The 144,179-nt window shown below is 38.9% G+C and overlaps 1 protein-coding gene and 1 non-coding gene across 6 annotated transcripts; one reads left to right on the plus strand and one right to left on the minus strand.

Moving 5' to 3' along the window:
* Positions 1–16,477: 16,477 nt before the first annotated feature.
* LOC119945196 (ephrin type-A receptor 3-like) lies at positions 16,478–82,169 on the minus strand. Of its 5 annotated transcripts, XR_005456151.1 has the most exons (6): positions 48,720–48,790; positions 48,446–48,636; positions 41,326–41,471; positions 40,430–40,541; positions 39,243–39,416; positions 17,206–17,286 (listed from the first exon to the last, which is right to left on the minus strand). XR_005456151.1 is itself a non-coding variant. In XM_038766263.1 (3 exons), exons 1-3 carry the CDS (start codon positions 82,110–82,112, stop codon positions 16,525–16,527), a joined length of 915 nt encoding a protein of 304 aa, XP_038622191.1. In that variant the 5' UTR covers positions 82,113–82,169; the 3' UTR covers positions 16,478–16,524. The 5 variants fall into 5 exon arrangements, 1 of the variants encoding a protein (XP_038622191.1); XR_005456152.1 differs by lacking the exon at positions 41,326–41,471 and having other exon boundaries at positions 39,243–39,383; XR_005456150.1 differs by lacking the exon at positions 41,326–41,471.
* Positions 82,170–135,930: 53,761 nt separating this feature from the next.
* Positions 135,931–136,068, plus strand: LOC119945343. The gene has a single exon (XR_005456212.1). It is a non-coding gene; the product is annotated as a small nucleolar RNA SNORA7 (small nucleolar RNA).
* Positions 136,069–144,179: the final 8,111 nt, after the last annotated feature.

The following is a 144,179-nucleotide window of genomic DNA, read 5'->3' on the forward strand; positions in this document are numbered from 1 at the left end:
ATTTATAGCTGACATCTGACAGACTGTTTCAGATAATGTCTCCTCTCCAGGCCATCATTTGGATTTCAATAGACACTACAAATTGAAAGAAACAGGCACTCACTCAAGAAGTGAGTGCATTTAATATTTATTCACAGTTTAGCATTATTAGCCTCCCCACCTCACTTTGCCCAGCATGAACTTCTCCTTCCTTTTCCCCTTACCTATGCATGACATCTCATGTGTCTATTCTGTTAGTTCCCATCCTTCAAATCCTCATTTATATTCTATGCTTTGTTTGAACTCTATCCTGAGTAGTCCAAAGAAGGAAAAAACTCATGTCCAGCCAAGTCAATGAGTTCTAGAATCCAAGTTCAACCCACACTCCATAAATTCAAGTGCCGAACGTATAAGGAGTACACAGCTATATTTTCTTTTATGCTGTTTCATAAAGTTAAGTTTTTATTATAAAATCCTTGAAGGTTGGGGTCGTGACTTATCTAACTTCTGTAACTTTCCCACTTCCAACCACAACACTATTGTGGAGCCCTGGACTTCATAAATATTCTAGCTCTGAATGTCGAGTGATGATATGGTAACAAGCTTTTCTGTTGATCCTCCTCCATAATCAGTCAGTTAATCAAAGTTATTGCATGCTTACTATATGAAGATTACTGCACTAAGCAGTTGGGAGCACACAATATAACAGAGTTAGTAGACATGTTCTTTGCCCACAACTGACAAGTCCCGGCCCAGGATAAGAAACTTCACAAACGGCGTGACCTCACAAGCACTCCTAGTCATTCCGAGGGGGACAGTTTTTTTACAATACATTGCTAACTATATTTAAAATGTAATCATTAGTTTTGAATTTAGTGATCAGCAAGAACCTTTGGCCTAATTTCCAAATAAGGAATGTCATGTCAGGCTTTAAGTGATACAAAATATAGTGTCCGAGACATATTCTACTGTGGCAAAAAAAGGAATCAGTCATGTGATTTCCATTGATGGGAATGCAATCTATCGATCATTCATATTACTGAGGACTTACTTTGTACAGAGCACTGTACTAAGCTCTTGGAAGTGTTCAATATAACAGAGCTGGTAGACACATTCCCTGCCCACAACAATCTTACAGTCTAGAAGGGGATGTAGATATTAATATAAATAAATAAATATATTATGGATAGCCACAGAAGTGCTGTGAGGCTGAGGAAGGTGTGAATAAAGTGTGCAAATCCAAGTGCAAAAGCGATGCAGAAGGGAGTGGGAGAAGAGGAAATGAGGGAGTGGGAGAAGAGGAAATGAGGGTTTAGTTGGGAAAGACCTTTTGGAGAAGATGTGTTCCAAACAGGACTTTGAAAGTAGGGAGAGTGATTGTCAGATATGAAGGGGTAGGCTGTTCCAAGCCATAAAAAATAACAGTGATTCGTTTCTCCTCACAAGGCTGTAACAGGTCCTGTCCATAGCCCAATCTTGCCACTGAATCTGTAGCAAATAATATATCTTGTGTTTATTTAGTTTGTCCTTTGGTAGGCTTCTTCCTAGGTTGGAAAAAAAATGAGGAACTATTTTTACAGGGGAAAGGAAAAAGTGTTTCCAAGTCAGGTGTGACTTCATCTCATCTTGCTAAGAATGGATGGAGAGAGGACAAAGCCAAGGCACCGAGTCCCCAAGTGACTACACTCCCAACTGGACGATCAAGGTACACAGTTGGGAGAACCTTAAGCCTCTTTTCTGAAGGAGGAATGGTTCAAAGGAAAAATCTTTGTCTTCCCAAATCACTTTGGGATGATTTGATTCTTGCCAAAATTCATGGCATCAGTAGATGTAATCTCATGAACCTATGGTATTTATCGACCCCAGACTGTGTACAGCACACTGCACTGAGTGCTTACCACTGTACCAAATGCTTATCAGATCCATATCTTTACTGTGTATATAATATGAAATTCATAAAAGAAAATATGGGTTTAACTGGGACCTTTCGTACAGTGTCTACAGATAACATAAAAAAGCACCCTGAAAATATATGCTAGTGGAATTGGCATTCTGTGACACAAAGACCATTGGTTTCTTCACTTGCATTTACAACTATGTGTTGTAAATAATAGAACTATTATTCATTCATTCAGTCATATTTATTGAGCACTTACTGTGTGCAGAGCACTGTACTAAGCATTTGGAAGTACAAATTGGCAACATATAGAGATGGTCCCTACCCAACAATGGGCTCACAGTCTAGAAGGGAAATAGTGATGGTATTTGTTAAGTGCTTACTATGTGCCAGGAACTGTTCTAAGCGTGGGGGTATATACAAGGAGAAGTGAAGTGACCTGCCCAAGGTCACACGGCAGACAAGTGGCTGACCCAGGATTAGAACCCATGACCTCATTACTCCCAGGCCTGTGCTCTAGCCATTATGCCATGCTGCTTCTATATGTAGTATGGATGTGAGGTTTTTCAAGTAAAAATTATAAAATATATTATCAAGTGCTTAAGAATAGCTTTGAGCCTAAGAACATTGCATAGTTTTCATCTTTGGACCAAATCTACAAGGATAATACTCTTGTGGAACATGTGTTTTCACTACTTATTGAATAATGAGGCAGGCCAGACTCAAGGCAAACTGTCTTCAAAGATATATAAATGCAGTTTCCCCTACTCCATCATTCAACTCCAACAAACTGGAGAGGAAAAAAACCAGATAAATAAATTAATAAAAGATCTTTGAATCATGATAATAGGAAACATTTCTAAAGAATTTCTCTACTTTTATGCCAGACTGAAACTTTAGTTGAATGATGGCACGCCTATTCTTAAATATCTTCCCATCATTTACGACCAGTAAAAATTAAATTTATTATGGGGTAATTATCTAGAAATAAGAACACAAAGAAAAAGACTGTTTATAAATTTGGGTAGAATATATCAGGGGTTGTCAAAATATAGTCTAGTAGCCAGTACGAGATTTAGGTAAACCTCAAGTCCTTGGAGGTTTAGATAATTTTATATTAGATGTCCCTTGTCTAACAGGAGAGGCAGTGAGAAAAAGGGGAAAAGTGGAGGAGACTGAACAGTATTAAAGTTTTACAGACTTCTACTGTGGTGTTTAGTGTTATTATTAGCTAATGATGCAGTGTGGCTTAGTGAAAAGAGCATGGGCTTGGGAGTCCATGGGTTTTAGTCCCGGCTCAGCCACTAATCAGCTGTGTGACTCTGGGCAAGTCACTTAACTTCTCTGTGCCTCAATTACCTCATCTGTAAAATGAGGATTAGACTGTGAGCCCCACGTGGGACAACCTGATTACTGTGTGTCTATCCCAGTGCTTAGAACAGTGCTTGGCACATAGTAAGTGCTAAACAAATACCATATTATTATTATTATTATTAATTGCCCTATTGGCACCTCATTCTATTATTCATCCCTTCAAGATGCCGTTCTTGATTCAATTTAAATTTCTCTGCCTGCCTATGCACTGCTGATTAATGCATTGCCTCAGAAGCAGAATTTGGTCTGGCGGTTATTGATAAATGATAAAGCCTTCTTATGCTTAAGGCTTAATGTCACTGTCTGGGCTGACTCAGAGAGGCAGTTCATAATTCTCTCTAAACCTTCTGGAGTATGAGCCTCAAAAACATAGTCAACATGAGCATGGAAGAAGTCTCAAAAATTTTTGATGATGTTTTTATCCTGAAAGAAATTTACCAGTAGACTGGAAGTAAATTTTAGCCCTATCTTTCAGGTCACTTTTCGTATTCTCAAATAAGGCAACATAAATGAATAAATTTGGACCCACCTGAGGATCTCAAATGCTTTTCACATTAGATAATTACTGAAGATAAATTTCACATATATTTGATCCTTCGTATCAAGATAAAATAGTAATAATAATAATAATAATAATGTTGGTATTTGTTAAGCACTTACTATGTGCCAAGCACTGTTCTAAGCACTGGGGGGGTGGGGGGGGGGATACAAGGTAATCAACGTTGTCCCATGTGGGACTCACAGTCTTCATCCCCATTTTATAGATGAGGAAACTGAGGCACAGAGAAGTTAAGTGACTTGCCCAAAGTCACACAGCTGACAAGTGGAGGAGCCGGTATTAAAACCCATGACCTCTGACTCCCAAGCCCGGGCTCTTTCCATTCAGCCACGCTGCTTCTACTTATAGAGTTAGTTATAGAGTTATGATATGTTTAAATCACATTCAAAATATAATCAAGGGCCCTTTAATGCTAAGTCATACCCACATAAACACCATGAATGATGTCACTGGAAACAAAGTGGGGCAGTCAGTGCTTTAAGATTCAGACAATGCTAAGTTTTCAAGAGGACCTAAAAGTTTGTCAGTCAGAAAAGACTGATTTCCTAGCTGAGACTGAGCTGACAAGCAGTAAAAGAATATGGAACTTTAAATGATTTGCAATGGTATGAAATACCTTGTTTTAAGGTAACTACTCTGAACCATGTCAGACTATCAAAACCAATTACTGCACAGAAGCAAAGATACACGATTCTGAATGAAAATTCAATCATGCCAAGTAAGCTCTATTTAATACCCTTCTGAATAAACTCTCGCTTTCATCGCAAGACTTTGTAATTAAATAACAACCACTTTATACATCACAAGAAAATACTTTGGTTTTCTATTAGGCTATTAGGTTTTTGACCTGCTAGTTCTTTCATTCTAGATAATGCAACTGGTTCTTACAGCACTCTGTTTCTTAAATCCTTAAGGGAATCAACTTTCCACATTTGGAAGTGTAAAATAGATGTAAAAGACACAACCCCTGTCCTTGAGGATTTTAAAATCTAATTGTGTACTGGACACCACCAAAGAGTGGTGGTGGGAGAATGACTCCTTCAGCAAAGAGGAAAAAAACAGATATTAGTCCATGGCTTATCACTCTTCTTTCTTAAATGATTGTCTGGGAATGCTTCAGGGACCTAGGAAGATGCTATTTGGAGTCTCATTTAATTTGTTTAAATGTATTTATTGTCTAGTCATATATGCTATTTCTGTTCTCAATTTGCCACTCTTTCTAAATTTAGTTTCAAAACATTTTACAGAATGGCATGTGATTTCATCTAAATCCAGTGGAACATAAAATGAGATTCTTTAAATTGAGGAGCTAAGTAATTTTAAAGAGATCCAATTTTACTTTCTCTAAAAATATTTGAGGGTTGACACTTCCAAAGTCATCTTCTGGATTATTCAGATCACACTGAAAAAAAGGGAGAACTGACTTTCTTTTTTCCTTCCTTTTGTTGATTTAGTCAATCGGTGGTATTTATTGAATGCCAACTGTAGGCAGAGATTTAGGAGAGTATAATACCACATAGTTGGTAAACACCTTCTCTGCCTGCCATAAGTATCTTACAGTAGGACCTAAAATGTTCTCAATCCCTTTACTAAATGGATATTTCAGAGGTGGCCAAGTAATTTAGCTTGAACCATCCTAATTACCAAATATCTGCATATTTTTCTAAAATTGCCAAAGTGGCCTTCAAAAACAGGGGACTCTAGCAACTAAATTGAGATCTAGTGCTAGGATACAGATGATCTTTCGATTAAACCTCTTTAGGTGAAATAAACAAGGCTGTCTATGAGAGGGTATACACTTGAATGAAATTACAAGGGTCATACATTAGAAAGAGATTCTGTCAGAGATTACATTTCCAAATTTAACCTAATATGCAGACACCGATATTCTTCTGAGACATACTGTAAAACCAAGAAGCATATTCAGTTTATCCTTACCTTTTTCCTTTCTAAATTCATAAATATGAGCATCATTGGCAGTGCCAAAAATATTTCCTAAACTCATTCACCAGTTTGGACTAGACCACCACTTGGATACCTGATAGGAGGTAATGATGCAATGCATACTGCAAAACATAAGATGTCTAGTTTATTTCTTTACATTGTTTCTTCATTTACAAATGCAAAGTTAAAGTCCTAATTTCAGCCTGATTCACTTTTGCTAAAAATGACCCAGATTCACAAACCTTATACTCAACAATCTACCCAGACCTGGAAGAGATTAACTTAATAAAACCTCCCTCTCATTCTCAATTCAGTAGTTTGAAAACCATTTACTCAAAATATTTATCATCTCAGCAAATGCTGTGCATTTTAAGCTAAAGCTTTCCTTTTTACCCCACCCTACTAAGTAAATTTGCTCCAAATATGTGCAAGCATTTTCCTGCAGTGAAAAGGGACACAAGTTTGTCTACAATGCAATTTGTGGCCTTAGTTCATTCATTCATTCAATCACTGTGTGTAAAGTACTGTAGAAAGCACTTGGGAAAGTACAATATAACAATAAACACATTCCCTGATCTACATGAACTTACAGTGTAGAGGAGTTGGGGGGCGGGGTGGTTCTTTGGTTCTTTGTCATGGGTCTTTCTTATGGTTAGAAATATTATACTTCTTGATAGTGGCATAATGAGCTGCCAAAGAATCCATATATCTTACCTGTTTTATAATAAATAATACATTTTGCCCTGCCCTTTCCATTTCTGAGAAGAGCCACCAACTTCCTTGGTGTACTGTTCTTATTTTTCTCTTACTCATTTTCTCTTTCTTTTCCCAATCTTTGAAGTAACATGATTTGAAAGATGTGCTTCAGACCTGCTTGAAAATTTAAGGAAATATTGGATTCTTAAACTCTGGATGCCTACATTACCAGAAAAATTAACATCCTATAACTAAAGGGCTTCATCTCTGTTCTTAGGCTGATTAAATACATCAGAAATATCAGAAGCTAATGTGCACAGTTATTAAACATGCACAAGGTTCACCTAAATCCTATACAGAGTCAGCTGATGAGCATGTTCTCCACTAGATTCTTTGCCCTTGTATAACTACAATGTTTTAATGATCATGAAATCTACAAACAAATGTGAATGTCAGCCTTTTTCAATGTGCTTAATCAATATGCCACTAGCCCTACATGTTAAAATTAATGAAGCATATTGGAAAAATGTCCACAGTGGGTATAAGTTTGTAATAACTGAAACATGAATCCCACTTTACCACTGCTTCTTATCGGTGATATCCTTGTCATCCTCTGACTCAGTTAAAGAATAACAGACTCTAACTAAAGCTTTATTTGATCCACCAACCAAAAAGACAAAGTGAAGCAATATCCTCAAAATATTTCATCTTTCCCATCCTAACTTTCATCTCTTCACTGGGTATTTTTATTTCCCCTCTTAACCTCACTTCAATCCTTCAATTTCTTCATCATTCAGTTCTTTCATCTGTCGATCTTTCTTTTTGATCCTGTATAACCTTTGATTTATAAATATCATTTTAAGAGGAATGCTTGTGCATTCCCACAGATTCTTGATGCTTCCCATCAACACCTTCATTAATAATACATTAAATAATAATGAACATGATTCTTCTGTCTTCCTAATAGAAAACAGTGTTCTACTATCTTTCCTAAAGACATCAGAGTCAAAAATACCATTCAGCAAATATTTGGGATTTCCAAAATATCTCCTGTTCTGAGGATTATTTGATTGAGAAAAACTGGATATTAAAATTGAACAGCAAATCACTGCAGAGTCTTGAAATGCTGCTCCACATCATGACAAAACAGGAAAATTTTAGGGGAACAAGCCATTGGAACCCTTTCATAAACATCTTGAGAGGCCCTGTTAAAATAACTGCCCCTTTATCTATCACCTCATTATTAGTTTCACATTGCAGAAACTAGGTCAAATAGAATGTCAAAACTTCAGAGATCTCAAGCTATGTCAAACTTCAGAAAATTAAGGACATTTCACAAACTACAAAGGACTCCAGAAGTACTGTATGCAGTTCTGACCTACTGATGTAGTGGATTTACCTCACATTCCATGATTTGCTCATTTTTTTGCTTTCCCAATTAAAAAAGTTTTATTTCAATGAAACGTTTAAGCATTAACATTCTCTAACGGAATGCCCAGAGGGTGCATGGAGATAGTCTAGGCTCTACATCATTTGGCATTTTAGTTGCAATCTTGATCTATACCCAAGTGAATGAGAATAATAATTTTAAAAGTCAGCTCTTCATATATTTTTCTAAATACTGATTATTTTTCCTACAGAAGAGATATGGTATATTTCTAAAGGAGGCCTCAGCAGTTATGGAGGAGGCCATGGGGAGTCATGTTCTTTCAATCATATTTATTGAGTGCTTACTGTGTGCAGAGCACTGTACTAAGATGTTATTAATCTACACCCTATTTTTCTAGTGGGCAGTTTGCAAATCGACAATCATTAAGCATATACAATGAGCTGCATGGTATGTGCTTAAAACATGACTACTTAAGTTATTATTCAATTAATGAAGCCCAAACCATACTGTAAACTTGACAGTGAACCTAAGTTGTGTACTAAGGATATTACGTGATTTCTTTCTCTTTGTAATAGGGAAGCTATATTCTTCTACTTAACTGTTATAACCCTTTTGGGATCTGTTAACAAATTTCCAAAGAAAGGAGCATACAGATATACATTATTAAACACACAGGGTCTATCCTAGGATACCAAGATTGGTAGCCCAACAGCCATCAAGCAATAGGCCCCATACTTTCAACCATATTGATACCAAGAACTGTTTCAACGTCTTCAAAAGACACATTTTTTTGTTCATACATTTCTTCAGGTTTGGCATTTCCTTCCACAGTTACAAGTGAATCTTCATGTCAAAGAGCAGCAGCTGTTTTCAATTACTCTAAATTTTAACCTTTGAGCACAAGTCACTGACCAGCAGGCTTCAGAATAAACGTTTGACACAAGGTCTTTGAGAATTTATGATCATTAAGCCACTGTTCTTCTCTCTCTAAAGGCTTCTGGAGTTGATCATGTGGCAATGAGTTTTATAACATGCCAGGAATTATACCCTTTGGTATCTCTCTGATGCCACAAACAGTATGTCACAATGATAAAACAATGCTATATTTGTATTTTCCCAGCAACTGATCCAGAAAATGGGCAGAAGGAGATAGGAAGCAATGAAGATAAAAATGGAAACTAATCCTACAAACTATATCTGCACTATACAGTTTGTTCCCTGAACTCATTTGTGAGTTCACCACACAAGCGCCAACAGCAGATTTTGTCAACATCAAGATTTATTCATTCCTTCACTCAATCATATTTATTGAGCCCTTACTGTGTGCAGAGCACTGTACTAAGCACTTGGGAGAGTATATTACAACAATAAACCGACACATTCCCTGCCCACAGTGAGTTTGCAGTCTAGGGGATGAGAAGGGACAGCAATCACATATGATTCCTATCTTTCCTTGCTCTTCTTTCAAGATGGCTCTTACTTTGAGAGCATTTTCATCAAAGGTTAACAAAACTTACCCTTTTTATGGTATTGTGAAATGCTTGCTACATGCCAGCTACTGTACTAAGAGCTGGGATAGATACAAACTAATCAGGTTGGACACATTCCCTGTCCCAAATGGGGCTCACAGTCTTAATTCCCATTTCACAGATGAGGAAACACAGGCATTGAGAAGTTAAGTGACCTGCCCAAGGTCACACAGCAGACACATGAAGGAGCTGAGATTAGAACCCTGGTCCTTCTAACTCCTAGGCCAGTGCTCTAACCACTAGACCATGCTGCTACACTTCTGACTACAATTGCTCTCCATTAAAATCTAGCACAGCTGTCAGGTCTGTAATGTAAACCCTTATTAACTCTAATAAATTCCACTCTGGAACTAATAAGGGATTGTCAGATAATTATAAATGCAAGCACAAGTGGTAAAGAAACCACTAAAAAAGAAGGAAAAGTTGAAAGTGAATTCATTCTGACAAAGCAATCTTTGTAGGACAAGCAACTACATCTCTTACCTGAAAGCTTCTCTATTTCTAGCCTTGTTGCTTTGTTTTCTTAAATCTGAGACTTGACATAAAAGCCAAGCTATTAAAATGAAAAGGTTAAGGAAATGTCAGCAAGTTCTTAAGAGCTTTTATGATATATGTCTGTAAAATGTTTGCACTGCAGTCTCAACAAAAATTCAAATGTAGAGACTGATAATATCTTGGATAGCACACATTAAAAAAAAAACAACCAAAACAACCGTGAGAAATTGGAGACAAATGCTCTTCATCTATATCTACATGAAGCCTGTAAAGAGACATTTTATTCACGGAGATGCATGTGGTATAACTGTAAACAATAAATCTGAGCCAATATAATCTGCCTGCCTGGATCCAAATTCAGTCTATATTTCAGAAATGTAATTTCTAGACTTCCTGCAGGGTTAATTTAGTTTCACTCAAAATTACTCCAGTACCTCCTATGAATACACTTCAATATCATATTCAGTATGGCCTAAAAAAATGCAATTTACAGAATCCAGAAAGAGTCAAAATTTAAACTTATGATAAAGCAGGGATTTGCAATGGGTATATGTTGGAAAACTCTAACATTGCATTATATGTATACCACTGTATGTTCTATGTATGCAATTATGACCAAGAGTTTGGATGTTATTTCTAGTTCTAACACTGATTGAATACACATATACACTCTCTCTCTCTCACTCTCTCTCTCTCACACACACACACGCACACACACTTTGGTATATGCCATTTTAATTAATTTATAAAGTGGGAAAGTATATGCAATATTATCAATTGGTTATTTCATTAGACTACCATGAAAGTCACTGGCCCTTATTATGTTAGAGAAAAGGCAGTGTCCTGAAGTTAGATTCTTTTAAGAAAGATCAACTGGGAGCAATTTCTCCTGTGGTATTTGGAGACTGGCAAGATGAGGCCATCACAGCACTACCTACTTGAGGAGAAATCCTAAATTCAGATTAAGAATATCCTGTGGAAAGGGTGAAAGTATTGATATGGGTGGAAATTAGAAGTTGAATATATTGGTGACTTAAAAGCTTTAGAAGATTCTATGTGGCAGCATATCCAGAGAGTGGCACCCAAAGCCCTCTGCTCCTACTGGGTAGGTTGGTTGTACAAAAACCTTCAATTCAACAATGCAATCAGCTTGAAGCATAATGCAAACAATGTTTTATTACTGTGTTAACCTCAAGAATAGCTCTATGACCTCATCTAAATAAAAATTCTAGGTCTCTCCACCAAAAATAAAAAAATAGAAATTCTATTCTATTGGCCAAGTATTAATCCTGTATTGAGAGAGTAGATTACTCAATGAGATGTCTCATTCTCCTACATAACAGACCTAAGTGAATTATATATATCCTCTCCTTGTCTGTTGCAAAAGTCTAAACCTGGGGATGGATGAGGATATATGATATCTGCTCTCAATGAGCTTATTATATAGTGAGGTGATGGACACCACAATAAATTATAGAAAAGGGGAGAAGGCGATAAAGTACTAAAATTCATGTGTAAGTGTAACGGCAGGATTGTGAGTATTTTAGCCCTTAGGTGGTCCTGAAGTATGGAAATTCAGTTGGAGTTTAAAATTGGTCAGGGAAGACCTCCTGGAGGGCATGTGATTTCAGAAGGATTTTGAAGACAGGGAGAACAGTGGATGTGAATGACTGGGGAGTACTTGTTAGAAGGAAGGTTGAAAGCAAGAAGTTGGTTATTGGAACAAGAGAAACAAAAATGCGACCTGGGGCTTAGTGGGAAAAGAGAATGGACAAGTAAGAAGAAGAGAGTTAACTGAGTACCTTAAAAAGGAAATTTCAGAAGTTTCCAATTGACGCAGAGAAGACACCATCCAAACTTTTTTGCTATAATTGTTTGGTGTAATTAGGAGAGCTGTTCCAAATGTTCTGCAACTATTAATCCTCAACCTCATGTCGCTGAAATAATGTTCCTATTATTCAGGGAACTGCTTGGGGATTACATGTCTTTTTAGTGGTTCATTGTTGATCACTTAAATTGTTCTTGTTCAGTTTGAGGTATTTTGTCATGGTTAGTTATGGGTCCACCCAATTTTAAATTCAACCGCAATCGTATCTCTTCTAAATATGTTTGCATTTAAAGTTGTTCTGCATGCCCTAAATAATCTTATTTGTAGGGAAAAGAACTAAGAATTCAACTTTTTCCTTAATACCTAAAGCATGGAAATTTATGGATTAAATTCAGGAATGCCATTTGTTCTATACAGACTCACAAATAAATGGAATTCATAGCTACACCCTATTATCTGCTTACTGATGTTTCATTCTTGCTCGGGTTTAAGACAAGATTTTGACTTTAATCAATGTTTTTACAAGATTATTAGATAGAGGCTCTCAAATGTTAAATTACATCTTATTAGATGTCACCTTTTTAGAACTGTACATTTCTATAATTTGCTTGTTATATAACAGAAATCAACAGAGAACTTGTATCCTACAATAGGCAAGCTTTTTCAAAAAGATGCTGTAGTGTAGCTAAATTTACAATTAATAAAGATTTGATTGATATTCACTTGAAAATAAATCCTCATTTATATTGATTGAGTCCTTTGATAGGGTAGTAAGAATCAATGAATCAATAGTATTCCCAGAGTTCCTACTCTTATAAGCACTGGACTAAGCATTTGGGGAAGTACAGTAAGACAAATAGACTTGATAGTCTCTTTCATTCATTCAATGGTAAAGAGTACAGTACAACACTAAACAGGCACATTCCCTACCCACAATGATCCTGTCCTCAAGATGTTTACAGTCAGGTAGGGGAGACAGATAATAAAATAATTTGCAGACAGATACACAGAGAATAGGGGGATATGTATTCAAGTAAGTACATAAGCATTAGTTTATGTAAGATATATAAATAATAGAGGAGACTGTGGGGACAGAGGTGGCTAGGTGAAGTCCCCAAGTGCTAAATGGGGGAATATTTTCTGAGTTATAGACACTAATTTAGGAAGACTTCTTAGAGGAAAAATGAGCAATATCATATTTTTCCACTAGAGATAGTATAGGACTGGAAGCAGGAGATGTGGATGCTATACCCAGCTCTGCCACTTGCCTGCTGGGTGCATTTCTCTGTGCCTCAGTATCCTCATCTGTAAAATGGGGATTTTCTTCCTCGCAGCCCAGCTGATTTGATTGTACTGTATACATTTAAACACTTAGTACATAGAAAGTGCTTGACAAATAACATAACTATCATTATCATTAGAATATGAGCAGAGCTGTGGTCTACCAGAGTTTGTGTTGGAGGAGGAGTTCCCAGAAGGGGGAAAGATATGAGTAAGAGGTCAGCAGTAGGGGAGATGAGAAGCAGGTACAGTAAATAGGTTAGCTTGACAGGAATTAAGAGTGTAAGCGGGGTTATATTGGGAGAGGTAGAGAGGAAAGAAAGCTGAATGCTTTATAGCCAATGGATTGTGGGGCCTTTTTGACATGATATGTGTTGTCCTTTAAATCCAAATCAGTTAGAAGAATTAGTAGCATAGATCTCTAAAAGCCAAACTCGAAAAGAATTTACCTCAAACCTAATTTCCAATGCCCATGCATTTAACTCACTTTAGAACATAATTTAATTTGGCCCATTATGCTATTCATAATTACTAAGAACCCTTCAGCTTGTGACGTACAAACCAATACTTAAAAAACAGATATAAATTCCGTGAAATCAGGGCCATTGCTTATTTTCCAATTTGGGAAACATTAGCAAATAAAATCCCATGAACCACCTGGATCATATTCAAACTTCGGTAAAATAATAGGATCCTAATTGCATTTTCTAAATCTGTCCTGAAAGCCACCCTCATTCTGGGAACTTGGCAGCCTAGGCAATAGGTTTGGTAGACCAAATGAGATAAATCTAAGGTTGATATTTAAAGTATGAGAAAAAACAGTCGGAGATTCAATGAAAAGTTTGTATTAGACCTATTATCCCAAATCGTATCAAATAAATCTTTCACTAATAAATGAATCATATAAAATAATGATAGATACTTCTAAACAGACACCAAAACAGACAGGCAGCACTATACCTCATTGGACTGACTTCTTTAGTGGCATTAATAAGGTAGCTATCACTTTATTATTGAAAAAGAATTTTCTAGCCTGTTCTAGCTATACAAAAAGAGAAGCCTTGTGAATTAATTTCTTCAAACATCAACTTTCACACAAAACTACTTACTTCTTTAGGTTTTCCCAAGACAATGCTTTTTTTGGTGAGAGTATTTTACTAGTTAGAGCACAGAAAGAATAAATTATCAAGCTTCCTTTACTGCTAAACATACAGAATGTCGAAGTTTACATGTAAAGTGGACAAACCTGATATGATCAGGTGAAAATGCTCAGTGTGTCCTGCCTCCTACTACTTTTGCCACAAAATGGAAAATTTTACATATAAGAGTGGATTGATTTAAAAAGAAGGCTTAGCAGCAGGACATGCCATAGGTGGCCCCTTCACCATCGGAGAGCAAAGATCTGCAACCTGAGAGTGCTACTAACCACCCCTCAAACCATCCTGGGGGACTGCTAGCACTATTGGAGCAGAACGGAGAGAAGAAATTTCAGCAGTACTTAAAATTTTAGGAAGGTGGTGGCAGTGCACCTTGTCAGACTCTGGACATCTCTGTTCAAGGGATAAAATACCTGAAAATCTGTTCCTTTAGCTTCATTTTTATTGTATTTTCAATTCTATTGTTTAGCTCTTTTTATTATTTCAATATTTCCTTATATATTAGCACCATCTCTTCTCTAACCCCAATCATAGAATTAATTTACTGTGAACTACAGATGGTGTCTGAATTTTCATCTTGGGACCTTTCACGAGCATTTAGTACTGTGCTCTGTTCAGAATCGATGCTCAGGCAATGCAGTTTTTTAATGACAGTTGTTGAGCACTTACAAGCACTGTTTTAAATTCTGGGTAGATACAAGTTAATCAGGTTGGACACAGGCCATATCCCACATGGGGCACGCAGTCTTGATCCCCATTTTATAGATGAGGTAACTGAGGCGCAGAGAAGTTAAGTGACTTGGCCAAGGTCACACAGCAGAAAAGTGGCATAGTCAGATTAGAACCCAGATCCTTCAGACTCCTTGGCTCATGCTCTCTCTACTAGGCATGCTTCTTCTCAATTGAGTGAAAGTATTAACAACGTGCATAGACCCTTTACCCCTTACTAAATTTGCTCATTCTCATTTCAGATATAGAAATTTGCCATTAAATATAATACACAGAAACAGCCTAGTACTAAAGAGCTCCATACTTGGGTTTAAGGAAGTCTTCTATCCCTAATTGTAGGAAATTTTCAATAATAAAACCAAATTTAATCCTCATTACACAATATTGGAAAGTGTTGGTTAAATCTACCATCTTGAGTCATATCTTTAGAAGTGCCTCAGCTGAGATGAGTAACCACAAGTGGAAATTTGAGTCAAACATTCACTTTACAACCTAATAATATTTTTCTCACTAGTTTCTCACTGGTACTCAAATACGATTGAATGAATGAATAGTAGCACTGTGAAGAACTGTAGTGTGATTATTTAACAATGTCATCTGGAGGGACTTGCCAAAGATTCAGGTAATTTTAGAGAATCTGTTGGACACGTACACGTCATTTAGCAATTCAGGATTTCTTCATTTCTCCCCCCAGCAATAATATGCATAAAGTAAAATGTCACCACAATCTACTTAAAGGAAGTGTAATCCAATAATAAAGTAAATTCATTGTTTCCACATCTATTTTGAGCACATAAATCATAACCAAGGCTGCTGAAGAGAAATCATAGTTCGCTTTACTGAGATAATTACAATCCATAAGTAATTGTTTGGGTAATGGATGGCATTTTATTGGTTCACATTCCATGGTTGCAAAAATAGGTCTCTAATTCATTCTTCTCATTTATCCATATAGTTCTACAAGTAAACTGTAGTTAATATGTCTCACCTTAGTTCAACTATTGTTCAATGTTCACTATAAAGAATCTAAATAGGTTACAAAGAAGTGGCCTTGGGGAATAAAAAAGAGAACAAAAGAAAGCAGTGAAACCACAAAATTACTCATCATCATCATCAATCATCAATCGTATTTATTGAGCGCTTACTATGTGCAGAGCACTGTACTAAGCGCTTGGGAAGTACAAATTGGCAACATATAGAGACAGTCCCTACCCAACAGTGGGCTCACAGTCCTTAAACTGGAGTGCAGACCTGGTTTTGTATATGAAAAGTGGCAATGCCTAAATTGGGGTGATTTTAATGTACAAAGTCCAATCTGACACCAGGGTCCCACTGAAAGAAAATATCATTACTTCGAACAATAAGGCAAATTTTACCATGAGATACCTAAATACTAACCTAATGGTCACCACCGCCTGTCAAGTCTGTTATAATAACACTCACTGAGTGCTGACAGTGTATTCACTGAAGGACAGAACAGAGGAAGAGAGTGTCGTTGCCCAGGCTTCCCAGTTAGTCGATTACTGAAATGGTTAGAAAGAAAGGCAGATTTGAAAGAAGAGAGAGCGTCTGTATTTTCAGGAAATATGTAAAATATGTAATGTGGAGTTAACGTAGCTTTCTTGAAACATTTTCCTTTGCCATTTTGTAATCCAGTTGATTCAAGTCAGAAGGGCAGGAAAACAACGATTACAAACACGGACAGCACTTCCGCCGGGTTCCCTCCCAGCCGAGAAACAGAACTGTAAGCATAGAGCACACTGTTACCTTGGCACGCAGAGCCTCTCTCTTCATAACCAGCATCACACAAGCACCTGCCAATGGGCACCAGCCACTCGCCCTCTGTGCTGCAGTACATCCTGGGTGGGTCCTCTTCCTTGGAATGATTAACACAAGATCCCCGCACTTCCACAAGGGACTGCGAGTCCATGGGAACAGTGTCTGGAAACATAGCCAAGTTTTTGACGGTGAAAGGACACTTCTTGAAGTATACTCTCACTGACACCAAGGCCACACAGGCGCCAACGTCTTGGAAAGCCAGATAAAAGCCTTTCCTACTGACAGGTCCTACCTCTCGAACCTCCGTGTTGAGTTTGAGAATTCGGTCCCCGAGATCCATTTGTGTGAAACTCTCATCCGCTGCAATAGTGTCGATCTTTGTAAATTGATGCTCCTTGAATTTGACCCCCTGATCGTCATCAGACTCCATGTAGTACAGGTTGAAAGTCTCCTTGCAGGTACCCAGTACTAAGGGAATGCTATTACAGTCTCGCAGGGTAAACTTGAGCTCCACATAAATCTTCTGAGCTGAGTTGCGAGGGACCCAATTGGTTCTCAACCAATTATTCTGACTGTGATCCATGACATTGCACACCTGGTACGTCCTGATAGGAGTATAGTGTTCATCAACACCACTGATTTCTTCCCACTAGAGGTTAAAACATACAAAAAAAAAGAGTTGCCATAAATTGTAATATCAAGAGAAACTATTACATTTCATGTTCAGAAAATAAAAATGCAAAAACAAAATAGATCAATCCTCCGTGTTTTTAACTCGACCATTCTGCCACACCTTTAGAAAAGAGTTACTTGTTTTTTAAACTAGATGCTGGAAATTACAAAAAGTTCGACAATCCAAGAGTTCCTTCTTCCCAGAAAGGGAATTCCAAAAGTTGAGATCCTGCTCAAGGAAATGCAGTCTTTCAGGTCACACCCACAAATAAAACCTAGACCTCTGACCAGGACTCAAAAAGATTCCACAGATGGGAGTTAAAAGATTAAAATCAACCGAGCAATAAGTTAAAAGCACTTTCAACACCTCTAACTCTCTCTGGACCTGGAAGCAAAAAGAAATACATTTCATGGGAATATTGCCCAGAAACTTGAAAACCACCATCATGAGGAAAGCACTGCAGCCACCTATTTCTCCATATGCAGCGTTATCTCTAAAAATTCTGAATGGAGACAGGGGGTGTAGTCTCTGAACTCAAGAAATTGTAGTGAAATTGGTTTTGAAGGAATTACACCTGATTTCTTAAAAATAGGCTGGGGAATAGGGTGACTGCATGAATCCTCAATGACTATGCCTAGACGTTTCAATGTCCCAGTCAGTGACCCATCCCTATCCCATGAGCAGTATTATTCTAGGTGTAGTTGAATTCCATGGAAAATATTATCAACTACCACAAATTGCAGACTTTGTTCTATAGCCAGAATTACAGCCCGATGGGAATTTCATAAAACTTGAATAATTTTAGAGGCATTTAAAACTGCTTACAAATAACCTTCCATTCCCAGTGAGAAAACCACCAATGCCTCTGAAAAGATTCTTTAAAATGCTTTTTGAAATGCTGCCCTGCACTGCCTTATGGTGGATTGAGGGAATTAGCTAGTTCAGGGAAATAAGGGAATACTTTCCCCTACCCTTCACCAAATTCCCTACTGCCTTTAGTCATACATAGATTAGTGGAGTTAACTAGCTTTTTGTACCCCTGTACTTTAACAGTATTACTCACTAATCTTCTGAATGTTTTGAATGCCACGCACTTCACTTCAGGGTATAAAAAAAGATGGGGCATTTTATGCTAAATATTGTCAACAGTTTGAAGTAAAATATTATTTTAATTATGGTAGTCTCGATGCAGTTTAACATTTTCCTTTTCAATTATAATTTGGCAAGCTAACACAGGCACTTGAATGCATAGGTATAAATTCCAGGATAATGCACACAGCACCAGTATGCTCAGCATATAAAAGGTTGCAGAGAGCAATTATCACTTCATTAATTTGTAATGAAGAGTAAATTGCCTGGAAGTGATTGTAGATTGCCATTTCAGTCCACTTGCAAAAACACTAAGTCTCCAAATCTAGCACTTAATATGGAGACATTTACTGAAGAATAAAGCTGGCAAGGTTAAAACCCTTAAATAATCATTTGCTGAACAATTAAAAAAAACACTAAGTGGTACAGCCATTTTAATTCTTGCTTTTGAAATTCCAGTGAATGTCTATGTTTGCCCTTACCTTCCTATCTAAGTAATAAATGTATCAAATACATAATTCATTAAAACTTTTGGAGACATCGGTGCCAAGGAGCTACTCTGGCCCAAGTAAGCCTGACTGAACAAGGCTGATCCACATGATGTGACACCTTTCCAGCCTCAAAGTCCTGGGAGAAATAACATCAAGCAGAACCTTCCATGCTTTTTGAAATTCTGCCCAGCTGGAAATGGTGATGCACTAAGGGTTAAATCACTTACCCAAGACTGCCCAGCTTTCTTACTCCTAGTCCAGTTCTCTTAATACCAAACACCATTAACCTTTCATCTCTATCTGCATCCTCTTTCTCTTGTTGCTTTGTTTCTTTAGTAGAGAAGCAGCGTGGCTCAGCGGAAAGAGCACAGGCTTGGGAGTCAGAGGTCATGGGTTCTAATCCCAGCTCCACCACTTATCAGCTGTGTGACCTTGGGCAAGTCACTTAACTTCTCTGGGCCTTAGTTACCTCATCTGGAAAATGGGGATTAAAGACTATGAGCCCCATGTGGGACAACCTGATTACCTTGTATCTACCTCAGCACTTAGAACAGTGCTTGGCACATAGTAAGCGCTTAACGAATACCAAAATTATTATTATTATTAAGCACTCATTGGGTGCAGAGCACTGAGCTAAGCACTGGGAAAGAATACATGGATGAGAATTAGACACAGTCACAATCCCTTGGTGGTCTCACAATAGAATGTTTTAGCATAACAGAACACTGAGGACACTGCCCAATAACCCGCTCTTCCCTAGGAGACCATTGTGAAATCAATCCCGCACCAAACCTACTTGCCCTTCAACCAGCTGAGCTCAAGAAACCTGGGGGAGGCCCAAGTTCCTTCTCTCTTAAGCAGCATCCCACTTTATTGTTGCCAATTAATTTAAGAAACTTTTTTTTAATTGTTACTCAATTAACATAACAACCATCCTTTTGATAACCCCTAAATTACAATAATTGTGAATGGATACTCATTGTGGATGTGTAATTGTCACTGAAATGACATTTTCAGCTGGTTGCCACTGTTGCTGCATATTAGATAAAAGTCAGTGATAACTTCCTTCAGAAGCCGGCATGGTTTAGAGGAAAGAGCCCAGGCTTGGGAGTCAGAGGTCTTGGGTTCTAATCTTGGCCTCGCCACTTGTCAGCTGTGTGACTTTGGGCAAGTCACTTAACATCTCTGTGCCTGTTACCTCATCTGTAAAATGGGGATTAAGACTGTGAGCCCCCTGTGGGACAACCTGATCACCTTGTAGCTACCTCAGTGCTTTGAACTGTGCTTGGCACATAGTAAGCACTTAACAAATGCCATCATTATTATTATTAAGTCAGTGTTACCCCATATTAATGACAGGAAAATCATACAAAACAGACATTTGTCGTGGTATAAATTCAGTCTCATTTTTAATATATTTGTTCCTTTTTTTCCTCTGGGTGGGGAGTGTGGACCAAAAGTGTTGCTATTCTTGCATTTTATTGAACTCAAGTGAGTGTTTATTTTGGCAAGGGGGAGCTTAGGGAATCTGTCCCTTGTTTTCCTTAAACCATTAAAAATCTGACTAGTTGCTAAATGGGTAGATCACAGCCAAAATTGTGTGTTGTAAAAACCCTGAAGACAGCTCTGGTTGTAGGCTGGAAGGAACACAGCAAGGAAAGAAAGGACAAGAAAAAAAACATGCTACATGTTCTAAACAGCAAAATGGCTGGTTTGTCTTGTCCCTCCAGGACAATAATTAGAAATTTTGGGAGAAACTGGCCCATGGGTAGAGAGGTACACTCCATTAAGGCTGGAGGATGGTTTTCCTGAGAGAAAACCCCAGAGAGACAGTTGGTGTCCGCGCTACTTTCACGACTCTGGCTGTATCCTGATATTTCTTCCTGGACAGCAGAGAAAGGAACATTAGAATTGAGGAATATGACTTAATACACAGAAAAGAACATTTGGAAAGGCAGCTGATAGAAAATAGAACAAGGTGATTACAATTCAAGTCTATTCACAAGGGGAATAGAAAGGGAGTAGCCCAGAATTAGGATGATTGTTAAGTAATAGAGGAGGTAACAAGACAAGATGATGTGGGCAGAGGTATGTCTCATGTAATATTTTATGAAACAGTCTGCAATAATGACGATATAAGCCTTGATTTACTACTTCAAAGTGCCCCCACATTCTCTATATGATGGCATAAATGCAAATGTTCACTTTATTTCTACAGTTTAACATCAGAGAGTCACTTCCCAGCACTTATTTTATTTCTGGAACAAGTTTAAATAGGAATTGATTTCTTTCATTTTGGATATGAAAACTTTTTTTCCCTCAGCTTTACTCAGCCGTGTTAGATTGAAAACATACCACCAAATACTGACACAATCTAGCAGCCATAATAGGCAGAATGAGCTATTAGAATGAGTATGAGATATTTATCTAGAAAAAAATATGATAGTGATAAAATAATTGAGAATACATACTTATAGTTTGACTAACTACAATGAAACTCAATTCTGTCATTAATAGTATTTAATATTGTATCTGTCATTGATAATAGATTGTAAACTCGTGGGCAGGGAATGTGTCCTTTTTTGTTGTTTTGTACTCTCCCAAGAGCTTAGTACAGTGCTCTGCACACAGTAAATGCTAAATAAATACAATTTAATGAATGAATTAAATCACATCACATCAATTTCTATATGCATATATATTTAATATCTCATTTAATCAAGTCTCCCAATAAATTAGAAGACAAGCTCTGTTATCTCATATTTTTGACCGCCAAACATCAAATACCTAATATGAATACACTGAATTATTTGACTAAGTGTAACTACTTGGAAATAAAAATGAGTAAAACGTTTTTTGCAAAATGTGTCAACAGATCTGGGCCTCCTACTGAGCTAATATTGACCTTTGTAGAATTGTTATGCATAAAAAACTACTTTTATGATGTACAGCAATGATACATCAGTTGTGAGAACTCATGTGATTTATTGTGGTGTCACAAAGATAATATCCTTATCTTTTCCATTTATATCCCCTACTTTCCCTCCATTAAATTACTCATATTCTACCTGAACTTACTGATATTTTCAGTCTGCACAACTTTATCACTTGATGCCAAAGAAATGTTTCCTGTTGTTCATAGTATTCAAAATTTACTACTTTCAAATTTCAGCCTTTCATCCTGTTGATGTGAGATTAAGTGATTAACAATTCTGTGTACATCTTATTCACACTTCATATTTCTTTCAATGGTATCTGTTAGTGCTTACTATGTGCCGGGCACTGTTCTAAGCAAGTCAGACATAGTCCTTGTCCAACATGGAGCTCTATTCTATAGAAATACCACAAAAACTTGACATAAACCTTTGTAGGTCTCGATCCAGCTCTCCCAAATTATGGTCTGAATTACAGCAAGATTGATGACCAATAGGTGACATGATTTCACTTATATGACTTACTCAAAACCAGTGACCTGGCCCCATGACAGATGAAATTTGATATATTGCAATTTGAGTAATAACTGTTGGCTTCAGAGCTCATAGATCTCTCAAGAGCTAATTGGAGAATCATACTGGATGTGATGACCACTAGAGAAATTAGATAAAGTGACAAGGGGATTTGAGACTGATCCTGCCAAGGTGGGGGAAAATTGAGCATTGAAAATAGTATCAACCAATGGCGTCTGTCTGTTCTTGGCAGAGAGCAGATCACATGAAAACCAATAGGTCTGTTATAAAATGGATGAATGGTCAACCCTAGGAAGAAGGAATGACCAGTAACTCTGGCCTGCCTTATGTCAGTTCGCTTCTGATAACATGCAAAATGCCACTCCTATCGAGGATCCTCATTCTCAAGAACTAGTTGGAGAATCATACTAGACTTGAGGACCATTAGGGAAATTAGATGAAGTGACAAGGGGATTTGAGACTGATCCTGCCAACGTGGAGGAAAATTGAGCATTGAAAATAGTATCAACCAAGGGTTTCTTTTGTAATGTCTACTCTTGGCAGAGAGCAGATCATCTGAAAACCAATATATCTGGTATAAAATGGATGAATCACCAACCCTAGGAAAAAGGAAAAAGGAGAAAGGAAAAATTCTGATATAGGAAAAATGAAAAATAAATAATAAATGATGGCATTTGTTGAGCACTTACTATGTGCAAAGCACTGTTCTAAGCACTGAGGGGGATACAAAGCAATTAGGTTGTCCCACACGGGGCTCACAGTCTTAATCCCCATTTTACAGATGAGGCAACTGAGGCACAGAGAAGTGAAGTGACTTGCCCAAAGTCACACAGCTGACCAGTGGAGGAACCGGGATTAGAACCCATGACCTCTGATTCCCAAGCCTGGGCTCTTTCCACTGAGCCACGCGGCTTCTCTGAACAAGGAGAGGAGCTACAGAGTTTGGATTTCCCTTGGCCTGGGCAACTACAGAGGGTGAAAATTCAGACAACAGCCCTTGGGGAATGAAAGAAGAGAATGGATGGTGATCTGGGCTCTGTCACTACTGGGGAGATCCTCAGCCAGAACTGTTCATGGAGATGAGTCTGGATGATTGCCCCTGTGGTGAACTATAAGGTGAGTGAGAACATTGCTGGTGGTTGGACACACAGATTCATCTTGAGCCTCCTGCACTACACTTTTGATTCCCTGCTGCTATGCTTTTGATTTCCCTCTGCTGCCCATTGTAAAAGAGGACGGCCTAGCAATGGACACACATAACAAAGACTGATACACTGACACAAAGTTGAACAAACACAGAACAGTAACAAACTAGGTATGTTCTCCAGCATTTCTGGAGCTAATCAGCCAGGGAAAAGAGAGGAGACTTCTGTGATGCTACCAAAATCTTAATGACTGCCCACATTATTGTGAAAATAGAGCAAATGCTTACTTGAAAAAGCTCTAGATAACTACCTGAATTAGTTTAGAGTTACAATTCACATACTACCAATAATGTTAATATGAACTTGAAAGACTTGCTATTTTTAAAAGAGATCATAATGCCATCATTATTATTATTATTATTATTCAGGGTTTCTTTTTTTTTTAGTGCTTCTTCTCCTTCAATCTCAATACACCAAACTATGAAAACCAACTTCAAATATTAAACATAGACTACAAAAGAGGGAGGTACAATCTTCAAAGATCAAACATTCCCTACCAGAGAACCACCTCTAGTTTCTTTTCTATAGCACTATTCTCCCCCATTCCCATATTACCAAGTCTTAACCAATTAACCAAAGTAAAATTTTTGATAGATTTCTACAGATATTGCAGTTGCAGAGAAGGTTCTACTTTAATGCAAAATCCAGATCTGACATTTCACTGCTTGGGCAGGGGAAAATTTTTCTTTTTCTTAAAAAAGAGCAGAGAAAAATAAATGACAAAGCTGGAGTCTAGGAATCTTGGATATACTCCAGCTGTTTTATCAGCTGCACCACAAGCCAAGGTAACCTTAACCTCTCTTGGCCTTATAATGCCACTAAACTGCTGCTTTTAATACATAGCATTTTGCATCTCAGAGCAAGCCATGCTCAGTTTAATATCCTGATTTCTAAAGAATATATATGCCGCCTAACCAACACTGGAATTGAAAACTCCATATATTCATTGCTTTCTAACCAGAGCTCCTATCACATGCCAGTGAGTCAACATATCCACCATCCTTTCAAGGAGCTCTAGTCTCAGTTTACTGCATTGGGAATTGAATGCAGGAAAATCAAGCCAAGCATGAGTTGTTTTTTGTGGTAAAGTGGAAAACGTATAGCAGAAAAAAAAAATCAGATTCAGCAAATGTGCAGTGGTGAGGACTAAAGAAGTCACCCAAATGAGATCTGGAAGCTTCAAACTTTCTGGAAAGATGAACAAAGGATGACTTTGGATATGAAAGGAATATTGAGGGAGATGACTAATTATGTCGGTTCTTTACTAGTATACCAGAAGTTTAACTAAATAAAGATACCACAGTTTTTAAAAATTGAGGTTAAATTCTGAAAAAAAGTCCCTCAATTAAGATAATCTAGAAATTGCGTTAAACCTAGTTCTTCAAATCTTTGATAACTGGATTTGATATGAACAAACTATGCTGTACTATGCTTTCCAGATAAAATAATTCCAAATACTTAGTTCCTAAGTCTAAGGATAAAAAAAAAGAACTTAACTTACACAGCTCTCAGTGTGACACTGATTACATGCTGTGACAAGCTCAAAAATGAAAACATCTACACACATGAGAGATTTTTTACACCAAACCATGGCACTAAACAGAAATGAAATCCTGCTGGGAACATGTATCTACAAGTGCGAGTATGTTTGACTTTGTATCATGCGTTTGTGACTGCATGTGTTAATAGAAAAAACTTGAGGAATCAGACAAGGGTTTCATTGTCTTGATTTTGGAGGTTTTCATATGATGATAAATTGTGCTTTCTGAGAGGTCAAAACATGAAGCTTACTATCTGTCCACAGGCAGTCCTCACTCAAATCCATACCCTGCCCCATCAGTGACCTCTTCCCCTAACAGTTTAAGATAAAACACAATTCCTTACTGCAATCCCTCTGGATTACTTTGAACAAAGATTAGCAAGTGGTTCTGATAAGTATCAGGTATACTTGGGTACTGCACTTGGTTCTGTGACCTTTGGGCATTTGATATTCGCCCCCAAAGCACTTATAATAATAATAATAGTGGCATTTATTAAGCTCTTCCTATGTGCAAAACACTGTTCTAAGCACTGGGGAGGTTCCAAGGTGATCAGGTTGTCCCAAGGGGGGGCTCAAGTCTTAATCCCCATTTTACAGATGAGATAACTGAGGCACAGAGAAGTTAAGTGACTTGCCCAAAGTCACACAGCTGGCACTTGGCGGAACCGGGATTTGAACCCATGACCTCTGACTCAAAGCCCGTGCTCTTTCCACTGAGCCATGCTGCTTCTCGTACCAGCCAAGCTGGTACACTTATGTACCTGTCCTTAAATTATATACTATTCATTTATTAATTGATATAATTGATTTATACTGATTCCATCTCCCCTCTAGACTGTAAACTCATTGTGGGCAGGAAACGTGTCTGCCAACTCTGTTGTACTGTACTCTTCCAAGCGCTGAGTTTAGTGCTCTGCACATAGTAAGTGCTCAAACTCATCTTATGGTTCCTTCATTTAGGGACCTATCTTAAAGGTCTAGTTGCTTTAATTAGGGATGAATTTAAAAAAGGGAAGGATTCCAGAAGCCAGAAAGCAGCATTATCTCTCAGGAATTCAAAATATGCATTGGCTATAAAACAGATTAAAAAGCACTTGCAAAAATGGTGAATTTTTCATTTGCTTGTCTATTTCCAGTTGGTTTCTTCAATACCAGAATCAACCCCCTCCTTCCCCTCCCCATCCCCCCGCCTTACCTCCTTCCCCTCCCCACAGCACCTGTATATATGTATATATGTTTGTACATATTTATTACTCTATTTATTCATTTTATTTGTACATATTTATTCTATTTATTTTATTTTGTTTATATGTTTTGTTTTGTTGTCTGTCTCCCCCTTCTTGACTGTGAGCCCGCTATTGGGTAGGGACCGTCTCTATATGTTGCCAACTTGTACTTCCCAAGTGCTTAGTACAGTGCTCTGCACACAGTAAGCGCTCAATAAATACGATTGAAATAATTAATTAATTAAATAAATAAATTGGCATGAGCAAATTTGGTATCTCAAGCATCCCAGTGAAAAAGCTTGATATAAAGACATTTAAGGGAAAGAAGAGTCAAGCAACAATTTTCGATCAAATATAAATCCTTTGATTAATTTTTGCCTGGGAGCTAGGCTGACCTAAGCCTTAAGGATTAGGAAGGTGAAAATTCCCAGAATGACAGATTTCTGGGCAGAACTTTTTTTCTAATGGTATTAGTTTAGCGCTTACTATGTGCCAAGCACTTTTCAAAGCATTGGGGTATCCTTGCCTATCTGTTCCTTGCTCATACCCTTTTGCATATCCTTCAGTAATTTTTAGGGAGACCCAAAGGGCCAAATAGATTCTATTGTTTAATATTATTAAAAAAAATGCATGCCTTTATGTTAGCATAAAAAGGATATAGACAGATATTCCAGAACAAATAGAATTGAGTATTCACAGAAAATAGCAAAAAAAAAAAAAAGATAATAAGAATGATGAGAAAAGAAAGAGAAAAAAATATAAAAGACTGTGCAGATGTAGAAAAGCATGATGTCAACAGGCTACAACTTTATACAGAGAAATGCCCCGAATGTCATATTAAAATGGTGGATCTTAAAATATTGGCGAATCTTAAAATGTAAAGAACAAGTTTAAAAAAATCTACTTTGTGTTCACTAGAGGCAAAATTTTTGTTTCTTCTCCAGTCCTGCTTCCAGTTTGTGTCAGAATGCCAATTGCTAAGTATTACAATCAATAATGAAAGCTAAAATCAAAAGGAAGAAACCTAACCAAAGAAGATGTCACTCCACATATTATCTAGTAACTTACTGATTAAAGATGCAGAAGCATGAAAGATTATTCTTTTATTTTTTTCCCAGAAAAATGTAAACAGATAATTCAAGGTATAGAAGATTTCCAAGCGCTTAGTACAGTGCTCTGCACACATTAAGCACTCAATAAATACGATTGAATGAATTTACAAACGTCATCCCAGTTCCTCCAGAGAACACCGCAGAGATTCTGTCAATCAACTGTTAGGGTCCAGGACTCCAAAATGAACATGACTCTTACATAAGGGTCTTGTAAATTAGTGTTAAACCAAACCCTAGGCAGGTTGGTGATTTGGAATTCCTGTACATACTCAGAATATTTTAAAATGTGGACTGGAAACTGAAATGATGAATTTTCCTTATAATGGAATTCTGATTCATTAAGGAAAAATATGGCCTGAGGAAAAAAATACTAAAAGTATATGATAAAGTCACTGGTAAACATTTTGTTTTATCACATATGTCAGACCACTGAGGAGCACACTTTTTTAAAACTACTTATTGTGGTTATCACATTGACATTGTATTTAGTTTCTAAGGAGTACAGACAGTCTCATTTACAATTCCAAGCAATCTAAAATGGAAGCATTCAAGTCATGTTTTAACATTGTATTAAATCATTTCAATTCATTGTTTTGCAGGTATTTTCAGGTAAGTAGAGTTCATTCTCAGGTACTGCACCATGGGGGTTACAGAGACTGACATGAAAATCATTGTGGAGCACTAAACCATAAATGGAGCCTAGGAAGTGAAAGGGGAAAAAAAATACTATATTTGGGTGAAAGTGAGGCACCAATCCTCTAGTTTGCTGTGTAAAATTTGTATCAAGGTCAAGACCTACATCAAAGAGCCCAGAAGGAGTAAATCCAAAAGACATTTCAAATGAAACTTTGACGAGAAATGTGAACAGGATTAGGAATCAAAGTGATATTAGCTCAAGGTGTTTTGGTTCCACTTCATGAATATAGAGGTCACACTTTGACAAGACTTCTCATTATCAATGTCCAAACATTAGAGAATAGGGATTTTGTATCCTGAAAATGTAGGAGGGGGGTTGGGAATTGGAATACAGTAAATAGGAATAGAGTTCAATGGAGTTCAGTCTAGAGTTTAAAATACGAACAAAAAAAAGATAAAAGTGACTTTGGGTTACAACCTGCTATTTTTAATGATCTTGTCAAACCATACCTGAAAAGCACCTAGGAAACTCAGCATGGGCTACTTTTGATGTACATCATATTTTAAAATGCTACAGCACTTCTAGCTTGAGTTTCAAATTTCTCCAAAGCAAAGTGCCCTTGCTTACACTAATCTTTTTGAAAATACTCAAAGCTACCACAAGCTTAGAGCTTGTAATTCCATTTATAAAAGTTCCATTTTGAATCATTTCAAATGATAAAAGTCATATTTTTTTAAGTCGCTAAACTACACTCTGGACTCATCCAGGCATAGGTCATTGTTTAATTTTCCCAGCCCAGAGATTCTATCAGGACTGGACAAAGGAAAATGCAGACATTCCTTTCATGCTAGAGCTACCATTCCACAAAGTTACAAAACCTTGTATGGATAAAGGTTCAGAAATTCAGAATGACTGCATTACTTACAACTAGTTTCCTTTCTAAAGTGACAGAAAAAGAGCAAATATTTATCCAACTTCATTTGTACTCGTATTTGGATATGTACCCTGTAAGAATAATAATAATGGTATTTGTTAAGCGCAAAGCACTGTTCTAAGTGATGGGGGAATACAAGGTGATCAGGTTGTCCTACGTGGGGCTCACAGTCTTAATCCCCATTTTACATATGAGGGAACTGAAGCACAGAGAAGTTAAGTGACTTGCCCAAGGTCACACAGCTGACAAGTGGAGGAGTTGGGATTAGAACCCACGACCTCTGACTCCCAAGTCTGGGCTCTTACTATTGAGCCACACTGCTTCTCTACTCACCCTCATCCTCAGTCCCACAACACTTATGTCTCCCCTCCAGACTCCTTGTAGGGAAGAAACGTGCCTAACAACTGTTATATTGGTATGTATTAAGCACTCTCCTAAGTGCTTAATACCATGTTCTGCACATGGTAAGTACTCAATAAATGTAATTGATTGACTGATTTGATGAAGAAAAAGTATTTCCCTTCCCAACTTTGGCATTCTTTTTGTTCTTCCTTCTTCCTACTATAGTAGTTTTAAAAGTATGTCAGAGTGGTATGTTCCAATAGCATTCTGTGGGAAAGAGTCCAAAAGATTGGAAAGAGAGTCCAAAATGGCTCTCTGCCTCACAAAAGAATTCATTTTTAATATTAGTCATGAAAAAAGGACTAATTTAATCCAGATAGCCCACATTTTACTACCAAAAGTGATATACAAGACATGCACTTGTACATGCCTGTCGACAGTAATATGAAAAGAGATTCTTTCTACTGACTAGCAATATGCTGACTTGCATATTTTCAGAGCTATTATAATGATGATGGCATTTATTAAGTGCTTACTATGTGGAAAGCACTGTTCTAAGCGCTGGGGAGGTTACAAGGTGATCAGGTTGTCCCAGAGGGGGTTCACAGTCTTCATCTCCATTTTACAGATGAGGTAACTGAGGCCCAGAGAAGTGAAGTGACTTGCCCAAAGTCACACAGCTGACAATTGGCGGAGCTGGGATTTGAACCCATGACCTCTGACTCCAAAGTCTGTGCTGTTTCCACTGAGCCACGCTGCTATTACCCACAACTTATTTTATGTACTGTATATCATATTAACACATTATTGTTAGGACCAGTACTAATATTAATACTTGAAACTCCTGATTCCTTTGCTCAGCTGAGATTCCACAACATTTTTCCAGCCTCAAAGAACTTCCGAATAATTATTGTATAATTTATTCCTTTATGTCAAATCTGCATAGATTGAAAAACAATATTCAGAGCCACAAAAAATGAACAACAGAGTTTATTAAAGGAAGCTTTTTGATATTGAAGGCACTACATACTCTAGATTGAGAGCGGGGGCAAGGAACGTATCTAATAACTCTATTGTACAGTACTCTCCCAAGCACTTAGTGCAGTGCTCTGCACACAGTAAATGCTCAATAAATACCACTGACTGACATATATAAAGAACCTTCTGCACTTTTAAATGATCTTCCTAGTATATAGTCAATATACTTAACATTGTTGTCTTTGTGAATTATTTCATGCACCTCTGTACACTGTCAGTTCATTGTGGATAGGGAACATGTCTACCATCTCTGTTATATTCCCCCAAACACTTAATACAGTGCTCTGAACACCGTAAGTGCTCAATACCTTTGATCATTTGATTCTTTGTTCTAAAATTAGAAAACCCATTAGACACTAGGTGCTTTCCCTTTGCAGTTCCAATGCTTATTCCTCAAAATAAACAAACACTTGTATACAGTTCTAATACTGCCCAGTTAAGAAGACTCTGAAGCTCTGGCAGTGAAACAGCCTGAATCCATGCTGACATTTCCATTTTAAACAAGGATCTTTACCTCAATTATCTTCAAAAACACTGAGGTCACTTTGTTATTGTGTATCTTCCAGGAGTCAATGACTGAAATTTGAAAGTAACAATTTTTTCCTAGCAGGTGGTAGCATATTATATTATACAGTTTAAGTTAAACAGTGTTTTTAGGCCTCTATGAATTGCTACTGTGTTTTGTTTATTTTAGAGAGAGTCTGAATAGGAATCAGACTAAGGAATCTCCTGCTGGAAACAATGTAATTTCATTGATATGAGGGCATATACGGGAGCACCATTCAGAGAAGCAGCGTGGTTCAGTGGAAAGAGCATGGGCTTTGGAGTCAGAGATCACGGGTTCAAATCCCAGCTACGCCAATTGTCAGCTGTGTGACTTAGGGCAAGTCACAACTTCTCTGTACCTCAGTTATCTCATCTGTAAAATGGGGCTTAAGACTGTGAGCCCCCCGTGGGACAACCTGATCACCTTGTAACCTCCTCAGCACTTAGAACAGTGCTTTGCACACAGTAAGCACTTAATAAATGCCATTATTATTATTATTTCTTAGTTTTCAACACAAACTCAGCCTTTACTCATGTATTTAAATAGGTAGCAAAACTTGTTTTAAATATATCTGCCTTCCACAACTTAGAAAGAACCCAGAATTTTAAAGACACACAAGGCTACCTTGCTTACTATACATGTTCTCCCCATAGGAGTAGACACTGAAAGGCTGAGCTAAAATTAGAAGAATTACAACTTACTAAGCCAGGACAAACTCTGTCAACAGAGCTGACAGACGGCAAATCTGTTGTCTTATGGTAAAGGGAGAATCTTATGAATGAATATTTATTACTGTACAGAATAACCACATTGAGTATTTATTGATAAAGGATTCAAATTCATTTATATCTAGACAACATATTCTTCTGCTCACTCCTTTTCATCCCAGCCTCCCCTCTTTTCAATTGAAGGAAAAAATAAGAAGTTGCTGATTAGTTAGCTATTGCAACTGATCCATGGGGTACTCATTTTCTACACAAAGATAGATATCACACTATGTAGAATTTGAATATTTCATATATTTTGAGAAGTTATTATTATTATTTGTTATGTTTATGATCATAGTTTAAAAAACAGTTACCTTTAGCCTCTGAAGTCTTCATCTTTAACTCAAATATGCCTAACCAGAAACTACTGAACAAAAATGTTAAACACCTTGAACCTGTGTGATAAGCATATGTTAATTTTATTTCAATGTTACAAAAATAAAGAGGAAAAAATATATTTCTATATTTTCTCAAGTCCAGATCATTCAGCATGGCTTAGTGGAAAGAGCACGGGCTTTGGAGTCAGAAGTCATGGTTTCAAATCCCAGCTCCACCAGTTGTCAGCTGTGTGACTTTGGGCAAGTCACTTAACTTCTCTGTGCCTCAGTGACCTTATCTGTAAAATGGGGATTAAGACTGTGAGTTCCCCGTGGGACAACCTGACCACCTTGTAACCTCCCCAGCGCTTAGAACAGTGCTTTGCACATAGTAAGCGCTTAATAAATGCTATTATTATTATTATTATTATTATTATGAATAGGACTTCCGTACCAATGTTTTTAATTTTTTTTCTTCTAGGAAGCTAGAGAAGAGAACATTTCAAATCAAACACATTCCCACGATCACAGAGTATAAAGTTTTAAGTTTTCTCTCAGACAACAATATATCATTTTCTGAAGTAATTTTTTCTCTTTTAGTGGCTTTTCTTACTCCTTGTGTCTTTGTTTTTCACTAGAAACTTGAAGCAGATTACTAGCATAATGTAGCTGCTATCCAATGATACGAAGCATTCACCTCCTTTTTCAGCTTGTCAGATACTTTGCATAAATATTGGTCTAGCAGCCACACAATTATCTGTAATTTGAATTGAGTGACCAATACAGGGGTTAACTTGGTGTAAGAGAAATTAGGGAAACTAATTAATATGTCAAAGAAGTACACCCTCATCCAAAAGAATTAATGAAGCTTGCTGAAGACACATGTGGGCCCCTTTGTAGTAGTGGCTTGACTGTACAGCCTGGTGCAGCTGATTTAGGGTAAATTGTCTGTTACTGGCCAGTTGGCCACCACCTGGCCCCCTGGGCCAGTGTCTTCCCACCCCCAACAATCTTCTTCCCAGCCCTCAATGGCAAGCTGTTATCACTAAACAGCTAGTCTGACAAGGTTTGGTCGCACAAAGGGCTCTTGACATGTGAATGAAGGGCGAGGGCTACAATATGAATGGGGAAGATTTTCCCCATTCAGACCTATAATGTTCACAACAACCACCTCCATAAAAGAAAAACCCATCCTTGGTGTCAGCTAAGCTATTAGCATTTATAACCGTATGCTAATAACCTTCCACATCACTCTTACTTTCCACAGCCCTTTAGCCAAATGGATTGATGGCTGCAGGGGTGGAGATTGGGTGGGGATGCGGGAGGGCTTCTAGCTATCTCACAGGAATCTGCTTTAAACTGTCTGTCTCCCTAACAGTAGGCTTCTGTCTGGGAAGGGATTATAAGCAGGCTTACACAATGCCCTTAGAGAAATGTTACTGATGACATGTAAGTCCCTAATAAGGCTCTTATAGTTAAACATGGTCCTATTGAGGTTAGATGGGTGGTCCTTGCTCTGAGCCCAGTTTTTAAAAGGCCTGAGTCAGAAATCTAGTGCCTTTAGGAGGCTGTTTTTTGTTGAGCTGCCTCTTTTGGAGGCTTTCCAAAGTACCTCAGTTACAGCTTTAAGTTTTACAGTACCCTGAAAGGATCAGTATTTCTTTTTTGAAAGCACGGTATCCTGGGAAATATCCAGCTTGAGGAAAGTCATGAAGATGTAGCCTGACTTCCTAGTGCATCACTCATTTAAACTAAGACCAGTGTCATTAAAAGGCACCATCTCTAAAAAGCCCACTGAGATAGCGCATCGACAATCCTCAAGTATTTTTGAACATGCTACTGAATAACAGTACCTGGTTCTAGTGCATAGGAATAGTAATAATAGCAATAATAATAATAATAATAATAATAATAATAATAATGGCATTTATTAAGTGCTTACTATGTGCAAAGCACTGTTCTAAGCTCTGGGGGGGATACATGGTGATCAAGGTTGTCCCACGTGGGGCTCACAGTCTTAGTCCCCATTTTACAGATGAGGGAACTGAGGACCAGAGAAGTGAAGTGACTTGCCCAAGGTCACACAGATGACAAGTTGTGGAGTCAGGATTCGAACCCATGACAACAAACATCATCTCTTCTCCTAATAATAACACTGGTATTGGTTGAGGGCTTACTATGTGCCAAGCACTGTTCTAAGCACTGGGGTAGATACAAGGTAATTAGGTTGTTCCGCATGAGGCTCACAGTCCTAATCCCCATTTTACAGATGAGGAACTGAGGCACAGAGAAGTTGTGACTTGCCCAAAGTCACACAGCTGACAAGTGCTTAGAAACGGTGCTTTGTACATAGTAAGTGCTTAACAAATGCCATCATTAAGTGGTGGAGCCGGGATTAGAACCCACGACCTCTGACTCCCAAGCCCGTGCTCTTTCCACTAAGCCACAAATTTACAGTTCAAAATGTTGGGTGGGAGTGATGCGTGTGTGTGTTTGTGTGTACCCAAATACAGAAGATCCTTTAACTTTTCAAATGTAGAAATGCTTCCAACTTCCAAAAACGTTCCCAGTACTTAAAAGATAAAAACAACCTTCCTGGGCAAATAGTTCTCATCAGGAGAGAATTTCAAACGTATTATAACATTCTGAAGGTGAAGGGAGACTTCAGCCTACCCTCCACTCCGGTAGGGTATAAGGGCAGATGTTTCACCTGGGTGGTTGATAGATGGAAGGGAAAAGAGCTCTGGTTCATAAACCCCTCACTGCTCGTCCCAGTGCTATGAGTCCTGATGGAGGAGGTGGGGAAAGGATGCACCTATATAACCTTTACATTGGTAGTTAGCTTGTTCCTTTGTTTTGTGCCTTTCTGACAATTATCTTCTAGTGGAGAAACAGAGGGGTGTGCAGATTGTATGCATGCCCAAGCCCAAGAGCATCAGAAAGCAATATTTTGAAAAAGATCCCAATACCACCCACCCTGCTTAGACTAATTTCTTCCTGCTAATAGTGTGTTGATTTGTTCTGATTAGGGGCAGTTGAGCCTTTTAAGGAGACGCCTTGGTTTCCAGGGCTACCAGTAATTATGTTGTGTCAGCATGAAATCAAATATACCAGACTTTCTACTTACAAATAGAGGTGAAGGCAGGAAATATTTCTGACACTGTCTGCCTTAAATCACATCTCACTGTGACAAGACCTTAAAAATCAAAAGCCCCCTAAATTTAAAATTCAATTTCATTTACAGTCACCAAATGTGCTCTTTTCTCTGTTGTTCTTGTACTTGAATATATATTTTGGAGTATCAAACATGCAACTGATACCCAAATAAATTGATATTCGCCTCAGAGTGCTTTAGGCTAGGAGAAGATATCGATTGGACTTTTCCCCACATCCAGCTCACACCAGAAACAGCAGGATTTGAATGTTGCCAAAGAAAGGGTTAGTAAAGGTGTATTTTTCAAGCTTCCTTTGACCTACAAAATGAGTAAACTGCGGACCCTACTTTCAGATTGCTTCCTCTATTCAGGACTGAAATCTGAATTGATATCCAACAGAAAGCAGAAATGACACAGAGTGGCTCACTAAGATGGAGGCACATTCATTCATTCAATCATATTTATTGAGCCCTTACTGTGTGCAGAGCACTGTACTAAGCGCTTGTGTAGTATAAGAGATTCGTGTCATGGACTCTATACCTTTCGTGCCCACACCCTGCCTCTGGCCTGGAATGTTCTCCCTCTTCATATCCAACAGATGGTCACTCTCCACACCTTCAAATCCTTATTGAAGGCACATTTCCTCCAAGAGGCCTTACCCAACTAAGCTCATATTTCTTCTTCTCCCACTCCCTTCTGCATCACCCTTGCACTTGGATTTGCATCCTTTATTCACTCCTCCCACAGCCCCATAGCACTTTTGTACATATCCAGAGTTTACTTATTTGTATTAATGTCTGTCTCTCTCTTCTGGATTGTAAAATCATTGTGGGCTGGGAACATATCTACCATCTCTGTTATGCTGTACTCTCTCAAGTACTTAGTACAGTACTCTGCACACAGTAAGGACTCAATAAATAAAATTGATTGACTGTATCTCGGGTTTCTGATTATTTTTTAGGAATCACTGCTGAATGTTGAGGATTCCTCTTATCCTCTGATCCAGCATTCACCGTCCATAAGGAAAGCTGTGACATTCCATGCAAGTTCACCTGAGAGCCAACAGTGGATTACAAATTATCACTTGATTATGGACAGCACACAAGGGTGGCTTGAAAAGGAAACTGAACCAAACTATCCAACCAGGATTTGGTTGTCATTAAACAATTGGATAAGGAAAAGATCAAACTGTATTTGTGGCTAATTTTATTTGTTTTGTTTTACAAAATAGAAGGTTTGTAGCTTTGCTTGACAGTTGTTGCCATTTTTTTTTTAATTTGGTGGAGTTTCTAGTTAAAATCTTGCAATGAATTTCAGTTTTGAGACTTTAGGACCAAGAACCTGCATGAAGGATTTAAGTGAGAGTAGTTTTGACAGCACGACACATATTCTCTCATCTCATCCCTGTCAGCAGTGTTGTCATTCACTCACCTGGTGACACACGCTAGAGCACAGCCATTTTCAGTGCAGTATTTTGGCAGAGATGAGGGGGCTACCTAAGACGAAACTCTGAGTCACGAAGAAGATGCTCTGTAAAATGGACTCAGAGAAACCAGACCCCAACCCTTCATTCCTTCCCCTCCTGTCATGGGAGAAGCATGGGGAAGATTGGTGCAGCTAGCCATCAGTCTAGCTGGAAAGGGGCCATCCTTCATCTGTCATGCACTGCAGGTTTATGGGGAACCTGGTTCTAAATCATTCCTAGATGACCTGCTTCTGAGTCTGGGTTTTGTATATAGCAGAGCAGCAGCCTTGCTGTGATCTATTAAAACTCAGTCCTTGACACTGGCTTTGTTTCCCTAGATACAGGCCTCTTTGGAAATTATTTTGTACAAATCATATAGCTGTAAGCTGAGGTTTGGTAGTTGTGACTACTAATTTGCCAGTCTAAATAAAATTTTGGCCCTTTTTACACTTTTTAAATTCACAGGTCTAAATGGAAAATCCTTATCTATTAAGTTGGAGGTTGGTTTACTTGGCCTCTCACACATGTATTAGTTTGTTGATTGGTGAAGGTCAAATGTAAGATGCTGTGTGCAATGCCTTTAAACAAATGATTAATACAAACTATTATCGGTGTTATCTTCGTCAAGCTTGAACTCAAATGGAAAAATATGCGAATCACTGTCAGCGTATATTTGTGACGCGGTATTCATCTTTTATTATAGCAAAACCACGTATCACTCTTTGATTTTTCAGCTTAGGGATTAGGCAGACAATAAGCCAGACTGTAAAATGTCTTTCGCTTTGCACTGAAGCACATCTCATGGCACAAAATGCCACAGACTTGTCATAGTTGAAATTTTTATATAGAAACAATTTTACATGAAGCTAAAGTTCTAGCTAGAGAGCATGCTTATGCTAGTCTGTGAATATGTAAATGCTACCCATAAATGATAATAAATTTATTAACTCTAAACGAACTATGAAATAAAACTACTAGAAACATGCAGAAATGAAATATGCCTGCAGCTTCCCAACTATTAAGGAATGAGTTTGTTCGCTGAGCAATTTTTTCCAGGGCTATCCAGCAATTCCATCTTTTGGCCCAGGGCCATTTGTAAGGGAAGGAAATCCATTTTTGCATATGCGGTGAATAATAATAATGATATTGGCATTTATTAAGCGCTTACTATGTGCAAATCACTGTTCTAAGTGCTGGGGGGGGGGGGGAGATACAAGGTGATCAGGTTGTCCCATGGGGGCCTCACAGTCTTAATCTCCATTTTACAGATGAGGTAACTGAGGCACAGAGAAGTGAAGTGACTTGCCCAAAGTCATACAGCTGACAATTGGCGGAGCTGGAATTTGAACCCATGATCTCTGACTCCAAAGCCTGGGCTCTTTCCACTGAGCCACGCTGCTTCTCTATATAATGGACCTCTTTTTTTTCCCCACCAAAACAAAGATTGGCTGACTAATGAAGCTCCCAAGCAAGAAGGACAAAGACAATTGTTGGTGTTATTGTACTGAAAAACGTGAATGCTTCAGAGTGTTTTTTTTTAACTAAGCTAGAAGCTATGTAAGATTTCTGGATAATTCATTAGAAAGACAGATCTCTCCTTTATATCACCTATTTTATCTGTTAGCTTTAAACTTTTTCAATACATTAGAAATGAAGTTACCTGTTATGTCACATTTTTAACCATCATAACCATTGAAGATTAGGTCATGAAAAAGTAATTTCAAGTTACATAACTGTGTTTCTAAAATAATGTTTTAAACCTTGCTGTTATCACTAGATAGGAAATTCAATTCCATCCCCCCGCCCTGCCTCCTTCCCCCCTCCCCAAAGCACCTGTATATATGTTTGTACATATTTATTACTCTATTTTACTTGTACATATTTACTATTCTATTTATTTTATTTTGTTAATATGTTTTGTTTTGTTGTCTGTCTTCCCCTTCTAGACTGTGAGCCCGCTGTTGGGTAGGGACCATCTCTATATGTTGCCAACATACTTCCCAAGCGCTTAGTACACAGTAAGCACTCAATAAATATAATTGAATGAATGAATAAATCAAGATACTTGGCAAGTCTTTTTGAAAGGACCAAATAGGTTTTTACTACCCAACATGCTAATTATCTTGAAAATTTATCATATTTAATACAGGATTTAATACAGGATGTTCATTGTAAAGGAGAATAAAAACCTCAGAAGGATTTCATTGTATATACTACCCTCTGTGTTAAATGACAAAAATACTCATATGTAAAATATATTAAGGGGTTAGTCATAGGACTTCCAGGGTTAGTAGCACCCAAATTCTTGGCTTTTGCTAATCATGGCAAGTGGAAGTTTGAACTTAAGGATCAAAATGCCTGTAGCCTATGAAAATGATCAAACTGTTTCCATTTTCTAGCTCTAATAACACAAATACCACAGTTGCCAAAGTTATCTGCTTCTTATCAAGATACATGTTTGGCACAAGAAGCATTCAATTCATTCATCATTGTCAATGCACTAACACACTAATTATTTCAAATTGTTTCCTCAGGCAGAGGTCTAGGACAAATGCAGGCAAGCCAAAAATAGCAGTTATGAATAATTATGCATAATTTACCTCAAGGCCTGGACCAGTCTATCATTAAAACTTTTACTTGCCACACTGTGATCCGGACTAATTGTAGACTTCAAAATTAGTTCAAGGTTGTCTTTTTATCCGCTGCCAACCTCTATCCCTCTTAGCTTTCTAGTGCTGTAGCTGTTCAAATGAAATGCCAGTGAGAATTTGAAACTAAAAAAATAAAAGGTAAAACAAAAATGAGATCAAAAAACAGTATGGGTGCTTACATCTTGCAATCCTTTTCCAAGTTCACCAAAGAATAAACCTAAGGAGAAAAGGTCAAAACATGGCAATAACTTAACTGTGGGAATTCTATCTCCCTCCAGCTCAAAGGAGAAGAAAGGGTCCTGGAAATAGGCAAACATTTCACTTCAACTCAAAATGAACTCTGAGTCCTAAAACTTTCAGTTCCTACACTTTCCTTAATGTTGTCACCTCTATATTTTGTTCTTTATGTAGAGAGGAAAGTAAAACGTCAATCACTAACAAAAACACTTTAAAACCGAACAAATTCACCCCTTTCCCTTTAAGGTCTAAAACAAAACCGTACACCATTCCAAGCTTTGATTGGCTTCACTTGGCTAAAACTTATTCTTTGTTGCCTTGCTATTCTCTATTTTTGTTATCTAGGGAACCTGTAAGGATAGGAAAGAGTGGATATAGCTACTTCGGGCTCATATTTGCATTCCCTCAGATTGTAAACTGTTTGAAATCAGGGTTTGTATCATTTACTTACGTTGTACTCCGCAGCACTTAATAAACTGTTCTACACACATTAGACACTTACAGCCTCCTTTCTCCCTGCTATCCATTTACTTGCAAATTTTTAAATTCTGTTGCTTTCCTATACTTGTTATTTATTTTAGAGTGTGTCTCCCCCACTAGATTGTAAACTTCTCTAAGGTATGGATTATGTCCACTAAATCTCTTGTGCTCACCCAAGCATTAAGTATCCTACTTTGCACAGAATAACTAAGTAATTAATAGACACTATCGAAAGATTATAAATACTACTTTTTGACTCGTCTACCAATATAGATGGCATACTGTTTCTACTGAAAAGGTTCTTGGCTTCAGACTAGGAAGGTATGCCGTGCTGGAGCCAGGCAGATTTTTAAATAATGTTGGTCCTAGTGATTCTAAATACTTGTTTTGTGGTGTCAGAACCAAGAGTAAGAACTTACCACTTTCCATGTTCCATTTTGTCTATTTTCTTGGGCTATTTTTGTTTTGTCTGCTGAAAACCTTCTGTGGATTCCTATAAACAGCAACCCCTAAGCTCTGTTATAGCAGTTCCTATAGAAAAAAAAAGCCACCAAGATACTCATTTTCTTAGCCTGTGTTTTTGCCTGTAGCTTGGTTTCTTTTAGATCTTGTCTGACTTCATTTAGTTCCTGAGTTTGTGAGGCCAACTATTTGTATGAAATACTATTTTTGCCTTTTAATCTATAAACTGAATTCATAAGCCATGAACGTCATGCACACTAAAAATCCCAAAGCAGCTTTCAGTGCACACTTGAGAAACTGAGTCACTGAAATATTACATTAACAGAGTTCTCACAGAGTCTTTTGGGAAGTAACTAGACAAACGGTAACTCCTGGTTTTCTGTTTACTGTTCTATCCAAATTTTAGGGAAAAGTCTGTAGGGTACTAGAAAAGGGGAAGTGGAAGCATTAAAAAATAATTTAAATGAATAAAATTACAGCATCTTGCTCAATCTTAAGTGGTTTCAGAAGAGAATTCAGGAATTGGTAATGCATTCCCATCTAACCTGATTCACACTTTGATTTTATTCATTTGGTCTCTTCTTAGGAGGAAAGGAAATCTAAAGAAAAAAGGAAATTTGGGTGGGGAAAGGCACAGAAAAAGAGTAAGGAAGATATGTCAGGAGAAACAAGTATAGGCCAGGGTACAGGAAATGGTAAGGAGCAGATCTAATGGACATTGAAGTGGGTGGCAAGATATAGGAGAGGTTCGAAGGTGTACAGCATTGGAATGAAGTCTGGAAAATGTCCTAAGAAACGCCAATTTCCTGGTTGGTGCAAGCAACAGCATATACAATAAAGCAGTTTTGTTTACTTTGGGAAACTGGCTTTCGTCGGGATTGTCTATGCCAATCAAATATCTGCTTTCTTTTTCTCTTCATTTCATTTATCTTCATTCATTTCTCTTCATTTCATTTCTCTTCATTTCTCTAAGGCTACGTGTCCTATTATAGATGGTTTCTGAAGGAGTCAAAGTTGATACCATGATATTAGATGTCATTTTTTCCACAGTCTATTGACATTTCTTTTAATCTGCTCATAGATTCAATAAGACCAAACTTATGGTAAGTATGAAATCCAACTAAAATTCAGTTTTAAAATTGGCAGATTTCTTATTCAATGCTTATATGACAATTTCAATTTTCTAGGTATCTTTTCTAGGTTTTTAGGAGTTTCTGATTTCTAGGTATCTTTACCTAGGTATATTTATGCTTTCTGCTCTCTATATGATATTGTTCTATCTAATCTATACCATATCTGTGCTTTCCCAGCTACTGTCTCCACAGCTCACTCATGTCAAGGATCATGCCCAACCAAAACTAACCTCCTGGAACCTATTATACTGCCAGGCACTCTGCAGGTGCTAAATAAATATGTATTGATGGTGCTTGTGGGAGCACAACTGAGTTGCTTGACATGCTGCCTGCTCACAATGAGAAGAAGCGTGGTCTAGTGGATAGAGCACAGCCCTTGGAGTCAGAAGGATCTGAGTTCTAATCATGACTCCACCACTTGTGTGCCTTGTGACTTTGAAAGTTACTTCCCATCTCTGTGCCTCAGTTATCTCATCTGTAAAATGGGGATTAAGACTGTAAAACCCATGTGGGACAACCTGATTAGCCTGTATCGACACCAGTGGTTAATACAGTGTCTCACACATAGTAAGTGCTTAACAAATATCATTAAAAATAAAACAGGGGAAGACAGATATTAATATAATTTACAGACATGTAAATAAGTGCTGTGCGGCTGAGGGTGAAATCAATACCGAATGCCCAAAAGGTACAGCTCCAAGTGTCTCAGTGACCAGTTAATAACAGAAGAGCTCACTAATCAGTTTTTGGTTCAAACTTTTTCCATTAGAAAAACTTCTCTATTTCTCACATTTAGATAAACCAGATATGGTGAGCAGCTACATACAAAGGAAGTTTTTTTTTTCCTGAACAACACATACTCATATGAAAGCAGTTAACAAGCATCCTCTGATAAGTTTCAACTAATTGTTAGCTTTTGCACGATCACGTTTTTTCTTCATTTGCAAAGTAACTGTTGCTAATGAAATAAACTTTAGCCAGCTTACAGACAATTCAAATGGATAGACTCATTCAAATGAACAAAATTCAATATTTGAATAATCATTAATCTGTTTATTGTTAGAACTATTCTGATTGAGATGATGCAATCTGTTTCTTTACTGTTGATCTTTTTTTCTCCTGCTGAAAGGGGTAACTGCTGTAATACTGCTTACCTTTATACTTCAAGACTGAGCTATGTATTGAAAAAGAAAGTATGGACTCCAAAGTATCAGAAATACACATCCAAGTCCTTGGTGTCACTCTCAGACAGGAAAGCAGCACTTTGAACTCTCAGTAATAGCACTGTGGCTCCAGCCACAAGAGGCTAAGTGGTCATAAGTAATCTTGATTGTTTTGCTTTGTTTTTAACTCTCTTTACCTCAAAGACACTAAAGAATGATATACAGAGTCTTTCTTAAATTTGACCCTGTGTAAAAATACCTATAGGATTCCATACTGATAATATGCTGTCAACATCCAAAGGATAGGATGGTCTTTCTTCATCTCTCTTTTTCCTCATACTAGAGCTAAAGGGAGATGGAGAGGAGGGCAGGGAGAGGAGGGGAGAAGAAAGATGAGGCAGAGAAGGGGGAGAGAGGGAGAGAAAGAGCTATACTTTGTAGCCTCAAAAATATTACTCATGGGGGGCCCTACCCAAACCTGTGAATTTGGCTGAAAAAAAACTGAACAGCAAGCCCTCACATGTTGTTTACCCTTAAGGACTTATCCTTGCTGTACTGATGAGTTTATTCCAAAATAGGGTTTGTCTCTTTTTCAACCTTCTTTCCTGGCATCCCAATCTTCATGAAGTCTTTGCTCAAGGAACTCAATCCCTGTTCCAACTTCTGCCAGCTAAACTGGGTCCTCTGCTAACAATGCCCTATTATTTCAAATTAAGAATGTGATTCACCATTTCCTTAATCAATCAACTAATGGTATTTATTGAGTGCTTACTGTGTGCAGAGCACTGAACTAAACACTTAGGAGAGTACAATAAAACAGAGTGGGTAGACAGATTCTCTTCCCACAAGGAGCTTACTGCGTAAATCAGGTGAAGCAGCATGGCCTTGCAGAAAGTGCACAAAACTGAGAAGCCAGGTTTTATGAAATCTTACTATGTGCCAAAGCAGGAATCCACTAATCTATTGCCAGCTGTGAATAGACCGTCCCATTTTCACAAAGAGCTCCCAGTCTAAGAGGGTGGGAGAACAAACAGTTTTGACCTATTTTACATCTAAGTAATGTGAGGCAGAGAGAAATTAAATAATTTACAAAGCCTGCATTAGAGCAATATCTCCAGACTCCCATTCATTTGCCCTTTCCAGTAGACACACTGCCTTTCAGCCTTTGCTTCCCGTGTAATACAAAGACTATATTTCATCAGATTATCTAGGATATCCATCAGTTAATAAGAATAATGGTATTTGCTAAGTGCTTACTATTTGTCAAGCAGTGTTCTAAGCACTGGGGCTAGACACGAGGTAATCAGATTGGGACATAGTTGTTGTTCCAAATTAAATTTAGCCCTTTCTGGGTGTATTTATTTGTCATATTAATGATGTCATTGAAAAATCACTAACTGGTTCACTTATGAACTGAATGAAGGACTGTGAGCCCACTGTTGGGTAGGGACTGTCTCTATGTGATGCCAATTTGTACTTCCCAAGCGCTTAGTACAGTGCTCTGCACATAGTAAGCGCTCAATAAATACGATTGATTGATTGATTGAAGGACTGCACCTTCCAAAATGTCTAATTAACTGGATAACTTTGCTGACAAAGTAGTTTTTTTTTTTTACTCCAATTATCCAGATAATTGCCTTAATTTTCTGCTCCATTTTTGTTAAGGAAACTGTCCTGAACTAAGTTCCCTGTATTCTTGACTTCCTGACCTGCCATAAAAAAGTTATATGCTTTAATGTGCTAAGAATTCTAAAGACTAGTGAGATAAAACATTTTCCAAGGTATTGGTCTTTAATATTATTAATGCCTTTCTCTTTCCACAGCTTTCTGATGCATCTGCCCTTTAACTATTATTCTTTTGACATTGACATGCTTAAGTTGGGGTTACTGTTTCTGTCTCTTCTTTCAAATCCAATAAGTAAAATTGATGAGCACTTTCTCCACTTCCTAAGAAAAGCAAATTTTCAATGGCTGACATCTTCGCAAATTGAAATTTTATGCCCCACCTAAATCAGATGATTATCCTGATCAGACACAAGTTGCATTTCTGCCCTGATTGTCTGGGTGATTGTTTCTGCTGGTCTCCAGATGGGAAATATATATTCTGCAATGGCTGCAAGATGCATCCTTCTGCTGTCTGGTGTCTGAATAGATTTTTTAATTAGTTGACAATTATGCTGTCTTCACCATGAAATGCCTGCTACTCTATAATATTCTGTAAAAGGTATGGACAGGATTACAACAATTTTCATGGAGAATGCAAAATTGACTAGTGCCTCTCTCTCCATCAAACAGGTGCTCCCAAGGAAGATTTTGGGCTGGAGGGAGGTGGAGGAGCAAGAGGAGGACTTTCCAGACTAGATCAGATCATTTTCCAGCTTCAGGAACCCAGTTGGCTGGTTGGGAAGGTCCCCAGAAGAATTCCAGCTTGGTTCCAGCAAGCTTCCATATAAGCAAGTGTAGAGAAATCTTACTAGCCTTTAAAAGCCAATACGAAACTGCACATACCTTTCTCTAGAGTCAGAGAATAAAGCAGAGCATATATGCTTTTGTGACATTGAAATGTACTTGCTAACAATTACTAAATGTCAAACACTTTAGAAGGGCGCTTCTGCAGAACAAGTTTAAAAAAAAGGTTCTAACCTTGAAGTAGCATACAATCTAATGGCTGTGACAAGTACATCTAAATTTACAAATATACAATGGTTAAAAGAACATGAGCTTAATTTAAAACATTTTAACATGCACAATCCCAAATAAATATTCACTACTCTAGTAGTGGTAAGAAATCAGGTTTCCCTTGTTTCATAAGCTGTGATGCAATCTAAGTGGCCATTTTTCCGAGCTTTGATTATTAAACCATTTATCTTAAGATCTTTCCAGGCAATTACTATAATTATGAAAATAATTGTAAAGAAGTTTTATTTTATGGCAGCTACATTGCAAACCCCTCCATAAAATTGGAGTCTGCAATAGGCAGTTCACTGCAAAAGTGAACTTGGTAATATTTTTATGATGGAAACATAAAAAGCAAATATTTCTAAAAGTAATTTTTATTTCATAAAGATTAAAGATGATTACCACAATGTAGCAACCTAGTTTATCTGAAAGGTGTTAGGATAATTAAATATTGAAATCAATGAACAGTATTTATTGAGCATCTACTACAAGCAAAGCAAAGCATGTTGGGAGAGCACATTAACACTAGTAGACATGATCCCTACCTCAAGAAGTTTACAATCTAGCAGAGGAGACAGACACTAAACTAAATTACAGGTAGGAAGAAGGAAGTAGAATATAAAGGTAACGCAAATAAATGCTTTTGGAAGATGGGGTGAGTACACAAGCGCTCATATATTTAAGTATACATTTGTACACTTAAAGCAACTGCACCTAAAAGATCCACCAGTGGTACTTATTGAGTGCTAAAGTCAGGCAGTGAGCATCAGGATAAGACACTAGAATCAAACAATGAAAAGACAATCAAAATTAAAGTGAAGAGCATTGGGGAAAGAAATTGTTCCAAGAGGAATTTCCTGGAGAGCACTGCAAGAGTTTTAAGTCAGTGTCCTTTACAAAGGGAAGAGGAGGATTCTTGAATTGAAGAGCCTCTCTCTGTGCCCCAATTCAAAACACAACCACAAAATAAAAAGGAAAGATAGCTTGACTGATAGAGAAGCAGCGTGGCTTTGTGGAAAGAGCCCGGGCTTGGAAGGCAGAGGACGTGGGTTCTAATCCCGGCTCTGCCACGTGTCTGCTGGGTGACCTTGGGCAAGTCACTCAACTTCTCTGTGCCTCAGTTACCTCATCTGTAAAATGGGGATTAAGACTGTGAGCCCCATGTGGGGCAACCTGATTACCTTGTATCTACCTAAGTGCTTAGAACAGTGCTTGCCACATAGTAAGCACTTAACAAATACCATTATTATTATAGCTGATTCCAGCTAGCTGGGGCAGACTCAGCAGAGGATAGAGGGCCTATGTCAGTCATTAAGATAGGCATCAATTATCAAATATTTATTTTATCAGCTCTGAAATGAATGTAAACATTTACAACCCCAATTTTCCTTGAAAATAACCTTGGAAATAGAACCAATGTGAATAATTCTCTACTGACTTCACAGAAGATTCTAATGTACAGATTCAGAGGCAGACTAGGCATTCATTTAACTGAATGAATATATATCTATATTTTCTCCTTGGTTTAATGAGAGGAAAATGGAAGTCACTTCATGAAAGAAATAGATGAAGTCAAACTTCATTAAAAACACCCTTTTGTTCTTCCATGCATTGTTATTAACCAGTGGACATCACCACTGTAACAGGTCATTAATTCTACAAATGAGATGTTGTATTTATAAACAGACTCAGTGATTTTGCTGCCAAGTAATAACACTTTGAACAATACCTACAAAATTATAGTAAGAAAATCCCTTTTTAGAACATTACCTGTAAAGGTCAGGAAGAAAGATCTTCCGGCTGAACTCAGGTAGGCAACTGGCAAGCGGCAGGATCTATTTTCTCTGAACAGGCAAAAATACTAGGGGTGGTTTGGGAATTTCATGGATCAGCGACTTGATTCATCGTAGTTGATCCCACATGATTTTGAGAATAAGATAGGTAAGGTTTATATGAGCTGAAAGGAATAGAAATCTAGTACTCCTCTTGACAAAATAAAAATTTTTTTTTCATTATTGGCAGTTTTGTGAAATTTCTGTCTTTTACTGCCATCATGTAAGATTTTGATTTCCAACAGTTAACCCCATAGAGATGATTTAGCTTTTGCTGACTTAACCAATAAATATTTTGGTTTGATTATCCTATGCCATTTTCATACTGAAATGACTGTTCCTGACCGTTTAAAAGGAAAACAGAAAAATTTACCAAAACCTAACAGATGGGTGACATGTATGATGAAAAGGAGTCTAAGGATTTCCCAATCAATCCACTTGCTCTCTAAATACCCCAAGACTTTGCATTCCGTATTTATCCTCATTTTCTATAGAGCACTCCTTAAATAGGTTGAACAAACACCAAAATCGTATTTCACCATTATTTGTATACACTTCCCTGTGCACCAGTTTAAATACATATGTTTTTAAAATTACTGTAAATCATGTCATTGTAAATCAAACAGATTTACATACCAAATAAAACAATATGGTGGTCACTCACTGGTGGTATCACTATATACTTACCCTCCTATGAGAGTAATCAAAACTGTCCACTAAGGTTTTACCTTTCAATGACTATCTATCATCTTTAATCAGGAGTCTAGGGCATGATTAATGTGAATGATGTTATCTGTTCCTCTTCTTTTTCTTTACAAATTAATATCCTTAACTCTGAATGCCTTGGAATAATACAATTTTCTTAAAATATGTGTGCCATATTTTCTCTCAACCTTTTCCACTACCTCTTCTAACCCTAGTCCCATTGTTGGGTCCACTACTATTTGAATTTTCATAATCTTCTTTAGCCATCTGTGTGTGTGTGTGTGTGTGTGTGTGTGTGTGTGTGTGTGTGAGAGAGAGAGAGAGAGAGAGAGAGAGAGAGACAGTCCTCATTCATAAAAGAAGCTGCCACTGATTGAATTCTCCGATTCTTAGCTTCCACCCTGTTGTCCTGCTAGACCTGAATTTTCACCTAGAAACCACATAATAAACCTAATTCTCACCTAAGGTGGGTGAGCAGGGGACTGTCAAAACTCAGAGTGACGAGGTCACAATTTTCCCCTTCTTCTACAATGAGGTTGTTGGGCCAGTTGTATTCCAGTCGAAAACTTTCACTTCTAAGATGCCTTTTTTTTCATTGATGATATGGATGATCATGTTTCCTGTCAAGACTGGCCAAGTTTCATTCTTGAGACTTCAAGAAAAAAAAAAACCAGTATGAAGGGATTTTTTTAGAGATAGGTTTGTGCTACAGCACTAATATTCTCTCACCCTTACCAGTTACGTTCCCACTGGGGCACAAAGTGAAATGAGTGCATAGGCAGGCAGGAATGAGCCACATTACAAAGGCCAAGCCACAGTTTCTTATATGTTGAACCAATACGCAGCCATAAAGACTGAAGCATAGTGTTAATGCTATGTCATAATGCCATTCCATGGTAACAATTACCATGGTAGCCACGGTGTTCTTCGCTGTGCTGATTAGCCAGATACTTTTCATTCTGCAGGATTTCTAATGTGCATGTCTACCTCAAAGAATGCCCTATATGACTCTTCAGTTAAGGATGGCATAGTCAGAGAAGCAGCATGGCTCAGTGGAAAGAGCACGGGCTCTGGAGTCAGAGGTCATGGGTTCAAATCCCAGCTTCACCAAATTTCAGCTGTGTAACTTTGGGCAAGTCGCTTCACTTCTCTGGGCCTCAGTTCCCTCATCTTGTAAAATGAGGATTAAGACTGTGAGCCCCCTGTGGGACAACCTGATCACCTTGTAAACTCCCCAGTGATTTGAACAGTACTTTGCACATAGTAAGTGCTTAATAAATGCCATTATTATTATTATTATTATAGTCCAGCAGGCATTCTGCATTCTTCTACATATATTATCAGGACAAGAACACAATTCTCCGAGGGGTCTGCAGCAAAATAGATGAGATCAGGGCAAGCTGGAGCAAGAGGAGTGGAGTGTGTGGCTTGGGCTCTACTGGGTGATCAGTGAGGTTAGGTATGATGGGGCAAACTGATTGAGTGCTTTACAGTCAATGGTAAGGAGTTTCTGTTTGATGCAGAGGTGGATTGGCAACCACAGGACATTCTTGAGGAGTGGGGAAACATGGACTGAATGTTTTTGTTGGTAACTGATCTGTGCAGCACTGTGAATATAGGCTGGAATGGGGAGAAACAGGGGGCCGGGAGATCAGCGAGGAAGCAGATACAGTAATCAAGGCAGGATAGGATAAGTGCTTGGATCAACATGGTAGCAATTTGGATGGAGAGGAAAGGGCAAATTTTAGCAGTGTTGTGAAGGTAGAACCAACAGAATTTGGTGACTGAATGTGTGAGTGGAGTGAGAGAGATGGAGAATGTCAAGGTTACAGGCTTGTGAGAAAGGGAGGACAGTGCTATTGTCTACAGTGATTGAAAAGACAGGGGGAGGACTGAGTTTGGGTGGGAAGATAAGGAACTCTGTTCTGGACATGTTTAATTTGAGCTGTTGGTGGGGTCTCCAGGTAGAAATGTCCTGAAGGCAGAAGAAAATATGAGATTGCAAGGAAGGAGAGAGGTCAGAGCTGGAGATGTAGATTTGGGAATCATCTGCATAAAAATGGAATTGAAGCCTTGGGAGTGAATGAGTTCTCCAAGTGAGGTGGTGTAGATAGAGAATAGAAGGGGACCTCGAAGTTAACCTTTAGGGAGCCTCACTGTCAGAAGGTGGGAGCAGAAGAGGTGTCAGCCAAAGAGACTGAGAAGGAGTGGTCAGAGTGACAGGAGGCGAACCAAGGAGGACAGTGTCAGTGAATCCAAGGTTGGATAAAGTCACATCCAAACTGCTTCGCTCCCTTCACCACCCCACTTCCCACAGTTGCACTTTCTGTTTAGTCTATGGAAAGTGCAAAGGATTGGTGATCTAGAGATTTTGAAACCGCATCTGCAGTGAGAAGCACCCTACAGTGCTTTGTGACATCATACCCAGCCTCCCAAGATCAAAATCAGAGGGGATTGCATCGCTAGTGTAGGGAATAGGCAGATTTCCCTAACAACCAGATCCTGCCTGGGAATCAAAGGAGGGGTAAGAGGGGAAGATCACAGAATCACTGTTTTAATTGGAAGAATCTAAAAAATAGGCTTCCCAGAAACCTTTCATTTGTGGTGGGAGTCACAGATCAGCAAGCCACAGACTTTGTGTGTACCTGGATGGAGGAAAGGATAAACAATAATTTGGACATTAAAAAGATTAGTTTTGGAAGGGTGGAGGATACAAATCAAGGTATACAAGAGATCAGTTATGTATAAGGGAACCAGATGGTGGAAACGTGAATGCAGAGTCAGATGTGAGCAATAACTGGGAACCACTGGAGAAGCAATATTATGCAACTAATAGAAATATGGATGCTATCTGTTTATTTAGGGTCAGCATAAATGGATGTAGTAAATTAATCAACCATTCATTCACTCAATTGTATTTATTGAGCGTTTACTGTGTGCAAAGCACTGTACTTGGGAAAGTACAATAAAACAATAAACAGACATATTCTCTGCCCACAATGCGTTTACATTCATCTACTGTCTTTTAAAGGAAAATATTTTTTTACCACTAGAAGTATTGTCATTATCTCAACATTTTGAAACAGAGCAGTATCATTTTTTGGTAAAATTTAGTTTCTAGTTTTTTATTCCTTCAAATAAATCCACTTTCACAAGAGTAAATCTATTTTCCCTATAGAAGCAAAAATATTTTAATGATTCCTTCTTTTCAGTTAGGTTGACAGTCTGACAGAACTAAAACTCCTTCCCACAAGTGTAATAATTCCATATTAAATTCCTAGAAAAAAGAAAATAGGAAGCAGAACAACTTCAGAATGCATTCTAAGTAAAGTCTTCATTTATCCCTTGGAATGGTAACAGAACCTTGCATTTCTTGAAACCACAGAAAAACAATATTTAATCTGCAGTAGGCTATTAGGCAAATGACAGAATGACTGATTATGTAGCTAATTAAATAAGATGGTCTTTCAGTGTTGTTCTGCAAGCCTTCCCAAATCAAGAACTGCACTGACTGCATGTTTAGTCACTGTTTCTTTTCATAATGAACCTTTCTGTAAATGAGCTGCAAATAATTTTAAACAAAAAGGCCTTGGAATTAAGAGACCAGTGTCACTGTGGGATGAGGATAGTCACTACATGACAAGTTAGTGATACAGACACTGCAACTTTTACCTCTAATTTATGTGATGTCAAATGAGAAGATCTCTGCGAAAGAATGAAAATGACAATCAGATAAATTGGTAATTGGTAAAGCGGAAAGGAATCCTAAGAAAATTAGAACGTTTGAACATAGATCAATCAATGATATTTATTGAGCATAGATGGGTAGTAAGTACTTGGGAGAATGTAATATAACAGAGTTGGTAGACACACTCCCTGCCACAGTGCATGTACTCTTGGTTTGAAGTTTAAAGTTCAGAGATGCTGATATACTGGATTGGGGGAAAGGGTGGTGGTGAGAAGAGTTCAATAGGGCCAAAAATGATTGTAATAAGTACCTGGGGCACCTTTGTAAAATTTTGTTAGTATTCAAAAATTTTTCCTGATGTTACCTTCTAGCTGAAAAATTTTTTAAACTATTTAAAATGCTGTTTTGAAGTATTTTCTTCCAGAAATACAAAGCATGCCAATCTATAAAAATAACGTTTTAAAAATGCTTTCAAATATCATAAAAACTTGCAACATGGCAACTAAGAAAAAGATGAAAAGAGGTCCTAAATTAATTCAAAACTAGAGTTTCACACCAATAAATTATGCTTGATTGGTGTACACTTTTTTTTACACTCTCTTCCTATTGCACAATGTTGGAAGGAATGACAGAGGGACCATATGGGTTTTGTGTAGCTGTCCTAATTTAATCAGACAGGCTTCTTTGGAGGGTCAGCAAAAAAGGCAAAAATGACATATTTAAAATGTATCCCAGGCAGAAAATTTCCAAGTGACCAAGAATCACACCGCATATGTCAAAATTTTTGATTTTCCTCATCAGCTATTCAACATATGAAGAAGCATTTAGACTGATTCACAGAGTCCCAGGTGGTTATTTCTCACATCCCGTTGTCAAAATACTTCTTGTGCATTTCAGTCACCATTGACAAACACCAAAAGCTGGAATTCCTGTAAATAAAACTCTTAGAAGCCAGACTTCATGAATAGCCTGAAAATTTCCAGCATTAAAGTATTTAGAGGTGAGGTAACTGAGGGACAGAGAAGTTAAGCGGCTTGCCCAAGGTCAATCAATTAATCATATTTATTGAGCACTTACTGGCTGCAGAACATCATACTAAGCACTGAGTACATGCGAAAGAATTAGTAGACGTGTTCCATGCCCATAACAAGTTTACAGTTAGAAGGGGAGACAGTAATTAATATGAATATAATCTATAAGTAATTTATAACATATTATTTATTATATATAATTACATATAGTTATATTTGTTATATGTAATAAGTCCTGTAGGGTTGGAGGTGGCATGAATATAGTGTCCAAAGGTCACGGCTTGAAGTGCATAGATAACACAGAAGGGAGATTGAGCCAGGGAAATGAGGGTTTAATCAGGGAAGGCCTCTTGGAGAAGATGTGACCTTGGTCATTCTTTGAAGGTCACAGAGCAGACAAGTGGTGGAGTCAGGATTAGAACCCATGTTCTCTGAATCCCAGACCCATGTTCTTTCCATTAGGTTTAACTGCTCCTCCAAAAATTTTGGATTTTTTTAGGATAATATTTGACTATCCTGTGCCTTTTCTTAAACTTAGGGAGTTGTATGAGATGCAGCTAACTCTCCAAGATCAGTTCTTCATCTCCAGAAAATAAGACACCTCTCAGAAGCAGCGTGGCTCAGTGGAAAGAGCCCGGGCTTTGGAGTCAGAGGTCATGGGTTCAAATCCCTGCTCTGCCACTTGTCAGCTGTGTGACTTCGGGCAAGTCACTTAACTTCTCTGAGCCTCAGTTACCTCATCTGTAAAATGGGGATTAAGACTTTGAGCCCCCCGTGGGACAACCTGATCACCTTGTAACCTCCCCAGTGCTTAGAACAGTGCTTTGCACATAGTAAGCCCTTAATAAATGCCATTATTATTATTATTATCATTATCTGTGCTTCTGTCCAAGCCTCTTATCCCTGTTAAAAGTTTAAACAGCACAATACCATGTAGAAAATAGCTGCATGTTTATATATATATGCAGACATACATGTATATATCAGCAACAAAAGGATAAGAAAATATTCTAAAAGCATTAATTAATGGTAGCATTTAAGAATCTGAGGACAACTTGATGATATTTTGAAAACAACATGCCCTGGATTCACCCTGTGTAATCTTTAATACCACTTTTCTATACATCTTTGTGATATCTTGAAAACAGTACCCAAGAATAATGCAAATCTGGATAATAATGTCATAAAATCCTTTTGAAGTCTACTGGTCATTTAATATTATGTGAAATTTAAAACAGTTGTGATTCCTCAGATGATCAAATAGCTAATTATTTAAGAAAAGCAATGGATTACTCAAACCTTAATTTAACTTTCATTTCCCCCAGGCTCTGTGTTTTGGGCAGATAATGTTCTAACTGTAGTCGGGAGGGTTTAAGGAGATTTTGTGTGCATTATTCACTCTCCTTATAGTGGATAATATGACGTTTTTCCTCATCTCCCCTGAGCTCCATCTGTACTGCTGCAATTTAAGTGAAGTGCAGTTAATGATTAGTTGTGTTACGCTAAATCAGCATATAAATAATATGCAAAGCAAAAACTAAGTAGCTATTTTTACCCTTCTCTTAAATGACACCTATGGAAACATTATTTATGACTGATAGGCTTGGCAGTTCAAAAAGTTTGAAAATCTAGGTGCTGAGTACATGATCAAATGGCACATTTATTAACATAGCTAACGATTTAAAGTGTCTAGAACAGAACTTCTCTTCCCACCCAAACACTGTCCTCCCCTTCACTTTCCCGTCACTGTAGACAGCACCACCATCCTTGTCTCATAAGCCTGTAACCTTGTCATTGTCCTTGACTCCTCTCTTTCATTCAACTCACATATTCAAATTCATCACTAAATCCTGTCAGTTCAGCTTCATGATGATGATGATAATGATTATGGTGGTGAAGTGTCTCATTTGTACATTTTACAAAGGTAGATCTGGAGTACAGAAAGATTTTTCACTTGTAAGCTTAAATATTTTAACAGTACAAGAATAAAACAATAAATAAAATAAAACAAGAAATTTGGCTTTTGTAAACCATACTGGTAATTGAGGATATATTATTGATGGTGCAATCTTATCCATATGTGTACATATGGTTAAAAAAGACTGATGTTTGACCAATTGTCCCTTCCACATATAAATATTATCCTAGAAACCTCTTGGAAGGAAATGAAGGGAGGGGAAAAATGAGATTTCATGCCATTTAGAAGGAAAAACAGGGGGAATATGAAAGTGACAACCATCCTTGATTATTCTTTCCCCGATTAATTGGTTTCATATTGTACAGGAGGAATATTTGACCCAAGGAGGCCTCATTAGATATGGTGAAGAAATCATTTGGTTTTTTTAATTTACATTTAAAAATATCCAGCGGATATGGCATTTATGGCTTCTAATGGGAATACTGTTGGAACTTGGAAAAGTAGTTGGCACCATCCCAACAAGCTCTTTGGTGAATCACAGCCCCTAGTGTAGCTTTATTAGCTTTTTCTTATAAATCACTACTGCACTAATAGCAATGTTTCAATATGATGTGACATCTTTATTATAATGTTTTTCCACTGAAGTTGAAGTTCATATTTTAGTTAGCTTCCAGACAAATGCATGATTAATTATAGGATTTAATAAATATAAAAAAGGCTTTAAGAAGGATATTTTCATCTCATCCTCTTTTTTATGATAGCAGGTAATTTGCTTCTTTATCAATTACAGCAAAACATTTATGGTCAAGTACAGTTTACACGCGGATGCTCTACTCAGGCTTCAGTGTCATAAAATGAAAATGAGTAAAGAAATTTGTATCATCCCATTTAGACAAAAGGTGATTTTGTTAAGTAGAATACAAACAGGAATATCTCCATTAAAAATTTAAGCTGGAATCTTGTCACACAGCAACTGCACTCATATCTTCAGGATAGGAGCATCAATGCAATTTACATGGTAGCACTAGCTATTTCCCCCTTGGAAATCACAGTGTATGCCACCATTACTGATAAAATGGTAAAAAGCAAGTAGAATTAGAAATTAAAAGCATAAACTGAAAAATTGTTCTGTGACCTTGGTGGGTGGATTGGGGAATTAGGGGGATAGCACAGTGTGGGAATAGAGGATAACATAGAAGCAGCATTGCCTAGTGGATAATAATAATAACGGCATTTGTTAAGCACTTATTAGGTGCGAAGCACTGTTCTAAGCGCTGGGGGGGATACAAGGTGATCAGGTTGTCCCACGTGGGGCTCACAATCTTAATCCCCATTTTCCAAATGAGGTAACTGAGGCACAGAAAAGCTAAGTGGCTTGACCAAGGTCACACAGCTGACAAGTGGCAGAGCTGGGATTCGAACCCATGACCTCTGACTCCCAAGCCCAGGCTCTTTCCACTGAGCCACGCTGCTTCTCTAAGATACATCATGAACCTGGGAGTTCTATTTCCAACTCCACCATTTGTCTGCCACATGACCTTGGGCAAGTCACTTAAATTTTCTGTGCCTTAGTTTTCTCATTTGCAAAATGGGGGTTGACTCCTTCTCACTCCTACTTAGACTGGGAGCCCCAGGTGGGACAGGATCTGTGTCCAACCTAATTAACATGTACCTATTGCAATGCTTACAACAGTGATTGGCACATAATACACACTTAACAAATACCAATATCATCATCATCATCGGTATCATCAGAGAAATTCCTCCAGTAGTCAGCTACCTATCAAGTACTTGCTCCTAACAAGGAGCAAGGAGGATATAGAACAAAGGCAGAGTTAAAAATCACCAGGCTTGACATCGCCTGCCAGCATCATTCTAATTTTCAACTGCAAACCAGAGGAGACATTAGGGAGTCTTCCAAGTTGGGATTTTACTAGTCTTAACAAAAAAATGCCCCTCCTCACCACGCCAAACTTACAGTTTTTCCTTTTAAATCACTTGATAAATGTGGATATTTCTCCCAGTCCACGGAATATGTCTTCTTGAAATACAGACTTAAAACAAGAAAGTGACAGAGGTATTGCTGCAAGAGACTTGCTGAGTGTAGATTTTTGAGATGGTACGTTACAAAAAGCAATTTGGGGTGAAATTTTCCTAAGGCTTTTCTTCTTTCCCCTAAGTGAAAATTTAGATGGGCAAGCACTATTTAAGTGGTAGTTTTCCAAAATAATTATGCTTGATGTTCAGATGAAAAAGTGTATGTAATAATAAAAATACTACTTCAGTTGCCTAGTACAATCCTGAGCTCTAACTTCTCACTCCAGCTGCCTGAATCTTTTCACACTTAACAGGGAAAACGGGATCTTGGCTCTCTTCTTCCTCCTTCTATTTCTGAGCATCTAATGAAGCTCAGATTATGTGATATTCTGCAGGATAGTGTAAGAATTTGGCATTCTGTCAATGTCAAGGTGTGCTAGGAAATGAAACAGATATAAAGAGGACAGCATGAAGAATCTCAGATACAAAACATCTTTAGTCAAAAAGGGAGTAGTAATAATTTAAATGCTAGTTTCTCTTGAAACAGGAAGCAAAAGACAAAATGATATTGCTAAGAGAAGCAGCCTGCAGCTACCTTGAAGATAGTACTATGTATAAGTAAAGGGAGCATACAACTCTGTTTCAATTAAAAACTCCCCTAAAATACCATCTTTCTTTATTCACTCTGTGTTCCCAAGATACAGTTGGTAATGAAAGATTTGAAATCTGTTTCAACTTTGCTCTTATAATTTTACAGAAACCAGTAGCTTTCAATCATGACCCTCTTCCCCAACCATCATTCCTACCAATGCATTCCTTTCAGCAGAATGATACAAGAAAAAAAATCGCAGTCAGAAAACCCACCATAAAACAACAAGGATCCTGAAAGGCCACACTTTGCTACTCTGCTTCTGGCTTGTAAAAACTCTGTTAGTTTTTTAAAGAAGCTTAGAATTTGAAGGCATATGAACCCACTAGCACCAGGTTTCTGTGCCTCCAAATAAAATGTCTAATTTTCAACTACTCCAGACGATTCGCAGACACTTTAAAAAGAGTTCTTTAGCCAACACATGCTTCTAATCCAGATGTACAGCCCTTGTTGGAATTGCCGCAATTCAGAAAACATTCACATAAGCAACATTTGTTATAAATTCCATGCCAATGATGGTATTTCCTTAACTCTACATGAGGGATGATCCATACATGAATTAGTTAAATAATTCAGTCTTTCAGGGCCAACATTTTGCATAGTCTATACCCAGAAAAATGTCTGGTGATAGTGCTTAAAACCCACACTTTTAGAAGGTCATATAGATAGGACATTTTCAAGCTCCTATGGAGTGCCAGACTTGATTGAAAATTTCTAGTTAGCTTAAGCAGTCTCACTCTGTTGAAAGCCCCAACAACCCCATGTGTTCTCTAGAGTAGTAAAGGAATTACACAGTACAATGAGCTGTAGCAGCACTTTCCTATTTCAATCTACTGAACTCACCCCATGTGATGGATAGGAGATCCAGCCCAGCTCCCCTTGAATTGCTTTTGAATCCAGTAGATTAACTGAAAGAAAGCATACAAAAACAAAAGGAAGAGGAATTAGTTTCCATTTTCCTGCTGTCTGGTTTTAACCTTGATGTCTCCCTGAAAGAGAGATCTGTTTAGCTGGGGCCACATGAAGTGAATGATTTGTTCAGGTGGCCCAAAGTTTGTTAAAGGAACACACAAATAAAATGGCTCAACTCATTTCCATTGTATAACACATGAATGTGAGGTACGGGAAGCTTTAAAAACTAACAGCAAAGCCACAACAAAATTCTGTCCAAATTAATTAAAGCACCAGGGCTACAGGGACTGTTCCGTCAGATCCACGTGTTCAGCCACTTGCCACCCCACCCCCTCCTCTCCTAATGAGCTTATCGTTTTAGGCATGGAGCTGAAAAAAAGTGAGTATTCCTGGAAAATGGTGGGACAAACTTGGCAAAATTAATAATGGGAAAATTAAAAGCCCACTCCACACCAACCACGCTGTCACTCCCCTTTTCCTCTCCCAACCTAGCTGTGCACCCCTGGATAGGACTAAAGAAAATTCAAGTTAACAGTTTTGGGTTTTTTTTTTCTCTCTCTCACAAACTTTGTCACAGAGAAATGTATTGCTTAGTTAGGAAGTAAAACCACTTCTGATAAAGGCACAAAATATAGCCAACCCAAATTATTTCAGTTGGCTAAAATTTTACTTGGAGTATTCATTAAGCTCTTACTATGTGCCAGGCACTGTACTGAGCACTGGGGTAAATAAAAGCTAAGCAGGTTGTACACAGTAACTGCTGTCCCCCATGGGGTTCACAGTCTTAATTCCCATTTTACAGATGAGGTAACTGAGGCCCAGAGGAATGAAATGACTTACCCAAGTTCACACAGCAGACATATGGCTGAGCCAGGACTAGAACCCAGGTCCCCCTTACTCCCAAGCCCATGTTCTATCTGCTAGGCCTCGCTGCTTCTCTGAGGTCTTATTTGATGTGTTCTGCTTTTCAGATGATCCATTATATAGTGTACTATAACTATCATGCCCAATTTCTAAAACAAAGCCCTTTGGTATTGAGATCTGTGTCGTTCACATTGGATACATTTACATGATTAACTGTGCAGTGAGCAGCAAATATGTCTCTGTTTAAAAAATTGAAATAGGTAATTAAGTTACATGAGGCTATGTACACACAACTAGAATGAAATAGTTTTCTTTATGAAGACATTGTGTTTGTGCAATGATAGAGTAATTCACTGCAATTTATACACATTACCATGTCAAAACAACTCAAAACTTCTTACTAAAGTAGGAATTTCATTATTATCCAAGTGGATTACTAAATGAAATACAATCTAATTTACTTAGAATCGTCTGAGAAAAATGAGGCTGACTTTCTATAAATCAAGCATCTTAATTGTTTAAGTAGTAGCTTTTAGAGGTCAAAGTTTAAATGGATATATAGGAACCATATATACAACAAAGAAATAAACCAAGTTCACTTTCATTGCTGCAGTGATGAATGTAGAGAAAAATCTGTTTATTTTTCCTTCATCCAAACTAGGCAGACAGAGGATCAAGGCTAACAAACAGATGATTGATCATGAGATTACAGAAACTACACATGTATTTATTAATACAAACCAGAACAGGTGAATCAATAGACAGCAGCAACAGAGAATCATTCCTGGAGGCTCCAGATAAGCACAAATCAATAGGAAATATTAATACATGGTGCAATGGATGTATCATCAATAAACTACCTAGGATAAGTGCTGCCCTTTCATTAATCATTTATAATTAGCCATCTATATTTCTAGAGGTCATCAATATGTCAAGAAGGGAAGAAAATAAAATGAATAAGCCCAGACATATTGCAGGGGCATTTGATTAGGCTAGGATTAACCTAGCCAAATAGAGGAGTTACTTCAGTAATGGGCAACAAGGGAGGACAATATGGATGTTCTGTACTAAAAAGATTATTGAAAGTTCCATACCAAGAAAATAGGAATGGGCTTCATCACTGTTGAAAAACTCCCCCCAAAACAAAAAAGCAAAACCTATAATAGAACCGGCACAGCATGAAACCAGCAGACTAATGCTAATGGAATCATTAAGTTGTATATAGATAGGTAGATAGCCATCCTATCATTGCAAGTGCTCAAAGATGCCTCACTCAAAGAACCTAAAAAGATTAAAGCAAGCATCATTGACATACATGAAATGGGAGATCCAAAGAACTTTTTGCCATGAGGAACAGCATTAGTCAATAAGAGAATAGCAAGCTGAAAAGGAAGTACTGGATTTATAGCAGATCCATTATTCCTGCTCATTGGATTCTGCAACCTATTAAAAACTTGTGCAAATGGGATGGAGTCTCCTACCAGGAATGACAGACAAACCAGCGCCAAGGAATTGATTATAGTGATAGTGGTTTGTGTAGTGCCACTCACACTCCCTCTTCCCTACAGGTCATGTTCCCATTAGGGCATGGAGTGCAACAAGTGAATGAGTTAGCAGGGATATAGTCCACTGTAAAGGGCATGCAATTTTTTTTATGGGCAAGATTCTTTAACAGTTTTAATAACCAAAGGATGGTATTGATACCGTGCTATGTCACCATGACTTGGAAGGTGGTTGCGTTGTGGCTACTCTGGACTTCACTACTCAAATTAACCAGCTATTTTCCACAATTTCTGGTAGGTCTATCCATCTTATGGAATGCCCTGGGTAATTCGTTAGATAAAAATCTTTGTCACTGACTGTGTAGCCCCAACAGGCAGAACTAGGCTTAGACCACAGTTACCCTATGATATTGTGATTTTTTTTCCAGTAGACCAACAGAGGGATTGTGCAAGTATACAATCTAGCACAAATAGCAGGGAGTAAGGAAATTGAAGAGTTCTATGAGAAAGCAGTAGATGCGCTTCAGCAGTGGTTATTGTAAACCATAATGTAAAGGCACCTAAACACCATTCTAGAATAGAAAGATAGAAATCACGAATGCCTCATTTGCAAGTCTGGAAAAAGAACAATAAAGTGGATGAGAAATCCAAGTGGTAGCTTTTATCAAAGCTATTACCATACAGTTCATGAATTTGACACATTAAAAATAATCAGTGAATCTGGAAAATCCCAAAAGGAGTCATCAAGAAATGGATTAATATATTATTGAGATCAATCAATCCATCTTATTTATTAAGCACTTACTGTTGCAGAGCACTGTACTAAGCATTTGGGAGAGTGCAATATAACAGAGATGGTACATTCCCTGCCCACAGTGAGTTTACAGCCTATTGGAGGAAACATCCATAAATATAAATAAATTATGGATATGTACATAAGTGCAGTGGGCCTGAGGGAGATACAATTGAATCTTGACTGAGATACAAAGTGTTGTTGCACCAGTTCATACTACCAGATTGAAGTTAAAACTGGCTCTAAGAAGATCAAATTAGGGAGTCCAGAATCCATCAGTAAAATGCTAATTTAGTGAAAAAGAGCTTGAAGAATAATGGACACTGAGCTTTAAATATAAATTGGCAAATGAAATGATGTATTCCTAATACATACAACCTCATTATCAAATAAGAAAAACGTGATGACAGCATAAAAAAGGGTCCAAAAGGAGACTTTGAAAATGTTTGTGAGAAATAACACATGAAAGCAGAAGGAAAAAATGTCCAAGGCAGTATGCTCGACAAGCACTTTGGAAAATGATTAAAGAACAAACTGATAAAAGACCATTATGAAGGCTTCTTCAAGAAAGTGAAAACTATAGCAGTAATAACAACAATAACAAGACCATACAAAAGATTGAAACAGAATATAACGGAAGCACTGAAAAAAAATGGATAAATACAAAGTGGCTCCAGATGAATCAAATAAACTTTAAAATTCTACAATCAACTCCATTCATCTAAAATTATAACAGGAAAAATTTGTCTGTACTGTTCTAAATGTGAAGTGGAGAAATTCCTAGGCAGGGAGAATATATGTGGAAGGAATATCCTACTTAAACTGGGCTGTGCCTAACCTGATCACCTTGCATCTACTTTAGTACTTAGTACAGAGTTTGGCACATAGTTAGTGCTTAACAAATAATGATAATCATAATAACAACTCAAAGTAGGTCCTGGACCATAAGCTCATTGCAGGCAGGGAATGTGCCTATTTATTGTTGTATTGTATGCTACCAATTGCTTAGTACAATGTTCTGCACAGAGTAAGTGTTCAATAAATACGACTGACTAAATGAATATATTCAAAACCTAGCTCAGCAGTTCAAACCCATACATTGTTAACAAGGGCTCTCCAACTGCATTGAAATGAACAAAGATAAAATCAAGGAAGAAAGTAGCAGGGAACATGTCTACCAGCTCAATCAATCAGATTTATTGAGTGCTTGCAGTGTGCAGACTGTATATTGTATTCTCCCAAGCCCTTAGTACAATGCTCTTGACCCACTAAGCACACATTAAATACCAGTGATTGATTGAAAGAGATATTTTTACCAGAATTGTACTAAATCCCACCAAAAGTAATCAAATTGCGCATCAGCAGAAAACAAACTGGATTCTACTTAGGACACTCAGCTAATGACCAAATCCACTCACTTAAGTAGCTTACAGGAAAATGCGGGGAATACCACCCTAGTTTGTTTTACATTCAAAGTACATCTGGTTTCACAAATAAAACTCTAAAAAATAGAAGTGTCTGTCTAGGATAGAAAGTCCCAATGGCAAAACATTTTAGAGAAATGGATATAGCACATGCTTGATATAGAATATATAATGCTGTCTTGCAGATGTCCACTTTTGGAGAAAAAAGAACATAAGGAAAAGTTTAAAAACCAAGGAAAGTATCACAATTCTAAATGCTCGCCTAAGCAGACAAAAGATGAGTTAGTACCAAAGCCAAACAGATTGTTGTGTGACCGGGTTCTTAAAACCTATCCATAGTTATAGGGCTGTATTTATGCTCTATTGCAATAAAACTTCTTTTATTGTCTCCCCAGCTTACATATTAGCTTTCCTCATCTGCCAGAAGGGTCTTTACCTTCTTCAGAGCCAGAAGGTGTGAAGATATGTAGCTGGATAATGGAAAAAAAAACACTAAAAGAAAAAAAAAAGAATCGAACCTAAATAATCTCTTAATTTACAGAGGAGCAATATGGCCTAGTGGAAAGAGCAGGCCTGGGTGTCAGAGGACCTGGGTTCTAACTCCAGCTCTGCCACATGCCTGCTATGTGACTGGGCAGATCACTTACTTCTCAGTTTCATCATCTGTAAAATGAGGATTCAGTACCTGTTTTCCCTCCTACTTAGACCGTGAGCCCTATCTAGGAAAGGGACTGTGTCTGACCTGATTAACTTCTACTAGCCCAGAGCTTAGGACAGTGCTTGACACCAAGTAAGCATTCAATAAATACCAAAATGATTATATCGATCTGAATTTTGAACTCTCATAACTGCACTTTTAGTTTGTCTTTCGCATTTGAAGATGAGTTATTTCAGCTACTTGAGGAAAAGGGGAGAGATTGATAACCACTAATGAAATAAAATAACCTTTATGACATATACATGCATATATATAATATTTTTAACCATACATAATGTTTCTGAAATCATGCTACTCCACAAACAAAATCAATTTGGTAAGAAAAAAACTGAAAAACTGAAATTTCACACATATTCTAAGTACAATAAGAACTAGATATTTCTTCATAGTCCATACAGAAAAATGATAGTAGGCTATTAAAATCATTTCTGGTAAAGTGAACTTGAATCTACATCCATTACTAGCATTACAGCCATGATATTATCCAGCTCTTATATTTTATGAACACGATCAGTTTGAGTGAGACTTTAAAACCAGCATAAAATCACCAGAGAATATAAACCACCACTTTTTTAGGATTCAATCTATCACAAATAGGTTACTGACACCGTTTTATTTAAAGAGCAACACAATAGGTTAGTAACCGTTGTGTTTAACTTGTACATGGGACTTCTAGTAAACATTATGTAGTGGGCTTTATACTGGGTAGATACTAAACCTCATTCATCTAAGCTACTTAGAGGCAGGGATATATGTACTAATTCCATTGTGCTCTCTCAAATTCCTAATATAGTGCTCTACAAACAATAGATGCACAATAAACAATACCGGTTAAATCCCTGGAACTATGTAGGAGTGCACAGCTCACCTCCCTTGTCCTCAATTCTGATACTGAAACATGTGCAAATGTACTCCACTGGCAGAAATGCCAGACAGGCAGGTTACTGGGCTGTAATTCTCTGTGTGTAACTAGAGTCCAGGGAACACTTTCCCAAGCAACATCACAACCGTGAAAGAAAATCAAACTGAGGCAATTCACTGAACTAGGTCTTTCATAGTGTTGTATAACTTTGTCATTTATTGGGACAGCAGAGTTGCCCATTATTTACACAACTTCCTGAAGACATTTGCCTCCTGTGCAACTACTTGGACTCTGGAGTACCCAGATTTGAGGGAAAAATAAACGGTAATTAGCTGCCTCATCAGAAGTTCTTGCCAACTTGGGAAAAGAATCCCTTTCTAATGCTTGGAATCAAAACACAGGGCCCCTGTATTCATTTCTTGTCTACACTTTCATTACCACAACAGTAAAGAAGAAATAACTGAAAGGAGACTAACATTCCATTTCACATCTGATGCCATAGTGAAATAGTTATCCCTGGCAGATTTTATGACGTCACTTTTTCAAGAGTGACTTTATAAAAAATGAATGGTAGTCTTCAAGGTCCAAAGCATCCTGAGATGAGCAGGAGGAAATAGTATTTAAAACATTTTGGAATTTGCAAAACAGCAGTTCTAAAATTATCCTTCCTTGTGCAACTGAAGGAGGGACCCTACTCTAGTCAAGTATCAGAAAATAAAACATTCAGACCAGTAATTTCAGTTACAATGACAATGCTCTTTGCTTCTGTTCATTATCAAGCAACCTCAGCAGAACATTTTTGAATAATCCCCATTGGACACACTTAACAATGTTCCAGGTGATTGAAAAATTACAAGTTACCAAAATCCACCATTAGTGGATATTTTGTTCTTTTTAAAAATAGCACTAGTAAGCACAGTGGAAACAATTAAATCGGAAGGTAGAAGGAGAAAATTTCACCCTACTATGTGTGAAAAAATGAAAAGTTTTGCTTAATTCTGGTACCACATCTGGTACTTCTGTAAATCCAGGGCTGACTACAACCCTGGAAAAACTCCTGTTGTGCAGGGGGGTGTACATTCACATCAAGAGTTACCAACATAGAGCAAGTCAAGTGGGTCAGGGACAGTGATCAACTTATTAACTTTCATTCAATCATACTTATTGAGTAGTTACTGTGTGTAGAGCACTGTACTAAGTGCTACTCTAGCACTTAGGACACTGTAACAAGAACAAATGCCATAAAAAATGATGTAATCATGGTGGTGTGTAGTTTTGCATAGGTTCTTTTGTTTCCATGTACAATTCAAGTTGTCCATAGAATTCCCTTCTATCTTTGATTCCCAAAAAAGCCTGCTTGAGTCATCTCCAAGGGATGATGTTAGTATCTTAGAGAACATAGAAACATAAATCCTCTCACTTAATATTCTTTCAGTTGGTACACCCACAAGACAGAGAGACATGAGGGCTCAAACAGGGGTAAAATTATCTGATTTTCAACTACAATTGTGGAATCAAGTATAATTCAATGCATTTCTCAACATTAAGTGGTCCTAACATATATATTTTGAAAGAAGACCACAAGTGATGAAGGAAGTGATGAAGCCAGACAGCAGTAATTTCAGGACAATTAAAAGGTAGTGAACAACCCATACAGAGGTACTCCACAGAGTACTTGGTAGCAAAATACACATCCTTTATATTTTTCAAAACGAATGTGATTTTGAGCAGAGCACTACAAATTTGGCAACTGTCATTTCCAATCTGCAGTTTAACCACAGACTTTAGAAAGGCCAAAACAATTCCATAATAATTGGTGGTGCTCTAAAAAGTGCAGACATGTATTTGTTTACAGGGCTCTTTAAAGGGAACAACAAAATGCCACGTAGATTTATCAATTTCTCTAAACACCACCATAACTTTTCAAAGGTTTCTTAGGTATTCGCTGTCAGTATGTACAAGGCAGAGCCCCTAGATAATCAGAAGAGAGCTGGGACCAGCAGAGACAGTCAAAGACACTTAAACGGCTTTCTTTTTTCTACTTCTATCCAGGCTGGAGGAAGTGGAAAATAAAGACAAAGCACTAGGTAGTACCAAATAGCCTAGGACAATTCCCAAGGTTTTTCTGTGAGAAAAGAAATATATCTGGTGGCTGAAGAGGATTTCAGAGGGGAAATGTCAATCGCTTATTTTTTTAATCACATGTAAAAACCTATGCAAATTGCTTTGTCAGAAAGAAGAAGATGATCACCATTAGGCTTAGCAATACATTAGTTTGGCATTAAAAAGAAAAATACATGACCTTAAATATAGAAAGTTTGATTATGCCTTATAACAAAGAACTCATTCATTCATTCTTTCAGTCGTGTTCATTGAGATCTTACTGTGTGCAGAGCACCATACTAAGCGCTTGGAAAGTACAATTAAGCAACAAAGCGAGACAAGCCCTGCCCACAATGGGCTCACAGTCTAAAAGAGGGAGACAGATATAAAAACAAGCAAACAGGCATCAATAGCATCAGCATAAATAAAACAATTATAGATACATACACATCAAAGCAAGTATTAATATAAATAGAATTATAGATATGTACATATATACACAAGTGCTTTGGGGAAGGGGGTAGAGCAAAGAGAGAGTCGGGGCGATGGGGAGGGGAGGGGGAGCTGAGGAAAGGGGAAACAGCCTGGGAAGGCCTCCTGGAGGAGATGAGCCTTCAATAGAAATTCACTAGTTATTTAAAACGAGCTTAATTCAGGTTACGGAGAAAGAGCAATTAATTACTACTGTCATTCTCAGGACAAAATGTTATGGGAATAGTTTCTATGCTGTGTCAGATTCAAACTAAAATGCATTTAGAGGATTTAGCAAATAGAATTTATAGTGCACTAAACTTACAAGAAGTATTCCTGTATCATCCATCTTTCTTAGGTCCAAATTGAATTGAGAAAAATATTTTCAAGTGTAGGTTTAACCAAAGTTCACCATGCTGACACAAATTCAGCACTGTGGAAACAATATCTTCTTCTTTCATTCTGCCAGCTCAAAATTTTTCTGACAAATGTAAATAATTGGAAGTACTATAAAATACCTACTCATCAAATTCTAATAATTATTTCATCCACTCAAGGTTATACAACCCAATCATTTTTTTGTCTTAGTATTAAAATTCCTCCTAGGCACTTTAAACAAATCTGTTGATTAGCAATTAGAGCACATGTGCTGCTCTAGCCAACAGTATCTTGTCAATTAAAGATCACTAGGGCAAGGTGAAAAGAATAACTTTATAACCGGGGTAAAATCCATATTTTTTCTTCTTCACTATAATTTTTATTTTGCAAAAAGTACTATTTGATTTTCTCAGAATTTCAGAGAGACCTGTGATCAGCCACAGGCATGGAACCCATGTTTTGAGGCTGATTGGTTTTAGCAAAAATAGCAGAAACTAGAGATAAGTTCTCAAACAGCAACAGGCAGCCTCAGAAATAGTTATCGTTAAATCTAAACAGGCCATATTCACAATTCATTTGAAGGGGGGCACTGGCCACACACTGGCCATTGTGTGCTCATTTTTCCCCTGTTGGACACACCATCTACTATCTTTTATTATTATGGTCATCAATACGTGTGCACCTTGGCGTGGCTCAGTGGAAAGAGCACAGGCTTAGGAGTCAGAGGTCATGGGCTCTAATCCTGATTCCGCCACTTGTCAGCTGTGTGACTTTGGGCAGGTCACTTCGCTTCTCTGTGCCTCAGTTCCCTTATCTTGAAAATGGGGATTAAGATTGTGAGCCCCATGTGGGATAACCTGATTACCTTGTATCTCCCCCAGCGCTTAAAACAGTGCTTGGCACAAAGTAAGTGCTTAACAAATACCAAAATTATTATCATTCATTGTTATCTCTTATTTTCTATCCTGCAAAAGATTACAGGATGCCAGTGTGAAATCCACAAATATTTTTCAAGTTTAGCACTGAGGCTAGAAACCAGGAAACAAAGTCCTGTTAAAAATTTTTAATGATATGTTGTTTCTCCACTGAGCCCTTTCAGAATAGCTGAGCAATGTATTAGGTCCCCACGATTGCATGCTAGTTTTACCAAATACTTATTTTTTCCCCACCCAAAAAGCCTACGTCTCAGCAATACATTCAGAAGTCATTCCAATAAATTCAAACTTTCATTTCTAGGAACACATAATAATCCTAAACAAGTGAACGGAATCTTGATTTAGGCTCCAGCAACATCTGAAGTCCCATGATCCTTTCTCTAACTCCTTTTTCATTCTTATTTTCTAGAATTATCTGAAGAGATCAGTAAGCATGACAAGGGTGATTTTATTTGATAAAAACATCTGAAATTCACAGGATGGAGAACGTCTAATAAAAATCAATTTTCATTTTGAATTTGGTAGTTCCTATGAGTCTGAAATATTAAAGCATACCTCTGAATAGGAGAACAGTGAGTTATCAATTTATCATTCAATTAATCTACTTGACATCCTTACATACCTCAACCAAAATTAAACCACACGTTCTGGTTCAAACACCTCTCATTTGCACATGGTAAACGTGAAAATAGAGCAAGTGGTTAAGTGCTTTGGTGTGAACACAGAGAACAACATGACAGTGTCAGTAATTTCCTTGCATGTCAGGTTGAGAAAACCAAGAAACTAAGACCTGCTTTCTGATTTACAAGACTCTGATGTCATCAACATGCTATTTTCACCATTTTCCAGGTTGACAGAATTTATCGTGATAATTAATGAAGAACATATGTGCTAAGATACTCATGCGAAAACTATAATTGCTCCTGACAATTTGCTACCTTTAAAAACTAGGTCATGGTAATGTTCTGTGGCTCCTTCTGTATATGGGAACACCAGAAAAAAAAAGTTACTGTGCTTTATATTCTTGTGTATTTTTTTTCAGGGAAAAAAAAAATAATCAGTGAAGGCTAATGTCTTTCCCTCAACTCTCTGGCATACAGTCTCTGCACAAAGCTCTGAGACATTTGTCCTGTTACTCCACACTTGTCATGTGCCTGGATGACAATTCTTCATTCCCATCCTTCTCCTCAGTCTATGGACCCCATGAGGGCCAGGGACTGGGTCTGATGTGACTATATTATGTGGCCCGTAGAGTTTAGTCCAGTGCTTGGCATACAGTAGGGATTGCAGAATATTTCATCTGGTCTCACAGGAGGGGCTGGAGGAAAGGTATTGGAATTTGTAGAGCACTAGACTCACAAGAAGTATTCCCGTATCATCCATCTTTCTTAGGTCCAAACTGAATTGAGAAAAATATTTTCAAATGTAGGTTTAACCAAAGTTCACCATGCTGACACAAATTCAGCATTGTAGAAACAATATCTTCTGCTTTCATTCTGCCAGCTCAAAACTTTTCTGATAAACGTAAATAATTGGATGTGCTATAAAATACCTACTCATCAAATGCTAATAATTACTTGGTGCATTCAAGGTTCTATAACTTACTCATCATTTTGTCTTAGTATTAAAATTCCTCCTAGGCATTTTAGATCAATCCGTTGATTAACAATTAGAGCACATGTGCTGCTGTAGCCAATAGTATCTTGTCAATTAAAGATCACTAGGGCAAGGTGAAAATAAAAGAATAATTTTATAACGGGGTAAAACCCATATTTTTTTTCTTCTTCACTCTAATTTCTATTTTGCAAAATAAAAATTTTGCTGGAGGGACTGGAGAAAAGGTAAGGAGGGGAATCCAACCCACATGTCAACTGAGTGGATGTCCAGGACACTGTTGCTCCCATCTCCTCCTCCCTCCCGCTGAGCCCCGGCGCTAGGGTCAGCCCGAGGTTGCTGGGACAGCATTTATTAAGTGCTTACTATGTGCAAAGCACTGTTCAGGTTACAAAGTGATCAGGTTGTCCCACTGGGGGGCTCACAGTCTTAATCCCCATTTTACAGATGAGGTAATTGAGGCCCAGAGAAGTGAAGTGACTTGCCCAAAGTCACACAGCTGACAATTGATGGAGCTGGATTTGAACCCATGACCTCTGTCTCCAAAGCCCGGGCTCTTTCCACTGAGCCACGCTAGGAGGGAAAGAGGGAGGGAAAGAAGGAAGGAAGGAGGGAGGGAGGGAGGGAAGGAAGAAAGAAGGAAAGGAGGGAAGAATGGAGGGAGGAAAGAAAGGGGGGAAGGAAGTGGCCTGCCCACCTGGCCGAGGGAAGAAGGGAGGAAAGAAAGGAGGGAGGAAAGAAAAGAGGGAAGAAAGGAGGGAAGAAAGGAGGGGGGAAAGAAAGGAGGGAGGAAAGAAAAAGGAGGGAGGAAAGAAAAAGGAGGGAGGAAAGAAAAAGGAGGGAGGTGGCCTGTCCTCCCATTCGAGGTAAGGGGGAGGAAAGGAGGGAAGGAGGGAAGGAGGGAGGGAAGGAAGGAGGGAGGGAGAGAAGGAAGAAAGGAGGAAAGGAGGGAAGAATGGAGGGAGAAAAAAAGGAGGGAAGGAAGTGGCCTGCCCACCTGGCCGAGGGAAGAAGGGAGGAAAGAGAGGAGGGAAGAAAAAGGAGGGAGGAAAGAGAAAGGAGGGAGGAAAGAGAAAGGAGGGAGGAAAGAGAAAGGAGGGAGGAAAGAGAAAGGAGGGAGGAAAGAGAAAGGAGGGAGGAAAGAGAAAGGAGGGAGGAAAGAAAAAGGAGGGAGGTGGCCTGCCCTCCCATTCGAGGTAAGGGGGGAGGAAAGGAGGGAAGGATGGAGGGCAGGAGGGAGGAAAGAAAGGCGGGAGGAGGTGGCCTGCGCTCCCGGCCAAAGAGGCTCCGACCCCCAGGTGGTCCTGTGACCCTTCCTGAAAGAGGCGGGGGCACCGCCCGCTTCACCCGGGCCCCCCCCCCCCCCCCACCTGTTCTCGGCCGCCCCGTCCCCGCACCCACAAAAACTCCTCCTCCCCCTCGGCTCTAAAGCCCTGCATCTCCCCGCCCCCTTCTCCTACTCCAACCCTGCCCAAACATTGCGCCCCTTGGATGCCAACCTTCTCCCCCTGCCTCCAAGCAGCGTGGCTCAGTGACAAGAGCCCGGGTTTGGGAGTCAGAGGGCCTGGGTTCAACTCCTGACTCCACCAACTGTCACTTCACTTCTCTGGGCCTCAGTGACCTCATCTGGAAAATGGGAATTAAGACTGTGAGCCCCCCGTGGGACAACCTGATCACCTTCTAACCTGTCCAGCGCTTAGAACAGTGCTCGGCACATAGTAAGCTCTTAATACATGCTATCATTATTATTATTCTTTGGGCCTCAGTGACCTCATCTGTAAAATGGGGATTGAGACTGTGAGCCCCCCGTGGGACAACCTCATCACCTTCTAACCTGTCCAGCGATTAGAACAGTGCTCGGCACATAGTAAGCTCTTAATAAATGCTATCATTATTATTATTCTTTGGGCCTCAGTGACCTCATCTGTAAAATGGGGATTAAAACTGTGAGCCCCCCGCGGGACAACCTGATCACCTTGTAACCTCTAGACTGTGAGCCCGTTGTTGGGTAGGGACCGTCTCTATATGTTGCCAACTAGTGCTTCCCAAGCGCTTAGTACAGTGCTCTGCACATAGTAAGCGCTGAATAAATACGATTGAATGAATGAATGACCTCCCCAGCGCTTAGAACTGTGCTTTGCACAGAGTAAGCGTTTAACAAATACCATCATTATTATTATTATCTCCTCTAGCTCGCCGCCGACCCCTCTCCCACGTCCTCCCTCTCCAAAGCCGACAATCACTCCCCCCTAAACCTTATTGATGACACACCTCCTCCGAGAGGCCTTCCCTGACTAAGCCCCCCTTTCCTCTTCTCCCACTCCCTTCTGCACTTACCTGTAATTTATTTATTTATATCAATAATGTCTTTCTCCCGCCCCTCACCCCCCAAGGAGAAGCAGCGTGGCCCGGTGGAAAGAGCCCGGCCTTTGGAGACAGAGGTCATGGGTTCAAATCCCGGCTCTGCCGATTGACAGCTGTGTGACTTTGGACAAGTCACTTAACTTCTCTGGGCCTCAGTTACCTCGTCTGTAAAATGGGGATTAAGACCGTGAGCCCCCCGTGGGACAACCTGATCACCTTGTAACCTCCCCAGCGTTTAGAACAGTGCTTTGCACATAGTAAGCGCTTACTAAATGCTATTATTATTATTATTAAGCTCGTCGTGGGCAGGGAACGTGTCTGTTTCTTGTTGTACTGTCCTCTCCCAAGCGTTTAGCACAGTGCTCTGTACCCAATAAGAGCTCAAATAATAATAATAATAATAATAATGGTATTTGTTAAGGACTTACGTGACAAGCACTATTCTAAGCGCTGGGGTAATAATGACGGTATTTGTTAAGTGCTTACTATGTGCAAAACACTGTTCTAACCGCTGGCGGGGGTGGGGATACAAGGTGATCAGAAGCAGCGTGGATCAGTGGAAAGAGCCCGAGTTTGGGAGTCAGAGGTCATGGGTTCTAATCCCACCTCTGCCACATGTCTGCTGTGTGACTGTGGGCAAGTCACTTCACTTTTCTGAGCCTCAGTTCCCTCATCTGTAAAATGGGGATTATGACCGTGAGCCCCCCATGGGACAACCTGATCATCTTGTATCCTCCCCAGCGCTTAGAACAGTGCTTTGCACATAGTAAGCGCTTAACAGATATTATTATTATTATTATTATCAGGTTGTCTCACGTGGGGCTCACAGTCTTCATCCCCATTTTCCAGATGAGGGAAGTGAGGCCCAGAGAAGTGAAGTGACTCGCCCCAAGTCACACATCTGACAAATGGCGGAGCCGGGATTAAAACCCATGACCTCCGACTCCCAAGCCCGTGCTCTTTCCACTGAGCCACGCTGCTTCTCTAATCAGAGCATCCCTCGTGGGACTCACAGTCTTCACCCCCATTTTTCAGATGGGGGAAGTGAGGCCCAGAGAAGTGAAGTGGATCGCCCAAAGTCACACAGCTGCCATGGGGCAGAATCGGAATTAGAACCCAGGACCTCTTACTCCCAAACCCGGGCTCTTGCCACTAAACTATGCTGCTTCTCTAAATCCGATTGAATGAATGAATGAATGAAAGAATGAATGAATGAACGAAGGGGAGCCGGGCTCTCTGCCGACCGAGCGCCGAAGTGTCCTGGCCGGAGGACCGGGACCATCGCGTCGCTTACGGCCACCGGATCCAGGCCCAAAGCCCGGCCAGGGATGCTGGAGAATCCCCACAGCGCTGTATTTCCCCTTGTCTTTCTTTCTTTCCTTTCTTTCTCTCTTCTCTTTATCTCTCTCTCTCTCCTTTCTTCTCTCTTTCTCTCCTCTTTCCTTTTTTCTCTCTTTCTCTTCTCTCCTTTCTTCTCTCCTTCCTTCTCTCTTTCTCTCTCTTCTCTCTCTTCTTTCTCCTGTTTCTTCTCTCTCTTCTCTCTCTCCTTTTTCTGTCTCCTTTCTTCTCTCTCCTTTCTTCTCTCTTTTCTTTCTCCTTTCTTCTCTCTCTCTCTCTCCTTTCTTCTCTTTCATTCTTTTCTTTACCTCCTCTTTCTTCTCTCTTTTCTTTCCTTTTTCTCTCTCCTCTCTCTTCTCTCTCCCCTCTTTCTTCTCTTTCCTTTTTTCTCTCTTTTCTGTCTTTTCTTTCTTCTCTTTCCTTCTTTTCTTTCTCTCCTGTTTCTTCTCTCTGTCGTGTTTCTTCTCTCTCCTTTCTTTCCTTTTTTCTCTCCTGTCTTCTTTCTTTCCTTCTCTCTTCTCTTTTCTTTCCTTTTTTCTTTCTTTTCTGTCTTTCCTTTCTTCTCTTTCCTTCTTTTCTTTTTCTCCTGTTTCTTCTCTCTCTCCTTTCTTTCCTTTTTTCTCTCCTCTTTCTTCTCTCTTTCTTTCCTTTTTTCTCTTCTCTCTCTTTTCTTTCCTTTTCTCTCTTTCTTCTCTTTCCTTTTTTCTCTTCTCTCTTTTCTTTCCTTTTTCTCTGTCTCTTCTGTCTCCTTTTTTCTCTCTCTTTTCTGTCTTTCCTTTTTTCTCTCCCCTCTCTCTCTCTCTCCCTCCTCCCCCCCCCCTCCCCCCGGGCAGAAGGGCAGGGGCAGCCCACCCACCCTCCGTCCCTAGGGCTTCACACTGCAAGGAGGGAGAGGAGAAGGGATCTAGGGGCCCCGACTCCTTGGGAGCGGAGATCAACGGGTGTGCAGCACTCGGAGCAGCAACATTTAACTTGAAAAACCTACAAATGGGTCAGGAGAAGAAAAAGGGGTCAAGGTTAGGGGATGGAGCTGGTCCCGGGACGGGGGATGATCTCCTGGACAATGGCTAACTCGGACCTGAATAAGTCTGCGACACCCTTAAATTTGCTGTCTTTTTCAATTACTCCTCTACCCTCCAAACATGCTCGGTTGGTCCTAGGAAAGGGACCAAAAAGGCCAATTTTCAAAACATGAGCAGGGGGGCGGTGCTTTTCGGAAAGGAGGAAACCGACTTAATAAAATTTGAATGTTTATGGGAACACAAATTAAGGGTCCCCCCCACCCCCCATAATAGAAAACTTTGGCATTTGGGAACGGTTGCAAATTTAACCTGGACAATGAGATACAAATAAAGAAGAAAGGGGAAGTCTGCTTTTTTTCTACGACTTACACAAAGTATTCTTTCTCTGCTATTTCCCCCTAGTTTACTTAATTGCTTGTAAATTTCTGCCACTTTTGTTTTTCTCCCCCCTCCTGCTATTATTCTTTCTACAGCTTTTTTTTTTTCTTCAGTAGATTACTTGGATTTTCTTCCTTGCGCTTTGACTGGAGCAGCAGGACGCAGTTAGGGAGAATATGAGGGAGAATAAAAAAAAAAAAAAAACTTTCCACTTCCACAACTTCCAGTTTAATAACATCACTCCAAGTTGAAGATGTTATTTGGAATAGCAGTTTGAATCCAACTACCTTCTATATGCATTCTTCCTGGTTGGAAAAAAAGGGATTTTTGGTTACTCTCTTTAAGGTTTTACTTGAGACAACATTTTCTTGTTGCAATTCAGTTTATTGGTGATTGAAACTAGGTGAGCATAATTTGAAACGGATTTACTTTGGCAAACTGCAATCAAGATGAAAAAGTATGTTACTACTAGATTTTATAACTGTTTTACAAACGGTCAGCCAGTATAGGTCCTTTTTGGTTACTGCTTTTATTCAACTTGCTGGAACATTTGGATGACCTACATAAATAGTGGAATTTCTACCTCCTAACCCCTCTGTGATTCTGAGCCATTCTTTCACCCATGGGTGAGGGGTGTGTGTGGGTGTGGGTGAGAGAGAGAGAGAGAGAGAGAGAGAGAGAGAGAGAGAGAGAGAGAGAGGGAGGAGAGAGAGAGAGAGGAAGGAGGGAGAGAGAGAAAGAGGAAGAAGGGAGAGAGAAAGAAAGAGGGAGGAGGAAGAGAGAAAGAGAAAGAGGCAGGTGGGAGAGAGAGAGAAAGAGGGAGAAGAGAGAGAGAAAGAGGGAGAAGAGAGAGAGAAAGAGGGAGAAGAGAGAAAGAGAGAGAGAGGGAGGAGAGAGAAAGAGGGAGGAGGGAGAGAGAAAGAGGAAGAAGGGAGAGAGAAAGAGGAAGAAGGGAGAGAGAGGAAGAAGGGAGAGAGAGAAAGAAAGAGGGAGGAGGAAGAGAGAGAGAAAGAGGCAGGCGGGAGAGAGAGAGAAAGAGGCAGGAGGGAGAGAGAGAGAAAGAGGGAGGAGAGAGAGAGAGAAAGAAAGAGGGAGGAGGAAGAGAGAGAGAAAGAGGCAGGCGGGAGAGAGAGAGAAAGAGGCAGGAGGGAGAGAGAGAGAAAGAGGGAGAAGAGAGAGAGAGAGAGAGACAGACAGAGAGAGAGAGAATGTGCATGCCTTATCTTTTGGTGGGTTTTTTTTCCTATCGTAATGAATTTTTAGAATCTGAGCTATATTTCATAAGTCGGGGTTGGAAAAGGCAAAATAGCTCCTGACTTTCTCTGTGGGGCATCTTGTCACCCAATATTTACAGAACACCTGATCTCCAGTGCACTACTGATTGTTGCAACATGCCTTAGGGATGAAATGGTTTTTTTAAAAAAACACATATCCAACTGCTGAACCTTCTCTGAACAGACATCTCCCTTTCTCTGATTGATTCAGCATCTTGGAGCCCTTTCATATATATTTCAGGACTTTTATGAAGCACAGTTTTGAAGCCCAAGAAGTTTAACAAACTTTAATGACCTCCATTTCAAGAAAAAAATGGCAAATAACCTAGAACTACATTATACACGGTTTAGTAGCTTTAATAGGTGTTTCATACTACCAGTCCTGCCTTAATTTTTAAGATTCGTGTAATACTTCTTTAGCATTTAGTAACAGCTCTGTAGTGACCCTCACTGGTGATAAAATCCAGATCTCTCAGAAGAATACAAAAGAAAAGGGGGTGGTGGGGGGGGGGCACACCTGCAAAACTTTGTCAGCTACTGATCATGAAAACAAAACAAGTTACATATTTTTCATTTTTAAAAGAATATGTTTACACATATATGTACATATTGTGTATGCCTTTCAAATGAACTTAAAAGGACCTCACATGAAAGTTTATGCAAAAATGAGTGCAATTCCAAGAAATACATCTACATTTGACTCCTAGCCCTCATGACAAACAAAATGACCCAACAAGTGAATGATTGATATATTTGAGGAAAAAAATAATGCTTTAATGAATTCATACTTAGTGATTAATAATAATACTGATGATGGTATTTAAGTGCTTACTATGTGCCAAGCACTGTCCTAAGTGCTGGATATATTTTAATATTTTATATATTTTGTGTTGGAAGATTAAAATCAGTAGCTTTATTTAATTTTGAAGCTAGAAAATCTTGCACAGACTATTCATTGAAAAATCTATAGCAAATAATTTTGGCTTTTGAGAATGAACTACAGTAGTGTAAATTTAATTTTTATGACAAGCGTTGTAATATTTTTCCTTTTGAGGCTGAAAATTGTGCAGAAAATACTAGAGGATACAATTCCATAGGGAAATGATGCATTTTAGTAATCATAATAAAAAGTTAAATGAACTCCCTTTTTGGAGTTTAACAATTTCCAACACTATAGTGAAACTGAGCAAATACATCTGTGTTTGACCAGGCAAGGAATAAAAATGTAAAACTTTTGCATAAAGATTTTGGGTCTCATAAAACATGCTATTTTTCCAAGTACAACTTTAAAAGACAATCTGTTTTTGGCTTAATCCTTTAATTATCACACTTTGGATTCTGTTTCCTTCTCTTTTTGTTTATAGAAAAAAGTAGGCTTTTACATCGCTATATTTTAAATGTAGGTGAAAAGCCTCTACTATAACTGCCACAATATAGCTACAACATATGGCAAAAGAGTTTTTATTAAATGCAGCCTGTCTTTTACAGTTCCATTAGTTATTGAAAAGCATCCAATCTTCATGTTTAATTTATTTTTTTAAAGTAGAAGAGATTACTTAACCACAGAACAAATAATGCACTAGTACAAAAATGACAACAGTACACTTTGAGTGAAGTCCTAAATATTAATATATCTTTAGTAATCAAACCTTTCATGAATATAAATATTTAATTTCTAAGACGTGAATTACTGAGATAGTAATAGAAGAAGTCTGAAAGGGCATTATAAGTTATGAAAATATTTTTGATTGGGTGATTTGGGGTTTTGAATTGCAAAATGTATCTCTCGGCTTAAATACTGTAAACAGATTCCCAACACCACTTCCCTTGGTGAGTTATGAATTCAGAGGAATTTCATTTTATGCTAGATTTTTGAAGGTTACAAGAAGTTTCCTGTCTGCCCAGTCAAAATATTATCGAAGCAATCCAGGTTGTCAGTAAAAGCTTAAACAAATTTGCTGATAATCCTGTTAATGACCTAGGTCAAGTGTTAACTGTTGTGGGTTATAAAACAGTGAAATTAAGGTTTCTAGAGCCCTCAGGAAAATAGTATAGTGAGAGAAAAGGATCAGAAGAAAAAAACGATTAAATTACAGGAATGTTGCTTGAGATGTTATGTACAGAATTGGTGGTTCTTCCAATAAATAAATAAATAATCCCTCCAAAGTCAAAGATCTAAATGAAACTGAAATAATGGCGCTTGCATTTCCTACATACCCCTCAAACAGTGTACTCTCAGAATCAGGATTAGCATTTGTAAAATGAAAAGTGATATACAACTCCACAATAGGGGGAAAAATCCATTCATTACTTGAATGCTAATTATCTCAGACATTTATCTATCACTCAAAAGATAGTTCAGGCTAAACTGTAGTTTATGTTTGCAAGTCTCAGTTTAAGGATTTTTTGGAATCTCCCAGACACTTACAGGATTGATTTCTTGGGAATTACATTCTTTACAAGTGATATTCTTCCAGAGCATAGTGTGACATGAGAAGGTTTCTTATAATGTGTGATAACTATGTTTTGTCTGTCCTTCCCATCGATCGCCTCCCTAGTTGCCACACCTTATAAAATGGCAAACACATTAGTAACATGTAAATATATTACAACTAATTTTCAGGACTGTTCAATTTTCGAATTTTGTATCCCAGTATTCAGAGTAGTGTATCATAATAGTGTTAGGAGTTTCCACAAATAGCGTGAAACTTTACACACTAAACCAGTGCTTTGTATTATCACAAATACACTTAGTCCAATCTGCTTCAAACAGCCAGGTCTGCAAAACAGTAAACTGTTCAAAGAGTGCTCTTTATCTGGCCTTAAAGTGGTCGAAAGATGAATTGTTCACTTTATATCAAGAGAACATACAGAGCCCAACGTAACATATGGAGCTTTTACAGTTATTTCTACTTTCCCAACAGTGCAATAACTGAGGTGGTGAGAGGAAGCAAGAAGTACTCTTCTAAGTAGTTGCAATTGTTAATTAAGGAAATCCATTTTCCTCTTGAAAATTCAAGATATTTCTTTGGGAGAGCTTTTGACACAGGTCAAAAAGGAAGGGGAAAAAGGATTATATCTCTAGTTTTTATTTAAATTTGCAGGTGGATTCTTGTGTCTGTCAAATAGCTCAGAGTTTAAATGATAAATACTCAGTACATTCTTAATTTTATCCTATAATTTTATCCTCAATTTTTTTCTAAATTTTGAGTAACATGCAAATAAATCCTTATTGATTCATGAATCTTTAAACTTAAGGAATTACATATCTGACCACTTGCTTTTCAATTAAATATCCTGATTTCATCCTTTCCTTTTTGCTCTTCAATCAGTAATTTTATAATCAGTTGCATAGAAAAGATCACATAATGCCCATAGCAAAAACTATTACATTTTCCTTAAGAATGAAAGCTCAATTGCCACCTCGGTTTTCTAGCTGAGATGTTGTGAACAGGACAACTAAACTTATCTGGGTCTTTGTCAGAAGGCCAGTCTATGGTAGCTCTTTTTGTATTGCATCATTCTTTTCCAAAACAAAATGTCAAATCTATTACCCAGGGAAAAACACAATTTTACCAAAAGACTAAGGAACCTGAACTCGATTTTCAGATTTGTCTCTGCTGAAATTGTCTTAGTGTATTCCATGTGTGTTTTATTTGTCAGTGACACGGAATCTCCCAGGCCCATGCTGTTTAAGACAACTGCACACAGATTAAGTAGTTTTTCTAATCAAACACACACACACACACACACACACACATATATATATATATATATATATATATATATATATATATATATATCCCTCCTGGGCTAACATTATTTTCAACAGTAAAAAGGTTTTTCGGGTTGGTTTTTTTTTTTTTTTTTTTGGTTGGGTGGGTGTGACGGAAAGGCCAATCACCCAGAAAGAAAAAGGTTTTCGGGGGGAACACTACTTCAGAAGAATCATTTTATAAAAATAAAGGATGTTTCTTTCATACAAAAATATGAAGTGAAATAACGTTCATTTAATATTCTTTTTTTGTGTTGCGTTTTGTTGTGTTGTGTTTTAGGTAAAACAGAATGCATAGTCTCCAATGGAGCATGCCTATGCTACAGTATCAATATTTTATGTTAACTACGTATCTGTGATTAAATTGTTAGCGTGCCAATTTTCCCTCTAATTCTTCACCAAGTTATCTTTCCCATAAGGATACTGGATCCCAGCACCATTTATCTATTTACCTGTGCACTATCTTATTAGTTTGTAAATTTACTGGTAAGATATCAAAAAACTGATTTGAGTTCTGTTTAGAAGTCTGTATAAGGTAAAGTGAACACCACTCCTGCTTTTCATCTAGAGGGTGTGATTGCTCATTTTATCAAAGGAATATTTTAATTTGCTTTGCAAGACAGTCTCCAGTGGCTGGAATTGTATTCTTGATTCTGGTGCATTTTATCATATTTTGGAGTTGAGAAAGAAAAAAAGTAGAGAAATGAAGTTATGGAGATCAGAGGAGACGGGATGGAAACATCAATGTCTTACTTGTGGAAACTTTAATAGCTAACTCCCTAAACAAATTAAATAAAGGCCAGAAATAAAGGCCTGTGTTTATCAATACAACTAGCTTACCTAAAACAAAATGTGCAAGTGATCGATTTTCCATTTAGTAAAAATTTGGGGGAAAATATTTGAATAAAAAATTGTTACAAATAAATAATAAATTTCTCATCAGCACTGACCTAGCTATCACCTTCTCAGATGAGTCATACACTATTTGGAAAATCTATGTAGATAATTTTGAAGCCCGTAAGACACGTTTACTTTGCAAGATGATAATTATCAATAAATCATTTCATTTTCTACATTTTAAAAATGTATTATTCAGTAGCACTCATATGACTTTTTTTTACTACTAAGAAGTAATAGAGGTAGAGGACAAAGAATATAGTGGAAAAGGATAAGTCATATCATGAACTTTTTTTTTCCAAAAAGAGACCAATGGAATCATTAACCTCGGTTTTGCATTTTAGCGTGAAAAGCAGGGCACACCAATTACAAAGAAATAAAGGTCTTAAACCGATGAAGTGCTATTTGTATGTTCTATTCTTTCCTCCTGTTACTCCACCCAAAATTTTATGTTCTTCTAGAAATCAATGCGTAAGCACGGCACTCAAACTTAGGTTTACTGCAATTCGTGTACACATTGTACATGTTATTAAAGCACGTCATACTCATTAGACCCTGTATCATATAGCAACCCATCACCTAGTGAGAGATGCACAGAACTTCAATGTAGTCAGCGGAACAGCTCTGGGCACAAACCCACAGCAATTCCCACTCCAGCCAAGTCCCATCTCTATCCTATTCCGAAATGCTACCGTTTCTAGTAACTGCAACCTGTCTTTATCTTAACAGACACCCCGAATAATGTGAAGACTCCAAAAGGAATTATTGCTAAAAGCCCTGACAAAACCACATGGTTATGATTTGACAATGAAATGCTGCTATCGCTCTTTGGCAATTAGCACACTGAGCTGGAACAAAAAAACTGCGATCTATTTTGGGTTTACAATTCCCAGCCATTGAACTGCAGTGGAATCAAAAACAGATTTGGGACTGTCTCAAAAGGTGCCTAAGTGGGTTAGGAAGGCGAAACCCAAATCCTGGTCGATCCGTTCTCTGCAAGCAGCTGCCACTCTGGACTACCTTAAAAACGGGAATAAGGTGCCCGTCGGGATGCACAAAGTGAAGGAGGGGAGACGGGCAGTGCCCGGCTTACCTTCGTTGGCAGGATGGAGAATCAGTTCCCCGAAGCAGCTGAGCGCTGAGCAGATGAGAAAGAGGAGGATGGAGATGTGACAATCCATGTTGCTGGGGCAGAGGGCAGTGAGAGGAGCATATCTCCATGAAGCATGCCACTGATGTGTGGGGGAGAGCTCTGATTGCAGGAGAAGTTACCATGCTCCGCTTGCAGGCTGATGTCAAGTTTGACACTGGAGATAAGGAGGAGTCTTACCGCCTCTCTGCAAGCTGTGCAGGGAGATCCTCCCAGGGTCCTAGTGCCCTGATCACCAATCCCCCCCACTCCCCCCACTCCCTACCCCCATCCCCACCCCAGTGGGCCTAACCCCAGATGAAGCAGTCCAGCCCTCCTCGGATGGGGAGGAGACCGCACTTTGCAGAGAGGACACGAAAGCCGGAGTTTGTTCCTAACAGAACTCTACTTTTGATTTTCAACGCAAAGCAGCCTTTTTGTGTGGTTTGCTTTGGAACAATTCTCCAGAGGAACAGGGGAGCACAAAAGAGATGGGAGGAAGAAACGGAAACGTCAATTAAAAATGTGCTGGCGAGAGGAGAGGAAGGGATTATTCCGTCGGCCAGAGAAAGATCAATCAGGATGGTTTAAGGCTCTACTAGCGGCAGAGACTTGCCCTAGTCCAAATCACAGATCACGAATAATAATCTTTCGTGGGGGAGAATGACCAGGGGACCCCACCACAGTACCCCCTGGACTCCTACATTGCACGATTCGACTCTAATCCCTTTCTCAGTCAGATCAACCTTAGTTTTTCAGAGGGATGACCAGAAATTCTTCTAAAAGTTACTTTAAAATACCAAAAGAAACTCCATTCCAAATCTATAGCTTCCAGGGTCCCAGTAGCTCCCCGTGGTTCCAAGAAGTTTCGGTCCAAATACTACTTGGGAATATCAGAGTGACAGGTGGTTACATCACTTTTCAGTACATTTGATTTCATTTTTCCAAACTGCAAAATTATCTGCTGTTTTCAAATACAGAAGGTACTCTAGCTGCAACTCTGCATCAACATTTAACTTCTGCCCTGCCCTGTGTGATAATTTTATTGTTCCATGCCTCTAAATAAATGTAATAGGAATCAAGCCCACAGTATCTGACAATAAATCACTGGAATGCAGCATTTGCAATTCCCCAGGTCCTTGCAATAAACAATGACAATTCACAACTCTCTGCTCGGCTTTCCAGTGCTACAATCTGATATTATCCAATTACCCTTTTTTTTGTCCTAAATACCGCTTCATAAGTATTAAAACCGCTGTCCCTTTACCTTTACATTATGGGGTGAATATACTAATAGTCAAGTATATTGTCAGTCCATCTAGCTGCACAACAAAATCATAACGTAGTCATCCTCAGGAATTTTGGGATTCTGGGGCCAAAATCATTTCCGTTATAAATCGAGAAGCAGCATGGCTCAGTGGAAAGAGCATGGCCTTTGGAGTCAGAGGTCATGGGTTCAAATCCCGGCTCTGCCACTTGTCAGCTGTGTGGCTTTGGGCAAGTCACTTAACTTCTCTGTGTCTGTTACCTCATCTGTAAAATGGGGATTAAGATTGTGAGCCCACCGTGGGATAACCTGATCACCTTGTAATCTCCCCAGCACTTAGAACAGTGCTTTTCAAATAGCAAGCGCTTAATAAATGCTATTATTATTATTTTTATTGTAAGACATCCTTAGAATACCCATGACAGAAGTGTATTTTGTTTCCACTTAAGAACAATGCATTTTAAGGTCCTGACATTTGTGATACTGCAAATAATTGGTGCTTAAGTATTGCTGGGGACAATGAATCCTCAGATCGAGCAAAAAGATTTCACAGAGGAAGGCTTCTTTTAATATATAGTTTGTGACATAATGATGGAGTTTATGAAGGGGGTACTAAATGTCAAGCTCTGGGCTACATTCTTTTTAATATTCCTTTAAAAGCACAGAATGTACCTCTTGGAATACATGCTAAAACAAAGGGGTAAGACCTCATCTCTCGGTAAGCTGCAGAGTCATCAATAATGCTACAGGATACAGAAACAAAGATATTTGGCCGTTATATACACAGCACTTCATATTTAATTGACCCCATCCTTCGTCATCTGGGGCACAAGAGGACTAAATATTGCCGAGAGTCCAAACTCTTGATTCTGTAATGAGGCAGATTTGGCACTTGGAGGGATGTTGGAATTTCAGGAAAATGTAAGGCCTTCCCTATGGGTGGGAGGGAAGTGGGGCTTTGAGGGACCTACTTTCCCCCTGCCTTCGCAAGAAGGCATCCCCCATTTTTCAGTTGCCCCTCTAAGGGTGCTGGAAACCCTGCATAAACTGGGATCTACCATTTTCAGTTGCTGGAACTGCAACAGACATTCTTACATGCTATTCTGTGGGGTGGAGCCAGGAGGTTCCTGGATCAGGATTTGCATGTTGGATTGACTACTAGTGCAGTAGATTGCACAAATTAACATTTTAATTTATCTTATATACTTGGGCATTTGGGCATCTTGAACTCGACATGCAAATTCATGTAATCAATATGCAAATTAGGCACTCCTGGATTAACTAGGAAAGAAAAAAAATGCTGTAACCTAGGAAGATTGAATCCAGTAACCGTAAAACATTCATAAAAATAGCTGCCTAGATACCAAGTATTTAATTCATTAGTCCATGTAACAGTGTAGATTTCAGGATGAAGGACATTGATTAAAATCTAGTTATTTCCCCAATTCTGTCCATATCTCCAAGCATATTTTACCCTAGGGACATAATCTATTCAGAACACACAGAGTGAGGCTATGGATAGAGAAAAATACAAATACATGTATATAAATGATAATTGTGGTATATGTTGGAGCTTACTACGTGTCAAGCACTGCACTAAACGCCAAGGTTGACACAAGATTATTAGGTCCCACATGGGGTTCACAGCTGAAGTAGGAGGAAGAACATACATTGAATATCCATTTTTCAGATAAGGGAACGGAGGCACAGAGAAGTTAAATGACTTGCCCAAGGTCATGCAGCAGAATAGTGGCAGAGCTCAGATTAGAACATGTATAAATTCAGGTCTCCCATGGGCAGCAGTGCAAGATTCCAGTTATGTAATGTGAAATGCCAAGTCCAGGCATGCCAGGGTTGAGTTCTGGAAAAACCTGACCCAAATTAAGAAACGCTTCCCACTCCAGTCTATACTTCACTCTGCTGCCCGGATCATTTTTCTACAAAAACGTTCAGTCCATGTTTCCCCACTCCTCAAGAGCCCTCAGTTGTTGCTCATATACCAGAAACCATCCTTACTATCAGCTTTGAAGCAATCAATCAACTTGTCTCCTCCTCCCTTATCTCACTGCCCTCTTATTATAACCCAGCCCACACACTTGAATCCTTGAATGACAACCTATTCAGTGTACCTTGATCTCATCTATCTCGCCGCCCCCTTTCCCATGCCCCCCTTTTTTATGCTATTTGTTAAGCACTTACTATTTGCCAGGTTCTGCTCTAAGCGCTGGGGTAGATACAAGCTAATTAGGTAGAACACAGGTCACGTCCCACATGGGGCTTACAGCCTTAATCCATTTTACAGATGAGGTAACTAAGTCACAGAGAAGTTAAATGACTTGCCCAAGGTCACACAGCCGACAAGTGGAAGAGCCAATTTTAAAACTCAGGTCCTTTTGACTCCCAGGACTGTGCTGTATCCACTAGACCAAGCTGCTTCTCATGTCCTGTCCCTGGCCTGGAATGCCCTCCCTCTTCACAGCTGATGGATGGTTACTTTCGCCACCTTCAAAGCCTTATTGAAGACACATCTTCTCCAAGAGGCCTTTCCTAACTAAGCCCTTATTTCCTCTTATCCCACTCCCTTCTGCTTAGCCCTTGCACTTGGATTTGCTCCCTTTATTCACCCCTCCCTCAACCCCACTTATGTAAGCATCCATAATTTATATTAATGTCTCTCTGCCCCTCAAGATTGTAAACTTGTGGGCACAGAATGTTTCGACCACCTCTGTTATATTGTACTCTCCCAAGCTCTTAGTGCAGTGCCCTGCACATAGTAAGTGTTCAGTAAATATGATTGATCTATCTTGGAACACAGAACAAAATGTTTCTTCTTTTCTACTCATCACTTCTGCGTGCAGCCTGCCTGCCTCCTTTTCTCATCTATCTATATTACTTACCTTTCCCATTTCTTCTTCAATGAAGGATATTTTCTGGCAGGGGTGACTGGTTAAGTGGGGCAGAGTATGGTTTATCTAAATGAGGGTGGAGAAAGAAGCAATTTTATAGGCTGCTGGAAAAATGTTATGAGCACCTAGGTTTTCTGAGCAATGCTGTGTTCCATTTTACAGATAAAGTATTATAAAAATCTTTAAAAGTCAACCTGATTATTCTAGCAATGCATCATTTCAAATTCTGTATAATGAAGTCATGACAAATACTCACCCATTCCAAGAAAATTAACTGATTATGGGAATGCCCTCGGATAAATGTCAATTCAGTTGGGAAACTGAAATATTAATCCATTTAAAGTCTTTGGGGTCTTATAGTCCACAGTGTCAGACATTTGTGATTTTTCATGGATGCTCTGGTTTCCTTGAGGACCCAAGTCACCTCACCTGCTTTTTCAATCTATCTCATAGATTGTGCTGTGGGTCACTGATCCCTATTATGTTCCATCAATATGGTGGTTAAGTAATGATAAATTATTTAAAACATGGCCTGAGCCCAACTATCATCGTAGTTTGAACCCAACTATCTTCATCTATGTAGAATGCCTTAAGCTAGCACAGAGGTCCCTTCTATTTTTAATTTCTTTTCATTATTTTAAAAAAAACAACACCAAAAAACAAGCCATTACACTGGGAACTATTTTTCACCCCTGGTCTCAGCTTAAAAATGCAACACATTGCAAAATTAGTGGTGTGGTGTTTTAGGCATAGCCAAGATATTCAAAGCTGTCAATCAAATACAGTTTACATCTTATGAGCCCATTGTTGGGTTGGGACCGTCCCTCTATGTTGCCGACGTGTACTTCCCAAGCGCTTAGTACAGTGCTCTGCACACAGTAAGCTCTCAATAAATATGAATGAATGAATCTTGTAAAAGCCACACCCACTTCTTAAGTCTAAACCTGCTTTCAAAACTGGTATTAGGTACCCATTTCAATGAAGGCCATATATTAGTATTCTTCAGGAAGGAAATTACTCATTTCCCTCAGTTCCAAGGTTCGCAAAAGGCAGCTTAGTTTTTGTAGAATTCATAACTAAGGGGCAAGATTCTTCAAACCAATGGAAGTTCTGGGTGCTGAGAGTGAGAAAATAATTGAACGCTCTAGTCAACTTCTCTAATGAGTGTATTTTAGGAGTGAAATAGAACAACAATTACAAGTCATGTATATTTGGTGGTCCTGCCAGTAAGACACAAGCACAAGTTCAGGAAATCAAAGGCAGAATGAATGCCAAATGGCCATACTCCTTTGAAGCAGCGTGGCTCAATGGAAAGAGCCCGGGCTTTGGAGTCAGAGGTCATGGGTTCAAATCCCGGCTCCGCCACTTGTCAGCTGTGTGACTTTGGGCAAGTCACTTAACTTCTCTGGGCCTCAGTTACTTCATCTGTAAAATGGGGATGAAGAGTGTGAGCCCCCCAAGGGACAAACTGATAATAATAATACTTATAATGGCATTTATTAAGTGCTTACTATGTGCAAAGCACTGTTCTAAGCGCTGGGGAGGTTACCAGGTGATCAGGTTGTCCCCCCCGGGGGGGGCCTAGAGTCTTCATCCCCATTTTCCAGATGAGATAACTGAGGCCCAGAGAAGTCAAGTGACTTGCCCGAAGTCACAATTGGTGGAGCCGGCATTTGAACCCGTGACCTCTGACTCCAAAGCCCGGGCTCTTTCCACTGAGCCACGCTGCTTCTCTGATCACTTTGTAACCTCCCCAGTGCTTAGAACAGTGCTTTGCACAAAGTAAGCGCTTAATAAATGCCAATATTATTATTATTATTATTAAGCAGGTGTCAACCAGGGTTCTAACTTCTTTTTTTTCCTGAGCAAGGGACCATAAATGAGGCTCCTGCTGCCAACATTGCAGTCCACTAGAGGGCTGTAAAGCCGCAGCAGATCTTTGGGGAGGCGTCTACTAGTTGCCATGCTGCCCACAGGTCTTCAAGGGAACTGGACACCCCTGACAGGTATTCTGTGAACGTTCAGGTGGTAACTGTACCTCATTTTGCTTTGGAGCCACAGCAAACCGTGCAAGGGCTTCAAAGTTCTCCCATTCTGGTAACTGTTTCCATGAGGAACTAGGGAGCCTACCCGCTGCTTCTGCTTCTCTTATTTTGTGCACAGCACAGGTCTAAGCGCTTGGGAGAGTACAACGCAAGAGAATAAGCAGTCACTTCCCTGCCCATAATGAGTTTACAGTCTAGAGGGGGAGCTGGACATTAATATGAATACATAATTTAGAATAAATTATTAAGGGATGACTTGGAGAAGCAGCGTGGCTCAGTGGAAAGAGCATGGGCTTTGGAGTCAGAGGTCATGGGTTCAAACTGTCAGCTGTGTGACTTTGGGCAAGTCACTTCACTTCTCTGTGCCTCAATTACCCCATCTGTAAAATGGGGATTAAAACTGTGAGCCTCCTGTGGGACAACCTGATCCCCTTGTAACCTCTCCAGTGCATAGAACAGTGCTTTGCACATAATAAGCACTTAATAAATACCATTATTATTATTATTATCCATTTCTATATGTTGCCAACTTGTACTTCCCAAGCGCTTAGTACAGTGCTCTTCACACAGTAAGCGCTTAATAAATACGATTGAATGACTGAGTTATTATTATTATTGACATCCAAGATCATCTAGCCGATCATCTTTCAGAAGCAGCGTGGCTCAGTGGAAAGAGCACGGGCTTGGGAGTCAGAGGTCATGGGTTCAAATCCCAGCTCTGCCAATTGTCAGCTATGTGACTTTGGGCAAGTCACTTAACTGATCTGTGCCTCAGTTCCCTCATCTGTAAAATGGGGATTAAAACTGTGAGCCCCCCAATGGGATAACCTGGTCACCTTGTAATCTCCCCAGTGCTTAGAGCAGTGCTTGGCACATAGTAAGTGCTTAACAAATACCATCACTATTATTAAGCACTTAGTACAGTGCTCTGCACACAGTAAGCGCTCAATAAATGCAATTGAATGAATGAATGAATGGTTCTGAACTCAGAGTCCTCAACTAAGCTTTAACACATTGCTTTGGGATAAATCAGGAAGATGACATATTCCTTGTGTCAAACTTCTTAAAGAACTGTTTTCAGAAATTGTGGAAAATAAGCCAAAAGTTAAATTGAGAGTAGAATGGTTTTGTGTCCACTGCCTAGGTTTCAGGTATTATCAGGCTGATGCGTATCTATCCTCTTTTTAAAGGCTGTTTTTCAGGGAAGGAATAATGTATTTCCACAAGTAACAGTCCTCGCTGTCAGAGTTCATTCGATTGATTTCCAGAGAGGGAGGACACTCACTCTGTTTCAAAACCCTATCCACCTCTAAAAACCAAGTATAATATTTCAAAATTCCAAATGTTTTTTCTAGTATTAAACTCCGTGCCTCCTATTGGTCACTTAATGAAATATTAGTGAATGTGTTACATGACCCATTTAGCAGAATTCTATGAAGTTCCCTTTCTCATCGTCTGGCAATTGTTCACATGTCAACAACTACACATATGATTAGTTACTGGGATGAAACCTCAGATTTCAGGTGATACCACAAATGCAGATGGACTAAATCAAGAGACCCCAGGAATTCTTATCCATTTTTGTAATATTTGGTTTCAGTGACAATCTTAACTGAGGACCCTTCAAATTCTCAGAAAACTCTTGAAATTCCCACAGAAACCCTACCTAAAAATGCAATTTTCAATAAAAGTTGTATTTCAAAATGGCAAATCCCTCAACAGCGGGGAACACATAGAGGATCACAACTGCCACCAGCTACTAAGAGGTGATAGCTTTAACCTTGAAGTGATGGCTGTTCACTTGCTTTACACTTGTGGTAGTTCACTTGCAGGATGGGGAGAGAATATGGCATGGAAGAGCGATGGCCCAGGGAGAAAAGTACTGCATAGTATATAGCAGGATCACTCCTACTGCCATTACTATGCTGATGTGGGGTACTGGGCAGAAACATCTACTGCAGAAAGGAGAAAGGAGTAAAGTGTGTCCATAAAGCTGTTAGCCCTGTTCACACCTTGAGAATTAAGCACACTAATTCTTGTGCTAAGCCAGATTCTCTGGTCAGCAACTAACTTTATTCCTTCTTTTCTGCCACTCCTTCAGATATCAAGCACCTGATCTGAGCAGCTCAATAGCTAGGTAAGTTTTGGTTGCCAGTAAGAAAACAACCACATTGTCCCACTCCACTGGGATCCAGTCACCTTTAAACAAATTGCTGCCATTATTTTTTCAAGCTTAGATATCCACACTTTCCAGGGTTACCATTTCCACCATTTAAAAAATATGCAGGATGATGATTCTTCATCAATAAATCAATAGTATTCATTGATCATTTTCTCTGGGCAGAGCATTGTACTTAGGAGAGCCAGTAGAACTAGTAAATATCACCCCTACACTGGAGGATCTCACAATCTAGCTTTACATGGGAGACTGTTTAACGGAAAGGTTACACTGAAGAAAAGCAGCCAACCATGATTAACCATTAATGCAAACTAATGAATTCTTCCTGCATTGTTGTAACTCTATACTATTCTTTGCGGCAATATGATTTTTTCCTATCTTTGCTGAGCTGATTTCATTCTGAATAAGTTCAAAGATACTGTTGTTTGAAAGGACATTTAATTAACAGGACAACTTGCCAGCAGACCAAATCATCTCAAATGTCTCAGCAGTTACACCCTAGTATCTGAAAAACTATCCTAGAGGTACCTATGAGAATGATTTACAGTGATTCACCAGGCCAGCCCATTTTTTTCCTTAAAGATTAAAATCCTTACTACACACAAATTTTATCTTACACATTTTTCTTTTCTGAATAGAAAGTGACACATTCTTGGGACTGTAAGATGGAAAAATCAAAACACCCAGGCAGAATACTTTGGACTGCATGCCTGCATGCATAAGAGAACAAATTTTTATCTGATGAAAGAAATATTACAGGATTATTAAAAATGACTTCAGAAGTAATCAATCATCACATCCAGTTCAGAATTCAATTCTGAATCCGCTTCCAAAAAGGCTTTTTAATGTCTACAGAGCTTGATTTGCACTTTTAATTCATTGTGCCACATAAAATTGATTTTCATTTTAGTGGGATCAAGGTCCTGGAAAATCAGTATCATTGTAAGTAATCTCGAAAAAAATCTCAAAATACGTCAATATCAAGTGAATGCAGTATTTGAATAACAAAGGGATTGACAGCCCATGAGATTTAAATCTTCTGTGTGTCAGGAGGACAAGCATAGTACATATAAAACTTGGTGACTCTCTGTTGTTCTCTACCCTTTTCTCCTTAGCTTGGGCACATTAGATTTATGAATCTGTTCAATGTCTGTCTACAGCAGAGTTGCTGTCTTAGATAATAAGCTCCAAGAGGGCAGTGTCACATCATGCCCATTTAATTCACTTTCTAGAGTGCCTGGCAAAGCCCCCTGTATTGATAGACACTTAAAAAGTAAATTGGATTGACCACTTTTCAGAGACGAAATTTTGTTTCTGCCTTTATATCTATTTATTCTTTTGCTTTGCTCTCAAGAAATAAATTTGTAGTATTCACAGAGTCAAGCAGAGGGGAAGAAGTGTACAACAGTAGGTCACAAGGAGATTCTTCTCAACACAGAAAGACCTCAAATACTATAGGAAGGGTGATTATGCCCTCGAGAGGAATTAGCATTTTGGAAGAGATTCCTTATGCCTGGGGCCAATGCAAGTCTGAATTTCCCATCAGATATGGGCACTAATGATAGTAATATCACACAACAGCCGCCTAAAAATATTTGGGGATTTATCAGAAGACTCCCAGAGGGACTTTATCCATGAAAACTGAGGAGACTTGAAATCAACTTGGCAGCACCCATTGAATTGTATCGAGAGGAAATGAGATGGGGAATAATATACTAAATCACTTTCCTTTGCACTTCTTTTTTTGTGTAAAAAACTTTTCCCATTCTGCCCATGATTTGGGATTTCATATGTTACAAGAAAGACTGGCACTAAAGTCACACGGATGATGTATTCATTCATTCATTCATTCAATCGTATTTATTGAGCACTTATTGTGTGCAGAGCATGGTACGAAGTGCTTGGGAAGTACAAGTAGGCAACATATAGAGATGGTTGCTACCCAACAACAGGCTTACATTCCAGTTTAACCCAGTAAGATGTAGAAACAGATAGGATTTAATCGAAAGACACTACCTTCCAGGGAGATCCAGCATAAGTGGAACTGGAAACAGATATCTGGAACCAAATGCAGAAGCTAGAGCTGGACGCAAACAGAAACAGACAAAGCCCTCCAAGATGTCCTCCCTGTAGCCCAAAATCAGGGTGAAAGTAAAAAAAGCCATATCCAGATACAGACAGAGCATCTCAAGCCAACCTACTCTGCAAGATGTACAACATTCATTTTATAATTTTACTACCTTATTTTACCTTATGATTTCCTTGTCAATTTGCATTCATTAATCTCCTGTTCTATTATTAAATTCTTTTTTGAGGGGATGTCTTACAAATCATCTGTGTACAATGGACTAATTTCAAAAAGGTGTATCATTTTTCCAATTGTCATCCTATTGCACTTGTGATAACAAAGCAATTGCTTTTTAGTGCCACTAGAATGAGAATGAAAGACCACCTCATCGGTAGGATTTTTTGATCTCTGAGGGTGCTGCCACTCAGAGATCTGTGGTTCTGAAATCCTGCTTATCAGGGCTTTATTCTCTTTTGGGCGTAAGGGTGTAAGGATAATCTCTATGGTGCTCTGGCCTCCAACCCAGGCTCAGAAGCTGAGGGTAGGGGAAAATTTTCTACCCTTCAGGAGCTACACTGCCCCTCTGAGACTGACAGACCTCTTGATCTCTGCATAACTGTCAGGTTACAGAGCTCTAGCATGGCAGAATCCCCAGATCGAAGCTGGAGACTCCCTACAGGTGGTTCTACACAGATCCCAGAACTAAGGTGATCAGTCAGATCACGTGCAGACAAGGTAGCCTACCCTGCTGGAGACTCTGTCCCAACACCTGAAAGGCCCCAAATGGGAATCACCTGGCACCTGCTTGTTGGTAAAAGAGAAAAATTCAGCTGAGATGGTTCTGGCAAGAGCAGCTGTAGCTGCTGCCAATGAAGATGACAAGGAGGACTGCCTCCATAATTGCAGTGGTTGAACTGATTCTACTGAGCCATACCTGGGAATTTCTAGCACAGCTGGAAACTAGTCACCAGCTGTGCTGAAAATTCTCATCTAGGGCCCAAAAGGGACAATTCTGGCACTGCTAGGTGGCTGCAATGGCTGTTGGCTTCCAGCTACCACTGCTTAAGTTGTGCCAGTGGGACAACCTACAACTTTCTTCTTTTTGCCCCAGCAGAAGCTTCCCCCCAGCCCCCTCCACCTCGCCCCCCCCCACCCCGGACCACCACCATCACCAGAAGCCTTGCTGATTCATTCATTTATTCAATCGTATTTACTGAGCACTTACTGTGTACAAGAGCACTGTACTAAGCACTTGGGAAGTACAAGCTGGCAACATACAAAGACGGTCCCTAACCAACAGCAGGCTCACAGTCTAGAAGGGGGAGACAGACAGCAAAACAAAGCATGTAGACAGGTGTCAAAGTCGTCAGAACAAATTAAAACTATATGCACATCATTAACAAAATAGATAGAATAGCAAATATGTACAAGTAAAATATAGTAATAAACCTGTACAAATATATATACAAGTGCTGTGGGGAGGGGAAGGAGGTAGAGCGGGGGTGATGGGGAGGAGGAGAGGAAAAAGGGGGCTCAGTCTGGGAAGGCCTCTTGGAGGAGGTGAGCTCTCAGTAGGGCTTTGAAGGGAGGAAGAGAGCTAGCTTGGCAGATGTATGGAGGGAGGGCATTCCAGGCCAGAGGGAGGACGTGAGCCGGGGGTCGACGGCGGGACAGGCGAGGTACAGTGAGGAGGTTAGCAGCTGAGAAACGGAGGGTGCGGGCTGGGCTGTAGAAGGAGAAAAGGGAGGTGAGTTAGGAGGGGGTGAGTTGATGGAGAGCCTTGAAGCCGAGAGTGAGGAGTTTTTGCTTGATGTGTAGCTTGACAGGCAGCCACTGGAGACTTCTGATGAGGGGAGTAACATGCCCAGAGCGTTTCTGCACAAAGATCATCCAGGCAGCAGAGTGAAGTATAGACTGAAATGGAGGCTCTAGCTACTTGCTGATAGGGCTCTGGCTACTCTGATCTGAAGGGCAGCCGGAGAACTGCAGTAGTGGATTGAGTAGAGATATTTGTTATATGTGTCAGGGGCTGATGGTCAACTTTTATGGGCTACATTTACCTTTTTTTAATTTTTATGGTATTTGTTAACTGCTTACTATGTTTCAGACACTGAACTAAGCACAGATCAGATTGGACACAGTTCATGTCCCACATGGGGCTCACAGTTAGTCTTCATTTTACAGATGTGGTAACAGGTACAGAGAAGTTAAGTCACTTGCCCCAGGTCACACAGCAGACAAGTGGTGAAGGGGAGATTAGAACACAGGTCCTTTTGACTTCCAGGGCAGCGCTCTACCCACTAGGCCATGCTGCTTCTCAGCAGCTACTTCCCACTAATTGAGCCACATATCAATGTTGAATCAGGTGGGGATAGGGGTGTGGGAGTGAAGAGTCAGCCTGAGGTAGATTGTAAACTACTTGTGGACAGGGTTCATGTCTACCAACTTTATTTCACTGTACTTTTCCAAGTGCTTACTACAGTGCTCTGCAGTCAGTAAGTACTCAATAAATACCACTGAGTCATTCATAAGGACATCTAATACAGCTTAATGTGTCACCAAGAGACTCTGCTTTCCTGGTATTTGGGATAAGGTTTCCTTCAAAAAAAATTTACCCTCAGAGATGTTGCCTGGCTCAATTCATGTTTTCAAGGAGCTTCCAGTTCAGGGGGGTAAATAGGTCTCTGGCACCGTCAGGGATTTGGCAAAGCAAACTAAGAAGATTTAAGGATCTAACCAGAGAAGAGAGGCGAAGAGGCTGGTAGGATGGTAGCCAGGTTTTTTCTGACTTTTCCTGCAATTTAAATCAAAGCAAAGTCCATTTTATTTTAAATGGGTCTTAATCATAGCAACAGAGTTGTCATGCTAGTTGACATGTTCTGCTCCCTAAAAGCCTACCATTTATCACCTAAAGAATGGTAGGAGACTTACAGGAAAATCAGCTTTTAAAAGCAGGAAAGATTTGATGATATTGATTGCAGGAGGAACAGCAGCATCTTTGCATTTTTTAAGCAACTTTTTTCTCTTAAATATCTGATGCCATTGATGAATTCCAAGTAATTCTGTATGAAATCTACAGTTCTATCTGCTCTCTCAACAATGGTGATCCATACTAAAGAGGATTTATATTCTTAAAACAAAAGCTCTCTTTGAATGCAACAGAGAAGAATATTTTTGCTGAAGGAAAGACAGATCCTTTATGCAGTTGGATTTCATTTTACAAGCTATACTTTCAAAGAACTATAATATCTACTTGAAAGTCATTAGGGAATCTCTCAATACTGGGGACACTGGGATTAAATAAAATAATTTTCAAAGTAACTCAGTCTTCAGCCATTTACCAAAATATTTGACCTTACTCTGTACATCACAGTTTCAACAATAAATCTGGTCCTCTTGCTGATCTAGAAAACATGATTTTAGGAATGCATTTTATGCCTTTTCAAATTAAAATTAACCAAGAATCAACACAAAGTTATGCTTTTTTTTTTCTCTCAAGTAATATGACATGTAGGAAAGTCTTGGAAACAGAGCACCTGACATTCCTATGACTATACTCAGCTATAGAGGGAAACTGACTTAATTTTTCCATTAAAAACTTGACATAAAATTTTACTTCGTAGATATTATCATAACAATAGTCTGGAAATGGGCCAGGGAGTAGAACATTAATCTTGTGCAGCATTTCATGATATGCTGATGATAATAATAATAATAGCTTGGATTTCCTGGATGTGGGGGAAGGGAGAATGAAAAGACGGGCAAAGCCAGCATGGATTTAATGGAAAGAGCATTGGCTTGGGACTCAGAGGTCATGGGTTCTAATCCTGCCTCCACCACTTATCCGCTGTGTGACTTTGGGCAAGTCACTTCACTTCTCTGTAACTCAGTTCCCTCATCTGTAAAATGGATATTAAGACTATGAGCCCCATGTGGGACAACCTGATTACCTGTATCTACCCCAGTGCTTAAAACAGTGCTTGGCCCATAGTAAGTGCTTAACAGATACCATCATCATCATCACCACTTCAGTCCTCTCTCCCAATAGTGTAGGCTTTCACCTGAAGAAATGAAGGTCACACTCCTGGGAGCTTTGAGTGAAACATGAGTGGGAGAAATAGCTCTATGTGAAGATAAGGGGTTGATATTGGAGCCAAATGAAGAAGGGAATAGGCAGTTTCCTCTAGATCATAAACTCTATGCTAGCAGGAAAAATGACTACCATCTCAGTTATAGTGTATTCTTCTAAGAGCTTAGTACAATGCTTTGTATACAGTAAGCCCTCAGTAAAGATGATTAATATTACCTCATCCATATCGCAGCCCTTCAGGGCATGATCAACCTCTCCCTCTAGACTGTAAGCTTCTTGTGGGCAGGGATTGTATCTACAAATTCTAACTGTACTCAACCTTCCCAAATACTTAGTCCAGGACCACTGATTGATTGACTGATTGAATGGCATACAGAGTTTGTTCAGCTGAGCAGGTGCATCACACAGGAGAGAAATTGGGCTTCATAAAATAATAAGAGTGGTATAGTAAATTTCATAGAAGGAAGGATAACACTCTGAAACAAAAAGCACAGACAATAAAGACAAATGGGAAATAATATGCACTGTATTTTCAAAAGCTGCTGGATAATCAATATCTGCAGTGCTCAGGTACCTCCTTCTATAGTAGGATACCTCAAAGCATGTACTCATGATCTTTCTTACATAACCAAGTATTCTTCAGATATAAATCAAATACAACACTCGGCAACCAGATATGAGCTAGCTGCACTCATCCTGGGGGAACCTCAGTACCTAGACTGAAAAGCAAACCCCTAGACACTGAACTGACTATCCGTCTGAAGTTATTCATAAAATATTTTTGTTTTCAAAAAATTCTGTCTGTCTTGACCTACATGATAAACCAAATGGATTTCTCCTTTCATGCTGTCCAAGTGAAATGATCAACAGCACATACAACTGCACCAGAGCCCTTCAGTAGCTTCGTGTCACTCCCCAGATTGAATGCATTCAGTTCTCCCATAACATTATTCCAAAATCACGTTTGCCTGGACAGGATGTTATGTGATGTCTGAAGAAACGGCTGTACTCACATGTGCAGTGTCCACCAAACTACTCATTATGTGATGCTATTCTTAAGGCAGGATATAATCAAGAATGCCAGCAGGGTTCATTAAGATAGTAATCCCCAGGTTATAGGAGATCAGACTGCACGAGGGGAAGAAAGTGAATGTTAACCATATAGTTTGTTGATCATCATCAATCGTATTTATTGAGCGCTTACTATGTGCAGAGCACTGTACTAAGTGCTTGATATATATAGATTCAGTGTGGCTACTTTATCCTAGGCAATCCCCAAAAGAGTTGTAGCTCCACGCTTGGGTGGAAAGAGTCAGTGAGCACAACTCTGGCTCCCCTGAAGCTCAGTGCTAATGCAGGGTCTGTGCCCTAGCAGGCCTAAGAGGTGTCTACTCCACTGAGGCCGGCAGACACCATTTCCTTTTGGACCCCTGCTGCATCACACTTTGCAAGCCAGGCTGGCCCAACTCCTGTTGCTTTCCCTGGCTTGGACAGTCCCACTCCATCAGTGTGTCTGGGTCACTGGCAGAGGGGTTAGACTAGAGGCAGCTTGAGGGGGAAACAGTGTGACAGTGGATAGAGCACACAACCTGGGCTATAAATCTTGACTCTGCTGCTTGTCTGCTGAGTTACTATGGGCAAGTCACTTTACTTCTCTGTGCTTCAGTTACCTCATCCATAAAATTAAAATCAGTGAAATATGAGCCCCATGTGGGACTGTGTCCTACCTAATTATCATTGATTGACTGAGTGATTCAACTCCTCCTAGGCTTAGAGTTCTCTCTCTTGGGCAATGCAGGCAGGTGCTTGCCTAGTCACCCTGCTGACCATCATGCTGACCAGGCAATAGGAAGACTCAGACACAGTGACCCTCTGGATGACACTGTCAATTTCATATATGTGCTTCTACGGACACATTTATGCAACTTTTAATGCTACTTGCTGTTATAGCTATGTATTCGCGTACATATGTACTTGTGTATTTATTTGTTGCATATTTATGTAAATCCTATCTCACTCATTATCTTGTAAAGTCTTGAAGATCAGGAACCCCTGTCAAATAGGGACTTGCAAAATAGAAGCAAAACTTGGGGGAGGAGACTATACTTTCCTTTATTGTTTTAATAAATTATAAATTCAAAATGACTTATGAGGAGTTTTGACCAAGGGATTAATGCCCAGAGAGAAAGCCCCTGTCATGAACTATAAATTTGGAAACAACTATTAAGCCACAGAGGTCCCTGCACCCACTAGGTGCTCAGTAAAGGTCAATGTGAGCAAGTACAAGATAATTCACTGTGGGGAAAAAATAATCTAAATGCTCTGAGCTATCAGTCACGGTTCTAAAAGGGAATTTAAAGTCAGGACTGTCCCTTAAAAAAACACTGATCCAATGTGCACTGGAAGTATAAACACTGAGAATTCTGATCATCATTAGAAAGAGGCCAAAAGCATAGTTTTGCCACTGAATAAAAACCAGGGTGTGTTGACTCCTGGAATGCTATGAGCAGTTCTGGTTACCACAACTCCTAAAGATAAGCTGGATAATAATAATAATGATGGCAGTTGTTAAGCACTTACTATGTGCACAGCACTGTTCTAAGTGCTGGCGGGATACAAGGTGATCAGGTTGTCCCACGTGGGGCTCACAGTCTTAATCCCCATTTTACAGATGAGGTAACTGAGGCTCAGAGAAGTTAAGTGACTTGCCCAAGGTCACAGAGCAGACATGTGGTGGAGCCGGGATTAGAACCCATGATCTCCGACTCCCAAGCCTGTGCTCTTTCCACTGAGCCATGCTGCTTCCCTTCTCTCTAGAAGGTACTGAAAAAAAACCAACCAAAATTGCTGAAGGGTTTAAAGAAGTTTCTGAATAAGGACCAGCTAAAAAAAAAAAAAATGATATTCACCAGCCTAGGAAGGCAGAGATCGAGAAGAGGCAAGGCTGAAGTGTACAAAATCATGAAAGGTGTGGACAGTGCACACACAGAACTGCTATTTCCCAAATCCCACGGCACCAGGACAAGGAGGAATACATTGAAGTTTGAAGACGGACGATTCAGAACCAACAAAAGGGAAAAGCTCTTTAAACAAGTGATAAGCATATGGAGTTCATTTCCAGCGGAAGTTGGAGAGGCAGAAAATATCAATAGGTCCATGAAGGAGTTGGATCTCGAAGGGTAATTAGACACACACATTTAGGATGTAAGAAGGCCCTACAAGGGTTAAGTAGATTCATAATGATAGATGCATGATAAGTTTTTAGAGGGGAAGTTAGAGTTAGATGATACATCCATAGTCATAAGATGGATGTGAATGAGTCAGTACAGCACATTCTTCTTCCAAGAAATGCTTATTGCTTCTGACACAGATTCCTAAACTCCATGGGCATTGGCCTGACCCACTATGGCATTTCTATATAAACAAATAATTGGGAAGTCTGAGGAAGAGTGCTTCCTCTTGGTCTGGGAGCAGGCACTCTATGAAGGAGAAACACCTCCATCTATTTTTTTTAATGCAAGATAAAGAAGGGAAATCTCAGAAAAAATTATAAAAACAATAGGAACAACTTAAGAACTTTTGGTATTAAAAAAAGACTTACAATGAATTTGAGCAAAATTTTGGAATATTCATCACTCTCCTCATGCCTGATTTCACCATCGTTAATTTAATCCAGGAGGCTGCATTGTCACTCACTGTGATACCCAATAAAGTAAATCTGGACTTTAGATCAAAACATGCCCATCATGTATAACCCAACCCATTTGTTGTATTTCTGTTGTATTCTTGTTTAAGACCACACAGGATTCACAAATTATCACTGAACACCCTTTCAAAATTCATAAGTAAATCTTTTATTCTAAGCAAACATGTATTAATAGTACAGGAAAAAGAGAAAAGTAATACACCATGTTTTTCATTCATGTAAAGAGAAACAAATTTTTGTTAAAAAATAGAGTTGCTTGGGAAACAGCATGGTCTATCTAGTGGAAAGAACACTGTCCTGGTAGTTACAGGATTTGAGTTTTAATCCCAGATCCACCATTTGCCTGTTGTGTGACCTGGAACAAGTCATTTAATTTATCTGTGTCTCAGTTTCCTCCTCTGTCAACTGGGGATTTCAGTACCTGCTCTCCCTCCCTCAGACTGTCAGCCGCATTCAGGACAGAGGCTGTGTCCAGTCTACTTCAGTGCTCAGTACTGGCATATAGTGCTTTAAAGAATTCCACAAAGTGATATTAAAGCTTCTTTCCCACAGAAGAAACTTAACTTTTCTCGATTTCTCTAGCAGGGCTCTGGGAGATACAACAGAGCCTTCTTCATGCACCCAACTAAAAGCTGTGCTGGAGAGCATGCATTCTGCCTCTCTCCCTCATCCTGATAAAAGCAAGCTTATGCAGGGTCTGCACTCTCCTCCCCTCCCTTAAAATATGGCCTATTCAGGGCCACAACTTTAGGGCATTAAGTGCCAGTATCCCTAAGTCCTATAATAATGACTTGATATTTATTATGTCCTTACTATGTGCTAATCACTGTGCTAAATGCTGGCATATGTACAAGATAACCAGACAGAGTCCCCATTTTCCAAGGGACTCACACTCTAAAAGGGAGGGAGAGCAGATATCCACATATTAACAATGAGCAAACAGAGGCACAGAAAAGTCAAATGACTCACTCAAGATCATGTACCCGGAAAGAGGTGAAGACGGGACTAGAACTCAGACTTCCTGACTTGTCATCTTGTACTCTTTCCACTAGGCAATACTGAGTGTCTTTGCCATAATTCTTAAAGCACCTTGATCCTGCAAAGGGCTAGATGGCTTTAGGGACCCAGCTGAGGACTTTAGGCATCCCATTATATCCAGCCGAGCATTCTTGTGGGAGCATGTAAACAAGGACTATACCAGCACTTTGGGTTGCTTGTGGGGAGGGGTATCATCAAACTAACAGTGCTTGGCCCATAATAAGTGCTTAACAAAAACCACAATTATTAGATTTAAACTATCCCTAGGAACTCCAGGCCATTCTGAATCCCTGAAAGGCCCAGCACACCTGAAGTACACCAAATGTCACAGGACTTCAAGATTCCTTCTGGCCACTACCTTACTAGCAACCCAGAAGTGAGGGCTGCATTATTGGGGAGGCATAAAGATACATCTCAGAAGCTCCTGTGCAGGCGACGGGATTGCCGTCAGTATACAACAGTCTCCCACCCTACTCGGTTCCCACATAGCACTATACACTGTTGATAGTGAGGTGTAAATCATTCATTCAATCATATTTACTGAGCACTTACTATTTGCCAAGCACCATAGTAAGCACTTGGAAGAGTATAACATAACATCAGACGAATTCCCTGCCCACAGTGAGCTAACAGTCTAGAGGGAGAGACAGACATTAATACAAATAAATGAATAAACAAATTGCAGATATTCACAGATATATACATATGTGCTGAGGGGAAGGGAGGGAGGATGAATGAAGGAGCAAGGATGAGTGGTGCAAAAGAGAGTGGGAGGAGAGGAGAACTTGGTAAGGGAAGGCTTTCCGGTGGAGATCCTTGGGAGAGTACAATAGAGTTAGTAGACTTAATCCTTCAGGGAGCTTACAGTCTTTTATTCAGCACCTACTGTGTGCAAAATATTGTATTAAGCATTTGATAGAGTATCCTAGAGTTGGAAGACATGGCTTCAGCCCTCAAGGAGCTTCAAATGTAAGGAGGAAGACAAAATAATAGTATAGAAATGAGGAAGAGGAGAATGATAAGACGGTTATGTGGTATAGTAAATGCTTAAATAGAAAAGCATGTAAATCAGTAATGCATAGGCTTTTTGTGAATGCTTAACTGTGGAAGTGGAGCATAAGAGTTGAGGTGATAGTTAGAGGTTATGGCCAGGTGGAGAAGAAAATTAATTGAGAAATCCCTTCTGGAAGAAGTGGGTTTTCAAAAGAGCTTTGAAGGTACAGATAATTATTCTGGCAGATTTGGAAGAGGAGGGAATTACAGACCTGAAGAAGATAAACAAGAAATTTGAGGTGGGAGAATTGAGAATGAGGCAGAGTGAGCAGCTTAGACTTGAGAGGGCTGAAGAGTGTAAGCTGGGTTGTGTGGGAGAAGAGAGTGGCTAAGTAAGAAGAGGAGAATTGAAGCCACACTTTAAAGCTGATGTTCTACTTGATGCAGAGAGAAATGAGTAAACTTTGAAAGCTTTTGAGGTGTAGGGAGAAACATGCAGAATGACATTTTAGTTAAAATGATCTGGAGAGAGGAGAAACTGGAAGCAGGGAGACCAGTGAGGTGGCTGATACCCTAGCAAGGATGGAACGAGTGCCTGGACTAGAATGGTGGACATTTGGATGGAAAGGAAGAGGCTGACCTGAGAAATGTTATAAGGAAAACTAACAGGATTTAGTGACAAACTGAATGTGAATGTTGAAAGAGAGAAAAGAGTTGAGGATAATGAATGCCAAGGGCTTTATGAACGGAGAGGAGGGTGGTGGCAGCTTTGACTTTGATGGGAAAGTTAGGTTGAAAAGCAGACTTAGGAGAAAGATGAGGAGTTTCCCAAAAGGGTCTAGCTTATTTCAGGGGAATCAAGCTATCTATTAACTGCCTTTCAGTCTGACTTCCTCCACTCAAGCTTCATTCTTCCTATGGTCTCTTAAAAATAGTGCCCCTTTTCTGACTTCTGTTCATTTATTCCCATGAGGCTTTTGGGCTATTGCTCTACTCATCCTTCTGTTTCCTGCATTTTGTTTAGTTTAAGTTCACATTAATGGCATAGTGCTAGGTATTCAGTAGGTAGAGAAATCTTGAACACAAGGTTTCCAGGAGGAATTGCAAGAATCAACCAATCAATAGTATTTGTTGACACCTTCAGTGTCAACACTATTCTAAGTGTTTGGGAGAAGACAGTGGAGTTGGTAGACATAATTCCTGCCTTCTCAAGTAGTTTATGGTATAGTAGGGGAGAGAGGGGGCAAAAATAATATATAGATAGGAAAAATTGATACATGATAAGTGAGTGCTTACCTAACAGAATAAGACTATGCAAAAATGATCCAGATGATTGTGACTAAATAAATGCACAATAATGAGGTATAGTTAAGAAGATATATAACCTCATCCCCTGAAGGAGATTAAATTTCTGAAGGGCTTTGAGGATGGAGGTAGCTGTGGTCTTGTGGTTTGAAGAGGGAGATAGATCCAGGAAGGAAGTTGGGCAAATCAGTGTGAAAGATGAGCATGAGGTGAGGTGATTAGGTACGTTTGAGAGAAATGAAATGTGAGCTGGGATATAACGGGGGAAGAGAGTGTATAATTAGGAGGGAGCAATCTGATGGAGTAATTTCAAAACATGGTCAGAATTTCAGTTTGATGCAAAGATAAATGGGTAAGCATTAAAGTTATGGGGAGTGGAGAGATAGATGCAGAATGATACTAAAAAATGATTCAGGCAGCAGACTAAAGTACTATTGGATTGGCGGGGCTTAGATTTAAAATGGCAAGTGTCCCAAAAGATTTGGCTTTTGTTTGCTAATGTCACTTGGGGTAAGAAAGCAAACAGTACCCATCTATACCACCCTGATATAACTGTAGCCTCACAACTTCATGCCTCTTTGGTCAATCAGATCCAGCAGGGATGGAGACAAATTGGAGACGGGCCAAAGAAAAGCAATAAAGATGATTAAAATAATGTTGCAACTGATTAATGGGAGAAGTTGAAAAAGCTAAAAATTTACATCTTGTCTTTGCAGCTGTGAAGATTACACATGATAATGGTCTACAAATATTTAAGGGGAGTAAACGTCCAAGAGAGTGGGATTATTTATCCTGGTCCAAGTGTGTGTCTTGTCGAGGGAAGAGTCAATGTACAAAGAATTGGGGCAGAGAGTGGGAAGGAGCTATTATGTTCCTTAGCACTCTGCTGAGGAAATCCTTTAACTCCCTTCAACCAGAATCAGCCTCCAGGGCTCAGAAGCTTCTCTTCCCAATCCAGGATCCAGTCTTTACCCTTGAGATGGAAAGGAGTTCACTCTATTTCACAAGTGCCTTGAGAGTAAAGACAGAAGGAGGAACTGATTTCCCTGTGGATCAGGAAGGATTTTATTCTTTATTTTACCTTCCCACACCCTAGAAACTACAGTGGCTGTAAAAATGAATTGGGATATTTCATACAGAAGGGAAAAGGAGTTCATCCACGTAATACGGGATTACAAACCTGGAAACATTTTGGTATATGTTTCAATGGGAACACGGCTATATGAAAGAAATCACTTTAAGAGTATTAATCCTGCTAAATGTTGGGACATCCTTGGGATAAATGACTGCATAGAAATTCTAGCTGAATTAAAACCTCTTGTGAAACTATAGTGGAAAAATAAAAGCACTTGGTAAGATTGCCCAAGGTCTTAAAATGAGTGTTCATTTTTAGGTTGTGAACTACATCATTCTCACTTGAAATTGATAGAGTCACATCATTTACAGTGCTCCCAATTTCTGCCTGTCCAGAAAGCAGAGGCCAAGGTTATTTCTTCCATTGGAGCATTTGCTCATTTCATACTGCAAGACAATTAGATTAGCTGTGATAAATGTTCATCAGTCTGAGATTTCACAAAAAGCTTTCTGCTCCCATTCACATGTCTCTAGCATGTGAAAATGCACTAAATTTGTATTTAAGGGGAAATGGATTTTCTGCAGGTAAATCTTTCTGTTTATTATTAACAAATATTTATTGGCCACCACTGTGTGTGCCATCCTACCAACACAGTTTCTGCCTAGTATATTTTCCCACCTAAATGAAATTCTTTATGAAATGGCTATAAAATATGTATGGATGCCAGCAGCCATATGAATACAAATCTAATTTTATGAATGTACATTTGACTTGAGATTGAGATAGCCGAGGCTTGCTAGGAGAAAATTGTTTTTTTTTTCTCTCTCCAATCATGCATATTGGGCATCTAAGGGTTAAAAAAGAGCTTGTGTTTTTAAGGCACTTGGAAAGGTTTATAGATTTTCCCATGAGCAGTGGGTACAAAGGACCACTTAAGAGTTTAGCCTTTGAGTAAAATAACAGTATTCCATTAACAAGTTTCTTTTGTTGGCAAGAATTCATTTGAGGAGTTTCATTGAGCTGACATAAATTAGAGCATAGCAGGCTTATTAATTTAATAGCTCTCTATACTTATTATGGATCATCATTTGTTTCCCCAGATTTTCAAACATTCTCTTCATTTATTCTCTTCAGATATTAATTTAAATGCTATTCACTAAACTGTTGCATAGTATTTTTTTCTTTTGTTCTTATCCACAGTAACTAGAGAAAATCATAACAAAAAATTGAACAGCTAAAAGAACATATGTACCACATTCCAAGATGCAGGGGCCTGTTCACTGGGGGGACATTATTTTAAAGGTGGCAGAACATAGCAGAGGGGAAATAAACTCTAATGTGTTGCTCTCAAGTTTTCCTCAAGTCAAAATTCATTTTAATTGCAACAGTCTAAAGGCCGTCTCTGGGGCTGACTGCTCTTTAGGAAAACCATCCCTAAAGTAAAATACAATGAAGGACAACTTTTTTAAGCAAAATGCATCTTAACCACGTATCTGCAATATTGCGCTTCTTATGTTTATCAAGAGAAGGGAATAAAACAACTAACACTGAAATTTTAAATAGCAAGAGAGTACCTAAGCACTTTAGCCTTCTATTAATAGTATTTGGGTAGGGTTATTGTATTTTTAATGGCCACTTCCATCAAAAAAATAAGGAAACATGTTGGAAAACTGAGGTTTAACCAGTCAAACATATCCTCTGAGCAGGAAAGTAATGAAAAAAATACTTCAGTTACTTCCCTTGCCATGGCAAAGCAAAACCTTGGTTTTATAAGGGGTTTACCAGTGCTGTACCTGAGAAGTATTGGATGTCTCAATTGTCAGAGATACAGTAAAAATTCCTTTAGTAATTCTGTCACTCAGAAAAAAGAAAACAAAAACACCCTGTCAAAGAAGGGAGAAAATTGGATGAATTCCAAATGATTAAATATGGGACAGATTGGCTGTTCACTCCTTATGGGAAACACAGAGAGTTTTCAGGGACCAAATAGCTGGATGATGTGGAATGAATGAACAAATGGTATGGTACTCACAGATTTTTAAAGAAAGAGATAGTTTATTTTTGCATTAAAAGTTATATAAAGAAACGAATCCTGTTTTTCCTCCAGCCATGGCTCCTTCTGCTTCTGTGTTCACACTTCAGCAGAACTGACCTATGAATTTGGTAGATTGGTGGCAGGCAACCAACTGGATATCAAATAAATGTGGCACTTCTAAAGCTCTAGTGCCAAACTGCAAATTGGAAATACACCCCTGGTTACGCCATCAACAAAGCAAACCCTTGATGTGTGGTTCACTCATCCTCCCTCTCAAGCTTTTATCAGACAGCTGAGATTAGACAACAATGAATGAGCATGTGCCTGATTGTTAACATGTCAGACGTACATTATTAAAAACAGTAGGGGCTAGGAGAGAATTGAGAGGAGAGGCATTAGCTTCTTTGTTCTGCTGCATGAGGGCTTATTTGCAAAGAAAAGAATTCTAAGATGCATTCCCACACATAAATTTTCTTTCTGTGCTGTGGGCTTCAAATACTCCTCTGGCCATTTAGAGGATGGGGAGTTCGATTTTCTTTTTAGTCAGCATGAATCTAAAGCCTCTTCTAACTGCAAACTTATTCTCACCTGATCGAATAATGAATTGACTTTCTAAGACCTCAAGATTGAAAGGTTCCATTATGAAGGTTTGTTTTTTTTCCTCTCCCTTTGAACAATCTGAAATGCCATGATTGTCTTCTCACTGCTATCAATCAATTAATCCATAATACTTACTGAACTCCTACTGCATGTACAGCACTGTACTAAACACGTGGTAAACTACAATGGAAAAAGGGGAAGATGTGATCCTTGCCCACAAGGAGTTTCCAATGTAGCAGAGGAGAGGGACAGGCACAGAATAACTTATGAATAGGAGGAAGAATTGCTGAAATAGTATAACAATGTTAAGCAATATGCATAAAAGTGCAAAGAGAAGTAGAGCATGCAAAAGGGCTTAATGTAGTGGGGAGGATGTGACTTGGGAAGATGGAGAATTAATTAAGGAAAGCCTCCTGGAGAAAGGGAGATTTTAAAAGGGTTTTGAGGGTGAGAAGAGCTGTAGTTTGATGGATTTGAAATTAGGGGGTAGTTCCAGACAGAATGAAGTATGTGAGTCAGGGGTGTCAGAAATGGAAGAGATGAAAGCAAGGTACATTGTGAGCTTCAGAGGAATGAAGAGTGTGATCTAGGGTGTAGGGAGAAGAAAGTGGATATGTAAGAGGGAGAGAAACGTTAGAGCGCCTAAAAGCCAATGGTAAGAATTTTCTGATTGCTATGAACTTAAGTGGCTAACAGAGGATTTTGAGGAGTGGAGAGGTATGTTTAGAATGTTCTTTCAGAGGATGATCAAGATTTTCTTTGAGAGATGTTTGGGAAGAATAAAAGATTGAAGGTAGGGCTGAAGGAAGTTGGACAAATGAAGAGGAAACTTCAATGTTCACTCACCTCAGCATTTACTGTCTTCCCGTGGGGGAGAAAATTGGATGCCTAAGTAATTTTCCTTAACCCTCTTAGGGCTTCTATTGAACATAATTAAATTTGTGTGTGGTCAGTGGTGCCGATGGTATTTTACTGCAACAAGGGGAATATTTTCCATCGGAGGGAGGAGAAGACTAAAAAAATGTTGGCACCTAGGGCCACTGAGCAAAAGGATACATCAGAATGCAGTTTCCAAATATTTTCAAACTTTGTTTATTCCCTATTTTCTCCCCCCAGGGAAAAGCTTCATGTCTATTAGACAGTGTGCTCAAAGATCAACCACTCTCTGTAACTAGGCATAGTCTCTTCTCCCATTGCAGTGTCTGTCAGTTCTTTGAGAACATAGTTGTCACTGATTAGGACTATGTGTCTTTTAAAGACAACTTGGGGTAGAAATATTAATTTCTGCTTTGAATTGGCATTGGGAAAGTGACATTGTTAGCCAGTTTGACTAGCAGGGATTGTGCAGCACAAATCAGATCTTTATTTCTGAATTATTAGTTTCACTCATTGGCTTGATCAAGAATATTTCAAACATTTTCTCCTCTTCCTCTTTGCCTGTCCTCCCACCCTTCCTGAAGTGTGAGTAAAGGTAAAACTAGAGCCTTTAAATACTCACTGTAGATCAGAGGCTTCATTTTAAAATGTGTGCCCTGCACACAGTAAGCACACGAATACAACTGATTGATTGGAACACATTCCCAAATCCCACCCCACCCTTTCCCAAATTGCAGCTACCTCAGGTGGGTCCAATCTGTGTAAAGGTAAATGGGTCGGAAGTCCAAATATACTGCAGTCCAGAATACGTAGCCTATGCAAATAAGGGTCATTAGTAATTAGAACTAGCCTCAAGTTAACAACACAATCAGTCTATCAAAGGTATTTAGAGTAACTGTGGGCAGAGCACAGCTCTAAGCATTTGGGAGAGTAATAATAATAATAATGAATAATTATGGTATTTGTTAAGTGCTTACTATGTGCCAGGCATTGTTCTTAGCACTGGGGTAGATACAAGTAAAGCGGGGTGGACACTGTCCCTGTCCCACATGGGGCTCACAATCTCAATCCCATTTTACAGATGACGTACCTGAGGCCCAGAAAAGTGAAGTGACTTACCCAAGGTCATACAGCAAACAGATGGTGGAGCTGGGATTGGAACCCATAACCTTCTGACTCTCGGGCCTGTGCTCTATCCACTATGCTGTGCTGCTTCTTCTAATACAACACAACAGAGTTGGTAGACGTGATCACTGCATACAAAGAGATTACAGGTTATAGGGAGAGACAGACAAATCTGTCTCACTGAAAGATTGTGTTTTCAAGCTTCCCTACACCATCCCTTCCCAACTAAACTACGAGTCAGTTGGCATTACAGGACTGAAGTGTGCAGGCTGGGCTGTAGTTAGATAAGGTAGGAGGAGGTGAGCTGATTGAGCGCTTTAAAGTCAATGAAAAGGAGTTTCCATTTGACGCGATGGTGGATGGACAATACTGGAGCAGGAGGACATGGATGAAGCTTTGAGAAAAATACACATATTTAAAAATATAATATACATATGTACTATAAATATGGTTGATTGATAATGCCAAACTCTGAAATAATAAGTGAAAATATGTTGCTAACTTGTACTTCCCAAGCGCTTAGTACAGTACTCTGCACACAGTAAGCGCTCAATGAATATGATTGAATGAATGAATGCATGAAAAGGGGGTTGTTGACATGATACAACCTCAGGAGAAGTAAATTAGCTATGGAATACTTTTGAAAGCAGGATGTGTAGCTAGTAAGGGCTGTGATCTGACAGATTTGAAGAGTGAGGAAGTTTCAGGCAACAGGCAGACTAGGGACAAGGGGCCAGAGACTGAAGAAGCTAAAACAAGAGACACTGAGAAGATTCTTTTGGTAAGAGTGCAGAACATGGACTGGGTAGTGACAGGTGACGATGACTAATAGTTACAAAAGAGAAAACTATTAAGAGAATACCTGCACCGGATTTATTAGCAGGTTTATATGCATATATTCACGTGGAACAATATAACAGGTTCTTTATGCCATAAATGGCAAAACGATTTTACTAAGAGGTGTTTTGAAGAGCCAATGTTTTATGGGTGCTGCCTTCATCAGCTTACAAACACTGATTAGATGCCCCCCAGTCCAATTAATTGCTGTAATGAAGTAACTGGGTAGCAATATATGAGAGAGAGAGAGAGAGAGAGAGAGAGAGAGAGAGAGAGAGAGAGAGAGGGAAATAGAGAGTGAATGTATGTTCAGTGCTGTGCACATAGTAAGCTCTCAATAAATACCATTGATTGATTTCAAATAGTTAATTATATGAAGTATTTTATGAATCACTGAATGCTGGCATTTGGAGGTTGAGATTCAGATTTTTCATAATAGTTTAAAAATATTTTGACTTGCATTTAAGAATAAGACATCTTAAAGTTCCCTGCTTAGATCTTATTTTTTCAACATTCAAAGTAGATTTAGTGGTCACGTGGCTCTGTATAACTCTGTTATACTCTCCCCAAGCACTTAGTACAGTGCTCTGCACGCAGTAAGCACACAGATTGAAAATATATATCTGGTACAAAGCCCTGAAAGTGCATATCAGGACTCGGGCCCTCACTACGGAGGCAATCACACATGTACAGTTGTTCCTGTGGGCAGACAGGACTAAAAATGAGCACATGAATATAATTTGTTCACAGACCACTGCAGAGCCATAGCTATCATGCAAGCTGGCCAGAGAAGGTGTGAAATAACGGCACATGGGTCAGCCTCAGCTGAGTCTGAGTCCAATCCCTACATTCTATGGATAGGCTCAGCACATCCAGATCCCTAGGAGGTAGACAGGGAAGAAATGAGAGAGATTAGTGTTAACACACCTTTGAGGAGGAGTGTGGTGATTGCATCTAGGTATGTGCGAGAAAATGATCAAACTGTTAAGTGCTTATGCTATGCCAAACACTTTACCAACTACTGGGCTAGAGCCAAGATGATCAAATCAGACATAATTCCCGTTTCCTGTGGGGCTCACATCCTAAGGTGAAAGGAGAACAGGTATTTAATTCACAATTTATAGGTGAGGAAACTGTGACTGATAATTTAAGTGACTTGTCCAAAGTCAAACAGCAGTGACTTACTTTCACTGCTCTACGTCTTACCTTTAGCCCCGAAAACTGGAAAGTAGGCACTCTTTTGAGGAGAAGGGGAGGTTTTTGATGTTGTCAGGGAAACCAATCTCTTTCCTCTCCAACCAAAGACACAGTGAAATAAGCAGCAGTGTGGCCTACTGGATAGAGCATGGGCTTGGGTTCTAATCCGGGTTCTTCCACTTGTCTGCTGGGTGACCTTGGGCAAATCACTTATCTTCTCAGTTACCACAACTGTAAAATGGGGATTAAGACTGGCAGTCCCATGTGGAACATGAACCGTTTCCAACCTAATAAGTTTTTATCTATCCCAATGTTAAATTCAGGGCTTGATACATAGTAAGGGATTAACAAATACCATAAAACCCCAAAAGACATCTCCTAATGCTATTGAGTGTTCCATATCAGTAGCAAAATCCTCATGTGATAGTAAAAATAACATTTCTTAATTGTCCATTGGGTATAATCCTGTAGTAAGAACTTGGGAAGTTCAAAATAATCAAGTAAAACATGCCCTGCTTCCCAAGTACTTAAACTACAATACAGGGGAAAGATCTAGAAGTTTTTACAAATAGAATAATCAAAATAAATAATGGACTATACAATTGAAAAACCTATATAAAACGAGTGCTGAATGATTGGGGTTCCATAAACGCTAGAGGCGGGTGATGGGTTTATATAACTAGGGATGCTGTAAATTAACTGGGGAAGGCATGTTGAAAAAGTGGGTTTTCTCATTAAATGTGAAGGGCCTAGAGAATCTCAATTGGGGGTGATATGGTCATTCCTTCTGTTTTACCCAGAATTAAAATCAATTTTATATTTCTAGTCCTCTGCCAGTATAATTCTAATTAAAACTGAACTGGTAATTAAGTGACATAAGTTTCAACAGATTTAGAGGGAGTTACTTCCATTCCATTTGTATTCCCACTATAACCAAGTGATTTATTTTCTATTTATATTGATTTTTTTCTAGTATCAATTTAACCCTACCGACCTCTCCCCTTAGTGCTGAAAGGAAAAGGCCTATTTCCTCATCCTTCAAGGCATAAATGCAACAAGGATTGATTCATGATTTGAACTGATCAGAGATGACTACTGCTCTGTTGGTTCCTGTACCCATCCTGCTGTTGATAAAGGCTGAATCTGTCTTGTGGAGACAACCTACAGGGGTGAAGAGTTCTTTTAAAGTTATTATGGGCAGGTAACATGTCTAGCAGCTCTGTTATACTCTCCCAAGTGCTCAGTACAGTGCTCTGCATGCAGTAAGTGCTCAATAAATATGATTGAATGATTGTTTTGAAACAACCAGGGGCAAGTCACTTAACTTCTCTATGCCTCAGTTACCTCATCTGTAAAATGAGGATTAAGACTGTGAGCCCGCCGTGGGACAACCTCTTCACCTTGTTACCTCCCCAGTGCTTAGAACAGTGCTTTGCACATAGTAAGCACTTAATAAATGCCATCATTATTATTATTATTAATCAAAAAGTGGCAGAGGTCCAAGCATGAAAGGATATTCATGTGATGTTTCATCTATTCCTGCCCTTAATGGAGGTGGAAAAAAAATCTACATAACAACCCTTCTTATACTTGAAGTTATTACATCAATAATCATTCTTTTCATTGACAGGGAAAATAATCCCAATTCCCTTAGCCATTCTGCTTAGATCTTAAATTTCACACCTTTAATAATCTTTTCTGCTCTACAAGTTTATAAAATACAAAGTCAAGTATTAGACTCATTAAAGAATACTCGTGTATAATGTAAGTTCTGAAAGTTTAGGAGAGGTAGGAGCTTTCTTTCTATGTACATATTAGGTTGTATATGTTTGAGTGTAGATATCTATAACAATTTAAAAACTTAATGAAAACCATTCTCTTTTCCTTTAGTTTTGTTGTTCCAAAAAGAAAAATGTAAAACCACATGTTTTTCCTGATTTTTACATCCTCTGAAGCAGCAAAAACATGTTTTTCCAACTAAATAGATTAGTTTATATCTTGTGGCATTAGAAAAAATGCACAAAGGCAAATATCTCAGAAGAATAGGGCTCTGGGTTTGGATCTCATCTCTTTGGGATAGGGTTGAAATCTTCCAGTAATCTGCTCTTGGCTTGCTCAGCTTGTTTCCTCTCTCATCTGCTTTTGTCTGTGTTCCACTCTCCCTCGCCCCCATCTTCCTCACTTTTTCACCCTGACACTCACTACTCCAGTATTACTCAACCCTCTTGTTACATAACAATGTGCATGAGAGATTATAAAGTTGTGGTGGTGAAATTTATGTGTGCATATATCTTTACTAGCAATAGCATTAAATGCTTAATGGATGAAATACACTGTCAAACTCTAGAAAAGAGTCTACAGGTGGGGATTAGACATGCGATCTGTCCCTCGAAGCGTTCACAGTCTATGAATATTCATTGGGGAGTGGGGAAGGAGGACTGGAGGCAGTCATATTGGGAATAATGAAACACTAAAACATTAAAACAACTTAGGAGATAAGGACAAATATTCAATATACAAAACAAAAGCACTGCAGATGAAGATTTCCATATGAGCTATAAAAAGCACTTTGCTCAGTGAAGAAGTTTCACTGTATGAGAACCCCAAGGATCTCCTTCCTGTTTGGTTATTCTTACACTCTTCTCTTGGGTCCAATGTGTTCACCATCCTGTTCCTCACAATTTTTCTGTGCCAATTTTACTCTACAAAAGCTTGACTGTCTAAACAGTCAAGTAAAAGTACTCTATTTTTACTCTACCAAAACTTTAAACAGTCAGGTAAAAGTACTCATCCTATGTTCAATGCCACCTACAAGAGCACAACTGTTTATTGATACATTTGGCACAGAATCCAAGCATATTTGCATCACTGAAAAAAAATTCCTTAATTCTGCCTTAAATTATCTCCAAAACAGGTAGTGAAAATGTGCATTTTGGAAAATCTGAGTGTAAATGCTAATGCCTAGAGCTGAGATTTACACTGTGGTTTTACATTTATTTGCCTCATCTGTAATTTTCATAATTTTTAAAAGCATTTGATTTTTGTCATTCTGCTTTTTTGTGTTTGTGAGGCTTATAAAGTGCTCCTGGCAGCACTCTGAGGAGAGGATCCTACCGGGAGCAGCAGGGCCGTGTGGTGTGATGGCAGGCCGGCCTCTCAGAATCGGAATCCCGGGCACCTATGGCGGTGCTCCTGGTGGCGCTCGGAAGAAAAGATCCTACCGGGAGTGGCAGGAGCTGTGCGATGTGATGGCAGGTCGGCCTCTCAGGATGTTGGCTTCCTTCTTGCACCCCATTGTCGCTTTTGCAATATCCCTCCTCCCCCCTCCCTTTCCTTCCCCTCCAATCTGGCTTCCGTCCCCTACACTTCACTGAAACTGCCCTCTCAAAGGTCACCAATGACATCCTTCTTGCCAAATCCAACGGCTCCTACTCTATCCTAATCCTCCTCGACCTCTCAGCTGCCTTTGACATTGTGGACCACCCCCTTCTTCTCAACACACTCTCCAAACTTGGCTTCACAGACTCCGTCCTCTCCTGGTTCTCCTTATCTCTCTAGCCGTTCATTCTCAGTCTCCTTCACGGGCTCCTCCTCCCCCTCCCATCCCCTTACTGTAGGGGTTCCTCAAGGGTCAGTTCTTGGTCCCCTTCTGTTCTCTATCTACACTTGCTTCCTTGGTGAATTCATTTGATCCCACGGCTTCAACTATCATCTCTGTGCTGATGACACCCAAATCTATATCTCTGCCCCTGCTCTCTCTCCCTCCCTTCAGGCTCGTGTCTCCTCCTGCCTTCAGGACATCTCCATCTGGATGTCTGCCTACCATCTAAAACTCAATATGTCCAAGACTGAACTCCTTATCTTCCCTCCCAAACCCTGCCGTCTCCCTGACTTTCCCATCACTGCACACGGCACTACCACCCTTCCCGTCTCACAAGCCCACAACCTTGGTGTCATCCTCAACTCTGCTCTTTCGTTCACTCCTCACATCCAATCCATCACTAAAACCTGCCGGTCTCACCTCCGCAACATCGCCAAGATCTGCCCTTTCCTCTCCATCCAAACTGCTACCTTGCTGGTTCAATCTCTCATCCTATCCTGACTGGATTACTGCATCAGCCTCCTCTATGATCTCCCATCCTCCTGTCTCTGCCCATTTCAGTCTATACTTCACTCTGCTGCCCAGATCATCTTTGTGCAGAAACGCTCTGGACATGTTACTCCCCTACTCAAAAATCTCCAGTCAACCTATGCATCAAGAAAAAACTTCTCACTCTTGGCTTCAAGGCTCTCCATCACCTCGCCCCCTCTTACCTCCACTCCCTTCTCTCCTTCTACAGCCCAACCCGCACTCTCCGCTCCTCTGCCGCTAACCTCCTCACTGCAACTCGTTCTTGCCTGTCCCACCGTCGATCCCTGGCCCATGTCCTCCCCCTGGCCTGGAATGCCCTCCCTCTGCACTTCCGCCAAGCTAGCTCTCTTTCTCCCTTCAAAGCCCTACTGAGAGCTCACCTCTCACCTCCTCCAAGAGGCTGAGGCTCCCAGACTGAGCCCCCTTTTTCCTCTCCTCCTCCCCATCCCCCCACCCTACCTCCTTCCCCTCCCCACAGCACCTGTATATATGTTTGTACAGATTTATTGCTCTGTTCATTTTACTTGTACATATTTACTATTCTATTTATTTTGTTAATGATGTGCATCTAGCTTTACTTCTACTTGTTCTGATGACTTGTTACCTGTCCACATGTTTTGTTTTGTTGTCTGTCTCCCCCTTCTAGACTGTGAGCCCATTGTTGGGTGGGGACTGTCTGTATATGTTGCCAACGTTTACTTCCCAAGCGCTTAGTACAGTGCTCTGCACACAGTAAGCGGTCAATAAATATGATTGAATGAATGAATGAATGGTAACATTTTGACTAGCCCAGAGGAAAGTAAAATCAGAAAACGAGGTCTTTTAGAGCAGTTCTAATAAGTTGGTGGTGACTGAAGCTAAAATGAGGATAGGAGAGTCATTGCAGATTTCATTTATGAAGGTTCTCCTTGATACACCTGGTACCCCAGATCAGAGAGAAACAGCTAAGTATCAACTCAACCAGATAAGGTATATTCACCTAGTAAGTTTATACTGGAATGTACACTGGATAGTTCTGGAAGTTGCACTTTTTAAGTCAAGAGGGTGGTTGGACAAGTAACAGGGAATGGGGGAAAATCAGACTACGCTTCTTCCTTAAAAGTATATATTTATTTTTTCTTAGCACAAGGAAGGACAAGTTCTCTGAATTTCTTGGGAAAAGTGGCTGACAATGATTCGGGTACCATAAGCAAATTTTAAAATGGGCACTTTGTACAGTAGTCATCAATTCTGGTTTTTTATTTGTGATTTGGGCCCTATAGGATATTTTATAACTAGGTAACATTGAGAGACTGTCTGTACATAGAGTAATAAAATTATTATAATATTTAGCTGTTTTATTCAAACAACTCCATTCATTTTATTATAAAATGATATAAGCATGAATAATTAAAATATAAAAGGATAAATGTCCATAAACCTCTACTTGGAAATATAGTTGACTAGTTTAATTTGATTAAATATAACCTTTCAATTTCTCACACTACGTCTTATTTCATTTCTGAATTTAAGTTGAACCGTATACCATTTTCTATTTCAAAGTCCCAGTTAAAGGTCCTATAGCAAATTTCTTGGTATTTAACATATGGTCTTTCTAGTGTGGCTTACTAGGTTTTTCCAAAAGATAAAATATACCCCTTGTTTAAACTGAAGCTTTCTTTGAATGTTATTCTGAAAATAAGTGCCCAAACATTTTAAGAACACCATGAGCAATCTGTGGTTATGCTAATCAGAGCCAAAATAGCAAAGTTCCAATTAGTGCTATTTAACATGGGCAAACACAGCTGGATTTTGAGTTCTGCAAAGACGAATTCAACTCTCCAAGTTATACACATATTGTTTAAGGAATTTCCCAATATAAACTGGTGAATTTCAAAGGAAATTTCTCCTTCCTAATTCAAAGAAGTTTTCAAAATCTCACCTATCATTCTAAATCTCTTTTTATAAACCTTGGCAACATTCCCTGAGTCAAGAAGCCTCATTTTAACTAAAGTGAAATTTCTACCTTCAATCATTGAGCCTGTTATGCAAATCTCAAATTTGAGATTTCTGTTCCTATAACCAAACACATTAGCATTATGGGAGAGAAGAAACTACTCATTTTCTGGAAGCCAGCTATTTGAGGTCATGAGGGGTCTCGGCTCATTCATTCATTCAATTGTATTTATTGAGCACTTACTGGGTGCAGAGCACTGTACTAAGCGATTGGAGAGTACAATTCGGCAAAAGATAGAACATTCTCTACCCAACAAAGGGTTCACAGTCTAGAATTCATAACGTCGTCTGGTGTACTAACTTGTCAACCTAGTGTAGTGAAATAATTTATGCATCTCCTGGAGACCAATTTATTTTCTTCTGATTGGTAAACCAGGGCCAGATTTTCATGTACTTACTAAGTGCATTTTGTCATGAGGCATAATGCAGAAACCTTGCATCATTATACACACACACACTCTTTAAAATCAGCTGGCTTCAACTGGATTTAGCAGTTGGATTCAACAAATAATAGTACTAGTAATAATAATTATTATTTTGGTATCCACTAAGAGCTTACTATGGGCCAAGCACTATGCTAAGCGCTGGGGTAATTGCACTATAAGCAGGTCCCACAAGGAGCTCACCTTCTATGTGGGAAGGAGAGCTGGTTTCAAGTCCCCATTTTTAGGATGAAGTAACTGAGGCACAGAGAAGATAAATGACTTGCCCAAGGTCACACAGCAAACAAGTGTTGGAGCTGGCATTAAAACTGAGGTCCTTTGATTCCCAGGTCCATGCTCATTCCACTAGGCCATGTTCCTTCCCTGGGATTTCTGAGATACCAAGAGGACTCAGCTTCAGGGACCCAGAGGGAGCCCATTTCATTCTGCCTCTGCTCTAATTAGGTCAATCCTTTTCTAAAACTCACACTAAAGGTTGCTCTTTGTGTCTCTTCCCAATAGATGTTGACTGGTTGATTGATTCCCACAAATCTCTGGAACTAGGAAGAGTGAGGCAGGCAATGGTGCACAATGGGCAACGATGGTTATTAAATCTGAGTTAATGGGCTCTGTTAAACACCTAAAATCGACAGAAAACCTGGCATCTCAAACTGAGAAGTCTTCAATCTGTTATGATAGATTTATCTTTCCTCTGGCTAAAAAATGTCAGATCATTATGTCAACCATTTTTCTGAAAATACCATTTACGTCTAAGAGTATTAGTTAAGCAGTTAAAAAAGCAGTACCTCACTTAGCTAACATTTTCTAGACCAAATGTGCAAATCAATTTCTAACACTTGATAAGCATTTTCAAAAGACTATATAGATTTTTCTGTTGTGAGACTCTAAATTCTCAAAAAAGTCTACCAGTATTCACTATATACATATGTATACTCATAAATACATTGCATGCATATTATAGCAGTGTCTTTCCTTACATGGGCTGAGCAATTGGTAATGCTCAGCCTGTATACATAGTATCTATTCCATGACAAACCCTAGTTTGGAAACTGGGTTAGTAATGTTCAGTAGCTGTGAGGTTGAACGCAGCTATAAAAAGAAAAGAAAAGCACTCTGCCTGTCAGATCACTGAGGCTTGTTAAGTGAACAATCTCTTTTTCTGAACTAAATACCCTAACTAAAACTCAAAGTATCCTGAAACAGAGACTGCACTTCCAGAGAGCAAGCAATTTGCTTCCTTCCTATCTGTCAGACTAGGCCACTTGTCTATGAAAAAGTGGAAAGTTAAACAGAGTTCAGAGGGTCCTTCTCTATAACTGAAGGACTTTTTCCCTCTTACCTCACTAGGATTTCATTATATCAAGAAAAAAAATCAACTGTCAGAGACCTGTTTTTATTGCAGTCTCCTTGTCAGAAAAACCTTATTTTACTTATGAAATGCTCAGGAAATTAACATTCTGAAGCTATAAGAGGGCCCTCAGACAGCACAGATTGGAGAACAGATTGTCTTGGTAGTTTTTCATCCCTTTATCACACCTTAATAATTATGCACTCTAAGTACCTCAATGCCTCCTAATGTTCACCACTCACGGGTATCCTGGTGGAGAAAAAGCCTCCATGAACATGATAACCCTCAAGTATTAACTAGCTCTCATCTTTTATTGGACCTTACAAATCAGCCAAGTACACTGGACAAAAAAGTAAAGCTTGAAAGAAAGCCAAACACCTTGGGAGGAGAAGAGAAATGGAATCAATGATATTAACCAGTTCTATATGTGTTCAAGTATAGATAATGGCCAATCACAAATACAAACCAATGGAAGCCATATACATTGTATGGCTATGAAATTATATTGTAAAGATACACTTTTGTTTAAAGGAGCTTGCTTTAAACAGAAAACAAGTGAAAGAGAAATCAAACATAACAGTGGTTCCATTTCATGGTACCTTAATTTTCTTCATTCTATCATTACAATATTTATTAAGAGTACTACTGTGTGCTATGCACTATAATAAATGCTGAGGAAATACAACGAAAATCAGTAGAGTGTTTCTGGGTTTCATGAACTCCCAATCTACAATTGAGCGATTGGGAGGTTGGAAGATGAAAGAAGAGAGGGAGAAGGAAGAAAAGCAAGGCCACCTGTGGTAAAAAAAAAAAAAAAAAAAAAAAACCACAAAAAACGGTAGTTCCTAATAATCCCACAACATCCAACATTAAATAAAGCACTTTTTAAACAATTCAGTTGTTATCAGCAATTCTAGGGAAACCTACCAGCCTAGGTGATTTAACTTTCCTGATTGATCCCTTCTCTCTGTGGGAATTAGGGAGAGCTCAAAGCAGTGTGGCTAGGTAGGAAGAGAGCCAGAGAGTCAGAGGATTTATGTTCTAATTTCCACTCTGCCACTTGCCTATTGTGTGACCTTGGGCAAGTAATTTTATTGGTTCTCAATTTCCTCATATGTAAAATGTGGGTTAATTATCTGTTCTCCTTCCTACTTAGACTCAAAGTTCCATGTAGGGGAAGCAGTAGGACTGACAATTGATTTGTATATACCTAAATACTAAGTAAAGTACTTGGCACCTAGTGTTTAATAAATACCATAATTAATCCAGATACCGGCATGGTCCAGGACTTTTGATCCCTTGAGATCCTAGACCACCTAGCTGATTTCCTTCTTTTTACAAATGGAATTGTGCTGACAGGTCAGGGAATCAAAGACATTAAACTCCAGTTGCTTTTTTTTTTTTAATGAGAGCAGTCTTTTTTAGCTATTTTAATGAAACTAGCACTCTTACATTTTTCAGTTGCATTAATGATGCTTATTTGCTGAAATTCCAGTTTTTTATCCTTTTTTAAAAAATCTTAGCACTTTTTTTTTTGAGGGTAACAGCTCAGCTCCTAACGGTGATTAGAATGACATTTAATTTCTCACTGCCTTAGCAGTGAGAAATGCACTAGTAAACCCAAAGTTGCTAGAGCTATTATGCTTAATCATGGCTGTGCTAAATTTCACTTTTGGGATCAAATCATTCTTACCATGACAATACATTATTTTAGCACTTTTTTAAATGATTTAGTGCCTATGAAAGGTGCTGGACTGACAGGCTGAGAGTGAAGTCTTTATTCACAGAGTGAGGACAGCACAGGCAGAAATAGGATGCGATTCCCACTTTTTATGCAGGTGGAACCATCACACCCCCCTCCCAACCCCAAAGAAATTCACACTCTTGTCAGTACTTGTTTAAAATTCTCACTCACACCATTTTCTTATACAAGAAAACATCTCATCACTTTCCCTCAAATATCACCTCAGTTCTAGTTTTAAACAGAAGTTTTTCAGTCAATCCTGAAATGAATATAAATTTTTCCAAGCCACTGGCTCAAGGTTAACCCCAGAAAAATGCATACCCATTTCCAGCCTCCCGCAATGAATTATTTTGATTTGTGCATATTTATCTACAATCTGTGGTAAGATTGGGACAATATGAAATCTTTCCTCTCAGCAGCAGGCTCTGTGGTCGTCTTTGCTGATATTCAGTCCATCCAACAGCAACTTTCAGGGGGAAGGGGAATGCTTCTATCTAGGAGTCAGCTCTCTTTTAGGATGCTTCCTTTCTTGTGGATGGGAAATGCGTCTTATGTTTTTGTGTTATGCTCTCCCAAGTGCTTAGTACAGTCCTCTGCATGCAGTAAGCACTCAAATACAATAATAATAATAATAATGGTATTTGATAAGCGCTTACTATGTGCCAAGCACTGTTCTAAGTACTGGGAGGGTGGGGTGGATACAAGGTTAATCAGATTGTCCCACGTGGAACTCACAGTCTTAATGCCCATTTACAGATGAGGGAACTGAGGCACAGAGAAGTGAAGTGACTTGCCCAAAGTCACACAGCTGATGAGTGGTGGAGGTGGGATTAGAACCCATGACCTCTGGCTCCCAAGCCTGTGCTCTTTCCACTGAGCCATGCTGCAACTGATTGGCTCTCTAAAGGAAGGCCAAGGGATCACCTTGAAGAGTCCATTAATATCTGGGGGGCAAGTGTCCCCAGAAAAGTGGAAGTGCTAGTTAATTCCCTTGTGTGATCACCTGGTGGTACGTGGTTTATCATTAGTGACACTCCTAAAGCAAGATAATCTTAGGTTCCAATTAACTCATGACTTATGGAATTAATTAAATAAGCTAAAAGTCTCTAGGTCCCAGGAGTTCCAGAATGTCAATTGCAATCTCAACTTTCCTACTGATTCTCAAGCAAAATGAGTTTGTTTTAAATATCTTGAGCATTTTCAAAAAGCTCTCAGAAGAAAGGGAAAAGGGTCAAACTGGATGTCAGTGCCAGTTGATTTGGCAGAGTGAGTTTGCTATTCATTTGTCTTGTATAATTCAAAAAGATGTTTGTACAATGGTTAATGGTGGAAATATTGGGGTTGCTGGGGATGAAAATAATGGTAATGCAGAGTTCCTGTACTACTTGGTCCAGCTGACAGAACATCATCCCACAGGATAAAAGTGACTGATCAATAGTACATTTAAGATACCCTGAATTTGTATTTCCAATTCCCTTCACTGATATCATGTCATCAGCTCAACAAAGTAAACAGAATTTCTATGACTGATTTAGTCTCCTTTATAAAGACCATATGAAAATGCAGCAGTGACTAAGTTAGATAAATCTGAATTTGTGGAAAGTTAAGAAAACAACTAAGTCTGAACTTTTCTCTTCCAACAAGCTTTCCCTGAATAATTCCCAGCATTTCAAATTTTATAAAGCCACCAACCATCTGTAGAACTTAGGTACTTATCTTTACCCATCCTCAGCACTTATTGCTGTCTATTGATTCAATTGTACAGTCATTTATTTTGATTGCTGTTTTTAAATACTTTAATATCTTTTAAAAGAATATGTCCCCGAGAAAATGGTAGTATCCCATCTTTGTTTTGTACGTTCCAAGCACTTAGTATAATGCTCTGCACACAGTAGCCACTAGAGAAATCCTGTTGATTGTACTACTGCTCTGAACCCTAGTGAACCATCTGAAGATGTTCTGACCCCTCAGACCCGTCCATAATATACTTTATGGAACTTCTGCTTGTGGCAACCTTGTTTACAACATTTGTATTGATGCTATTGAAGAAAACATCCCCTACTCTTAGTGTCACTTTTATAGAACAAGAAAAAAAAAACCCATTGATTTAGAAAATATTTTGTACTGAAGAAAGGGTTTTCTAAGAAAAATGAATCAGCATCCTAAAAATGTGTGACAGAGAAGTGGAGGGGAGCTACTTTTCTGTCAAACCAGCTATTCCAATTCCCTCAGTAGAAGTATAGTATCAACTGGTATTTTCTCAGATTATATGCTTAGGGAGTCTACTCCAGTTTCTGATCACAATCATTTGTAACCTGAAATGCCCAACCTAACCATATTTTATTTGATATGTCATTAGACAGTCACGTTTTATGACTATGACAAGGCTGAAACTGATGACACTTCTAAAGTATTAGGGAGAATAAAGCTTGCATGACAGTTAATCAATAGGTGGCAATGTCTAAACAGATTAAAGTCAACCAGTGACTGGTAAAATTCCTTTGTATATTAACTCCTACACCTGTCATTTAACTATTGCCTTTGTAAGCTCCTTGTGGGGTGGGATCTTATCTACCAACTGCCCTGTATTAAGTCCCAAGGACTTAATACAGAGCTCTGCACCCAGTAAGCACTCAATAAGCAGCAGTGATAGGCCATTACCACCCATAAAAGTATTTAAAAACTTTATTTCCAATTTGAAAGAATCTAAAGTTCACAGACCAAAAAAGGCTAATATAGAATTGTGTGGGTAATATACCTAACTGGCGAGGGATAAACCATTAATAACCTAACAACCTGGTATCTATGAAGGGGGAATGTAAAACAGTTTGGAATCTTGACTTTTTCCTCCAGCTGAATAGGATTGCAAGTTACCAGGATATGTCCAGGATTTATATCTACATGGTCAGAAATTCATCAGAGGTTCAGGAAGCCAGGTTAAAAAGTCTCCCTCACCAGTCTCATGACAAGAAGAATCAAGAGAGTTTCTAGCATACCCTCTGAATAAATCAACAATCCTAAGTATAATAATAATATCTTCAATTTGTATCACACTTTTATTTCTACAAAGAGCTTTCATATCAATTACTGTATTTCACGTTAGCCTTACAATATATCTCTGAATCAGGGAGAAACAATATTATTATCTTCATATCATGGGTGAGGAAAGTGATGCCCATAGAGTTTTAGCAACTTATCCAAAGTCCCACAGCAGGCCAGTAGTGTGACTACAATCATTGTCTTCTGATTTCCAGACCATGATGCCTGCCAAATCCTAATTTAAGTAAGCTTGGAGAGGGGTTCATTTTATCTTATCACAAAAATGTGGGTCCATCAATCAAATGATGATAACTTAAAAATTATTGCATCAATAACTAAGCATCACTCATTCTAACCCAGCTCTGCATGGTCCATGGTTTTGCCACACTTGAGCACATAAAAACCATCCCTAGCAAAGTGACGAATAAAAGCACTGCGATGATGGTGATGATGGAGTCTACCATTGAGAATACTGGGTAAGGTCCAAGAACTATGCTAGAATGTCAAAATCCTCCACTAATACTACTTATCAGAAAACCAACAGGGTTCTCCGAAATTTTGTTTCTCTTTTTGATGTGAGCCCACTGTTGGGTAGGAACTGTATATGTTGCCAACTTGTACTTCCCAAGCGCTTAGTACAGTGCTCTGCACAAAGTAAGTGCTCAATAAATACGATTGATGATGATTTGTGCTTATGAATACTCATTTGTGAAAATAGATTGAAAAATTTCCAGTTAACCAATTCTCATTTCTATGCTTAAGTTTACCTTTAAAAAAAATTCGATCTTCTGAAACACTGCTAATCAGAGGATTTTACAATCAACTGCAAGTGGACATTTCCTTATTACGGAGCAGTTTGAGAAACAAGTGTACAACCAGGGCAGGGATTTGCTACTTGGGATGGCATTAGAACTCTGCTTAGACTGTGGCCATTGAGACACAGCTGTGGTAATAACCACAGTCAACTGCAACCCCCAAATTCCTTTTCTCTGAGGAGAGGGAATCTGCATGGTGTGGGGGTGTACTGGCTCTCTCTTGCACCTCTACTAGGCAGATGGGGTCAGGGAAGGAACAGGCCAAAAACAGGGGTTCTAATATTTGTGCAGGGTTACTTTGGTCTGCGCTTTTTGCTGTCTGCATGCTTGGGATAAAATCAAGCATCCATATGTATTGCCCAATGCCACGCCACATTGCCTCTTCCCACTGAATGAACCTTGGAGTAGAAACTATGTTTAAATGAAATTTATGGTGTCAGGTACTGAAGCAAATGTATACAACTACACTCTTGCTCTACAATCAAACTCATTGGTTGCCCATTTTAGTGCCAACCTCGGGTAGGTTCTGGTCCTGGGGCAGGTTATCATTATTATTGTATTTGTTAAGAAATATGCAGTAAGCGGTATGTGTCAAGCAGTGTTCTAAGCACTGGGGTAGATACAACCTAATCAGGCCAGATACAGTCTCTCTCCCACAAGGGACTCCGTCTAGGTATGAGAGAGAATTGAATCTCCATTTTACAGAGAAGTTAAATGATTTGCCAAAGATCACACTGTGGTGAACTGGCAGAGCTGGGATTAGAATCCAAGTCCTCTGATTCCCCGGCCCATTCTTTTCCCAGTAGGCCACACTGATCTGCATCTGTTATAGAGCTTTTAATTCTGGAATCAGTCTGCAAGAGTCAAAGGGGAAGCAGGTTGAAGGCGTGGAATTGCCTGATGGAGGAAAAAGCTTGGTTTTTTAACTGCTCCCTTCCCCAGCTGGGCCAAGCCCTGGAACTGGTCTGTTCCCGGGAGAGACCCTCTTACCCTCCACAGTTTGTGAAAATAGAGACTCAGAGCCAACTTGTACTATGTTGCCAACTTGTATTTCCCAAGCGCTTAGTACAGTGCTTTGCACACAGTAAGCTCTCAATAAATACGATTGAATGAATGAATGAATTATTATTATTATTATTTTGCATTTGTTAAGCACTTACTAGGATCCAGGCACTGTACTAAGCACTGGGTAGTACAGCACTAAACTAATCACCAAATGGGATTCACAGTCTTAATCCCCATTTTACAGATGAGGTAACTGAAGCACAGAGAAGTAAAGTGACTTTCCCAAGGTCACAAAGCAGACAAGTGTCAGAGCCTGGATTAAAATCCAGGACCTCGGACCCTCAGGCTTGTGCTCTTTTCACGTGGCCATGCTGCTTCTCAAATTATCCAATTTGCTGTATTATAGGGAAGCTGTGCCCACTGAAAAGCAAAAGTGCCTGAAGAATAAGACATTCAGTGGAGTCCCGCTAGAGTTAGCTTTGGAGATCCATTAGGGAAAGTCAGTTTCATTTTGAACTTTATCGTAAACACCATGCCAACTTCAATAAAATGCTGCCAAGAATGGCCCTAACTGTTAACAAGTGTTTTCCCACACTCCATCAGCAGCTATTGCCTAACCACCCACCAGCAAAGTTCAGCTGTAGAAAGGGCCAGTTTTAGAGGTACAGAGTAGCAAACATCAATTATTTTTTTTTTATCCAATGAAAAAGTGAAGATTAACCTAATCATTTGATCGGAGCTGCACTGGCAATCAATTGTATTTAATAATCATGCTATTTGTTAAGCCAATTGTCAGCTGTGTGACTTTGGGCAAGTCACTTGACTTCTCTAGGCCTCAATTACCTCATCTGTAAAATGGGGATTAAGACTGTGAGCCCCTTCCCCCCAGTGGGACAACTTGATCACCTTGTAACCTCCCCAGCGCTTAGAACAGTGCTTTGCACATAGTGCTTAATAAATGCCATCATTATTATTATTACTGTGCACCAGGCACTGTTCTAAGCATGCTTACCATGAGCAGAGCAGTGTACGAAGTGCTTGGGAGAATACCATTTAACAATATAACAGACACATCCTCTATCCACAGTGAGTTTACCATCTAGGAGGGAGCTTACAGTCCAAATGTTATAAACTCCACTGTTTTTAACCCAACTCAAATGAAAGAAATGCCAGCTACATTTGAGAGATGCTTACAGCAGTCTTTTCTTAAAATGGAAACCACATTAAGCAATTTGCTGTGTAATCTTAAAGGAAAAGAGCACTTTATCAGAAGGTTCATATTTTATGTAATAAAATCTGACTTTACTTCAAAACATATATACGCATGCATACAAATCTATATATACATTCCTATTTAATCAACATCAATCGTCTCTAAAGATCACTGAAATGCTTAATTTATCTTGACAGTAGTCCTAAACATTATGTACTCTAAAAAGTTTTATTGTAGCATTACCCAAGCAGGCAAATTCATCAGTTTATAGGAACATCCTTATATACCAGATAAAACATATACAGAGATGACTTTTTGCTAATGACGTAGAACAAATAACATCTGTAAGGATTTTCAGTACTTTCTCAATGAAACTCTGATATTTTCTAAATTCTGTGATCACTAACGACATCAGTCATTGTAGTGTCCGAGAAAGAAAACATGTGGTGTCAGAGAGTAACTTAAAAATCTTTGTAATCTTTTTGAAGATATAAATTACAACCACCAAGGAATGTATTTGAGTCACATTAAGTTAATACGGTCTTACAAATACCTCATTGGTTTGAAAAAAAATGCTGTACTCAATTGTTTATTCCCCATTAAGACGGTATGTTTTCCCTTGTAATGTCTCCTCCAGAGCAGTACTCATTTCATTTTTACACTATGTTTTGACAACTACACATACAATTTCGATCGAGAGTGAAAATGCTTTAATTCATGGTTGTTACCTTGGGTTTATAAACAAATTGAATGTACATTTAAAATTCAACAAATACTGTAGTAGCGTCTGAATCCTTATTATCTGTTATAGTTTTTTAAGCCTATTTCTATTGGGCCACTTACTTTATTTTTATCCAAAAGTCTCAAATTAAATAGCTATAAATTGGCAGATCTGAATAAAATCCAATTTAATTTCTGCCACTGAGGTGGCTGTCATTCACTTTGTATAACTTACTTCCGATCCAGATAACAGAAGCTGTGTTAGAAAGCAAAATACTACAATGAAATGCTGTTATAGCATTTCACTAAAGATAATTTTCTGTTAGTCTATAAAAATTAAATAGGAATGTGCATACTTCTTAAGTATGGAAGTACTTAATGTGTTTCAATATAATATATTCTGAGGCTAGAATAATCAAAATTAGCCATGAAGGAGAGAGAGTTTTCCTAATCCAGTTACCTTACGATTATTCACCATTGCTATTCCATATTACTTTCCTATTCACACCCTGGAAAACTCTTCAGTATGTTCACCCATGACATTCAACAAGAATTCCATATGCACAGTGACAAAATGGGCTATGCTAGTTAATCTGAAAAATATGGTTGAATTCTAATACATAGTAGGGAGCAATATTGATTCATCCCTTTAAACAGGAAGGGAGGGAAACGACATTCTTGGGAGTAGTAATAAGAGGGTCAAAGAAACCTAAGTTTCTGATTCCCCAAACAATAATAGTAATAATAATGGTATTTTTAAGCACTTACTACGTGCAAAGCACTGTTCTAAGTGCTGCCGTGGCCATTTTAAATGAAGCTCTTCTGGCACTGTGCAAAGTTTTGTGGGGGTTTTTTTTGTGGTGATGTATGACATTAGCATTATTTTAAAAGCCTAGAAACTGAAGCATAGTTACAATAATAATGATGGTATTTGTTAAGCGTTTACTATGTGTCAAGCACTGTTCTAAGTGTTATTGTAGTTTCAACCTAAATAGGTTGGACATAGTCCCTGGCCCACATGTGGCTCACAGTCTTAATTCCCATTTTACAGATGAGGTAACTGAGGATGAGGTTACTGAGGCCCAGAGAGGTGAAGTGATTTGCCCCAAATCACACAGCAGACATGTGGCAGAGGCAGGATTAGAACCCAGGTCCTTCTGACTCCAAGACCCATGATCTATCCACTAGGCAACACTGCTTTTTATATTACTTACCCTCAGACACTCACAGTATAGCAGGGGCAAAATCCCAACCCTTCTGTCTTCTAGTTCTCTGTCAAAGAAACATATTTTTATGGTCTTTTAAACTTTGGTTACTACTACTATTTGGGTATATTCTCACCTCCGATACGGTAGTGGCAATTCTTAGGACAGCACACCTTTAAGAAAGGGAAAATTTCAGGGGGAGACAGGAAACCTGACAAAAGCAGCTCAAGCTGTAGAATGATATAGAATTGGGTAGGTTCTGTTTTAAGTAGCTATACACTACTAAAACCACCTTATTTTTTAATTAAACATGCAGTGACTAGGCTAATTAGCAGGACACAACAGTACATGTCTCCAACATGCTAGTATCTACCCAATAATACACAAGAATTCTCAGTGAGTATGTACTGAAGATATGGGGCCATGTTCTTTTCATAATACTTTCAATTTGGAAAAGAAAATGTATATAAGATGCCCATGGTGTCCCATAGAAAGCAGACCTCAGTAACCCCATGGCTTTGGAAAAATCTTATTGAAATGAATACTCTTTGGTTATACAGTTCATTCCAACAAGCCATATCATGGAAGCCAATGCCTTGATTGTGCTGATGACTAACATCCATTGTGCAAAGAGTTTAATTACATACTGTGGTTCAGATCCTATTTTGCTAGGCAGTCATTCATCCAGAAAAGAATGTTGTAGAAAGTGGTCAAAATGTGAAAGAAATTTAACGCACATGATATTTATCCCAAAAAACAGTGATTAGCTTTCAAAGAAAAGGTCTGAACATTTTAACTACCAGCTTGTACAGCACTGAAAACGCAGCTAAAGGCCAATGCTGATGTAGTTTTCTAAAAAACACATAACTTACTTTTACTTAACTGCTTTTTTTTGGTACTTTTGAATTGGAAAAGTTACACCAGGTGTCCCATTCCCTCAGCCCCAGCCCACAGAACCCTTGAAAAGATTAATTTTACCATTTGGAAATAGATGGGCATTCACAGATTTAAAATACAATTTTTAGAGCATCTCTTAAAAGCTACAATTCACCTCTTTAAAACACACCCACACACCCTGCTTCACTTTGACACTATATACAGTGAAATCCTATCTATACAGGTGAATGTGGCACAAAAAGATTGAGGTATATCTGACACTACCTAAGGGGAACACATAATAGCCTCTTCTTGAGGCCTATTTCCATTTTCAAAACTGCTTCATAGTAACTCAATTTCTGAACAACTCACCCTCCTGACTGCTGTCTGCCAGGTTATTCACAACTACAATGGTTTCCCTGACTATTGAACTGGAAAAGTGTCCTGGTGGACTGGAAGAGTAAACTCAGTCCAGATCATGCATTCCATCCTCAAACATGGTGGCATAGAAGTAGCTAAACAGGATGGGATCTCCCATGCAGTCCTGCCCAACTTTGACAGTGATGGGGAAAGAATCAGACAGAGAGCATTTCACTCTGACTGATCATACCATTATAAAATAACCTAAGGATCTTGGTGGACTTTTTGGGAATGCCAAGATTGCTGAGCAATTGCAAGAAACACGGTAGACTATGATGCTACCAAAACCAGGTACTTTGACTGTGAAGTTACTTTCCCAAAAGCTGAAACTAATGTTATGCCTTCACATTTTGACTGATTTTCTATCTATGCTTCTGAGGGCCACATCCTCATGAGTGAAAGGCATAATTCAGAAGATCTAAAGAAGCAGTGTGGCCCAGAGGAAAGAGCATGGGCCTGGATGAAACCGAGTTCTGCCACTTGTCTGCTGGGCAAGTCACTTAACTTCTCTGTATCTGTGTTACCTCATCTATAAGATAAGAATTAAGACGGTGAGCTCCACGTGGTATATGGATTATGTCCAATCTGATATTCATTCAATCGTATTTACTGAGCACTTACTGTGTGCAGTACAGTGTACTAAGCACTTGGAAAGTACAATTCAAATCTTATACCTACCCAGAACTTAACAAGCACTTAAATGCCATATAAAAAGATCATTGTATTGTTCTGTGTGAAGATCCCATCTTGAAGTGATAAGGGTGGTTTCATTTGTATTCTTCAGTGGTATGTGGTTTTGTATTTGAGGCTTACAGCCTCATTAGTAACAAGTCTTTAGTTTGTTAGGTAATCAGCTTACCCTTGGATGTCTTCAGTCTGGAGATCCCAGACTGATCACACATTTCTAATATTGATCTGCATGTCCTACTGCAGGACTTTGTAGGTTCCCATTTTGAAGTAATCATGAAAAAAGGAAACATAGTTAAACAGTAGCAGATGGAATGTGTGCTAGTTGTCAGGAAGAATGTACTTACAGAGGCAAATATTCAAAGCTATAAAAGCTTATTAAGGGAAGTTCAAGTACCCACATCTTTGGAGGTCTTTAAAATAATACTATTTACTCAACATATCAATGAGCTGGAGGAATGGACAAAATTATATTTGAGATTCCTTTTGTCTAAGGGATTCTATGATATGAAATATTGAATTTGAAAACAAGTGAACAGTTTCAATAAAGGCTCAAGTCCTACTAGGAGCTAGATTGGAAAGGAAAATGCTAATTTAGTTAAAAGTACAAATATAATTATAAAAGGGGAATCTGAAAATATTGATGACAAATTTGGTGAATCTTCTATTTTAACATTTTCACTAGAGTCTGAATGCTCTCTTGAAATAAGAGAGGCTTTTGAAAGGCTAATGAAATACTCATAACCAAAAGCTTTTGTACCTAATGTACCTAACCCCTTCTAGACTGTGAGCCCACTGTTCGGTAGGGACCATCTCTATATGTTGCCAACTTGTACTTCCCAAGCACTTAGTACAGTGCTCTGCATACAGTAAGCACTCAATAAATATGAATGATTGATTGATTGATAATGATGATAATAGTGATTACACATCAGGAGGATGGTGGAGAGACCTCTAAGCTCTGACTTTTTGAAAGAGCTTTCTCTTAACTCATTATCCCGTTGTTGGGTAGGGACCGTCTCTGTATGTTGCTGATTTGTACTTCCCAAGCTCTTAGTACAGTGCTGTGCACACAGTAAGTACTCAATAAATATGCTTGAATGAATGAATGAATGTGTGTATAATCACTACAGATAAAAGATAGCTACAGGAACATGTGTTGTCAGGCAAGGTCACATTAATGCTTTCAGATCATGTTTCTCATACTTATTTGGGAGACAGAGACTAGAACAGCAGAACCATCTCCTTAAAACAAAAAGGTAAGAAAATATAAGGGTCAGTAAGGACTAGACTAGGGAACAAGGCATAACTGAGTGAATCAAAAGAGCAGGAATGAGTGAGACATCTATTAATCCCAGGTTTTAAAAAAATTCTAAGAAAAATATCTTTTGGTCATTTAAACTATCCTACAAATGTCCTAGTAATATTTCCAGTGAAGTATCGAGGAAATTTCAGCAGCGGGAATAAATTGAAACTTGCAGAACTATACTACAAAAAGATATTGCAGTTTTTCATATTATCTTACAATCTTTATACTTCCTATTTTTCCAACTTAATGTAACCTTGAATTCCCCAATAAAGCCACCATTGGGGAAAATTCATTACAGTAGCTCTTTCTCTCATAGAGTGCATCATTAAAAACTTTAAGATGCTCCAGTCAGACAACCACTGCCACCACAAAGAAGGAAAAACTGTCCAGAAACTTGAATAGGGATCATGGAACATACTGCAAAAAAGCCTGGCTTTTCTAATCAACATACTTGTGGCTTTATACCAGGAATCTGGGTCTTATTTGTTGAGATAAAGCTAAAATGTTTTCATGAAACTTCTGCTTTCCTCACTAAAAGCTACAAAATGTTTCTTTTAAGTAACTGGTTAAAATATGGGGAATATACTTTGGTCAAAAACATTTTTACTTGAATTATCTGGAAAATCGCCTAAATCATGTCCTTTATTATGTATGTATAGACAGTGTTTGCATTTATAAGTCTCAGAAGTTATACTTTGCTGTGAAAGCCCCAATCCCAATAGACTGAGGAATTTGGCAGACATTTATGAATTTTTGACACTTTATTTTTATCTATGCATAATTCATTTAAATGCATCATTTTGTTCCTACATGACAGGATTCCTAAAAGGAAAACTTTTCAGAAATTTGATTTGTTTTTCCCTCTCTAACTTAAAACCAAGTCTGCCATCCCGGCACAAGGATAGTCAAAAGACAGAAGCACACTGTGGGCAGAGCTTCCTTGAAGAACTACTCACTAAAGATGGCTTCATTCATTCATTCAATCATATTTATTGAGCGCTTACTGTGTGCAGAGCACTGTACTAAGCGCTTGGGAAGTACAAGTTGATCAAAGCTTAGGTAGGGCGGGGAGTCGAGATGAGGTCTATTGACCTGAAATCCTTACCTGGGACTTCGGGGCCAGCTGGACATATAAAAATCAAAAGAGTATATGATTTGAAACCCAAATTACAATTTTCTTCTCTTCATAATGGTCCCAAACAATTCATTTCTAACTTTTCATATAACACTAACAGGAAGCCAACAGACAATGGTACTATAACAGGAAATGGATGATAAAACCACTTATGCTGAACTCTGAGCTCTTTGCTCATATGTGCCTTTTCTTTTAAGAAAGCTTCTAAAACCTTCCCCACCCCCTTGAGCTTACCTACAAAAATTCCCAGATGTCCAAACTTCCAGTGTAAGCAGTTTCTGGGAACAATACTGAGCAAACAAAATTGGGGGGAAAAAAAGGACAATTGTATGCTTGACAAATATTTTCATGCCTAAGTGAAGGGAATTTAAATCAGAGAAAATGATGGAGAGACATTTAATGCATCTGAGAAGAGGATCAATTAAAGATGAAAGAAACTTAAGGCTCTATGTAGTAGGACAGGCTTAAGCCATGACCCAAGTAGAATGCCAGCTATATTCATTCAATCATATTTATTGAGCGCTTACTGTGTGCAGAGCACTAAGAGGTTGGAAAGTGCAATTTGGGAACAAAGAGAGACAATCCCTGCCCAGCAATGGGCTCACAGCCTAGAATATTTTAATGCACTCAAGACTCAAATGAAATTGAGCATCAAAGCATTGGAAACAAAGATTAAGCACTACATTTTCAAAAATCATCTTTATGAATGAATCACTGCAAATATTATTATTGTTTATTGCATTTGCTGCCAAGTATTAGGGTGCAAGGACCTTGTTGCACCCTCAGGAGGAGAGAGAAGACAGTGGGTATAAAATAACTGTTTAAAATTAGGAAGCTCAACACTATAATAAAAATAATGACCCCCACAAAAAGCTGTACATCATCACACTATTCTCCTCAGGGCCACCTTGGTCCAAAGTTAGAACCTTCCCCGTGTTTGAGTGGTTGGAATGAATGAGGCTTCTTTCTGACGGGTGGAAAGGAAGGAGGAGGGGAAGGAAGGAGGAGGCTGGGAAGTTGTGGGTGCAGTTGCAGCCAGCTTCAATTTATTTCACTCCTGAAGGAGAAAGCATCTCCGTGGCAATGGGCAGTGGAAAGGGAAAAAGATGTTGCTATCTCAGACTCCAGAATGTCAATGGCAGGGAGCTTGGAAGGCAAATAAAATCTTCATAGACCTTGGGTACTGAGCTGTTTAGCAAATGGTCTCAGTCATGGTACAGCATGATATCTTGGCGTCCTGGTAAATTAATTCTTCTCTTAGATTTTAAGTAGGTAGATAACATTCCAAAGTTCACATCAAGTGTCAGTGTAAGTTAACTTCAAATCAATGTAACTTCTAATGGGATATGGGGGCCCCTTTAAGCTCTTAAAGCCAGCTAGTGTACCCACTTTGGGGAAGGAGTTAAAAAAAGGAAAGAATGATGCATATCCCCTACATAAATTACCCAAATATTTCAAGTCATCACTAGGGTGTGTACACAAGATGAGCACTCTAGGGAACCATTTGCCTCAGCTGTAAAAAGCCTACAAATATTGGTGGAAGTGGGAACCAAATAGATAGTCATTCAGAGAGAGGAGAGAGAGAGAGACACACACACACACACACACACACACACACAGGGTTATGAGGGAAGAATAAGATCCTGCATAGTTTGGAAAACTTTGACTTGGCTTAATTTGGCCTTGCTTTAACGTGAATAGCCCTAGACCACTGTAACAAAGCCCAGACCAGATCAGAGCCACATCATCACCAGAGATAGATCCATACCGTATATGACCTGTGGGTTTGCTTACATCTGATTGCCCCAGAATCCCAGAAGACAACTGCAGGTGTGAAACCATGGCACATATAAGAGAAAGTTTCAGTCATCATAGTGCTCCCCCTTTGGAGCAAAATATTTCCTATATAGGATTTTCTGGCTGTTGTTTGTGCTCATTATCTGTCTGGGTTCCTCTCTGGCCCGCCTCAATTTTGCTCAAGAGGAGGTTGGGAGTGGTGCCAGATCAGATACAGGAACAGAGATAAAGAGAGAGACTGCTTCACAAGAGACATTGGGAGAAAGTAAGCATACTTAGTAGATACAAAGCAACAGAATATGTAGAGAAATATAACAGAAAAAAGAGAATCAATAACGTTAATTGCTCATGGTATTTATTAAGCACTTGCTATGCATCAAGTACCATCTTTGCCATCAAAGAGATTTCAATCTATCAATCAATAGTATTTATTGAGCATTGTGTGCAGAGAACTCTATTAAGCACTTAGGAGAGTACAATAGAATGGTAGATCTGATTTCTGCCCTCAAGAAGATTTCAGAGACAGGCACAAAGAGAAAGAGATAGATACACACACATAGAGAGAAACAGAACCTTTAAAGAGCACAGAAAAAGAAATTCAGAACACGCAGGAAAACAGAATAAAACAGGGGCAAAGTGAGAGAGCCCCTCCCAGGGTCACAGCTGGAGAGGTTTCAGTACTCTACTAGTCTCAACTATGGGAGGGACAGTCTAGCAGAGGCCCACCCATTCCATTCCTAGCTTGGCCAGTGGCTAGTAAATGGAAGGCATTCTGCTACAAGTCAAAACTCACCTGTGTTGGGCAGCAGCAGCAGCAGCAACAGCATGGGAGAGGGTCGATGGTGGAGACTCAAGTTGATTGCGAGGAAGGAGGCAATGGTAAACCACTTTTGTATTTCTACCAAGAAAACTCTATGGATACACTACCAGAATAATTGCAGGTGGAGGTGGGGCAATAGGGGAGAGATGGACAACAACAACAAAGAGCAGGAGAGGGAGAGAGGGAGGGAGAGAAGGACAAAGGGAGGGAGAGGGGAGAGTAAGAGAGGGGGCGAGGGAGAGAGGGGGCGAGGGAGAGAGGGGGCGAGGGAGAGAGGGGGCGAGGGAGAGAGGGGTCCTGCCAAGTCACAGAGACAAAAGCTAAAAGACATGGTTAGAAAGTCAGAAAGTGGGCAGAGACTCAGAAAATAAAAGAAACAACAGAATAAAGAAACAGAAATACAAATGGCAGAGAGAGGCAAGAATAGAGACCTTAATGACACAGCAGGGAGGAAAAAAAAAGTCTGTGACAAGGGATAAGACACTTAAAACAAAGGAAAAATAAAAAGACCAAGTCAGGAATCAGGAGAGAGACAGAGAAAAAATATCTCCTACTGCAACCTAACCCCCTCCACCACCCAATTTCGCTTTTCTAACAGCAACTGTTTCACTGTCCCTTGATCTCGTCTGTCTCACTGCCGACCCCTTGCTCAGTCCTCTCTCTGACCTAAAACACCCCATTCATAACTGACAGACAACCTCCCTCCCCATCTTCAAAGCCTTATTAAAAAGCACATCTTCTGAAAGAAGACTTCCCCTGTTAAGCCCTCACTTCCCTGTCTTAGCTTTCTCTTTTGCATCACCCATGAACCTTGGTCTTCTCTTTAGTATTCACTTTAGCATTCACCCCTACCCCAGCCCCACAGCACTTATGTACATACTTATTTGTAATTTATTTAGTGTCTGTCTAAACCTAGATGAAAGTCATCAAAAGCAGCTTAACAAGGAATATCTACATCACCAAAAACTGAAAAATAAACCCCTCATCTACTACTGGTCACATAAAAACATTAAAATATTTTGCTTTTTTATGTGAAAAAAATACTGCAACTGCAAATTCATATGTAAATCAATTGTAATACATTTGATCACATATTTAACATGTTCAAATATATACATAGATAAATATGACCAATGTATATTTTTATTAATTCATTCCTCATTATAGCTTCATAAAATTGAACATCTGTCTCAGTTTATTAGTTTGTGAATTTTACAGAAGTACAAGTTACATGTTAACTTTTTTCTTTACAAAAGACATATACCTCCATTCTTTACATTTTCACTTCATTCTTCACATTTTCACCTTCCTCTTTGATGTAATTCTTTTTCCCATTATTCAAGACGTTCTTTGAACCTGAAATACTCCATTCTGCCTGAATCTCTTATTGGAGTTCAAAATATTTTCTATTGGTCCTGCACATTTCTAGAAAGGCTCTAATTTATAATGAAGATCTGTTCCTTCCCTCAACAATAACCCAACTCCTCCTTTGATCCCTTTGAACTATCAGAGATCACATGCTAACCCTTATAGACTGAATAACTTGATTTCTTCCCCCTCAGCATCATTTTTGATGTCTTTTATTTATTTTGGCCTAGAGTTAGCCAAAGCTATCTTGAATAATGCCCAAATAACTCTATGAAGCTAATGAGAGCTATATAAGTGCTAACCACTTGTGTAAGTGTTAGGAAAGTTTGGAAAGGGGCAGAAAAGTATTTTTTTTTTAATAATAGGGATACAGATTTGTAATTCAACCAAAGGAAAAAAATCAAAGCAGATAAAATATACTCTTCATTTTTATTGATGGATTTTTTTGGTCATTCCTATTATTATAATACCTAACTGAAAGAGACAGTCACATTCATTTGCTTACATCTGGATGCTAGGTCTGGAATTAAAATCCACCAAACTCTATATAAAAAGAAATATGACAGAGGGGTCTAAAGTTCATTTTCTGAGGATTTACCAGCAGTGAAACTTTTCCTCAGTTCTTATTCTTTATGAGGTGTCGACAGATTTTTACACTTCTTGAATGTTTTCAGCTTTTAGTTTAAATCCAATTTGAACCCACAACCAACTCAAAATTGCAATTCCTTGGTTCTCAAAAAAAGTGCTGAAAAAGTCAAAGAAAAACATTCCAAAACACTTCTTCATAGCTCATAAAAACATTTTGACAAATTAAAATGAATCAGAAACATATGATTTTTATTACCCCAGAACTACACCCAGAATTAAAATTTAAGGGAGGAAAAAAAAACTGTTTGGCAAAATGCATTTTGGCATTATCAGGACCTAAACATTTTAAAAAATAGTTGAAGAAATTGCCAAAGCCAAAATACACTTGGATTTGCACACTCCTTACAATTATTCGTGCCTGCATATTCAAGAACTTCCTCAGGAAAATGTGGTTCCAGTACATCCTCCTCCCTTTCCCTGTTACTAATTTCCACCCAAACCTTCATTTTTACCGGTTTTCACTGTTGTTGGGGAATTCACATTCCTCAGCAAAATTCTCAGTGGATCTTTACCCCTCTGATGTAAACTCTACTTGGACAGAGATAGCATCCTGGAAAACCCACAGTATATGCCATGCACCCAGGGGTAAGTAATTAATGATTAATTGGCAATAACAATTGTGAGCCGTAGTAAGTAAACTTTTCCACAAATGAAAACAATCTCTTCCAGAAATTTAAGGTTTCACTTAGTTTTTTTGCAAGGATGTATTAATATAATGGTACAGAAAGAAAGCATACCCCAGAGGGGGAGAAAATTGTTTTCTTCCCCTAGAAAACCACAGGAGAAAGTATGCAAGGAAGGCATTTCAGTAGTCCTCAAGTTGCTTATTGGTCTGTAACTTATTTTTTATTCCCCAGCTTTACTAGGAGATAGTCATTCATAAATGTCATCGTCTTTATATATTAGTTAATAATAATAATAATGGCATTAATTAAGCACTTACTATGTGCAAAGCACTGTTCTAAGTGCTGGGGTAAATACAAAGTAATCAAGTTGTCTCACGTGGGGCTCACAGGCTTAATCCCCATTTTACAGATGAGGTAACAGACACAGAGAAGTTAAGTGACTTGCCCAAAGTCACACAGCTGACAAGTGGCAGAGCTGGGATTTGAACCCATGACCTCTGACTCCAAAGCCCAGGCTCTTTCCACTGAGCCACGCTGCTTCTCTAAAAGTTAGTTAGGGAAAGTGAGGCACAGAAAAGTTCAGCAACTTGGCAAAAGTCAAATTACCTTCACTGGGTTGAAATTGCCACTTCACATACAAATCATCCAATCAGTCGAATTTGCTGAATACTTACTGTGGGCATTGTACGAAACACTTGAGAAAATACAATATAACAGACTCAGTAAACGGGTTCCCTGCCCACTGTGAGGTTAAAGTCTAGGGGATGAGCTTGAATGCTGTATCTCTGAGTTTTCCATGATATATAGCCATTTATAAGGCCCCAGTGTGCCCTCATTAGTATTTGCTGGCTCAAAACCTGATTGACCAGTACTTGGCCTAGGATTCCCACTGGCTTGGCATTATTCACCACAGTTGAATGGCAGCCCCCACAAAGCGGTGTCACAGCTTTGTGTCCCCCACAGGTGGATTTGCTGGAGGTATCAACGTTCTGCCTGATGCTCTTTGATCCCAGGATGAACAAACATGTGCCAATAATGAAAATTGTGAAAATAAACCTAGTAGAAAAATTGGCAAAAGCAATTTAAGTGGACATGAGGAAGGGTGAAAGAAGTTATCCAGTCTGCCTTAGACTCCATAGAGTGTTTAGTGAGGTCCCACCATTGATTTTCCACAGAAGTCATCTATTATTCTCCTACCAGTGACTAACCAAGGTGCTCTGTGTTGACTCTGGTTCGTTCCTACTAACATAATAAGTTTTTTGCAGTCTCAGAAGCAGCTTTGGTGAGAGATATTAGAGGGAAAGTGTGTTCTGTCCATATCTCCATTGTGTTTGTCTCTATTGTATTCGCACGTGCTGTTAGCAGAGGAAATATAATGATACACTGTAATTTTCCTTTATTCATTTCCAGCAAGTTTTAATTATAGCACTGCAGCAGGATGAACATAGAGAGCATCTTGTTGTGAACAGTCCTTCGTAATGTTAAGTTGTTCGCTGTCTATTGGTCATTTTAAAAAGGCGACTGATTGAAATTACTCCAGTGCACTACAATGGCTTACTAGTTGAAATGAGCCCCCAAAATACACTATCCCTTTGTATTTCCATTCCTATATTGTCTAGCAGCATTGTGATCATTCACAATATATTTCATGCCAGCCAGGTACATAATTATAGCTTTGTATGATAATATAATGTACTTTTTCCCTCATACTCAGTAAAGTTATGTAGGTTTTAATGCTTCAGTTTACAGGTTACAGGTGAAAAAAGACACATTTTTCTATTGAAAGTGCCCCGATGAACATATATTGAAAGCATATTTTCAAAATACTTTGTGCTATGTCTTTTTTTAAGGGCTCAAGTCTTCTTAGAGCACTTTGGTAACTATGATTACAATAGATTATTTTACTGTCTAGTGCCATCATTTTGCCATCACATCATAAAACACATGTGGCTTATGTAAAATTGCTGAAGCAAGAAAACTTACTCAGAAATAGATTTAGGCTCTGGACTCGGCTCACATTTTGAATGCTGACTCTAAACTCTGACCTACTCTGAAAAGAACTGAACTTTTAAAGAATCCTGTGCAATTACCATAATATTACCAAACCAAAGACGGCTGATGTAATGTAATACAAGTGGGCTGGATTAAATCGACAAAGGCAAAGGAACCTGAATTTAGGACTTTTACTTTGTCCTCAACATTTCAGGTTGTATCTTAAAATTCCAGCATTTTGTTCTGAACTTAAATATGCTCTGCTTTTCAGTGAGGGAGATTGCTGAGACTCTTGCGATCCAACTGTGCTCAGAGTGGTTTATGAGTACATTTATATACACCATTCACTGTCACCCTTGTACTTAGATGTGTACTCTTTATTCACCCAACCCTCAGCTCCACAGAACTTATGTATTTATCCATAATTTATTTTAATGTCTGTCTGCCCCTATAGACTTTAAGCTCCTTATGGTCAGGGAACATGCTGTCACACATTATACTGTCTTTTCCCAAGCTCTCTGCACGCAGTAAATGCTCGGTAAATATGACTGATATATGCATATATACACAAAATTCAACCACCTACATGAGCTGAAGTACTCAGTCTTCACTAATGTTGAGTTTATTTTAATTCTTTGTTTTAGATCATCATGGTACTTATGATGCTAGGCACCGAGGTAGATATAATGTTATCAGATCAGACTCAATCACTGATCCACTTGGGGCTCACAGTTTAAGAGGGATGATAGATGTTTCAACCCCATTTTGCAAATGAGGAAATTAAGGCATAGAGAAGTTAAGGGCCACTGCCCAAGTTCACACAGAAAACAAGGGGCAGAAACAGGACTAAAACTCAGATCTCCTCATTTCCAGTTCCATACTCTTTCCATAAGGTCATGCTCCTTTTACATTTCCCTTCATATCTGTTTTTCTCTATTACTTCTTCTCTTATCCTGACATCCCCTGAAATAGCTAAGCCCATCTGTTGCTCTTGAGTGCATATGTGTTCTTGTTTTGTATCCTGAGCATTTTTCTCCTGAGCATTTAAGCAAGTTTTCATTGTGGTCTCTGTTTCTTTTGATAAAATGATTCTGTGCATGTTTCTACTGGTGAGTGACCCTGTGTATATGAAGGAAGGCTAATTGTATAAGTTGAGGCCACAATTTGTGATTTTATGTGGGTATGGTGAATGTGAGGGCACGGGTTATCTCTGCCCATTGTTGGGTAGGGACCGTCTCTATATGTTTCTGATTTGTTCTTCCCAAGCACTCAGTACAGTGCTCTGCACACAGTAAGTGCTCAATAAATATGATTGAATGAATGTAAATCTAGGCATGGAGGAAGACAGAAATGGGGAAATGTTTGCAGGATGTCAGACTGAAAATATTAGTTAGGCCCCTTCACTTTGAAAAATTGAAGGTTAAGAGAGAACATGATTGAGTTTATAAAATCATGAAAGATATGGGCAGGCTGAATATAGAGTTGTTGCAAATCAAATGGACAAGGGGTTTCTATTTATTGCAGCTTGAAAGTAAGTAGGCTCAGGACAAATGCAAATAAATATTTCTTCACTGTGATACTAAGCATGTAAAATTTGCACCACAGTTGTACAGGCAGTATTTATCAATCAATCAGTAGTATTTATTGAGCATCTAGTGAGCACCCATCACTGTACTAAGCAACCAAACACCCATTCCCATCCCGCTAACAGTTTACAATCTAATAGGGTACAAAGAGAAATGATATTTAAATAACGTGAGCAGCAGAAGAACAAAGATACAGTACTAATAATATAAATATCAAGATGAACTAAGTAAATAATCAAATAGACAACTAAGTAAATATACATAGGCACATATTTGCTGAGGATAGAAATAAAATACACAGGCTCTAAGGGCAGCTCCTGGTTTGACATGACTAGGGCAACTGGGAATTAAGGAAGAATAACATTCCCTGTCAAATAATGGGACAGGAGATGTAAATGAAAAGATACATATTCTCGTATTATACTATTTCCCTGCTCTCTAATCTATTTTATTGCCTGTCTATCCCTGGATACTGTACACTCTGTTGCATTGCTCTTTCCCAACTCTTTGTACAGTGCTTTGCACGCAGTAAGCATTCAATAAATGTCGACAGATTGACTGAAGAGGAAGAAGGTTGATTTCCAAAAAAGTGTCTCAGCATTAAAATCCCCAGCCACTAACTTTTTTTAACAATTTCATTTGGCAAGAATTCAGCCTACTCAGTTTTAGAGGTAGTGAAGATCTGAAGCAGACTATCCTAGTGGATAGAACTGGGAGTCAGAAGGACCTGGGTTCTAATCCTAGCTTTGCCACATGTCCGCTTTGTGACCTTGGGTATGTCACAACTTCTCTGTGCCTCAGTATTTCATCTGAATTTATAGATCTGAATTTCTAGACTGTGAGCCTGTTGTTGGGTAGGGACCGTCTCTATATGTTGCCAACTTTTACTTCCCAAGTGCTCAGTACAGTGCTGTGCACACAGTAAGCACTCAGTAAATATGATTGAATGAATGAATCTGAAAAATGGGGATTAAGATTGTGAGCCCTATGTGCGACAGGGACTGTGTCCAATCTGATTATCTTGTATCCACCCCAGCATTTACTGCAGTGCCGTGCACATAGTAAATGCTTAACAAATACCATTATAAAAATAGACTAACATGATGAGGGTGACCAGAAGCTGATTACCCAAAAGCCAGGGAATCGTGATATTAGTTGACACCACTGTCAGGCATTTTTCAGGTGTTTTCTGTGCAAGATCACCTGCCCGTTTAATCCACTATTAAGAGAGCTGCCCTCTTATGTGATGTACATGAGGGAATGCGTGCAGATCTGTTAATTACATCGTGCTGGGCATCCAGGTGGGCTCCTCAATCCCAAATCAATATGTGTATAGTATACTTTATGAAGCAATTACAATCTGTGTTTTTTTTATATATTGGGTTTCCCTTTTAACCCGATGGAAATATCTACTTTTCTGAAGAATCAATAACAGTGAAGTTGAATCATCTCTGTTACGGAGAGAAAACAGAAGAAAGAAAATTGCCTAATGACCTTTGGTGATAACTGCCATTATGTATTTGGGCTAGAATAAGATTGAGCTTCAGGGTGGAGATGTAGCACAGATGAGTGCTAAGCACGTTGAAAATTTAAAGTTCAACTGGCTGAAAGAACGAAGGGTTTTTAACAATATTTAGTCACTATTTAGGGAAGCACATGACTTTTCTCTAAAAATATAAATATTTTCAGAGCATAGAGTTAAAAATAGGTCCTTATCTTTCTTTTAAAGGTGACTCGATACCACTGAGACCTGTTTTTTATGTATGCCTTCCTTGGCTTTTTTTTTTTTAATTTAAATGTGATTGGTAACTGGAGACGAAAGGCAGATTAGATGCTTGCTGATATTTAACCAAA

This window comes from Tachyglossus aculeatus, chromosome 24 (assembly GCF_015852505.1).
Source record: "Tachyglossus aculeatus isolate mTacAcu1 chromosome 24, mTacAcu1.pri, whole genome shotgun sequence".
Lineage (NCBI taxonomy): Eukaryota > Metazoa > Chordata > Mammalia > Monotremata > Tachyglossidae > Tachyglossus > Tachyglossus aculeatus.

Bases quoted from the DNA above. Each gene is read 5' to 3' on its own strand.
- LOC119945196 (XM_038766263.1), bottom strand. From the start codon at position 82,112: ATGGATTGTCACATCTCCATCCTCCTCTTTCTCATCTGCTCAGCGCTC. The intron at 58,216-82,024 runs GTAAGCCGGGCA...GCTTTCTTTCAG, and splicing joins TCTCCATCCTGCCAACGAAG to TTAATCTACTGGATTCAAAA. The intron at 17,287-58,150 runs GTGAGTTCAGTA...TTTAACCTCTAG, and splicing joins TCTCCTATCCATCACATGGG to TGGGAAGAAATCAGTGGTGT.